Here is a 144,179-nt window from a genome sequence, read left to right as displayed (position 1 = left end):
TAACCATTCTTCTCTCTCAGTAGTACTAGAGCAGCATGCAGCGCGCATCTGTTGCTGTTAAATTTCGTGGGAGATTTTTCGTATCTTCGACTTAATATTGTTGCCACCCCCCCCCCCCCCCCCCCCCCAAAAAAAAAAAAAAAAAAACCCTTCCTGCAAGAATAATCAACAGAACTACCCATGTCATAATATATTCTGAAACTTAGAGATGGTTTGTACAACAGATATGAGACTGATATATATGAAGTATAGTTCACATGATCTAAGGATGATGAATTATGATGTGCAAGTTCATGGAGGCTAGGGTCACATATATGAAGAATAGTTCACATGATCAACAATAATGTAATTTGAGGATTGAAATTATCAATCCTCGATTTGATGGCGACTACTGACCTCCACTGCCCAGCTTGGCTTTAATTTCCAACCTCTCGATCCCATCATTAATCAGAGTGGGCCATGCACTGGATAGATTTCTTTTGTCAATTTCTCAAAAGCAAAAGCTATACATTGCAGACGGCAGAGATCAGAGGCAATGGTTCACCGTCCTCGAGGGGTCAGTACTCATATTGTACTGTTGAGAGTCAATTTCGAATGATTTCCGCCTTTTTAAACCAAATCAATCTGCTTCTGATCTCTCCAGCTTGGGTATCTTCATCTGCTTGCTTTTAGCCGGTTTTAATTAATTAATGGTTCTTAAATATTCGAGAAATTAAGGTATGCCTTTAATGTACGCCTGGCTTCTTAGGTGAAATTAAATAGGGAATGTAATTCATGATGACGAGTCATTTATGTAGTGCAGGATGATTCAAATTTACAGCTTCTACTGTGCTACCGACACCCTCAAATCCTATTAACGGTCAAATTGATTGGCGGTTAATCAAGTTCATTAAAGCCCTCAAAAAGTTCGCCCTCTGGTTAAAATGTAGCTTACAACAGAAATGATCATTTTCTAAAATCAAGAACTAGGGAGTCATGTCACTCTGCAAATGTAAGTTCTTTGTTTCGATGTTGGCAAATTTATTAAAGCAACGTTGGTGGTGGGGGACCATGTGAAGTACTGTTGATGGTATATCCAACGGTGAAAAGTTTAATTTAATGTTGTTGGAGCTAGGGGCCCTCAAGTTACGTGTTAGATGTCAGATTTATTGCCATTTGAAGGCGGACAAAGTCAATGTCAATCATTACGACAGGTGGACATAGTTTCCAAATATGGAAATTCTCATTGAGAAAGTCTCGTCTAGTGTAGGGGGTTCTCCTTCCAAGCCAAGCCCACGTCCTATCACTTTGAGTAACACAACTGATGACAGGCTCAGCAATTTCACTGTTTTGATTTTGTCGTTGCAGAAGTGACGTTTCTTCTTGTGTTTGTTTTCCTAATCTCATCAGTTCATCAGTTGCACCACTCGCACGCACAAAGCTCCTTTTTATAAGTTGTGGGGGTGCGAATGGTGGCAAAAGACACTTTGGTAAAAGCAATGGAATGATCACTAGCGCTTTGCATCTTTTCGAATAGCCTAATGCTGCATTTACACCTGTTTTACACCCATGATACCAAGTTGCAGCAAAACCTACTCATTGCTGAATGGAAAATGATAATATCACTATCAAATATATTTATCAAATATATTCACTTATATAATTTTTATTTTTATTTATTTTACCTTTTTCGTAATAATTAAATAAATGACTGTTAGTTAATTTTTATTTTATTTTTCTTATTGGTTAAGGATATTTAAGAAATGATTAAAAAAATTAATTTGTACTAATATACATATTTGATGTGCATATTTGATAATCATCCTAACATTATTCTTATAGAATATGTACCTTATATAATTAATATATATATATATATATATATATATATGAGCAGCTGGCAATGTCTTGAATCACTATTATTTTCTTTTTTATAAAAAAAAAAAAATATAGAGAATTTTGAATTCAAATTGTTCATTTAAAAAACCGAGTTATATGCCCTAGACCATCAAAATCATAGCTAAAATAACTATTGTTCCGTTTTAGTAAAATAATTGGAAATTTTTTATCAGAATTTTGGAGGGGCCGTGGCCCCCTGTCCCCCCCATGCAGCTTCGTCACCGTATATGGGTCTTCCTATTTTTAAGAAATGTAAAAAATACACACGTACACAAATTCAATAGTAATAATTTTTTAAAAATATTTAAAACAAGAAAAGAAAAAAATTACACTAGCGGTTAAATCCATCGGACAAATTAGCATTTTCCTATATATATGACGTGTGTGTGTCCTTTTATACAGTTTTCTTTTGTAACAAATTATTGTTATTATTCTTTCTAAATCTTATGATCATCATTAATCACATTTACTAATTTTATATATCAATCGTTTAATTAGAAATAATAAAAAGTGTGACTGAGAGTGATAACAATTAATTAATGTTGTTTGAAATTAACTATTCCCATATATAGCGGGAGAATGATCATCTTCAAAATCATTTTTTTACTATTTGAATTCATGAAAGGTATTCATCAAGATTCCATCCTAAGCTTAAGCAATCCTTATCACATAGAAGAAAAGTTATAATTTAGGTGTGGTTTGGTTTGAGAGTTAAAACACCTCAACTTGTTTTTTATCCAAACACATGAAAGATTGAAATTTTAAAGATGATTTTAGATATCTCTTCTCCCTGTTTTCACATAACCATAAAATAGGTCTCACATAATAATAATTTTTTCTTATTTTGCGGAAAGGTGAAAATGGATACTGCCTCAAATATTAATTCACAAATATTTTGAGATATTGGTAATAATACTCTAAGATAGTTGCAAAGTATCTGTGAGTTTTTTTTTTTTTTTTTTTGAGTTAATATATTGGTAGTAAGACAGTAAAGTAAAAAAATATATTGACCGATGCTGCGAAACTTTTTTTTTATTTGTCATTAAATTATTGTAATATATTTATTATTTTTACTTTATTTTTAATTATTTCATACCACCCAGGAGATGATGAAACAATGATAATTATAACACTAATATTGTGTGTGTATGTGTATATATATATATATATGAATGTTTTTCCAAATATCTGAAAATGGTTTGGGAATAAGAACCTACTTTTGCATAGATGTTTTTCGCAGCATATGCCTCTCTGTTTTTTTTTTTTGGGTTTTTTTTTTGGGGGGGGGGGGGGGGAGGGATATTTGTTTGTTGGTCTCAAGAACATTCCCAAGAATCAAAGAAAACTCTTTAAATCTGTTTTTTGAAAACTCTATCTTTGGTTCGTTAGAAGGTATCCTAATGCCCCATTTGGATTGAGAAATGGGTGGTCTCGATCAAGAATATTCCCAAGAATTAAAGAAACTCTTAATATCCTTTTTTTGAAACTCTATCGATCATTCGTTTGTTAGAAGGTATCTGATCCCGTTTGGATTGAGAAACGATCTCAACTCATCTCATTTTATCATTACAAATAATACCAAATAATAATAGAAAATAAATTCACCTCAAATAATAATATACATTAAGACAAATTACTCACGTGCATGTATATATATATATATATCATGTCTATATATGATTATCTGCCCAGGGAAAAACTAGAGAAGTGTGAAAACAGAACGGTACGTACCTGCCTTATTATACATATTATATGTGTGGCAATTAATTAAACATTCAGCTTAAAAAAAGCATTTGAGCAAATAGATGCATGCATGGTTAATTCCAAATTAAGCACTACCGGTACCTGATCAGTTTTCAGTTTTCACGCTTTTTATATCAAAGTCATGTTCATCATGATCATCATGCTTTTTAACTTTCACAATAATAATATTTGAATATTAAAATAAATAAATAAATAAAAACTCGCAATTAGATATATAGTCAAATTCACTTCACAATATTTGGTGAATGTTAATTTCATGATTAAATTAGGATAATTAGATAGAAAATCACATTTAACTATATACGCACCAGCTTTTACGTGACAATATATAACGTCACTCACATGATCTCCGACTAGTAAGATCATATAATATTATATGCTCAATCCAAATAGTATATGCTGTAATTAATTCTGAACATAGTGGAATATTATTATTTTCTATATATGCTTGTTCTCATTCCTTTCAATGGTAAAGTCATTAATTAATATTCGTGTATATATAGTAACCTAAAAAATGCATTAAATATAATTCAAGATTTTAAAAAAAAAAAAAAAAAACGGATATAGCTAGTTCATCGACCTTATACGGATGTTATACAAAACATTTTACAGTACGTACTAGCGTTATACAAAACAAATATTACGTCGATTGAACCGAAACTGGCGGCAGAAACCTCTAGAGTCTAACCTACCGATCGATCGAGTTCATGATCATCAACTGGAATTATCCCCATTTTTTTCGTATAGGTTTAAGGGTTCCGGTCTTGCATGTGAATCTCGTCAAGTTAGTGGTTGAATTTGAGGGGATCATGATCTTAATCGGTCTCTTTTCTCGTGATCTCTGATCCATCGTCTCACCTCGCAACTCATTATCTCCTTTGACCTTTGTCCAGCTCTCCACTTTTCTGATGCATGCCGTTCCGTATGTTTACATGCACTTCATGACATCTCCGTGCAAACTTCGCTACTCGATTCAGTAGTACGTACTGTCAAATATGACTTCGCAAAATTGGGGACCAAAATTAGCTAAACTTCCAATTTTGATTTTCTTGATTGCATGCAATTTCAATGCTCCGTTGATTTTGGGTATATATTTATGGGATTTCTTTCTTTCTTGTTATTGTTATTGTTTTCTATAAGAGGAATTTGCATGCGTAAGGAGGAGACTGCATCGTGAGAGATCAGAGAGATAGAGAGAGCAAAACCTACGGAGGTGATGGCCGGGTTAGGCCAAACCGACCTAATCGGTTTGACTTCGACCCCCTCACCAAATCGAGAGTACTACACGTTTCCGGCCCTTCGAAGTTAATAATTTGGGATAAGAAAGCAAGCAATATAATGATGTAGGCACTGAAGGAACTCAAGGAAATTAGGATGGACAAATGGAAGACCAACTTAAATGGCACATTACTCGGAAAAAGAGGGATATTTTGTTGGCTTTTAGTAACCTTTTGGGACTAAATTTATTACAACGTCATAGTGCTACAAATTATATATGTGATCACCAGCGTACGCGTTTCCTAGTGGTACGTACAAACTAGCAGCGATCCGAGTGATCATGATGATGATCAGTATTTTCATGCTTGAGACGCTCTCGAACGTATGAAATGTACCTGCCGGCCTTCGTGTCCACATTTTCGTCACTACCATAGTTACCTGATCTAGGCCCGGCATAATTAACATCTCGGGCCGGTGGTTTTAGTACTGCTGCTGAGAAAGGCTCTGGCATGAACGTCGAGGAGCTTGACTTGGCCTTTTTGCTGCTGCTGCCGAATGGCACTGGCACAAAATGCTTGGAAGCTCGAAAAATGATTCTCATCAAGCTGCCTCCTCGCTTCTGGTTTCTCTCCATTTCGGGCGATGGAAAATTATAAGATGGTAATTAGCTAGCTAGCTCGAACCTTATCCATTACGAGAGTTATACCAGGTATTTATAGATCGATCACATTGCCCTTTCACATGTTGTCCTATAAACGACAAGCTTATCCTGTCCTGATTTTGTAAATCCAGCAATTGAGGTTCAAAATTAGAATCTGTCTTGAAATCACAGATTATCCTAAAATTAAATTCAAACTGAAAGAGAAAATCGGTAGTGAAATGAATCATTTATATTTTGATATTCTCTAAAAGCGCCTAATCTATGGACTTCTTTTATCTTCTTGCTTAATGATGTAGCGCAAATATAAATATACTTTGGCCGAAAGATTTAAGCTTTTGTCATCATGGATTAGATCATGGGGCCGGCCGTGCACCGACGTCGTCGTCATGTGGAATTAATAGAGTCGTTTACATTGTCCTTTTGACCATGCATGTTCTGAATTAAATTTAAGTACGTAGTTGTTGGAAAGCTTCACCGGATATACAGCTAGTCACGTTGGTTTGCTTAAATGCGTGTGGACTGTGGACACTACAAGAAATTTAATTTTTAGGGATGAAATTTCTTAGAGACGAAATTAATTTCGTCCTTAAAAGTACTTTTCTGAGACAATTTTAATTTCGTCTCAAAACATGGAAAACCTTATAAATCCGTTCGAACTAAAAAAAATTAGTTCGAACTTGAGATTCTGAGACGAATTAGGCCGTCTCCAAAAATCTATACCGTTCGAACTAATTAAATTTAATTCGAACAGAAAATTAATTAATTCGAATGCAATATTATTTGTTCGAATTAGTATTAACGTGTTCGAACGATATTATTTAATTGAAAAGATATATTGTTAAAATTGTAAGAATACATATTTTTTCTATTAATTTTTTATCATTTCCAAAGTAAATAAAAAGTTCTATATTATATATTATGATTTACAATGAATTAAAATATTTACAAATTCATAAATAATTAATTTTATGTAATTAATTTAAAAATATTTTAGTTAACTAAATATTAATTTAAAGATAGTGTCATTTTTTCAATTATCGTGAACACTAAGTATAATGATAAGAAATGTGTTATTAACAATAAAGAGGCTAGCAAACACTAAAAATAAAAACTATACTGCATTAATTATATTCCAAAATGAGTTAGACGTTCTATACAACATAAAAAAGTAAAAAAATTACTAACAATATTTATTTATTATATAAATCAAAATCCTCCTGTAAAGTTTGCAACCGTCCTTCTAGGTCCTTAAGCTTCTCCATCATGGGCTAAATGAAGTCCCTCAATAAAATGTCGCGGTGGTCCGCCAATATAGCTCGTACCTCATCTGGAGTAGCCCCAGTAGGGTGTCTCTCAATAGGGGCAGCAGCAGTAGAAGCTGGATTAGTAGGCGGAGGCTGATCCTGTAGGACTGGACGAGTCTTCGACAAGTGACCCTTGCTCTTACTGAATGTGATCTTGTTAACGGGCCCCATCTGTGGCGACCTCCGCTCAGTCAAAGTCACTGCAACCCCTGAATGGAGTAAGAGGTTAGATATCAAAAGCGCAAATGGTAGACTACCTCCACCCGAATAGCGTGACTCTGTGCGAATGCGGAGGAAGAAATATAATGCCAGATCAATCGGCTCCCCCTGTGCTAACCGTAACAAAAATCTAGCCCCCTCGATCCCGAAATCAGTCTTGTGTTTTTTCGGATCAATGTTATACCCAACAATCAAATTAAGCATTCTGAAAAATGCTATACAGTCGGCCTGTCGGATCACTTTACCGCCATCATATGGAGGAGCCTCAGGGTCTCGCACTAGGTCACGAACCTGATCGTCTGTGAGACCATCATCAGGTACCTCATCACCGCTCTCGCTATCATCCGAGCTAGCATCCAGCTCTGCGGTCTGTCTATCCGGCACTGGTGATGAGGATGCAACTGTAGTGTCCTCTCCAGATGGTGCAGTCGCTGATCTCGCTGCTGCTCTCACTGCTGCTGCTGCAGGATAGGCACCGGGCTCTCGCCGCAAATCTAAGAACTCAGCAATAACGCGGGGAGAGAATATAATACTCACTCCCCGGACTACTAAGTTATAGCATAGAGCATCACCAGGCTGCTCACCCATGGCACGGTAAAACTCACCGACCATCTCAGGATATGCTGTGCCCCTCTGTTGACAGATCGGGGTTCATCCACGATCGGTGATGATGTCATGTATGCTCCGCCCCTCCCAAGTGAGGTCACGGAAGTCACCTATATTGATCTCCCGCTCAACTAGTATAGGCCTGACGGCCGGCTGAGAAGGAGATGCGGAGGTACTTTCTACTGTCTGGGGTCTGGAACGTTTTCTTCCGCTGCTGCTTGCCATTAGTATATTGTTGATGTATAAAAGATATATGTGATCTAATTAAAGTGAATTAGAGGAATGATGATATTGTGCTATCATGGTTGACAACTGCTTATTCGAATGGCCTTTAATTCCATTCGAATTAAATTATATTCATTCGAATGAAATTTAAATTCATTCGAATGAACATAATTTTAATTCGAATGACCTCAGATAACTCCATTCGAATTAACCTAAAATCCATTCGAATAAAATTATATTCCATTCGAATGAACATAAATTTAATTTAAATGGACTTGACTTTAATTCGAATGAAATTTGTATTCATTCGAACAGACCTGAGCCAAACAGACATGGCTGAGTCGACTCAGAACCGAACCGACACATTCATTTTTATGAAGGAATCCAATATTTTAATCGGTAGAAATGATTTAGGAGTAAATCCCTATCATTTCTACCGATTATAGTTGTGTCATTTGCCCCCAAAACAACAAAATGGGGCCGGATTGATTCAAAATCCAACCCCCCCCCCAAAACTAACTAAAAAATTATAAAAATAAAGCACATTTAACCCATACCTCTTGTTCTAGGAGATTTGAGGAGTTGGTCGGAGTTGGTGGCGGCGTTGTGGCTGCTAACGGCGGAGGAAATCGAAGAGTTCGAATGAGAGGAGGCACGAAATGAATGGAGAAGAAACTGGTTTGCGGCTTAAATAACGTGATTTCGTTCGAACGGAAGTATAATTAGTTCGAACTAAAAGGGTATAAGTTCGAACTAGAAGGGTATAAGTTCGAATGAATTATATAATACTTCATAAAAATATATATATATAAGTACAAGAGGTAAAACAATTGAGAAGTATTAGTAATAATAGTATATAATACAGAGTATACTAGTACTAATAAAAAATTTCTCACTAGTATATATAATAATATATATTAGATAACTATATATTGATAGTATAGAGTTTTATACTAGTTACTTATATATATTGTAAGTATCTAGTATATATATGTAATAGTATATATATTATGGATTAGATGAGTATAAAATAGTATTGTCTAAAGTATTGCATTATAAAGTAAATATAGTAAGTATATAGTAAAACATTGCATGAATTATACTAGTATAAAAAACATATTTCTAATATGTTTAGTTTGTATATTAATAATAAACCAAGTACTTGGACTATATTATAAAATATTACAGTATTATTAGTTTTCATATTTTGATGGTATCTATACTTTAATATCACTTAGTATTATACTATTAGTGATACTTAGTATTATACTTATAGTGATACTAACTTATAAGTATAACACTATTAGTGATTGTAAATAAAATATTATACTATTTTAAATACTTAATATTATAGATTGATAAGAAACTTAGTATTATGATATTAGTGACACTTAGTATTATATAGTCTATATAATTTTTACATATACACATAATAATATTGGGTGTATTATGTGTATAGTTATATATTTATCTAATTATCTGTTTGAACTAATATAATGTTAGTTCGAATAGAGATAATTCATGTTCGAACGAATTTTTTTTGTTTGGAGGGAAAATTCGCGCCAAGTTATCAGTATATGCTGGAGAATATTCTTTTTTCTGTTCGAACTGGAAAAATATTAATTCGAACGCGAAAAAATTGTGGGAAAAATTAGCGGTATTTGGACTTTCGCGTTCGAACTGATTAAAATTTAGTTCGAACTGAAATGCACATATTATTAATCCGATCCTTTCACTTCATTTTTCACTCGGATTGAAGATTGAGAAAAGGAGAGAGAGCGTGGCAGAGGCTGTGAGAGAGTGTTGTGGAGAGAGAGAGCTTGAAAGCGTTGAGAGAGAAGAGATTCTTGAGAGAGAAAGGAGAAGGACAAGAGGTAAGTTGTGTTTTTTTGTATTTTTCATTCCGATTTTCGTTTACAAATATCTATAGAGTTTTTGCATTTATTTGTTGGGATAGAACAACAGTTTAATGTGTTTTATGTATATATAGGTATTGTGGATTGACTAAAGTTTGAATTGCTAGTACAAGAGGTAAGTTTTATTAGTTTTCTAAGTTGTTTAATAATCATATTTAGAGATATTCATGATGTTTTGAGTTTGTTGTATTGAAATATGGCATCATGAATGCAGAAATTGTGTTTTGTTTATCAGTTTTGTGCTCTGTTTCGTGACTGGTTTCTGGGTTGGTTTAATTCGAACGCTCTGAATACCATTCGAATTAATTTTTATTTGTTCGAACAGAATATAACTCCACCAGCGTTCCATTCGAACTTATAGAGTGTTTGTTCGAACAGTATCACAGAATTAAATACTTATTATTTGCAGTGATAATTAAATAGCTTCATACTCCAAATATAATAATAAGATATTTAATTAAAAAAATATATTTAAATATGTGAAGATATTTAAGTACTCAAGTAATAAGATGATTAATACATAATGTATAATTAATTATATCTAAGTACACTAATTAAATAGCTTAATACTCCAAATATAATAATAAGATATTTAATTAAAAAATTATAATTAAATATGTGAAGATATTTAAGTACTCAAGTAATAAGATGATTAATACATAATGTATAATTAATTATATCTAAGTACACTAATTAAATAGCTTAATACTCCAAATATAATAATAAGATATTTAATTAAAAAATTATAATTAAATATGTGAAGATATTTAAGTACTCAAGTAATAAGATGATTAATACATAATGTATAATTAATTATATCTAAGTACACTAATTAAATAGCTTAATTAAATATATAATAATAAGATATTTAATTAAAAAATTATAATTACATATTTGAACATAAGTAAGTACTCAAGTATTAAATATTTCAAGGCCCATCATGTATACTTGTAATGTAATCTTCCCATGTATTTGTGACATATGCTTGTTATGTTTATTACTGAGTGTTTGGATTTTGTAGTTATTTTACATGCAGTTAAACCTTAGACCCGTTCGAGAGTTGTGGCCAAATATTCTCTTAAAGAATATTTGGGTATAACTCTTGAATTGTCCAAAGTGGACAGTTTGGGATTCTATCATCTATATGGCATATATACTTAGTTATAACTCCTGTGTTAGTTAATTTAAATTTTGGTTTAACATTTTTCTACATTCTTCGAGTATGTAGTTCATAAGTTTCTCGGCTCATGAATAGGGTCGACGACTTATCGTGACTAGCATACTTGGAGAATTGTAGGGAAATGCTGCCGAAATTTTTACTAACATACGAGTTTTAGACTGAGTATATATACGATATAGATGATAGTCTCTCGAATGAGATATGACCAACTACCTTAAAAGTACAGGGTAATTAAACACATGTATTGTAATAGTTGAATGATAGTGTTTATCCCATGATTGTGGTTTTCCTTTATAGATGGATAAAAGTTGGATGTTGTTGGGAGATAGACTTGGTCGAGACTATATACAATATGCACAAGGGGTGAAGTCTTTCTTAGAATTTGCTTGTGGGAGTGTTGATAGTTGAGGATTTATAAGATGCCCATGCAAGAAGTGCAAAAACCTTAGTTCTTATAATATGACGGTTGTGGAGGATCATTTATTCGTAAATGGAATTGATGGTAAATATTCACATTGGGTTTTACATGGAGAACCATTTCCCCAAGGAGTTAGATTTGGCAGTCACACCAACCAGATGGGTGAATGTAACGAGATCGACACGGAGGACATAAATGTTGATATTTCTGATGATGGTTATGATAATGGAGAAGATATGACTGAAATGTTAGGAGATCTTGGCGCTGGCATATTTGGTGCCAAGGTTGGAGAAGGAACATCTACCCAGTTATTTGGGGGAAATGAAGACTTTGGATCATTGTGGGAGGATGCACAACGAGAATTGTACGAATGGTGCACCCGTCATAGCAAGTTGTCATTCACTGTCAGGTTGCTCCATATAAAGTCTATTTGTCGTATTTCTGCAAAGGCTATCGATATGCTGCTTGAATTATTTAAAGAGGCTCTGCCAGAGGATAACGTAGTACCTCAGAATTTTTATGAAGCGAAGAAATTGAAGCGAGGGTTAGGATTTGATTATAATATCATCCATACATGTAAGAATGATTGTGTTCTCTTCTGGAAGCAATATGCAGAATGTGAATCATGTCCGGTGTGTCTTGAGTCAAGATGGACATCAGATAAGCGTAATGTACCCCAGAAAGTGCTGAGACATTTTCCGCTTATTCCTCGACTTCAAAGATTATTTACTTCCCGGATGACTGCGAAAGATATGACTTGGCATCACACAGAAAGAGTTCAAAATGATCAATTTCTCACTCATCCTGCAGATTCCTTACAATGGAAGAAATTTGATGACGAGTATCCATGGTTTGCTGAAGAACCTCGCAATGTACGTCTTGGTTTAGCAACTGATGGGTTTAATCCATTTGGCAACATGAGCACTTCTCATAGCACTTGGCCTGTCATAGTAATGCCTTATAATTTGCCACCATGGAAGTGTATGAAGGATCCTTATTTTATGATGACTCTATTGATTCCAGGGCCAAGGTCACCAGGAAATGAAATAGATGTATATTTGCAGCCAATGATGGAAGAGTTGAAAGAGTTGTGGGAACAGGGTGTCAATACATATGATGTGGCCGCTTCGCGTGAATTCAAAATGCATGCTGCAGTACTTTGGACAATTAATGATTTTCCGGCATATGGGAACTTGTCTGGGTGGAGCACAAAGGGAAAAATGGCTTGTCCTGTTTGTAACAAAGATACACAGTCTCAGTGGTTAGCGAATGGCCGGAAATTATGTTTCATGGGACACCGTCGATATCTACCTCATAATCATAGATGGCGAAACAATAGGGTAATGTTTGATGGAATGGTTGATCGTAGGTCATCACCACCAGAGTATTCTGGCAGTGATATTCTCACTCAATTGGCAGATGTCCCAGACAACAGATTTGGAAAGAATGCAAGATGCCGAAAGAGGAAAAGACAAGCAGTGGAATTGAATTGGACCAAAAAAAGTATTTTTTTTGAGTTGCCATATTGGTCTACCTTAACACTGCGTCACAATCTAGACGTAATGCACATTGAAAAAAATATATGTGAGAATATTTTGGGTACCCTGATGTCAATACAAGGAAAAATAAAAGATACAGTCAACTCTCGTAAAGATTTGAAAGAGTTGGGAATCAGATCAGAGTTGCATTTGCAAGATACTGGGTCATCAGCTTATATGCCCATTGGATGGTATACACTTTCAAGTGATGAGAGAAAGAAATTCTGTGATTGGTTTATGACAATCAAATTACCCGATGGTTATGCTTCGAACATGTCAAGATGTGTCCGACCTCATGATTGGAAGATAACTGGTCTAAAAAGTCACAACTGCCATATATTTTTACAGCGATTGTTGCCAGTTGGTGTGCGGGGAAAGCTTACTCCAGATGTTCGTACAGCTATCACAGAATTAGGGCGATTTTTCAGAAATATTTGCAGTAGAACGTTGAAAGTTGATGCCTTATTAAAAATGGAAGCTGACATTGCATTGATATTGTGTAAATTGGAGAGTTTGTACCCGCCTTCATTCTTTGATGTAATGGTTCATTTGGCTGTGCATCTCCCTCGTGAGGCTTTAGTTGCTGGCCCCGTTCAGTATAGATGGATGTATCCTATTGAACGGTTTTTGGGAAAACTTAAGCAATCTGTGGGGAATAAGGCTCGTCCGGAAGGATCGATCGCAGAGTCATATATTCATAATGAGTGGCATACATTTTGTTCAATGTATTTTCGTGGGGTTGATACTAGATTTACGAGACCGGATCGAAATTATGAAGGTGGACAAATGGGAGTTTCGTCAGCATTTACCGTGTTTTCCCAGAAAGTACGTCCTATAGGTGCACAAGGGGGCTATGACCTATGTGGGCGAGAGTTTGAAAGAGCTCGATGGTATGTCTTAAATAATTGTGAAGAGATTGAACAGTATTTGAGGTTCGTGATGATCATCTAATTTGGTAGTAGTATTAAGTGCAATTCTAATAATATAGTATATATTGATACAAATTAATAACTCACATTAACATATGCAGCGAACATATACAACTACTTCGCACGAATGGTGTGACTGACGTAGAAAAGACGCATGAAGAAGAATTTGCCTCATGGTTTGAACATACGGTATTATTCGGGAAAAAATTATGCTTGAAAGTATTTTAAACTTTATTTAATTTGTAGGTGTCATCATATTTATATATGATATTGATATAAGTAGAATAAAATTTATTTATGTAGATTGCATCGAAATATAATGAACATTCAGGTGAAATCTCACCAGAAGTATATGCTTTGGCATGTGGTCCGTCTAAGCGGGCTATCCAATATTCAGGATGTTTGGTGCGTGGATATAGATTTCACACAGCAGACAGAGAACGATATAGGAAAACTCAAAATTGTGGGGTTGTTGTCGAAGGAAGCCATGGGGATGAAAATATTGATTTTTACGGAATTGTGGAGAATATCATAGCATTAAAGTATGTGGGGGGATATATGGTCTGGTTATTTAAATGTAATTGGTGGGATGTCTCGAATCCTAGATTGGGAGTGCGTAAGGATGAATATTTTGTAAGTGTCAATACATCTCGCAAATGGTATGAGGACGACCCATTTGTTCTCGCATGCCAAGCAAATCAAGTTTTTTATTTAGATGATCCGGAGTTCGGAAATCCATGGAGAATAGTCGAGAAATTTGCGCCGAGAAATATGTATGATTATATTCCAGAGGTAGACAAACCACATGAAGAAGTTGATAGTCCAGACCATGAAGAAGCATATCAAGAAAATAAATCAGGCATCAATCTATTTGTTGATCTAAGCCATTATGACATGGTCCCATTGCGCAGAGAAGATGTTCAACCCGAAGTAATTAAAGGTGACATGTCGGAAGAACATGAATCAACTGAAATGTCTACTGAGGATGAGAGCGATTGGTCCAGCAATACTGATACCGAATGATTTTCAAACGGATATTTGTGTAGGTAAAATTCTTATAAAAATATTTCATGTATTTTGTTCGAATAATAATATATTGTGTAATTTCAAACAGATATGCCTCCTAAACGCAAAAGAACACGTGAGCCATCCCCACCACTTAGCGAATCCCCCTGTGCTTCACCTGCCAACAATGGTGGGCCACCGTCAGCAGAACCAGAACAAGGTATTTTTTCAATGTATATCTTTCAAATAAGATTAATTTAATTAAAATATATTCTAAGCCATTTGTATATATAGCTGTTGTAAATCAGCGCCGAGTTAGAGGCATTACGAGGGGTGTCTGCATAGAAAAAGTAAGGAAAGTGGGTAAAATTAAAGTTGATATATCTGATGATCACACCGGTGGTTCTGGGGATTTGGCAGCTTGGCTTGCTTCTTATGTTGGTACACTTACTCGCACGTATGCACCGATGGCTACATCATCCTGGGCTAAAGTTCCCCAAGATGTGAAAGACCACATCAAAAATCGTTATCTGGTAATAAGTTACTTTGTATAACATTTTTATTTAAATGCGAATGTTTGAAATTATACTAATTGTTTATAATTCTTTGAAAGACGAGTTTGAACTAAATTTTGGTCGGCGGGAGGATCGACTAACGATTGAAGAACTCATGTCGAATGCATTTCGGAGGTACAAAGGTCGATGCCATGCACACTACCAGAAGTTCAGTACTACGATAGAGGCGCGTCAAAATCCATTCCAAGCAATGCCACCAAACGAATGGGAGAAAGTTTGTGATCTGTTTGAAGATCCTGCTTATCAGGTAATTTCGCTACTATCTTTTTTTTAATAATATATAATAGATGTATTAAATAAAAATTATAATTCTTTTTTTTAGAAACGGAGTACAGTGAACAAAACAAATAGATCAAATTTAACGATACACCATCACGCGGGTTCTCGATCTTTTCATCGCTTGTCAAAAAAAATAGTTAGTTCTTATTATCTCCAATAAATCTTAATATATACACTTTTTTCGTATAAATTATAATATTAATTTTCATTTTGCAGCAAGAAGAAAATCCTACTGATTATGATCTGACCCAATTGTATGCTAAAGCACATAAAAATCGTGATGGTGTTTGGAGCAATCCTGAAGCAGAGGCAAATTATGTAAGTTTAAGTTTATTTAATTTCATTGTCTAAATATATTTTTGTTACATATACTAATTTTAATGTTTTTCTTTTTCCAGGACAAGATGATATCTCTTAAAGACACTGTTGCGGATCCATCTGATGAATCATCTGTCAACGATGCTCAAATCTTTTCTCAAGTTCTTGGATCACGTTCTAGATATTTGAGGGGCTTAGGACGTTGCGTGAAGCCATCCTCAACATCTTCATCATCTTCTAAAGCCAGATCGAATGACGACAACACTAAAAAATTAGAGGAAGCTGCACTTGAGATAGAACGATTGAGATCGAAGGAAAAAGAGTTGTTGACCCGATTAGATCAAGCAGCAGATTTAGAAACAAGATTAGAAGAGAGACTACAATTAAATAACCAAAAAATGTTTGAACAATTTTAATTAATGATGTCCCAAAACCCTATACCACCACCACCACCACAATCATAATTCATTTGTTTTTTTTTAATAGCCTTTTATATTTACGATGTTTGTAAACATTTGAACAATTGATGTATATAGATTACAATTTGTATTAGTATCAATTTCATTTTGTTTGATCAATGCCGTTTGAATGGTAAATTACCATTTATGCATACATTCGAACAAAAACATATCCATTCGAACCAATAAATTCTCATTCGAACAAAAATATACCCATTCGAACTTACCGGGAAATACAATCCATGCGTTCGTTCGAATAACTAAATACTCGTTCGAATAAATTCATTTCTAAAAGTCCGTTCGAACAGAAGATTTCTGTAAATAGATTATTTGTTTGAACAGTTAATATTTTTCTTCGAACAAACTTGGTCAGATATGGTTATTGGTTCGAATTAACATTTCATGTTGTTCAAACAAAAATATTTCCGTTCGAACTAGATTCTGAGACGACATTTTTTTGTCTCAGAAAAAATTTCCCGTTCGAACGGTTTCGACTGGTTCCACCCAATTTCGTCCCTAAAAATACTTTTCGGAGACGAAAATCAATTTTCGTCTTCAAAAACTTTCTGAAACAGCCTTTTTGAGACAAAATAGAGATGAAATTTTTTCGTCTTTCAAAATTTTTAGGGATGAAATTTCCATTTTTTGAGACAAAATTTTTTGTCTCAAAAAATCATATCTCTTGTAGTGGGACTGGTAAAAAGCTGAAGTGAAAGGATTCGATGGATAATTACTTCCATCCCCCACCGAAAGAGTACGATCCATATATTCGTGGATCGATGGATCTTGCTTTATTCGTTGCGTTAATTAATGTCACGACAGATTATGTATGCATGCATGCAGCAGCTTGCGTTTGTTTCGCGACCGTCTAACACACCGTACGTGGAATTAATTCAATTATTGTCGTATATATTTGAAGAAAATCATTAAATTGTTAGAATTGATTATGCATGATGTGCATATGTATGTATGTATGTATGTTATTTTAATTTATTGACTGTTGTTAGGAACAAGATTTTATATATAGCTGACATACAACTACGTACGTACGGTCCTCGGCATTCAAAGTTACGTATGTTTTCTTGTTGAATAAAATAGGCCGGTTGCTAAATGAGAACGAACGGTAATATTATTGGTACAGGAAGACCGATAATCTTTTCTTAGCTTACATTTTTTTTCATAAATAATGATTTTATATAATATTAAAATGAGGTCTTGAATTCAAATAATATTGATTCTATACTTTATTTCATTTAATTAAATACTTACCTGTTGAGCCTATTTAGTAAAAAAGAGTGTTAAGAAAAATTATTTAAAAAACGAATAATTATATAATTTTCCTCTAGCATTAATATTCTGAGTCTCCTCTATGAGAAAAATAGAGTTTTTTCTCGTTTTCTCTGAGGTGGTGTCTATTACAAGTCCAAAGGTTGTTTATGGGTATTTCCCGATGTAATTTGAGTCTAAAGTGCTGCAACCATCCTCTTTTATCCAATTAACTTCATACTTAAACTGATTGAACCTTCTATTGACTGTGTGATCTGCTGACAAATAACTTAGCCTCGCAATCACTCTGAGAAACTACAGGAATTTTAAAACTTTCAAGCCCAGATCCTTAAAGAGTAGACCCACTCAGCCCCTTTTGAATATCAGGCCCAACACAATTTGAAAGCTCATGGATACTACCCTGCCCACCATCCTCCAACCCGCAACTTATAAAACTATTATTTGGGAACCCAGAACAATCTTCATCAGAACCTCTTCTTGCAAATTTCTCTAAATCCTTCATCTTGTCCTCATTTAAACTTGCAACCCTGATTACCTCCCCCTCTTTCACAATTGCTAAACAAACTCCCACCACCTCCATGTCAGAGCCAAAAGGAATGGAACAACTAACATCAACATGAAAACCCAAATTCCCACTATACCCCTACTCATAAAAGTGATCATGCGAACCCTTAGTTGAGCTTCCCTTCGCCGCCTCCTGCTCACCCTCTTCCTTCCCAAACCCAGCTCCCTTCCACCCCTACCTTTTACCATAGGATTATTCTACCCAACTACGAGAATACCTACGATTACTAATACTCCCAGCTCGCATCCAAGACCCAAATTGAGCATGCTTAGGCCCATAGGAAACTGAACCTCCCTTTTCTGCTTAACAACCCCCTTTCCCGTGCACAATCCAACCACAATCAAAGTAAAACCTGGGCAACTTCTCGTACTTAAAATAAACCCACAACCTCTGAGCCCCAATATTGATGAACCGTTCCCTCGCCAACGCCTTACATAGAGAAATTTCTACCTTCACTCGAAGACAATTACCCCACCCAATACCATCCTTCTCCACATCCATTTCAATAATGCGACCCACATAGCTTCTCACCTGAACACCAAAATCCCTTGTCATTCGACCCAAAAGCAGATTATGAAGTTGAAGCCAGAAAACTTTAGTATCAAAAGTTATCTTACTTAATTACAAGATACCATCATAGGGGGCTAAAGTGAACAGATTGTTATAAAAAAGCCACGGTTTCCCATCTAAAATCCTACTTTTATCTGCATGTGTGGCGAAAGTGATAACAAAAATGTTCCTCTCTACTTCTTTGAAAGATTCCTTTTGCTAATTTTCCATATTTTTCCCATCGTATTTACAATAATATCCTTCTCCACAATACGATCCTAGAAAACCTTACCAATAAGACTCCTATCTTTAGTTTCTTCACAATGGGGTCGAACCAGCATTAGGGAGGTTTGGTTGGGTAGTGTTCAAGCTAAATTGGTTAAGTGTATTGCAGAAATGGAGTAAAGATATTGACAGGGTTAGGACGGCTGCTATTAGGGAGAAGATAAGGTTGCTAGGTGTTCTGCAATCTGTTGAAAGCCCAGATTCTTTAGCTGAACAAAAAAGGTTACAATCTGAGTTGGGCCAAAGATGTTAAGTGGAAACAAATGGCCAAAAGACATTGGTTAGCAAGAGGTGATAGGAATACGAAGCTTTATCATGCTCATGTGAACCAAAGGAGGAAGAAGAATACCATTAAGCAAATTATAGATGGTGATGGTAAATGCATAGTGGAGAAGGAAGCTATTGCAGCAGGGTTCAGACAGCATTATTTACAAGTTTTTCAATCGACTAATCTAACTCAAAGTTCTATTGAGCAGTGCCTACAAAGGGTTAATACTAGGGTCACAGAAGAGTGGCGTGAAGGATTAGAAATGGAGTTTACTAGTGAGGAAGTTGGGGCAGCTTTAAAGCAAATGTCACCATTTAAAGCCCCTGGTCCTGATAGTTTTGGGGCTGATTTTTTTCAAGATCATTGGGAGATAGTGGGGCCTGAGGTGACAAGAGCTGTGTTGGTTTTCTTACGACAGGGTCAGATGCCCGGAGAGTTAAATCATACATACATTGCTTGGATTCCAAAGGTAAGTTCCCCTAATACAGTGCCTGAATATAGACCTATTAGTTTATGCAACGTTCTTTATAAACTAATTTCTAAGGTTTTGGTTAATAGAATGAAGGGTGTTTTAGATAAGATTATCTCCTGGAATCAAAGTGTATTTTTACTTGTGAGACTTATAAAGGATAACATTATGATAGCCTATGAATTATTACATACAATGCGGCATAGGAAGAAAGGTAGTGAGGGGGGTATGGCTATTAAACTTGATATGTCTAAGGCATATGATAGGGTGGAGTGGAATTATCTTGAGGCAATGATGTTGAAACCTGGGTTCGGGATGAGGTGGATGAGGCTGGTGATGAATTGTGTTAGATCAGTAGGTTATTCATTACTATTGAATGGTGTTCCAAGTGATAGATTTACTCCCTCAAGAGGTTTGAGGCAAGGAGATCATTTGTCTCCTTACCTGTTTTTGATTTGTGCTTAAGGGTTTAGTTCTTTTCTAAGAGATGCTGAAGCTAGAGCTTTATTAAAGGGATTACAGTAGCAAGGGGAGGTACAAGGATTAATCATTTACTTTTAGCTAATCATTGTGTTATATTCAGTTGAGCTACTATTGAGGAATGGTTTAATATTACTCGGGTGTTGTCTCAATATGAATCAGCCTCGGGTCAGACTTTAAATAAATATAAAACAAGTTGGCTGTTTAGTTCTAATACAAGGGTTGATACCAGAAATTTTATTTTACAGAGGCAGATGGGGTCTTAGGTAACAATTATGATAAGTATTTGGGTCTTCCTACTATGGTAGGAAGGTCCAAATATATTTCTTTCAGAGGTTTGAAGGAGAAAGTATGGAGAAGAATTAATAGTTGGAAGGTCAATACTTTATCTTCTGCTAGTAAAGAAATTCTTGTTAAAAGTGTATTGCAGGCTATTCCAGCTTATACAATGAGTGTTTTTAAACTACCTGGGAATCTGTTAAATGAAATGGAGGCTATGTTTTTACTAGATTGTGGTGGAGTCATAATAGAAATGAGAAAGGTATTCATTGGAAGAGTTGGTCAGGCTTGGGAAGGTTAAAAACGAGGGAATGATGGGTTTTAGAGATCTCAATATCTTTAATAGAGCCTTATTAGCTAAACAACTCTAGATATTTCTAAAAGAACCCACTTCTCTTGTAGCTTCTGTTTTAAAAGAGAAATTTTAAAGAATGAGGAGTTATTGCAGGCTAGAGTGGGGTCAAGCTCCTCTTTTATATGGCGAAGTTTATGGAATTGGTATGGATTTGATTAAAAGTGGACTTGTTTGGAGATTTGGCAATGGGAGGAGTATTAGGATTTGGAGAGATAAGTGTTTACCTAGTCCATCTTCATATCAGGTTCAGACAACAGTGAATACTTTGGCTCCTAAGGCTACAGTTGATGAGTTAATTGATGAAGACTTGAGGTGTTGGAAGAAGGAGCTTGTGGAATAAGTTTTTCAGGAAGAGGGTGCAAAGCTAATCCTTGCTATTTCAATTAGTAGAAGTAGAGCTGAAGATAAACGTATATGGAAGAATTCAGCAAATGGGAAATATTCGGTTAAAAGTGCTTATTATAAAGATATTATGTTGAAGTGTCAGCAATAAGGAGAACCTTCGGAAGGTGCCAGAAATGCAGATTAGTGGAAGAAGGTTTGGAAGTTGGGGGTTCCGGAAAACGTTAGGAGAGCTTTAAATAATATATTGCCTACGAAAGATAATCTATCAAAGAAACAAGTGATAGGAAATGTGTTTCGCCCCATTTGCAAGCAAGAAGAGGAATCGGTGGTGCATGTGCTCTGGTCATGTCCTGCATCTGGTGATGTTTGGGGTGAGGCAACTAGTCCAGTTCAGAAGTGGATGAGTTCTTTTGGAAGTTTGACCAACTGTGGTCAAATATGTATTCAAAATTAGATTCACATCAGTTGGATCTGGTTTTTGTCATCTTTTACAGAATATGGTGTAGAATGAATGCTTTTGTTTTTAATGATTCTCTTAAAAGTCCTGGTGTTGTATTAACTTTTGCAAAGAATGAATTGAGTGATTATGTTCAAGTGCATCAAGTGGCTGGTATTTCGAAGGCTATGTCGCAGGGAGGTCCAATGGATGAGATTTGGCAACCAAGCGTGAGGGCTCCTTTCAAAGTAAATTTTGATGCAAGTTTAGATAAAAACAAAGGGAAGGCCGTGGGATTGAAGGTTGTGGTTAGGAATGTTAGGGGGAAGATGCAGGTTGGCCGTTCTACTCCAATGAATTCTTTACAATTGGTTTTCTTGGCTGAGAGTCTTGCTTTACTTAATGCTACGGAGTTATGTGCAGATTTGGGACTTCATCAGGTTCATTTCAAAGGGAATACTAAGTTAGTTATAGAGGCAGTTCTCTCTTCTACTGCAGATGAGTCTTGGCTGGGTCAAGTGATTGAAGATATCAAATTTGTCAAGGCAAAATTTTGCACAATGGTCTTTTTCTTTTGTTCATAGGTCTGCTAATAAGGTTGCGCATGTAGCAAGCAAGTTGGCTGTTTTGTTGGAAAATGAGAGTTCGTGGTTTGATGAGGGTCCAAATGAAGTTATGTCAGGGTGTGGTTTGATCAATTATATATGTTTGAATTAAGTTTATAAATGATATGAGGTTTCTTTCCAAGAAAAAAAAGTGTTAAAATATAAAATAAATAATAAAATTTACATATTCTTATCCACTTATTTCTCACTTTCAAATAAATAAGAACGAGGCATCATCTAATAATTTAGATAAGTTAAACATGCAACACGCTATAAATTGAAACCACATTAGTCTCGAAAAATGTTTGTCGCGATTTTTTTTTTTAAATATTAACTAGTTGATATGGTAAGCTTTCACATGAATCAAGGTCGGCTCAATGGTAAGGTCATTTAGGCTATTGCCTAAGGCCCCATCCTATATAAGGCCTCCAAAATTAAAAATGAAGTGTTTTTTTTTTTTTAATTTAAACATTTCATTAAATAAATTTTCAAACAACATTTATATTTTTCAAAGTGTGCAAGGCCCCATAATACTAAATTTAATATTTTATATAATAAATTATTTATATTTTAAATAATTTTTTAAGATCTTACTAAATTGAGCTATAAAATTTGTATTGAGACCTCATTTTAAATCGTACTATTAAATATAAATTTAAAAAAAAACTTTATTTTGAAAATATTTCATAAAATAATTTATATTCTATTATATTATAATTATGAATGACTAATTTAAAATTTACTTTAAACTTCGATTTATATTGAGCATCACCGGACATCAATGTTATATTAGGAGTTTAGTCAAAAAGCAAGTTCGAGATTAGAGTTTTTCTGTATAGATTACATCTAAATTTCTCTTCCAATCCTGCTTAAACGTGAAATTCTTCTTTTATATGGCTGAAAAAAGATTTGGTAATTAACATATTTTTAAAAACTTAATGCCACATTTCATTATTGATTTTTCTTCATGTATTTCAAAAGAGTCCCATACACTGGCCTTGCGAAACATAGGACAATGGTACTGGAACCGATGTCCCTACCGATAATCCAACCAATGAGTGCATTTCAAGTTTTATTTTATATTTGTTTTTCTTTTATTTATTTTTAACATCTTTAAATGTTTTTTTTTCCAAAAAATATATAAACTCAGTAATATTCACCTAATCGCTAAGAAAAAATTTTAAAAAAATAAAAAGTAAAAATCAGTCAACCATTGCTCATCTATCAGTTCAAACAAGCATTATCCTTAAAACATATCGAGGTGTCTTATTTTTCTTTTTCTTTTTCTTTTTTTTTTTCGCTTCAAAGTTGAGTATATATTCGATGCTTTAAATGAATTGGTACGTGGCGCACATCCAGAGGCCCAAGATATTCTCCGCCATCAGATCCACGAGTTGGCGTATCAGTACCCCTCAATAATGACCCAAATGTAGTTCTTTCTTAATGATAGAATATCATATACAAAAATCTCATCAAACTATTAATTAGTTTAAACTTAAAGACATGACCCTCTCATAAACTGTTGATCACCTCTCATTCTTTTTTCTTTCTTTTAGTGATCATCGCATTTTCTTTTCAAACGAAGAGAGAGATGAGGGGCTCTTCCATGGCTATATATTCTATGGACTGGGGGAATACATATACTCGTAAGCATATATGAATATGAATATGTTAATGTGTATCTCACTCTTTTGCTATATATTATAGTCCCCACGAAGCTTCTTTTAAAATGCCATTTGGTTTAGGGAATACTTGATTTTCTCGAAAGCTTATCGATCTACATTCTATTTCTTGGAATCAAATGGTTATTTAGAGTTGGGATTCTCTCGTTTGATTCGTTCATATACATTATTCGTAGCATTCGTTTCACATTTATGGGAACTTACAAAATATTCTTGAGAAAAAAAGAACCGCCCGTCCAACCAACCAAAAAGGGGTCAATTTAGGATGATGTTGTGCTTGAAAAAAGATCAGGTAACCGACTGATGATACTGTCCCAACTACTGTCTCTACCACAAGAGTTGCATATTTCTGTCAATAACTCATTCCTACAATCTTAATTATTAAGTGATATAGAAACCAATTTCTCCCCTTAAAATGTCCAATAGGAGGAATTAGGTAACTACTTATAAAGCTCAGAATGAGTGTGTTTCTAAGCCGTGTTGGACTTCTCAATACGCTCCCTCACGAGTGGGCCGGTTTTTCCAGTACAATCATCGTGGATAGGTCGCAGAAGCTTATCATCGATCATAAGTTATCCTGCTCTGATACAATATAAAGAGGAGTAGAATAACTCCTTATAAAGCTCAGAATAAGTTTGTTTTAAGCCGTATAAGACTTCTCGATAAGTGAAAGATTAATCTTATCAAAATTTGATAACTTAAGGTTCAATTGCCATTTTTTAAAATTCAATATTTTGCTTAAAATTTCAAGAAAGGGACCAGTTAGTCTGATATAATATTCCTCTCTGAAACATTTGACACACCCATGTTTGAAATTATCAAAGAGAACTCAAGCAGAGAGTAGCTTTTAAGGTCACTTAAGGTGCCTTAATTATCTTCTTTTCGAGGAAAGAAAATGTATTTATGTTCTTTGGGTGGACGGACTACTTGAGGAAGCCCTTGTCCTCACACTCTATATATGGAGTTAGCCCATTCAAGTCCATAGTCTGGCCTAAACAGCGCACACACTCGTCCTTTGTTTTAAACATCACAAGAAATCAAGGAGATGGCAAGCTCATCTTCTAAGAAATGAAGGTATGTGTTTCTCTCCCACAATTTCAATTTGCTATGAAAATAGTCAGATTATTGTGATTAAATTCTAACAGCATACATATGCACATATAACGTTATATAATCCCCTATTTTTCAGTGACCATCAATTCTTACAACATAAAAAGCTAACATTTCAGAAACATAGTAGATATCTCATGTCTGATTCACCCGGCTAATAAAAGCTCTACTTCAGCGATCGCAAAGGAGAGGTAGAAATGGAATATACTACTCCCACAAGAAGCAATGTGTCTGGTGAGGTCCGGTTACAGATGATCCATCAGGCACAATTGAAAACATACCCTGGCAATTGACGTTTGCATTGCTGTTGCAGTCATCAACCAAAGAAGAAGAAACAGTCTTACCCTCCATTCCTAAACCATTATAGTGCAGACTGGGGACCAAGGACTGAGCCGAAGGAATGGGGTTGAACTGCACCATTTGGCTCAAACCAACCTGCCGAGTCTCAGCTGGTGATGATGATGACAGAAGAGAGAGAGCACAGTCAGAGTCAACGACTCGGTTTAATTCATTATGGAACACTTTCTGGCAGCTGCTAGTGTTGCTGGATGCAAAATTAGCACCCGGATGCAGTTGGTAGACAGATGCTCCAGGGAATGAGGAGCTAGAGCCTTGTGAAAAGGGAAGCTGCTTTCCTCCTTTATAATTGTGGCACAAAGAATCCGGAATTGAGCTTTTCCTATCGCAAAAGTTCAACTGTGGATAGCCATTGTAAAGAACAGCAGCATCAGTCTCAGCTTTGACAGCCCCGAGCCAATGAGAGCTCACTACAGGAGCTTGTGGAAATATTTGTGGAGCACCGAACGTTAAGATTCTGGTGCCTGCAACGATGAAGTTTCAAACATAAGCATGGTATCTTAACCATTGCACTAAAGCAGCAAAATAAGAACCTGCCACTGAAGGGAATGGAAGAAAACTTTACAAGCACAGCAGTAAACAAACCTTGGAAGCTGGAGGGGAGCCTTCCTGAATTTAGGGACAGGGACTCTGGTTTAGGCTTCCTACGTCGTCGGTTGTGTCCATCGAGGCGTTTCCTGCAGCTTCGCTTTCCCTCATCAAACTCCCCCAGGGAATGGAACCTATATAATTCGTTGAAAAGAGATGGCAATAAACAAATAAAAATGGAGAGGATAAAGCATGTAGTGAGCCAAACCAACCAAAAATACATACCAGGCATTGCAAATTATGAAGAAAGTTCATAGCATATATTTTTCATTTCATGAAAACACTTAATGGTTACTGCAAGTACTAAAACGAAATGTGTTGTTAAGAGGAATCCTACTAGAGATGGATCCAGATGCTACATAGATCTCATGCCAAATATTATTCTTATAAATGGGATCACTATCATATCTCCAGCTCATTGATAACCCTGTATTTATCTTTACAGCATATCAAATCACTAGCTATCTCTCTCTCTCTAAATATATAAATATCTATATGTATATTGGCTCGTCCTCATCTTACATTCTGATCCACACAGACACGTAAAAGATCAAGAACTTGAGCAGAATAAAGAAAATGGGATATATCATGGGAAAATAGTTTCTTGCACGTTCCAAAATTCTTTGCCTAAGCAAGAGGTGCATGTTTATATGTAGATATCACTTTTGAACAAGAATAATTTAACAACAAGAAAGGAGAAAATGTTCTGCAATGGTACCACCTGGAACAATGGTTCCTACTTCCTAAACTTTGAAGCATATTGAATACTGACAGCAGCTAATGCTGAGCAGCCGAATGGGACTTACTCATGAAGTCAAGAATTAATCCCCATAACACCATGATTGAGGTATGTGTAGCCTGAATGCAATGTCCTGTACATTTGCACGCTTTAAGCTACGAACATGACACCCCAGACAATTTTGTTAGGAATGCCTAATATAAGCTTAGAGAAATTTACTTTGGCGCAAGAACCTTAATACCAAAGACAAATAAAAAGCCTATAAGAGGTGACTATAGACACTGCTTTTAGTAATCATGTAATATATAAAAAGCTTATAACCACAATGGATGAAGCAATATAACACATTAGAATTAGATTAGATTATATCATAAGCAAGACACAAAGGAATAGGAGTACATATAGTTTATACAATGAAAAGATGAACAGAGTATATAAAATCTAATTGGACCTATATCTATAGACATTATCATTCTTACCTGCTGCACTGCTGGCAGAACCGTAGTTCCTGACCCCTGACTGTAACCTTTGAAGTCTTGGAGTGGATTTCGCATACTTTATGACGTCGGTGATAATCCCTGCATTTACTAAGGTCTGAATTACATCCATCAACCAAGCATGAAGGGATTTGGGTTCCATTCCTATCTGCTCGAGCCCTCTTTGTTGATCCTGATGATGATGATGATTCCATCACACAGAGCCCTCAAGTAATTCTAGTGTTATGCACTCCTGTGCTATCAGAATCAACAACAGAAGCAATGTGAGGAATAACTTCTTGCCTCAACTCAGCCAACTTCATGGACGTATTTAGGTTATAGCCCATAAAAGTTCTGTTATTTACATGATCTTTCATAACAGAATTTATCCAAGGAATCCTTATATATATATATATATATATATAAACTATTTATCCAAGAATCAAATAAGAAATTTAAAGCCCATAAATTAGAATTTTGGATGACTTGCTTCTTTTGTTTGGACATACAGTTCAAGTATAGAAAAAACGAATTCAGAAGCAACATTAAGATTTTTTTCCCCTGAATTGCATTGAATATCCATCATATACTTTAAGCGAAATGAAGATATTTCCACATTAGTAATTACTGTCTTAAGTAAGGTACTAATTATGGGAGCCAGAAAGCAAGCTATTGTTGGAAGCAAATTATTTCAGGAATAAATCGAAGGGAATATGCAATAGGAAGGGCCTTCTTGATGGTGTTTTAGTCATATATTTCATGGACAAGTCAAAGTTCCATACTTATTCAAACGCTTAAAACTAACACATCATAGTAGTCAGGATCCTCATTCGAAGCACATGCAAGCGTTTTCTTTCTTCTTCTTCTTTTATGTCACCCCTATAAACTATTTCAACTTCAAGCTGCATAAACAAGCTTATCTTTGCTATCTAAATTGAAATAAAATAAAATAAAATAAAATAAAAAAACAATTTCTATATGTTATTCAAGAGAAACTCCGGAAACGGTAACAAGTTATCACCATTCTTTTCTAGGAATAAAAATCGATAATTAAATGCATCCCTACAAATATCATTCTAACAGCATGCCTTCTTCCCGTCAATGATTTGAATTGCAACATCCAAGATAAATAACCCCATACTTACTCACCCAGCTCATAAAATTTTGTACTTTGTACGGATAAGCTTAACAAAGATTTCAACACCCCCTCAATTAACTCCAAAACAATACCTATCAAAAACAAAAGATTTCAACAAATTCTACCCCTCAAAACCAGGATATAAGAAGAAAGAAGGGAATGGTTTTTAATGGCAACATAATGGGTCAAGAACCCAATAATTAGAAGAAAGGTTCAAAAAATTGCAAATATGAGTTTATAGAATAGTATAATTACTACCTCCAGAAAAAAGAAAGAAAGAGAAAAGCAAAAAAGACGGGAATAGATTGTAGGGCATGAAAGAGCAAAAGTTTAGTACCAAACCAAGCTCCGAAGAGGCAAAAAATCTTGTCTTTGGTAACTTCCAGGCTGTCCAATTGCGGATAATCTTTCAGATGAGGCGGGGGAAAATTGCTGGTTGAAAAGTATATTGAAGCAAGAAATTTGGTAACTAAACAGCTGCGGAAATAGATAGTTATAGACGCGCTGGGTGAAAGATAAACCAGAAGATGCCTGTGTTGGAGTTCCCAGTCATTTAATTGTCTGACAAACAGCTCTACCAAAAAGTCTACAGGGAGAATGAGGTCTCTTTGTGGCTGGAACAGTGCGAGAGGAGAGAGACAAGGAAAGCTGTTAATGTGGGATTATTAGGAGTAATAACAAAGAGAATAGATAATGTATACAACTGAGAAAAACGAGACGCACAGAGAGAAAGACAAGCACCGAAAATGGTAACGAAAGCGACCATGAAAGAGCAGAAATTGTGCTTTCCAGTCCCTCTCCTTCCTTTTTAGGCTTGCAGTCTTGTAAGTTGTAACGAGAGAGAAAAACATGTAAAATAACACAAAAGAAAAATGAGGAAAATAATAAACAAGGAAAAGGAAAAAAAAAAAAAAAACGAGTGGTGTAGAAAGGGACAGGGTGTAGTTGCTTTCAACTTTTTGGAAGTCGGACAAAGAACCAAGTACAAAAAAAGAGTGGAAAGGACAAGGGATGCTTTCACATTTCAATGGGATGCCTAAACTGTTTGATGATGAAAAAGATTTTCCTTTTCACTTCCTCCATGGATTTTCGGCTGCATTTCAAACGTGTAGTCACAGTACTCCCTTCTTATCCCTTTGATTTTGATTGCCCAAATATCAAGGTCTGAGCCAACCTACATCAAGATCCAATCAAAGTACTTGTGAATGAGAAACTAAACGAACGATCGGCATCCTTCTTTGTTCTCGCAACAGGAATATTGGTTAGAGCATCCTCACAAGATTTGCATCTCCAAGAAATGTTAATCAAATTTAAAACTGTTCCACGTTAAATTATCTAATTTTAAAATTTTTGACTTATAATTAAAGTAAAATTAAAGTTAATAGTTAAATTTAATTGTTATTATCTCGCAATTAAATAAATAAAAAATAATATCTTTATACACTCTTTTTCTCTCTATTCTTTCTTTCCATTTCCATTCTTCTCTACATTATTTCTTTATATTATTTAATAAAAAATAATAAAGTATTTTCATATAAGCTTTTAATTTTAAAAAAAATTAATAGAAAAAAAATTAAAAAAATATTATTAAATTTATATTATTTTATTATTATTATGACTAATAAATGAATAATCTAACGTAAAAATAAATTTTGAATAGAATAACTAAATGTAAAATCATATCATATTATTTAAATTTTATATTTACATTTAAATAATTCAATAAAGATGCTGTAAGAATGCGAAACCAGTGGTTCAAGAATCTTTGCCCATGACAGACAGGATTACTAGAACATAATATACTAATCATACCTCACTTCAAGGTATTTACGTATGAAATCATCAGTGTCATTTTTTTAACACTAATATTCGTAAGAAGTCCTTTTTATTTTCGAAATATAAACAACCCAAGGGACAATCTGAAGATGTTCTATGGACATTGTCATGGTAATGTAAGGTCTAGTGGTACGGTTTGTAATATCTCGTAGTTGAAAAGGGGATGGTTCTAAATGTGAAGTTTATGGGACAATCTAGCTGATCTTACGGCAACCTCTAATTAACCTAAAAAGAGCAATATTAATATAATTTCATAGGTCTTGTAGTTGCCTATTTATTACGTCCAACGACTATATCATCCCGCCTTAAAAAAATTAATAATAATAATAATAATTCTACTTATCTTTCTCACATTACATTTATTTTAATTTTTTTCCTATAATAAATATATAGTACATGGATGATAAGTAAAATAACTTAATTAGTTTAATAATAATAAAATAAATTAAAAATTAAAAAAATTAAAATACATAAAGTGTGTTATGTAGAATAATGAATAATGTAGAGAAATATTTTCCCTCAAGCCGAAGGTTCAAAAAACAAGCCCAAATAGAAGGAGCCCAGCCTGGTTGGACGGCTGGATGGCCCTTAGGCCTATTAAGGACACCCGGCCTCATAACTAATGCCGACCCATGATCATAATCTCTCAAGGAGTTCCAAAATGCAAGGAAGAAGGGGACACATCACCCCAGCACTCCCCTATAGCGCCTAGCCTCAAAGAACTTGTGTAAAGTAGGTAGACAGAAAATGCAGAAAGTCCTCAATTTTCTTACAACAAGGGAGGAGGAGCTTAGCAACATGCACCTGCAGAACAGAATGGATAAAAAATCAAGCCACATTAATTACGCTGCCCCAAGAACTATGCTACATTAAATGATTATTACTAATAAAACAGTCGAAAAAACATACATTCCTAACAAAGGATATGGACAGTTCTCCCGAAACCCGAAACATAGTATAAAATACAATCTCTATATACGAAAAACTCTCTGATTCCTTTGCACTCTCACACAAATTACCAAAGAGATACTGATTTAAGATTTGGAGACTCTCCAACCTCCATCAAGAACCCGAACTCTTTGTATTTTTTCTAAGGATCATGCTATCTACACATAGGAAACCTTATACTGATAAGTGCAAATTTGTTTTTTTTTTTCAATTTGTCTTTTACCATTTTTTAAAACTATTTAAACATTTAAAAAAATACATATTTATTTAAAAACATTTACTTAATAACCAAGTAAAGAAAAATTTAAAAAAAAATTAAAAATATTTTGGTAGAGGATTTCGGTACAAATTCTATGTGAAACTAGTATTTTCCTTTTTCTAAATATACAGATAAAAGATCGAATATGCGAGTCGTTAAAACATGATCCAAAGGCAAACTAAGCACACGGTAAACAAGTAGCATCAAAATAAAGATGGAGAAAGAAAGAATCAGATCTACCTCGGGCATGGTCCTAACTAGGGGTGTAAAATTATCTAAACGGATCCTATTTTTATCGTGTCAAAACATGTATATTATATTATATAAGTCAGCTCTAACACTACTTGTTAAGTTTATCATGTCAAAATCTCAAATTCTAACATGACCCATTAACATAACGGGTAGTGTCATGTCAACCTATTTTAACCTATTAGTAAATATTACGAAATAAGTTAATACAACACAATACGACTCGTTTCAAACTGTTTATGTAAATGACTTGAATAGACCTGAAATTAACTCGTTTAACCTGATTAAATTTAGCATAATTTTATATAAATATTAAAATCACAATATATATAAAAAAAATTATAAAACTAACTACAAGTCTAAAATTACAATCTAAACAATAAAAATATTTAAATTAAAATTCTAACACTTTTACTTTTATTTATAAGGATATAATTTTAATTTTAATTTTCTTAAAAGGTTATATCAACTCGTTAAATAATCTTGTTTTAACAAATCAATCCGTTTTGATCCGAATTCGTTAAAACTAAATTCCAACCCGCTATTATCGTGTTGTATTCGTGTTAGGTTAATGAATTATGTAACATGTTGGCACTCCTAATTCTGACTTTCATTGTATTTCCCGCCTCGCATTTAATAATATGCTAATAACCTTATGTGTTTTTCTTCTTAAAAAAGTCAGTTGATTCATAAAGAGAATTATAAAAATTTATTTTATAGAATGCATTCGATTTATTTTAGTACTTAATTTTATTTATAACATTATGAATACATTTTTACAAATAAATCTTGGTGATTCAAAATCCCAATGCTATTCTTGGAAGCTGAGAGGCATCGGAATATGTAGTCGAGATAAAACTCCCGGCGAGAAAATTTCTTTATCGATGAAAGTGATGTAAAGAAAATGTCATCACTTTCTGAAAAGCGAGGATGTCATCCCACATACGATAATGCTTCTTCCAACTACCAAGGGGCTAACAAATTCTAGAGCTCTCGATGGCAAATTCATCTCAATTTATTTTAAATTAATTATTAATAATATTTAATATTTTAAATATATCTTAACATATATTATAAATTTAAATACATATTAATAAAATATAAAAAATATTATTATTTACAAACAAATTCAAATTATTTGAAATCACTTTAACACCCAAACCAGCAGATATGCCTTTCTCAAACTTTAATTGACTAAAAAGAATTTATATATTTACAAAGGGATTTTGTTGTTTATGAGTTTGCGTCTCGATACATGATTTATTATAATAATAATAATAATAAGATCACGTTTGGTATAAAAACTTATAATATATATTTTTCTACATTAATTAACATGATAGAATTTTTAATTGTATATTTATAATATCAATAAATCTGTATATTTAGGATATCGATAAATTCAACGTGTGAATAGAATTTGTCAATCACGAAGGCCAAAGTTTAATCGGTGACAATCAGCATACGAACTTGCAACGCGGACCTCTTATAATATTTATTTGGAGAGTGATTCTACTCTGCCGTTCAGCGTGATTCATAGATTAGATATTATTTTTAAAATTTTTTAAATATTTAGAAAAATAAAAAATATACTAATATATTAATATTTATTTTTTTAATCATTAAGTAAAATAATAATAATAAAAAATTAAAATATATAAACAATTAAAATGAGGAGATAAATTCACGGCACATATTAGTATTTTTCTTTTATAGGACGCAGTCCCATTACTTTCAATTTATGTATTTGTAGTTGTTGATGATTTAAAAAAAATGATATTTGTGTTTGCGGAATATGTGAGTGTCTTACAATATTTTAAAAAAAATTAAATATGAGATTTATATATAAAAATTTAATTTTAATAATAGATCTCATTATTTTTTAAAATGATTGTACGATATTTATGTACTCTATAACTATACGTAATATTTAAAAATAAATCTCCTACAATCTTTTTAAAGTAAATTCTACCATAAAAAGTAATGAAAAAAAAAAAACTAATCCTTTTCGGCAAGATCCACTCTTTACAAATTTTATAAAACTTGTATATAATATTATTTATATTTAAAAAAAAAAAAAACCTCTCATATCCCTTTTTCTGCCTTAAAAAATTACAGCTGACATAATTCAACTTTCACCACCAAACAAAAGTAAGTATTTGAGAATTTGCGGTTACTATTTGTGATAAGAATAACAGACAGCGAATAAACGTTTTTTTTTTTTTTTTTTGTTTTTGTTTTAATTATCTGTTTCATTTGCTTTCTAATCTCCTCTGTGGAGTTGCTTTCCAAGCTCAGATTTGAGTTCTCACAATCATTGCAGAAGCTATATAACCGACAAAAAAGAGAAGCCAATGTGAAAGCCCCCTCCATTTATTATTGTATCTTTTCAATAGAAAATAGATCATTTTCATGGTGGAAATCCACCATACTTATTTGACTCTTTTACATGAAATATAGCACATTATTATTTTATTTATATTATATTATATATAATGTGACGTATTTATTATTATTTAATAATAATAAAATATATAATAAATAATTATTTAATAATAATAAATATATTAAACCTTATTTAATATGATGTAGGTGAGATAATAATATGGTATATAAAATTTTTTTCTAAATAATAGTAAAATTTTTGAATTAAATAAAATAAAATAGTTTATAAAAAAATATAGTTTGGATATGAGATGATATGGAATAGTTTTTAATTTTTAAGATTTGAAAAGGATATGGGTTTTACTAATTTAATTTTTAGTCAAATTATGCACTATTTATGTATTGTTTATGTACTATTCATATACTATTTATTGTGAGATTTAACTATTTATATACTGTTTATTGTCAGATTTAACTATTCATATATTGTTTATTGTCAGATTTTATTATTCACGCACTGTTTATCATTATTTATTTAATTGGATATTTTTAAAATTTAAATATGAAATATAATATATTTAGATATGAAAAACTAGTGTACGGTCATCTCATCTATACCATGTATCCAAACCGGACCTAAAATCTAAAAAGAACTGTTCGTTCAATAAGCACGATTTTATTCATAAAACATTAGTAATGGCCTAATCTAAAATTTAGCTAGACTCTTAAATTTTGGCTGATTTAAATAATAATATAATATTATATATTTTACCTAACATTTACTTTTAAAGAATCGTGGTTGCCAACAAACATGTCGTTTTGTTGGTGTAGATATTTAAGATTGTCACCATCTAATTTTGTTTACTGCCAACAAACATCTTGGATTGGTGTATTTATCTTATACCAAAGCTCCTTTATGGTCATTTAAAGGATATTTCAGCAGTCACGTTTTAGCAAAGAATATTCCCCCCAATACTTTCGTATTCTGCATTAAATAATGTCTTGCTTCATCCTTATCTTCTCCTTCAAAATCTTCAAAATATCATCTCTGTTATGATTCTACTATTTTTGAGAATTTATGAGTTTTTTAATTTTTTTTAATGCATATTCTTTTAAATGTGTTTACTAAAATAAATTATATAATATAGAAAAATGGACATATAATTTAATATTTATTCTCAGCATCTCATAATAATATAATATGATATCAATAGACAAGTAAAAATATAACAAAAAGTTTTCTAATTATTTAGTAGAACATCATAAAATGATGAAAATGTAATAATTAAAGAGATTGTGAGTAAAATTATTTTTAAATCCACAGTATTAAAAATAAAAACCAGAAGATCCATATTTATAGGCTAATATTATCTCTATCTCTATATGCAATTATACAAATTTATACACGAAAAATACAACCAAAGGTCGACTGGCTGGGATTTAGAGAGAGAGAGAGAGAGAGAAGTTTGGTAGGCTATCTAAATTATTATATTCATATGCAACCAATAATAGAATTACGATTGAGTGTAAGCAAGTCCAAATTATCTGTTTAATAACTGTCATTTTTTAAGGTCAACTAACGAGTTAATTGATCTTTTTTATTTGATATATTATTATTATCTCCAAAATATACCCTTTGGTTTGGTTGTTTTTCATTATATTCATAATATAAACACGAAAAATTCTAGATCGAACCTTTACACTATATATTTTTATCTAATTAATATGTAATTTATTATATTTATTTTTTTATATAAATGCTTAAATATATGTATGTTTAAATAGAACGATAAAAATGATAAATTACATGTTGATTAAATAGATTCGTGTAGTGTAAGACTTGTAGCATTTCTTTATAAACATTCCATATTTTTTTATGATTTAAGAATAAATTCTTAATAATTCTTTTACCCAAAATAATATTTAAATGGCAAAAATACCCCTACACCTAATCTTATAAACGGACAAATTCTTCTAAAAATTTGGTGCGCACCCTAGCATTATCATTGTCGGTAACAAAACCTATACTTCTGAATTTTTGTGATAAATTAAACTCACTCGACACTATTAATTATGACCATTATAGTTAAGAATGAAAAATGATATCTCTTTCCTCAATAAATTAAGGTATTCACTATTCATCTTTGCTTTTTATGGGTGAACCAGCTTACAACTAACCACAGTTGTCAATCCAACTAATACAATTAATTAACCCTCGATAATCCCAAGCTAAACACCAAACAGGTGGACGCATTTGAGAGCTGTCCCAAGTAGAAACATGTGCTAGCTAGAAACCCTTTTATCATCGAATTTTTTATTATTTGCCCTTTTGGATTCCCCATAACTACAATCCAGGTGCTACTGGATGGGGATTAACCAACCCATATTTTAAGTAAAAAGAAAGGAGGGTCAAGCACAAGCACCAATGCCCATCACACTCGTACAAAATTTGGTCAGTTTCTACCATGAATATGGGGTTATATAAAACAGAGTAAAATATTTGCCACATGCTTTTTAAAGTGAAACTAGAGTCGGTATACAAAGTAGCGAGACAACATGGCCTTGCCACTAGTAGAAATGCCACTTTGCATCTTTTTACTTGATGAAAGGAAAGCATACTCAAAAGCTGTGGTTCCTCGACTATTAAAACATATGGATATAAAAAATAATAATAAATAAATAAATAGATTTGATAAAGTGATTCAGTTCAGCTCAATGATCAATTATTGCAACTAATATGCCTTGCAGCTTTGCCCTGGACAACTGTGTCACCCACATCCAACATGTTGAGAAAGAGAATGATTGGAGAAGAGCTGCTTAAAATACTTTAAAATAAAAAAAAAATATATGTATGGAGGACTGCATTACTGTCAGTAACTAATCCAAAAGTTCTCTTTATACTGTAGCGTTTCTGCAAAAGGGAGATTTGGGTAAGATTGCATGTTGCTAAGATTTAGATTCAAAGTTACTTCTTAAGCACCAAAAACATATGATATTTGTTTTAAAAAAGGGTACAAAAAATTAATGCAATAGCTACGACCTGTTTTGCAGAAAATACAAGTTAAGAACTAACATGTCTCTTATTGCTATAAAGGTCCAAAACAAACAACAAATATCCTGTTGTTAATAATAAGGATAAACAAAACATAAGAGGCCTTTCAACTGATTGATATTTTCTTTGTCCAATCTGAACCTAGCCACTTTGGATGCAATGACTTCATTCTATGAAAATGAAAATGCTCTCTCTCTCTCTCTCTCTCTCTCTCTCTCTCTCTCTCTCTCTCTCTCTCCATATATATATATATATATATATATATGTATGTATGTTTGCATGCATGCAACATGGCCTCAGTGCTGAATTTGATAGCCAAACCAGCAGGAGGAGCTTCAAGGACGTGCTTTCTATGCTAGGATAAGCATGCACCACCTTTTTTTTTATTTTTATTTTTATCAAGATTAATAACAGGCATTTACCACTTGGATGTAGTATATTTAAATATTTGGAAAATCTGCCACATTATGTAAAGGAGTCATGGCCTAGTGTCCAGAACACATGCAAATTTTCCCTGGGCACTTGTCGAACCATACTGGATCCCCCAAAGAAATTAGTGCCCAAACTGGATGGCTAAGAGTGGTGGAGACTATTGTGCAGAGGGTTCCAAATTCGTAAAACTTGCCCAATTAAACACCCCCTTACTGCATTACATTTACCTAGCATTCACATCAAACTTGAGACCAATAGTAGTAATAGATCATTATTGTTGAGCTGGAAATTACATTAATTATTATTCTTAATTTTGGAAGCCTCTCTTTGTTCGCGGAAACCTATCTTTCCAGCAGCCGCCATTCTATAGACCAAAAAGTAAAAGCCACATAAATTTAGTTAAACATCTCATGAATAATCCTATTAAAATTGTCTTTTTTTTTAAAAAAAAAAAGAGAGAGAGCAATCCCGTTTTAAATGGCATTCTACATAAGCGGCAGCTCTACAAAATTCAGTACCCAGTCCTTTATCCATTAATTCGGCATGGGCACAATCTATATATTTGACGGAGGACCTGAGGAGGCCAGCCACAATGAACCTCTAAAAGCTTTATACCGGAGCGGAGTCCTATTATATACCTTATGTATACTTATTTATGATCAATACATGATCCTCACCGTTCCTTGACTATTTGAACTGTCTTTGTTGTGGCACAGCATTTGTTGCACTGAACGTTCTAGTTAGAAATGAAGCGCTGATACCAGGAAGCCTCAGCCCAAACAGACTGGAGCTCGAAGTGCCATTATCTGTGCCTTTGGGAGCTTGAATCCCATTAGAAACCTCATGACTTCTTGCGGCATCAACCACTTCTGTAATTCCATCAATGTCCTGAAACCCAATTGCAAACATTTAGACAGTAAAAGCATGAAGAAAAGAAGAATGCAAAGCCAAAATAGAATCAAGGTCAACCTGAACAACAGGCAATGAGACAGCATTCTGCAAGGGTCGTTTAACCTGAAAATGACCACAGATACTAAAGCCATAAGAAATATCTGAGAGATGCTTGGAATTTTTTATGTCAGGTGATAGAAATCAAGCGTTACACTATTGCATATTTTAAAAATGGGCAAATTGAAGATGCTTGCCAGATTTGCTCACGCACTAAAGGGGATACAGACCTCCAACCTCTGCCACCATCCCATAATTATGGGAGTGGAGATACCATTCGAAGCAAAGAAAGTTAGCTAATTTGCTAAGGTTATTCGCTATCATTAAGCATGATTAGAACAGAGACTGAAAGTCCCCCCTTACAGACATTGCTTAATACTCAACCCAAAGGAGTAAAACGCTTATATACCTGGCTAGATACACTGGAATCTGAGGGAGACGGAGGATCGGGAGATAATGCAGGAGGCAAAGATCCGGACTGCAAAATCACATATATAATGTAAATAAGAACAGTCACTATCAATTAGGAAACCGCATAAAGAACACAATAAACCAGGATCAAGGAAAAGATATCTTTTTTTTTTTTTTTTAATGACGCAGGAACCACCCCTCAGCAGAGCCCTTAGGACTCACCCATGGAACCTAAACCCCCAGGGAAACTAGCACAGCAGTCCACCACCATGGCCTCCCACTAAAATCACAGTTTGATCCCTTGGGGAATCGAACTTGTGACATGGGCCACATGCACACAAGTTCACCCTTACCACTTGGGCTACCCACTGGTGGGTCGACGAAAAGATATATTGTGAAACAAACTTTTTGCAAATCTAAATCAAAGCATAGACAGATTGTAAAACAGCTAAATCAAAGCAGAAATCCAAAAACTATCACGATTGGGTGGAAAAGCAGTGGTAGAAAGAGATAGGATAGAGGAAGGGATGCAGAGTGGAAGATGTCCAAGAAAGTTGGGGCAATGCTTAGCGGGTGTTCTTGCGTGAGTCTGAAATAAGACCTAACACATTGGGGTGCAATGCCTCTGACTGGTTTTAAATGATATCATGTTGAAAGAGTGAAAGAAAAGTTTTACCCTTGACGAAGGTGTAACTGGTGGTGGTTCAAGAGCTGGTCTTAACGAACTGGATGACACCACCTGCATAATTCCAAATAGTTAAATATGGGACAACAATGAATTATATAGAATAAAGATAACATATAATATTCGAGGTCAATATGCCTATGAGTGTGTGTAATACATTTACAAACCCATACAAACATATACATACTCAGAACACATCATTGAAACAATATAATAACTCAGATGATAACATATATACCCTTGGAGTGGCTGGTGGTTCAAGAGCTGGCCTGGAGGAACTTGAAGGCGATGCCTAAAGATTTTAGAGATCATTGTTAATATGCAGCAGAAATATACTCACTGAAAAGCGAATCTGAGATTGGGAGGCCCTAAAACCAGACATGTAAAGAGATTCTTGTGGTGATAACAAAATTCAGAAACCAAACATTCAATCAGGACAGGGTTTAGCTTCGTGTAACATTAAATAACACAAGTGAGTCACAGACATCAGCCTTGACCTATAATATTGAAATAGTTGGAGCACCAGATGTGTGAAAACAGTATCTTTTTTTATAAGTGAAAGCAAGTTACTAAAGATGCGTGAAAACAGATCTATCAATTTCATATGGTAAAAAGTTCAGCCCATGCCTGAATACTTTCCGTGGTTCTGCTATTTTGCATGCTCCAGGCGTAACCGCACAACCTCCTTACTCCTTCATTTGTAAGATCCTAAGCGCAGGGTCATAACAGTCGCAATACATCATATTTATTGGCATCAGATAGCACGCCACAAATCAAAGGAGTAAATAAATTATCTAAAAAGGGAATAAAATTAATGTTGGTCACTTAATAACTACCTGCTTCCCTTCTATTCTACTGATCTTGGTTTCCTGAGGTATGACCAAAAAATAAAAATAAAAAAGGAATTAGACTTTGATTTCGTATCCAGGAGAAAACATATAGACATGGTTCTTAAAGATAACAGCAGTAGCAATCATAAAATAATAAAGATAAGTTTTTTGATAAGTAAACAATAAAGATAACTCACTAGGGTCTGGACTGCTTCTTGAATATTTATGACATCTACACCAACAAAATCCGTTTTTTTTCGTAGCTCAGAGACCTAAAATGAATTCATAAATGCTGCGTAAGTAACAACTGAAACAGAAAGCATAGGACTCCCCAAATTACTGGTTAATGCCTATATTGGACTCACATCCTGTTGTGTTTCAGAAGTAATTGCTGCGCATTCATCCAAAGTAGAATCCATGACATCCATTCTTGAGGATAGTCCCCTCTTAGTGGCCTGGACAACAAACAAATCACGCTTTTATAAGAAAATTGTCATGAAACTATTTCTTGAAATAGAAGCAATCAAGATCATATTAAGAATTCATTACAGGCAAACCAGACTCAGTAAATTTACTCACATAAAATGCAGCCTTTAGACTAGCATTAGTAAAAAACATTAAGAAAGTTCTACATTTCTTAGATGGTAATGATATCGCTACCAGCACAATCAAGTTAAAAATTAACGCAGTTCAGCAGGACACACTTGGCTCTGCAATTTAGTTCAGATAAAGTATTGTTTCAACATGAGCTTGGACCGAGCACAAAGACAATGATCAAGCCCAAGGGGGGAAAAATAACAGTAATACTATTTCTGGAAGACACTTGCAATAGAAATTAATCCCTTCATAGTCTTCTGCAAAGGAAGTTTCATCCATGGAAGAAAAGGTTTCGAACAAAAGTTTTTCCTCTGTTTTTGCACTGGGTGTCTAGGAATAGCGTCCCGACTAATCTCAGGGGTGCACAGGCTCTCGATAAAGAGTTTTCCACAAGTGCACCTCGGGTAATTCAAGAGGAAAAATAAAAATCCTCCACTCCAATGGCCCCTAGAAATTGTTTGCACTCAACAGGATTTGAACTTTAGACCTGGGGGGAGCATACTCCCAAACTCAAGGCCTTTACCATTTGAGCCAGCCCCTAGGGGTTCAAACAACAGTTTCTAATGGAACAAAACTCCACAAGTGCTTTAAATCATGTGGTATTATCCAAATCCATGCAGTACATAAAAATAACAAGGTGGCAGTTCTCCCCTACAATGCTTGTTGATTTCCATCAACATTTTAGTTTTTTTTTTTCCAACTTCTGCCTCTCGTCATTGTCAACATTTGACCATACTATTCAAGTATTCCCCCTCTTTGATTTGCAGCAACTAGAATACACTAATTCAAAGCAATGGCCTGCACACATTCTTTATCCTTCTCAACTGACCATCTTCGAGCTTGCTATTTAAAAGCCTTGGAAAGAAAAGTGGTTGACATGATGGAATAATAGTAGAATAAAAAGGAAATAATTACAGAAAATGAATCTTTACTGCCCAATCTGCAGAAAAACTTGCAGCACATTCATCATACACAAGCTCAGTATACCCATGCCCTAGTGTATTCTCCATAAATTATTTTTACACACACTATAGAAATTTAGGATCACAATCAAATGATATGACACAATCTGCTACCATCTGTATTGTAGGTATGTCTCCTCCAAAAAGAAGTAAAATAAGCAGTTTAATTTACGAGTATTATTATAGAACTTCCCAACCTGACCACAATGCATTAGTGACTTTTGTGGTAATCTCAAAGAATATTTGCAAAAAATATATATATATTTCTCTGTAAAACTTAAAATGCAATATTTCATTATATCCTCTAAAGCCAACTACAAGCTAATTTGATGGCATTGCTAGTCAAAAGAATTTCCTACCAGGTTGTGGACTACAAAGTATAAAAAGAAAAAACAAGATGATTACATGCAACCAATAGGGAACTCATTGCTTTTCATATCAAGTATTCATTATGGTCTTATGAACAGAAACCTTCATTTACATAAGAAAGAACAAAATCAAAATAGAGTATCAAATTATTGTCTGGAACAATGAAAAACTGGCATTTCCCCCCTGAAGATAATAGGGTTTGGTGATTCTGTCAATGAGTAAAATGCCATATTCGTAACACATCTAGACATTAGCAGTAAGGATAAATTTTTTTGGATAGGTAATCAAGAAGGTCTTATTCATAACAAAATGCATAGCCAAATTATTTAGGTAAAATACAAGGAATAAAAATAAAAGACTTGCCGAGATTGATGAATAAACACTCTCAAGCTGTTTAGCTATGGAATTGCAAGCATCAGATAAACTACGCCTTGATGCAAACATCATATCAGGCAGTTTCCAGCCCTGCAATCAAACAACAAATTCATGAGAAAAGGGATGAAAGAAGAGGAGGATAACAGACCCATATGCCATATCTAGGAAGCATTGACAGATAGAGGACATAGATAGAATAATGTACAAACTTATTAAAAAAAAAGATAGGATACCATACAGATATGTCAAAACAACAATATTAAGAAACGTAGGATATATAAAGACTCTCTCTCTCTCTCTCTCTCTCTCTCTCTCTCTCTCTCTCTCTCTCTCTCTCTCTCTCTCTCTCTCTCTCTATATATATATATATATATTCTATATGGGCATATCTTAAGACAGCTGTAACATCATACATACACACGTACATATGTATATAACGTACATATATATATATACAGCACTTATACAAGGAATAAAAGAATTACCTTCCACCAGACATAGCCATATCCTAGAACTACCACAATGATAATAACACCATATCTGGTAGCACCTGCACATAATAATAACAGTTCAAATAATGCTCAGGAAATACAAGAGTTGCAGATACAGCAAACTTCAAGACCTCATAAATAATGATGAGAAATTAATGGCTGTTGCTGTCAAAGGAGTGTCACTAGATTCTTAGTGGCAGTGGATTAAGCCTGGCCCAACCAATCAGCTGGACTTAAACAAACCCTACCGGTTTGGCTCAGTTTGGATTTAGAGGGTGGTCAGTTGAAGATTGGTAGACAGATTCATTCAGCAATCAAATTCCACCTATCAACGCCGTCAGTTCGGCTGTTGGAGTTTGGTAGGCACCAATCCAAGGGGATATGCTTGCCTACACTAGATGCTGAACTCTAATGTAATTTTTATATAAATATAGTACATAAAATAAGTAAATTCACAAGCAGATAAAAGTATAATGCTAATAACAGTTAAACTTAACATAAGCAATAGTTAGTAGTTACAATCATATAACAGAAGGTCCAGATACAGTTAGTTGATAGGCTTCAAGTTCTTTGAGAATTTTGTAGCCTTTCATTTTACAATAAAAGAACTAACTCAGAAAACCCATTAATAGAGCTTAGTTGAAACAAGGTGTGTAAAAGCAACCTCTTTGACTTGCAGTTACAATTGTAATGGGTCTGTTTGATGCCAACATTTGCAACTCCTGCCGCAGGCTGTTAACCTGTAGAAGTCAAATGTATGATTGTGAATTGCATTCTCAATTTCTAAAAAAGTATCCAAGGAGGAAAATGTAGTCTAGTATCCTTTTTAAAAGTACTAAGACCATTTCTTTTATAAGTAATAAAAGTTCCTTAAAAGAGTTCCTTAAAAGGTGCAATCCAAGTACATACGAAATTTACAAGAAATATGCCTATCTAGACTAAAATAATAGGTGTATTCCTTGAAATGATCAGATTTCAAGAAATACATCAATCCAAGTATACAAACATAATCCAAGTCTAGTTCCCTAATAAGATGTGCAAATTTGACAAACAAAAAGAACATAACAAGCTTAACAAACCCAGCAGAACCAATATAAATGATAATAAACAAGTTGCATTAAAACAATGTCTATAGAAATGTGGAAATTTAATTATATAACATAAAGAAAAAGGCTATCCCTCTCTCAATAAGAATTCCTAATAGAGGTTCACATTGAATAAAGTAAAAAAAAAGAACTTCAATCTTGAGAAGAGGACCAAATATGGAAAATGGCCAAAGAAATTGCAAAATTAGTAAAACAGAATGAAGCCAAAAACATAAACTAGTTTACACGTGCTGAAACTGAAGCCACAAAAATCAAGTTCTCACATTGAGGGAAATCAAAGCCACTAAAATCGAGTCACATTGTGTACAGGGGTGGGGGGGAACATATATAGACTACAGAGTAACAAAGCACAAGAGAGCAACCTTAGAAGTCTATCAAGAAGCAGACAAACAAAATATTAAGTGCTAAAATCCAAAAGTAAGTTGAGAATAATTCAATGACAAATCTTTTACTATAGATGCCATAGAGAGTCAGACAAAAAACCACCCATGAACCAAGAGATGAGGACACACCACCACCACACACGCACAGAAAATAAAGCAACTCAAGTATCAAATCCGCATCATGTTACAGAGCACAAATTAGCCATAAGAGAACAAACAGGTTAATAGTCATTCTCTAGCTTAGAGAACTAATCACTGCGATTGAGACAAGCCACGCGCTTGAAACCAAAAGTTTCAAGAAAAACAGGGAGTTACAGCGTCTTTCTTGGGCAATCAACTATGATGCCAAGGGTGGTAGCTCAAGTAGAGGAAAGTCTAAAGGGAGGGCATTGTGAAGACGGGAACACAAGGGGTTGGGGTAGGGTAGCTGTTTTCCTTTCCAATTCGGGCTTAGTGTATTTTGGGTTATTTTTCACGGGCTTATTTGGGTCCTTAGGGGCTCTCTAATATGGGATAGGTGTTTTCTTGTATACGTTCAGTGTACTTGATTACTCCTTTTGATATATATAATATTTTTACTTATAAAAAAAACTATCCCCATTATACACGACAACTACATTTAGAAATGATCAAGTGAAAACCTGAGCCATTAGAGAGTCATTGCGTGGCTTATTAACTGGCGGAGAAGAATCATCTTGTTTAATTTGCTTCAAAACAATCTGCAGTAAAAAGAAAAAATAATTACACAAACCTTAAATTGCATGATATACATTGGGAATGATTAAGAACTCAACACAATCAACATCTTCTATAAAGAGAAAGGAAGTGTGTTGAAAAGTAGGCACTATTTTTTTTATAGGGAGAAAGTAGACACTATTTGAATAGGAAAAAAAGCTTAAAAACATAACACCGAAAAACTGTCTCTCCATTGGCTATAGAAACCACAAGCCAGGCTCTAGACTATCCCAACATTCATACAAAAACTAGGAAAACTCTGGGATTTTATGAGGTCCAACATTCATATAAAATCCATAAATGTCAACCAGAAACATATCATCGTGGCCAGAACTTTGCCCACTTCCAGATTCTGAATTTCAATCATTTTTCTCATTAGCTTCAATGAATTTGAAAATAACCCTCTTATGATATTGGGAGACATCATTAGAGGCGCTGTAAGTTAATAATCCTTAATAAAGCAAGCAGCTGGTTGATTGAGTTGGACCTCTGATTCGTTCGTCTAGAGGCTAGCCAATTGATTATGGTCAATTTCAGATCATGAAGACCCTTAATCACTTAATTCAGGTTCTATGAATGCATACTCTGGATTGTAGTTAAACCTAAGTACGAAAGAATCAGCTTTCTTATCAGAAAAATTGTTGCATCATAGTGAGACTCCAAACGATTTAAGGAAAAAACATTTAACACAAAGGATCAGATACTGCAATGAGGCCCACCAAAGGAGGTGGAATCCTACAACCTTACCATATTCAACCCACAGATAAGCTAACCTTTTTTTTATTTTCTTATATATAATTTAAATTTTTTATTAATTTAAGGGTCAGTGTAGCCCAAGTGCACAGCTCCGCTAACCTGTTTTAAGATTCAAATTTAGAATCAAACTTCATCTCTATCAAATATCCACTTTCCTGCATCAAATTTCAATTTATTCCAAGGCCACATCAAAGACACCAGAACCAAGATATAATTTCTTGAACACAAAACGCAACAAGGCATGATTGCACAAACAAAGGAGCTTTTGGAAAATCACTTCATCTGAAAGACATGGAATCCTCACCAAAAGAAAACAAAGTACAAAAATAGGAGTAGCATCTTCAAATAGCAATCTCACTGCAGTTCCTAAGATACAGAAAAAAAAAAACTTGCATAGTCATGATCAGTTCTTCATGTACCTTAAAAGCACCCGAGACAAAATCAGAGACAGTTGACATACGTCCTTCTTTTGCAAGTACCGAACCAACAATACCTATAATACATAAGGTAAAGTACTCGATTAACAAAGAGTTTTGTTTTCTTCATTACAGGCAGATCTATAATCTAAAATTACATTTACATAATTGAAGGGACATTACAAGAAAGATATACAGAACAAAAAATCTAATTATAACAAATAAACTGATTCCACCCATATGAGAATTTCTCGAGTAACAAGTTTCCAACTTTAATCGGGCAACAAATTCCAATCCAATTATTTGAATTGGGAACACAGACTCTTTACCAATCACCACCAAAACCTCCTTCACATTTGCTTTTGGGAAACTTAGTTGTTCATTGGATTTGAAATAGACAAAGTAGGTGCTCAAGCTAAAGTAAAAAGAACTAGATACCGACTCATTGCAGTGTAAAGTAACTGTTTAACTTGATGAAAGTAAACATTGCTGCAAATGATCAGTGTTCGGCCAAGCAACTTGGTCAATGTGACAATTAATTATAAAATAAGAGCACCCAATCACAACATATATTCAAGTTCACATTAATAGCTGAAAAATATGATCTTGGGTTTATTAAAAACCAAATCTTTCAACTTCTACCATACCCCGAGAAAGTATACTAATTGTGACACCCAAAAAAAAAAAAAGACAGAGGTCGCAATAAAATAAAATAACTGAAACGAATCATAAATTAAAATAAAAATGGGAAAAATCTGAGACGGACCTGCACCAACAAGGATGGTCAACTTCCCAATAGGGAGCGCCATCGCCGGCAATACAGGAGATGTATATCAATATATGTACGGTCCTGTGGAGACTAACGCATTAAAACCTCCTCTGAAAATCGGCGAGGTAAGGTTCGAGTTGAATGAAGACTGTCGAGCAAGAAAGTTCGCTCCCGCTCGCTCTCTCTCTCTCTCTCTCTCTCTCAAGTGCGAGAACTGGGAATAGACTGGGTATTTGGCAGCGCAGCGAGCACAACCCTATTCGGCTAATTTGGTACCGAACGAAAGGAAAGGACCCGGGTGGCGTTGCGTGTAACTTCACTGTATATCTCATTAAACCTTGGTGTTGGAGTCATGAACGAATATCCCCTCTGTCCTTATGCGAGGTTACGTAAATGCCCTTGTTTTTTTTTTTTTTAACGTAAATGCCTTTTTCTCCTGTGCTTTTTTCCCCCGTTATCATCTTTCTTTTTGTTAAATATTTTCCTCTCTCTTTTATGTTCAAATTAAAAATTTATATTTATATTTTACAACTTCCCAATGTATAAATTGTGAATTCATTTTTTAACTTTTATTTTAACAGGTGATCATACGAATTTTTCGAATAATAATAAAAAAAGATTAACGTTTTTCAATCTTTTTAAATCTAATATTGTAAAATACTTGACAAATTTGATTCGATCGGATCCAATTTTAGAGGAGTTGACCCTTTAACATCAATTGTTTTTCTTTAATTGCGGAATATAACCCGACAATATTTTTTTTAAAATTTTTTTTCTTATTATTATTATTATTTTTACATTTTAAAAATGGATCTTGCTACTAGGGTATCTAGCATGTATGATACATAAATATATTACTAGTTAATTTCTTAACCATTAAGAACAACAAACACTAAAATGCATGAACGATTGAATTAATGAGGCAAAAATATGGACAAACTAGTATTTTCCTTTAAAAAAATAATGGTTTCATATTCATTTTGCGGTTGACATACGTACTTCTCAAATTTCACGCTATATATGGCTTGAAACTCTTTTTATTTTCTCTTGTATCTCTGAGCGTGTCCCTCCTCTTTTCTAAACTTGAGTTGTTAATTTCAGTGAAAAAGATAAGAGTTTAACTTGATAATACAATGCAATTCTATTAATGTTAATATAATCCATCGTTAGGATTTTAAATGATATGGAACAATGATTTTAATCCAAGATTAACTCAATGGGGGGGTCAACTCCTTCTCTGAATGGTAGGGTTTGGAGCTTTGATCTGTCAAAGTTTATTCCTTAGACTTTGTATGAAGAGTGGATTATTATGGTAGAAGAGATCACGTGAAGGTGGAAAACTTTGAAATTTACTGGACGAACAATTGGAGAATTTTTTGTTAGAGGAAGCAGTATACTTTTCAAACAATAGAGGAATTTAAAGGGGGTCTATTGCCTACGAGTGCGCAATTCATAATGGAGCCTTTTTTGATCCAGTTACATAATCTCATTTGTTCTGGGAAAACCAGAGAAATGAGTAACAATCACGGATTAGCACTTGGGAAAGTAATCGATGTGGAAATAGATACTAAAAGTTTCAGATGGGGGAAATTCTTGAGAATCAAGGTGAAAACCAACATTAGAAAAACCACTTGTTCGTGGTCGTCAATTATGGAGGAAAGCAGTGTTGGATCAACTTCAAGTATGAGAGGCTTTCAAAATTTTGTTTCAAGTGTGATATTCTAAAGCATGAGAATGGGAGATGTTCATAGCAGAATCTTGTCCCACATAATCAAGAACAAGATGGCCAATGGCTTTGTGCTCCATCCTCCCCTTCCTCCGGTACTGAATTGAGAAGGCATGGGGGCTCCTCAAAGCACTCTAGTCACTCTACTGAACGAAGAAGCGATGGAGATCTGACGATGCAACTAGTGAAAATGTCAAACAAGGCAATTCCAACCCAAAAGAGGAAAAAGATGCGCAATCCATAGAAACGGACAGCGGTGATCATAGATTTGCCTATGTTGAATGCAATGACAATGGAAAGACTATAATGGAAAGTGGAGAGGTTCTTGCCAATTTGGGTACCGATGCTAATAAGGTATGTATTAAATATCCTTGTAGTAATTTAACTGGCTAATTATGGGGTTAATAAGGATATCCCGTTGCTCATGGACCTAGAATCAAGAGATTTTGTTGTTACTAATAATTCTTAGGGGCGAGTAATGATATTGGTAATCTTCATGTTCTATTCCATGAGCTTAACATCATATCCCTAAAATTGAGTATCAAAGCCTTATGGAAGAAAAGAGTTAGAGGCAACTCCTTAATTATTACATGTGTGACTAACATTCCCAAGATTAGTACACAAGATAATAATATCAAAAGGCCTTCTAGTACTGTCTGAAATTCGTGACCATGGTCCTCTCCCTATGAAATCTAAATCCAACCTCATCCCTGAAAAAAGCCTAACTCAGGATGCATTGGTGGAGGCTGTTGTGTAGCTTTATTAGCACTAATGATTTGCCTGAGTTGGAACTACCGAGAACTTGAGAACTATCAGACAGTTCAAGAACTCCACCTCCTGGTGAAGACAAAGTCCCCCAAGCTAGTGTTCCTTTTATAGACTAAATGTGGTAGAGATAAAACGAAGAAAATAAGATACAAACTTGGGTTTAAACATTATTTTTGTGTAAACAGCAGAGGTAGAAGTGAGGGATTAGCATTACTTTGGAAGTCTCAATTGAAAGTTGAATGGTTTCTTATACAAATTGGCACATCTTAGTAATGATCAAGTTACATTGTGTTGATACCAACTAGCTCTTAATTAATTTCTATAGAAATCCTAATACTGCTCAAAGGAATGAGAGTTGGAAGTTGCTCCATGCCCTTAAACCTTTTGAGAACATTCCCTTGCTTTGTCTTTGTGATTTCAATGAAATACTCGGGTAGAATGAGAAGTTTGGAGCATCTAGAAGGCCTTACAGACAAATGTATTGGGAGTTTGTGATGTAAATCACCATAGTTATTTTGGGGACAAATTCACTTGAAAAAACAATAAAGAAGGCATAATTCACCAACAAAAGGCTTGATCAAGCTTTTGGGAACACAACCTTGCTCGATCTGTTTGAAAATCAATTGGTGAACCACCTTGTTGCTAATAGATCATACGATAGGCATATTCTCATATCTCTGCAATGTTAATCTGCAACATGGAAGAGACAAAGGCTATTCAGATATAAATCCAACTGGACCAAAAAGGAGGAATGCAATGCAGTGATAAGAAATGTTGGTATGGAGTTAGATGTTCCTCTAATAAATTGCAAAAAGCTTCAGAATGACTAAAGAGGTGCCAATTGAGCCTACAACAACAGAGTAAATATATGCACAAAAACCAAGGAAAACTCATCAAATCCAAGCTCGAATTGCTAGACCACCTAAAAGAGGAGAATGAATGCCAATTATATGAGGAAATAAAGGCTTTTATAGAAAAAGTTGGATTCCAACCTTAAAGTAGAAAATACTAGATGTAAACAAAGGACAAAACAAGCTTAGTTTAAATATGGCGATAGGAACAAACATTTTTTTCTCAAGTGTGCTAGCCAGAGAAGGAAAACCAATACTACAAGTAGAATCAAGAATAGAGCAAGCCAGGAAACAAAAGACCTTGAAGAAATTAGCTTAACTTTCCAATAATATTTCTAGTAGTTGTTTTTCTCTTCCAGGCTAGTAGGGAATGAAGATTGCCTTTCATCTTAGGAACCAGCAATGATTAAGGACATGAATTCTAATCTTATTAAAATGTTCACTCATTTGGAAGTCAAAGAGACAATCTTTAGCATGATCCCTTAGGTTCCCCCAACCCTGATGGGTTCCCTACTGGCTTCTACCAGTATCATTGGGACACAGTGGGGTCACCAGTTACTGAAGTAGTGCTAGAAGCCCTCAATGAAGGTAAATGATCTAAGAGAATGAATGACACTCATATAGTACTTATTCAAAAAAAAAAAAAAAAAAAATTCCCAGGTTACAGATTTTAGGCCTATCATCCATTGCAATATCTTATACAAAATCATTGCAAAGATAATGGCTAATAGATTGAAACTCACACTCCTTGACATTATCTCTCCAACTCAAATAGTTTTTGTACCTAGCAGACTCATTACAGATAATGTCATTGTGGCATTAGAGTTCCTGCATTCCATGAAGACCCGAATGAAGGGAAAGGAAGTTTTTATGACCCTTAAAATTGGTATGAGCAAAGTTTATAACAGGATTGAATGATGATTTCCTAGATCTATCATGAAAAATTTGGGATTTGCTCAAAGGTGAATAGACATTTCTATGCAATGTGTATCCTTGATCTCATACTTCTTTCTCATCAATGGAGTTCCTCAAGAAAGTTTTTGTCCAACTAGAGAGATTAAGGAAGGGGATCGTCTTTCTCCTTTCATTTTCATTCTTTGCACAAAAGCTCTCAGTAATCTCCTCAATAAAGCTAAAACTTATATATATTTGTATCATTGGCCTTCCTCTGCAAATGAATCAAATCCACATTAATCACTTTTCTTTTGCAGATGACAACTAGTTTTTTTGCTAGGCTAATTCTTTGGAGTTGAGCAAGCTTTTTAATTTGCTGGATTTATATGTAAAAGCTTTAGGGCAAAGACTCAACAAAGAGAAGACATCCATCTACTTTAGCAAGAATACCAGTGATGAAGTTAAGGATATTATAACTAGCATTGCAGGAATAAGAGCCACAAACTTCTATGAAAAATACCTGGGCCTTCCTGCCCTCGTGGGGAGATCAAGAACTCATTCTTTCAAAGGTATTTTAGATAAGGTGCAAGATAGATTGAGAAACTGGAAGCTGGAAGCTGGAATTCCTCTCTTAAGCTGGTAAGGAGATTTTTCTTATATCTGTTGTCTAGTTCATTCCTACCCACTGCATGGGTATCTTCAAGCTTCCTAAGCAACTGTTGCATGATCTAAACAGATTTGTAAATAGCAATCGGTGGGGCTAATAAGCTTAAGAACACAAAATCTATTGGGTAAGCTGGAATCAGATGAGGAAATCAAAAAGCATATGAAGTCTCAAATTTAGGGATATTGAAAATTTCAAAGCAAGTAAAGTAATGTTGGAGACTAATCCAAAACTCATCCTCTCTGGAAGCACAAGTTCTTAAGGTAAATATTTCCCAGCAACATCTTTCTCAGAAGCAAAAGTTGGGCACAATTCTTTATACTTTAGTAAAGTTTTATGGCTATGAGACACTTGCTTGAAGAAGCGCTAACCTAGATGATAGGAGATGGGGAATCAATTGCTATATGGAAAACAAATCCCACATAACACTTTCAAGGTTCATAGAGGTTCAAAGTTCCATTAGATTTCTACAAGCAGATACTAAAGTCTCAACTCTTATTGATAAGGATGCCAATCAATGGAAGTGCTATCTAGTAGATGCAATTTTCTCTAAAGAAGAAGTTAATCTAATCAAAGTTATTCCAATCAGTCCTTATAGCAGACCTAACAAGTTAATATGGTGGTGTACCCCAATAGGTGAATTTAATATGAAAAGTGCTTACCATCTCATAACAGAATTGGAAGAGAGGACCTCGGGATAATCATCTGTTGGTTTAAATTAGAAGGATACCTGGACTAAGATATGGCACTTGACCATCCCAAATGCATCCAAAACCTTCCTATGGAGAGCTTGTTTAAATGCTCTCCCAACTAGATCTAACTTGATGAGATGGAAAGTTGTTAACAATTCTTTATGTCCAATCTGTAAGCAAGAACTTGAAACCACATAACATGCTCTTTGGGCGTCTCCCTTTGCATGAGATGTATGGGGTCAATGTGCAACCGAGATCTAAAATCCTGGCTTCTAGAATCAGTCATTCTAATATACAATTGAAACTTTGTTTGTGGTGTTAGAAGAGGAAGAAATGATTGAGTTTTCTATCATAACTTGGAAGATCTAGAAAAGAAGAAATTATTTTGTTTTCAATAAAAAATTCATTCACCCTAATATCCTTGTCCAGTAATCAAGACTATTTCTAGAAGACCTTAAACAAGTTAGAGATGTGTACAAAAAGTCTGTTGCTGCTATGGACTCCAATGGAAGATGGGAGGCTCCACCAAGAGGTAGGGTTAAAATTAATTTGGGGGTGCACTTGGACAAGACTCAATGCAAGGTTGTCGTATGAGCTATCATACGTGACTTGGAAGGTAAAGTAATGGCCTTTTCGAGAATGAACAAGGAGTTATTCTCTGATCCTTTACTAGCAGAAGACTTTGCAGCCCTCAAGCCACTCTCTTTTGCAAAGACTTGGGTTATGATGACATAGTCTTGGAAGGGGATGCTTAATTTGCAAGTGATCCAAGGTCTTACATCTTTTGTGCAAATTGACTTTTATCCTGGTATGCTTATTTTAGACACGAGATCGACTCTAGCTAAGTTTGATTCATGGTCAATTCAACGCACAAAGCGTACTAATAATACAATGGCTCATGCCTTGGGTAAAGATGCTCTCGGTATCAATGATTCTATCATGCATTGTATTGGAGGCAATTCTTTCATGTATTCAATCTCTTTTATAGAGCAATATGAATAAAGTATGCTTTCTATAAAAATATTTTTTTGAAAAAAAAAAGAAAGAAAAAAAAGTTGAACTCAATGATTGAGTTTTTTAGATTAATTATTAATACATTGATTAAGAACATAATAGTTCACTGTGATCTACAATATGCTGAATATAAAGAGACCATTTCACAATAAATATATTAACATAAACAAAGTAAGAGAAATATCTACGAGTGTGTGGGTTGCCATATTTGCATTTCTTCGCGAATGCAACACTTTAACATAATTGAAATAACTCATCAAAATTTTAGACTTAGTTTGGTTTCACAAAATTTTGAAACCATCTTATTCTATTTCATATCATCTTATCCTATTTCAACATCTAAACATCATTCAAATATAAATATTTTTCATTTTCAACTTTTTTATCTAATTAATCATTACCTAATCATTATAATTTTCCTAAACATCCCAACTTTTTTAAATCACAAAACAAAAATTATATTATAATTCTCTTTTAACTTTATAATTTTTTTCTTCAACTTTTTATCTCTCATTTTTCAAAATTTCATAAAAATTTTAATTCAAAAAATTTCACTACTATTCACAATTTTCTTATCTTACCTCATGATATCATTTGTGTGACTAAACAAGGTCTTGGCATCTTCAATAAATTGTCCATAACTATTAAAATTAACACTGGAGTCATTTAAAATTATCACCTTCAAATACAATCAAGTTCAGATCGACCCAAATCAAGACATGGTTTCATCGCCTCCATAGCACCTAACTGAGATGAATGCTTGTTTGAATTTGGCTGTTTTTTTTTATTTTGTTTGGGTGTAGAAAGAGTAAAACCTAGATGCTGATATATATATTATAACGTATTTAACCAGTTTATAACAAAAATGAAGACATCTAGTTTATCTCATTATTAGTTGTTTCAACAACTTCGATCATTATTTAGAACAAAATTATTTCACCTCAAAATTATGCCATGGTTTTTTCTTTACAATTTGAAATGTCAATTGTGCAAAATAATAATTAATTAATTAATAACCAATAGTACTGACATTTTCAATTCACTGTAAGCATTAATTTATCCACAAATCTTCATGACTACCATCATTTTTTTTCTTTCTTCTTTTTTGTACGTAGCCAGATATCATTTGTGGGAAAAATAAGTTTGCAACAATTTCATTCATTGCAAATATTTTAGTCGCAAAATTCTTTTATTTCTTGCATGTTATGAGCTACCATTTTCCCTTCTATTTTGTTTTCACACGTTTGTATGTAATTAACTTCATTAGAAACAAGATGAATTTGTATACATATTACAAGAAAATGAATATTTGTGATGAATTATATGTGATGAGAATGAATATTTACAATAAAAATAGACTTATTTTGACAGATAATGATCATTTTCATAAGAAATAAATGGCCACAACTAAATAGTTTTTTTTTGTAGTGGCATTCGATCAATATATCAAGCTGGCTGACTTGCCATTCTCATCGTAAGAAATATGTTTATTGTATAAGAATTGCTAATAACCGATGATCATACACACTTTATATATCTTATAAATTTCTATATTTCAATTCTTTTCTTCAATTTCAGGTAGTTGAAAACTGCTTAATTTGTTTGTATAAAGAAAAATAATAATTACAACGTACATGAATATCAATCAATAAACATCATAAAATGTCATGAAATACAATTAATGTTATAAATACGCATTAGATCATGGGTAAAGTGTAACTTTTAAACCACCAATGGCAAATCAACTTAAATTACTGATAATGAGACAAGTACTTTAATTTAAAACACAGACTAGATCGTGCAATTAATGTAATTTTTCCCTAAACTTTTGAATAAAACATCTAAGGACCGGAGCATTAGCTGATCATCTCTGGCCGGCGGTTGTGCCGTCGGGGCCATAAGCCTCCCGGACTATACCCCTCGTCCCCCCCCCCCCCCCCCCCCCCCAAGTAATTAATCTCCATAAAATGAATCAAATTGAAAAATAAATGTATTTTCACGTACGCCAATTAATTTAAGTAGTTTCCTTTTATCACCACAATACAAAAAGGGCCAAATCCATCCCAATCTTCTTCTTCTTCCTTTTTTCTTTTTTTTTTTTCTTTTTATAAAAAAAAAAGGTATTATTCTGAGGATTTAAAGTTTTAGAATACAGAGAATTATATACATAAAGTACTGATAGACGTCGTGGGTCGATCTCTGCAAGTTCTGATCGATCTCGTCCTTAAAAGGAGGCGTAAATTTGCATCTGGCTCAAGATGTGCTCAAAGTTGTCAGTAGACTTCTGAATCGGATGTGAATGCATCCCTTCATAAGTTGTTTCGACGATCCCTTCATCTTTAGTTAGTCTCTGAACCTGCTTTTTGACGTTACAACCTTGGTGTGTGCAACGGTAGTAGCTTCTGAAAATATTAATTAAAGAAATAACAGATAATTAATTATTAACTCGATATTGTAAATTACTGAACATTAATGCATGCATTTTGAATGTCAATCAATTAATACAAACTAGGATTAGCTAGCTAGCTAGATAGCTTCATGCTTCAAATATATTTAAATACTGGTCCCAACTAATTAATTAGCTCTTATATTTTATTATTATGACATGTTGTTTACATATCATATCATGTTCTTCAATTCAAATAAAGTACATGTACTATATATACACAATACACGATCATATAATGGAATAAGTCCCTGTAAGTTATAATCTACCTCAAATGAAGCAATTAGAATGATGGAGGGTTTGTTTATAGGGACATTAATGTGTTAGAGATCTGACAGCCAGAAACTTGTAACGAATGTGAATCAAACCTTTTGCATGGAGGAGGACTCTGATATCAATAAAAAGTTGAATTGAATATATAGTAATCCAAGAGGAACTAGCCTTTTTTCTTCTATGATTTTTGTTATTTTAATTTCATTTTTTTTACGACCTACTTAATTACTTACTAAATGAATATTAAAAGACCTTGATCATGATGATCTCCTTGTTTCATTTTACTTTGGAGTGCAGACGATCGACGACGTTCCATCTTCTTCTGATCAATTTTTAGCTCAATTTAATTATCATGAATATAATGGAGATCGAGAAAAACCTATATTTATCAATATCACTCAATAGAATCAAACTATATTCACGAATGCTCCATCCAAACACACCCAGCCTCCCTTAGGTTGAGTCTTCTAATATAATGCATGGCAACCGGAGTAGTTTCGTTTTTTAGTATTAATATAATTAACTTGATTATAATTTATACTCGGATTTATAAAGGTTTCGGAGGAATGCATTATGCTCTGTATCTTCGAAAAAGAAGATCATGTATATGTCAATATATATGTATATATACACACTAACTAACAACTAGATATTCACTGTAAGGTCTCATGCTCTGCCCGTGAGACTGCAATATGCATCATTGCATATATATATATATATATATATATATGAATGGTTATCACATCCAACGTTATCAAGTTTTCCCTGCGAGAAGATCATATAATTGCAACTTTTCATATATTTTTGTTTGAGTACTCTCTCTCTCTCTCTCTCTCTCTCTCTGATCTCTCTCCCTACCGTCACTTTAAGATTTTCACATGAAGATTGGAAAAAATATGAAATATATACACCATTTGTTTTTCTGATCAACTAGGTTTTGAATCTTTGATTCTGGTTGGTCTTGGTTAATTACATTGATCTGGAGGCAAATTAAGCAGGAGTTTTTTCTGCTATTAAACGATATTAATATATACATATACACACAAACACACACACAAAAATATGCAATACTATGCATGCCGGATTTGATCACACAATAGTATGATTTGTGAGATATATTAGCTAGGTATGAAATTAATTTTATAACAATATGAAATGGAAATTAACTACGTGCGTACGTACCTCTGAAATTTGTTGTTCTTCACTGCCTTTTGCCCATATTTCCTCCATCTATACCCATCATCCAATATATCGACCTGGCTCCTTGTTTGAAAGGCATATCTTGGCTTTCTTACCTTCTTCCCAAGATTTTTCTTCCCTGCTAACTTCACGTCATTACGATCCGTTTCAGACCCCACAAAGAAGCTTTTGCTCTGAGGAACATTATTTGCGTTTGAAACTGGAAGTTGATCCATCTCCGACATCAGTCCCAAGAACCCATTAGTCTTGCTACCTTGGAACTCGTTATGAGCACGAGAATCGGCCATGTTCAGTGACAAGGAAGAAGCTGGTGGTGTTGCAGATGAAGAAGAAAAAAATGTTTGGTAGCTATCCATAAATTCGGAGGGAGAGATCAGAGAGGGAGGTTTTCTGGACCCTGGTTATAAAAAGGGAGGCTGAAATTAGAATCCATTGCGTGGGTAATTATAAAGGCCTTGAGGATTTGATTGAAGTTGGAATCTTCGATCGAAACAGTCACGAGGAGGCGTGATGGCTATAGCTAGCCGTCAGGGCAGCATCTTTATTCTATGTTTGATGTCGTAAACGGCACGTAAATCAGTGAGATTAGTTTGGACAAAAGAATGTTTATTTTAACAAATTAATTAAGGATTATTGTACCTTCATCTCAACGAAGGATGAAAAATTAATGTGGAGTCATCGTCATTTTGATGAACGTTAGGAAAGTAATTATTGTATTAATTAGCATCGGTTTAATAATTATATATATAATATATAGCTTGGTAGATGATTTGACCGGACTCATGATCTAATAAATTTCTTGTTAAGAGTAAATTTTCTTTCAAATTTGAGTAATTTAAATTATATTAATAATGTAACAAGTTAATTAAAGTCACATAGACATAGGATGCATGATGATCGGCCAGTACTTGGTGTATATATATATATATATCCATATCATGATCGGGGCTATTTCTTTTTACACGGGTATATATATATATATAATGAATTAAGCAGCCCCACGAGGATGGACCATTGATTATATAGGAATCGGTGGACTGCGTCTGTTCGCATGTCGAGTAGTTTCTTTGGTCAGAGCATGTTTTTTCATAAATTTTCTGTTGTTTGTTGAACCTTTATTTTTTCTAATGTTTAAAAAAATATTTATTTAAAAAAAAAAAAAGATTGTACTAGAAGGCACGTTCAGAAGTAAGAGCTGGACGACACAATAGAAGAACCCATAGTGTTATATATACCAGAGGCTTCAGCAGAATCTATGACCTTAGATCTTTTCAGATCGATCTAATCTACACCACCACTTCCAATCATTTTGATCCATCGTGTTGTATATGTTAACTACTTCCCAAGTTAAAGATTTGCAATATTACAATAATGTGGACATCTCCACCAAATTAATAGACCATGACAATTGATCACATGGAGAGCAATGACTTCTGCATACTCTCTCATGAGTTATTCAAAAGTCGCCCTTGGTTTTGTCAAGGCTCTTGGTCCTAGAGATAGAATTCATTGCATGGTCATTTTCTTCATTTTATTTCTTTGCATGCTCTGTTTTGATTGGAATGATCAGATAATTGTTAGGAACTCCACCACCCATTTCTGTACGTACGTAGTTTAATTTTAATATCGATATAAATGAAGTTGGTTGAAAAAATAACAACCATGTCTTGACAATTTGGATGATCGATGGATCGTTTTTTTCCCTAATCCGGTAGAATTGGAAGAACGCAAAAGAGTCTCCCAAGAGTCAAAAGATTGGATAGATTGTAGTAGTACGGAGATATTGAACTCAGAACTACATGAGCTAGTGGCCGTGGGACTAACTTGAGAAATTTGTAATAGCAAAAACTCTCGGAGTCTTTTGTTGTGCTCTTTTACTAGGAATTATGTAGCATTACTCGGTTGTTTTAGGTTCCGTCGTTTGATCCAAACTAACGATGTTTAAGAACTATATACGTACGTACTTTTTCAATGAATTATGAACCTTAACTATAAATATTACATGCATATGTGTATATATATACACACACATATATATGTTAAACCTCGTATATGTGGGACTACTCAGATCAGTTTTCTAGGAATTGTACTCTTTCTGTTCTAACAGAGGAATATATAGCTACCGATAACCAACACACACACACATCTTTCCATGTTTTGAGATTCAATGGATGTTGAAATTGTAAACCTAATACTTCCAATTCTTGAACTAATCTTTCCAGATTTAATCCTGAGACTGATCAACGGATATGGAAAATATGAAGGTAATACCACTATTCATAGTCAATGTATTTGACTAAATGGTACACAGAGAGAGAGAGTCTATATTCAAGAAGAAATGAGAGGATTTCCCTTCTATAATTAAGTTCATAGTTTCTTTTTTAAGTTTGTTTTCATATATTTTCTACCGAACTGGCCAGCGTACGTCTTGTGGTCATAATTAAGTTTTTTATATATATGAAAACACATTTTCAGCTTATAATCATTCAACGAAAATGGCTTTTTTTTTATTAATTATGCATTGTGGGTCGATGTCGTAGAGAGAGAGGGGACACAGACAGATCGAATTATGCTACCATATATACATATATAATAATAATAATAATAATTAAACACGTGCGTTTGAATATTCTTAAGAAGGGAGTCAAAACTCATGATGGTGTTAGGTTTGAAAACTTGGTTGGTGAAAGGTGACTCTTCGTACAATGGCGCAGCCTATGGTTTCAAAGAAACTATTCCACTTGCATGCATGCTTTAGCAGATGAGCCGTGTGCCAATAAAATATGGCGATTACGTACCCGCATCTTTTTCTATTTATTTTTTAAAAAAATTTATAAATTAGACATAATATATTTTTATTTTTTCTTATGGTATACAAATGACGAACAGAAAAATTCTTTTAATTTAATAAGAATAAAACAAATAAAAATATGTATATAATATAAAAATAATGAATAAAATGAGTTATTATTTTTTTTCGCATACCGTCTTTATCAATAGAAAATTTGGACACGGGTATTAATTTGTCTGATCTCATAATTCTAGATTGAACGGTAATCATGAACAAAAAATCTGACTTTCCACCTCTTTTTCCAGCCCTGATGTGATTATTGAACGGAGGTAGGGACCAAGCAAAGCTACTCATACTTTTCGCCTACCCATGCTGTAGGATTGGATATGGACGTTGGACACGTACACTTTCTTTGAAATAAATTCAAAAGACCGTACAAATATGCATTTACCATATCACAGTTTTCAAACCTCATCATGAGTTGGAAATAAGTTAAATAAAATCACACGCTAATTAAGCGACTGATTTAGGAACAAACTTGTCTTAGAATTTTGAATATGATACTAGATTATATAGAATAATCAAAATATATATGGGTCATGACTCATGTCGCGTACGTGTGGGTCATATTTTTACAACAAAGTCAATATATGGGTGGGACATAATCCATCTATTGAGCTCCATGTTTTCTTTTGCTTTGACATTATTACATGCATCTCAAAGCATGATTCCGTGAGATAAGTGATCTCTTATTCTGAAACTATGCCAACTGTCGGGTATACGTAGTACTACTGCTAGCTGCATTTGGGCCATGTGAAGGTGTGTGAAGGTGTTTGATGAAAGATTACTAATAATACGTACAGTGGAGGAGGGGGGTAGTACTATAGATTGCCTATATAATCTACAATAAAGGCCTCGTGGCGGCCGTCTATTGCTAATTTGCTAGCAGCCTACGTACCTAGCCATAATTCCGGTCTTTTGATCCTCATGTAGTGGGACCGAGGGGGAAGAGGCCAAATGCCTTCAGAATTAATTACAGTAAGCCGCACTTAGGGTTGGGTCCTAATGATATTGATCATAGATGAACTGTAAAGTTGTTGTTTTCAGTTTTCAACTTCGTAATAACTTTATCCAACTTTAGATTTTTCTATGGAAAAATATTTTAGTTCTAAAAAAAATTACACAAAAATAAATTTATAAAATCATAATAAAAATAAATTTATAAAATCATAACGTGATATATTAAATTATAAAATTAATACTTTTATCGCAAAGTAGTTTTAATATATTAATAAATAAAATCATATTAATTTGTGAATTTCTTTTTAGAAATAATTTACCCATAAGCCGGTCACCTTATACCCTACGTGACAAATCGGTTCTGTCTGACTCCTGGCCCCCAAACCTCCCCTTCATTTGCCCTTCTTCTTTGTGATTTTTCTCACGAAACGTAATGCGATTGCTCCAACGAAACTCTCCCCTAACCACTACATGAGAAACAAATTTTGTGATTAAAATGACTATTTTTGACGAAAAAAATAGTACGTTTTTTATTGAACAATCATTTTAGTTATAAAAACTCGTTTTTCTTGTAGTGAACTTTATCTACCTCTCAATGTCTTGTGTGTAGAAAATTTAATTGAAAAAAAGTAAAAATCAAACCAACCCAAAGTTGAAATCAAGGAGATAGAGAGAGATGACTTGGTGAGAGAGAGGAGATGGAGGTTCGGTGAGAAAGAACTTGAGAGAGAGGGGATTCGATGAGAGACAAGTCGAAGAGAGAGAGTTTGATGAGAAAGATGAATTGGTGATAAGCCTGACATTAGAAAGAAAAAATAAAATAAAATAAAGCCACATAAATATGAGATGTAGAGTGAATAGTAATTAATGTATAGCATACCTTTTATTTTTATATAATCTCTTTATATTTAGAATACTTCTCTTTTATGTTTAAGCCTTATTATTCTAATCATTTTGTAGATATCCATGCGATATGATAGTCTCTGCGAAAGATAAAAATAAAGGCTACTAGACTCTTTTTTCTTTTCATGTTTGATTAGCCTTTTCCGCACCGTTTTCCTACTTTCTGAATGTTTTATAATAAGCAAGAAAAGCAGTTCATGTACACGTGTTTAATTCCTAATGCTTTCCAAAATAGATCCTTGTACATATATTTATATATATATATATATATATAATCACCCAACCATGCATGCTGGCTGCACATAATTTGTATATGGAAAATGATATTCGAACCAATAAATTCTATCGAAGATTTGTACCGATTGGTTTTTTTAACTTTATAGTTAAGGAAATATTTTTCAATGAATTTGTGACATTTTAAAAAATATTTAAGATGGTTTAAAAATATTTAAAAAAAAAATTGCACTGTCAATATAAACCATCGATGGAGTTCTCCCGTGCACGCAGCAGGGTCCTTTGTATTTATATATCAATAATGCTACATACCACCGGGGCGTAACCCCGCTGCATCCCTGTAGCTGACGAAAAAAATAATTAAAAAAAAAAAGGAAAAAGGCTGAAGAAAGTAGAGTTGAACGTGGGATGAATATTTTGACGTGATTTTGAAGAGAAGCGGGCAGAGGCCAAACCGGAACCTCCCATCGCCAAACTGGAAGCTCCCATCGCCGACGAGCTAAACCCTTGATTTTTCTGTGCTTTCATCTGTATTTGTGAGTAAGTAAGAGAACGGTTGGTTAATCTTTGAAGAACAGTGAAGAAAACTGTGCAGGATCTGAAAACCCCAAGCAGAGACGTTGCCGAGGAGCTAGAACTGGGTTTTAGCTTGTTGTTTCATTTGCATTTGTGGGTAAGAGAACGGTTTTAACTGAGGTTGTCTTTAAACATTTGGATTTAGTTGTTGTTACACATTTTCTCGTTTGTTTATTTGTTCTCCTGTGTTAATTTTTTTTTATTTGTTTTTGGGCATTTTCTATTGCTTAGTAGTGGGTTTTTTTTGGTATTTTCAGTAGCTTGGGTTTTTTTTTTTGGTACTTGCCTTTGATTCAGGAAGGAGAAAGCTCATTCAGTAAACTGTACTTTAACCGGGGATGTATGTAGCATTATTGTTAGACTTTTCCTTTGAACTAACCTTTACACACTGTAGGCTCACGGAGGTTTGAGGCTCTGTGATGAATTTGTAATGCTTTTTTTTTTTCATTCTAGAAATTCCTTTGAGACGAAAAGTATCTTTTTTATATAAAAATTTTGGTCCTAAAGATATAAATTGTTGTAGTGAGGGACTACTTCCTTTTGATTTGGGGACTTTGATTGAATGAGATTGTAGATATCAAAACAGGAAATTGCTATTTGAACTCCAAGCAAGTCATGCGCCTTGAATGACCTCTTAAGACTCTTGCTAGTGCCCAGCTCCTTTGCGAATAATAGATTATTATATGGTTGAGTATCTTATCTAGGTGTAGACTTATGATTAATTTCATTAATTATGGTAGTGTTTGGTTATGATAAATTTTGAGCATTTTTTTTAGAGTGGGTTATGATAAATTTTGAGCATTGGTAAGACTGGCGAGTTAAGACTGGGAGAGCTGGGGTTTGTTTGGATTTCAATTCATTTCATATACATATGTGTATTTGCATGTACATGCATGTTCTGGAATAGTACATATGTACATGAATTGATGATGTCCATTAATTATCATTGGCCTCCATATTCAGTGGAACACGCTTACATTATGAGGATGAAGGAAATCCTCATAATCTCGCAAACTGACACTTAGGCCCACTTTTTCATTGTTCAAGTTCATGACATCAATCATGAGAATGGCCATATTCGAATTGAAATCAAAGTAAAGCAAAAATTAGAATAAGTTTATTTGGCCCCTAGTACTTAACGCGTATTAATTAGTTAAGATGGTTTTGATTTGGCCCCTAGTAATTATGAAGAATCTAAGCAAGTACAGATCAGCTAAACCATAAAACAAATTATCTTCATTGATTTTTGTTTTATATATAATTGATCACTAGCCTCTTCATTATTATTTTGATAAGGTGGGGGTGGCTAGGTGGGGATGATCTCCATGTAGACTCCTCCAGGCTCTCTTATGAGAAAGGAGACAAATGATCATTTCAAATCACTAAGTTCTGCATATTAATAAGTTGAGGTTGTTACTTGAGGTTGCAATTAATACCATGTGTTCATTTGATTAAATGCCTTTAAAAAGTAATTAAGATTTCATATTTATGTTGAATTACTTAATTCGTGGTAGTTCTATTATATTTTTCCAGCATGGGAAACAAGAAAGAACAACCAACTATGCAAACATCATCTAGCTCAAATCCTCCATCGGAGGTATGTATGTTATATAATTGTGCACTTCAATAACATTGGTACTGTTGATATTTCTTGTTTGAAAATATATCAATAACTTTATCTAATAATGTTAGGCCATACCATCAACCACGCAAAACATTCCACCTTACATGGCTGGTTACTTTGGACCAGTGCCTACGTGGTCACCAACTTTTCTACCATATCCGGCTGGTAACCAATATCCAATCAACATACAGGTAGTGATAACTTGTAGTGGATTTTTTTTTAATAAGTTGGCTTTTTTGCAACTATTACAAAAATAAGGTGCCTTAATTGCAGCAGTTTAACTGATGAGCTTTTATAATTTGTTGCAGAATTCTAGTTACTCTTTTCAAGGAATCATGGAGCTTCCGACTCCTATCAGCAATACAAGCTCTGCCATGAGCAAGATAGTTGGTTCAGAACTCGATAATAGAGCTGATGGTGGGGAATCTGAAGCGCCAATAGCGTACTGAGGAACGACCAAATCATACGAAATCTAATAGTGGCAGTCCCTTGAAATCTCAAAATGTCCAAGTGGTTGATGATGATACGATTTAGGAGCCAAAGTCGGGAATAGAGTTTAATTCCCTTGAAGAGCTATTATGTTATTATAAGAAATATGGTAAAAAATGTGAGTTTGGGATGATGACAAAACGGACTGATAGGGAAGAAGATGACTCTGTTAAATACGTCACTCTTTGTTGTGCCCGAGGTGGGAAGGCCCGGAATAGGACGTTGAATGTTGCCAAGCCACGTCCGACAGGAAAGACAGAATGTAAGGCAAGGATTAATGCCTTAAAGTAAGATGGAGTGCTGAGGTTGACGACAGTACATAATATCCATAACCATGGCCTCAGTCCAAAGAAATCCTGCTTCTTTCGATGTAATAGAGAAGTTAGTGATGCCGTAAAAAGGGTCCTAGATACCAATGATTTGGCTGGCATCCAAGCGAGTAAGAGTTACGGATCTCTCGTTGTTGGAGCGGGTGGATTCGAGAATCTCCCATTTCTCGAAAAGGATTGTCGCAATTATATTGACAAGGCAAGACATCTACGACTTGGCGTAGGTGGTGCTGGAGTGCTTCGACAGTATTTCTTACGGATGCAATACAAAAATCCTGGATTTTTTTATATGATGGACATAGATGATGACGGGAGGTTAAAAAATGTATTTTGGGCAGACCCCTGTAGTAGAGCAGCGTACCAATATTTCGGCGATGTGGTGACATTCGACACCACATACCTAACAAATTGATATAGGATGCCCTTTGCACCATTTGTTGGTGTAAACCACCATGGGCAGTCAATTCTGTTGGGAGCCGGCTTGATTTCTAGTGAGGATACCGAGACATTTGTGTGGTTATTCGAGACATGGTTGCAATGCATGGATGGTATCGCTCTGAAAGCTATTATCACTGATCAAGATAGAGTGATAAATGCAATCGCTCTTGTCTTTCCAAATACCTAGCACAGATTTTGTCTTTGGCATATATTGAAGAAATTTCCCGAGAAACTTGGCTCATATGGTTCCTACAAAACTGGGATGAAAAGTGCCTTGATGAAATGTGTATATGACACCCAACGTGTTGATGAGTTTGAGAAGTGTTGGGATGAGTTGCTTACCACTTACAACTTGCATGAGAATGCGTGGTTGCAGAGCCTATACGTTGAGCGTGAACATTGGGTACCGGCATTTTTGAAGGAGTGTTTTTGGGCTGGAATGAGTACAACGCAGCGAAGCGAGAGCATGAATGCATTCTTTGACGGTTATGTACATTCTAGGACAAACTTAAAGGAGTTTGTAGACCAATTTGATAACGCGTTAAAAAAAAAGATTGAGAATGAAAATCTAGCAGACTTCTAGTCATTTAATGTCACAATCCCTTGCATATCTCGATCTTCGATTGAAAAGAGGTTCCAAGAGTTGTACATGATTGCGAGGTTCAAGGAAGTTCAGCAGCAAGTCAACGACATCATTGACTTGAATCCGAAGTTACATAAAAGTAATGGTGCAGTAAAGACATATATGGTTGAGGATGAAGTAGTTTTGGAGGAGTTCACTAACTTGGTTCGGCATTTTGTGGACTTTAGTGAGGATGATGCAGTTGCAAAGTGCTCTTGTGGTTTATTTGAGATGAGGGGGATATTGTGTCGGCACATTTTGGCTGTATTCAGGTGTAACGATATTAAATATTTGTCGGAAATATACATTTTAGATCGATGGAGGAAGGATATTAAAAGGCGATATACATTAATCCACAGTAGCTATGATGAAGGGGACCAACAACCAGATGCTAATAGATATTCAAGTCTTTTAAGTATTTGTTATCAAGTGATTACTCATGCAGCTGGTTCGAGAAAGCATACTGAGGATGCAAGAAGTAAGTTATATGCCATGATTGAGCTGTATCGTGCCAATGAAGAACTCCCATCTTTCACTCAAATTGGTTCTAATGTTGATCCTTCGGCAAATGACACTACGGTCGGGTGTTCTGGGGAAGTACACAGTCCACGTGTTGTGTGAAGTAAAGGCAAACCTCCATCTCTAAGAAGAGCATCCAGGATAGAGATAGACATGAGGAAAGCAAAAGCAAAGACAAAGAAAGCATCGGTAAAGGGGAAGCGGAAAGAGGTACCATAATTTTATGTTATTCGGGTGTTACAGTTATTTTATTAAATATAAGTATTTGTTAATAATGTATATTTTTTGTTAAAAAGCGAGATGGAGGAGATACCCGGGTCGTGGATAAAGGAGATACACCTATTGCGGAAGTATGCAGGAGTTTATTTGGCCCTTCTGAGATCGATCTCTCCAATGTTGGAGACATGCAGGTATATTAATAAGTTTATATTTATTAATAAGTTCATTGATTTGGTTTTATATTTGCCATTGATTTCCAGCAGGCTATTCCGGGTGTGGGTATAGACATTACTGAAACACAGTCCCGAGAAATAGTGATGTAGAGTCAAGAAAGCGTAAGTGGATTTGTGCCCTTTATCCTCGACTTTAATACTAATATTTATTAGTAATATTAATATTTTGATTTATTATTTATAGATGCAAGTTGGGTTGGATGGATCACAATTGGATTTGTTTGGGTTGGGCGGATCACAACGGTTGGAATGAAAATATTGTTATTTGCATTAAGAACTGGTTGTGAATATTTATTAGTATTGAATGTATTCCAAACTTGGATGTGTACTTGGATGTGTGGAAAAAGATGGGAACACAGGTTGCATTTTTTGGTGCACTTGGATGTGTGGATGTATTTGAGGCACTATGGTGGTGGATCTTTTCCAATGAAATTGATGATTTAATAACGTTGCAGCAGTTATAAAGTTAGTTTTTGCTAATTATTTATAATCTAAATGAGAGATCAATCATGGTAGATATTTTGCAGATACCTTAATTTTCTGCATGTGCTTCTTTTTCTTGGAACTAATATTCCTCTAACATGTTGGATAGTGCAATAGAGCTTGTGCTTTTGTACACAGTGTTGCTCTATCCAGTTGGATATATAGTATCCAATTGTTGGTGAAATTGGATATATACTTAAAGGATTTTGTACAGAGTGTTTCTAGCAGGCTTTCGGACTCCCATTTACTTAGAATTTTCCAAAAAAATAACTTATATATGTGTAGACGTAGACTTCCAGAATAATTAACATTTTAAACATATCCAATTGTGCACTTTTCTTTGAGGCACAGCTGCTATGGAGTAATAAATGTTGATCTTTTTATTCTGTCCCCTAAGGAACATCCCTCAACATAAAATATCAGCAACATATTAAACTGCTACAAAAGACGCCCAGCTGGAATCATGGTGCTGTCCAACTCGAATTTAGTCACCCAACCGATAGACCAAATTGCTGCTAGAAAAGAGAAGCACCTGGAATCATTAAGATAGACCAATTCCACAACTATATAATCCAAAAAAATAATTCATCAGCCTTCCAAAAAGAACATATCAACTAACTATAATTTCCATCACATTAATCCACAAGAAATAATTACTAAGAAACAACACCATTTTCCAATAAAGTTTCTTCCATCAATTTCATATAACCAAGCATTTGGGCAGAAACATTTTCTACTCTATGGCACAGAAACAAGATGAGCTTTTACTTCAATTATATTCATCTCCATCTCAGATAGATAACTAGGATAATATTCCACAAAATACAAAGAACTAGTTAACAACAATCCCAAATTCACTTATAGTTAGCTAGGTAAAATGCATGTACAAATACAAAACAACAATAAATCTAAAATAGCGCGCACAATCCCTTTCTTCTAGCTTTTTGTGCATTAAGCACCAACTCCTTTTGCGTAACCTCGTCGCTTTTATTGGACAGCACCGGGCTTACCCTCTCGAGGTGATCCACTATCTTACGAAGCTCAATCTCCCTCTTTTCCAGCATCTCAAGTATCTTCTCTACTTCTTTCTCCTTCTTTAACAGTTCATCAATATTTCATGCATCCAACCACTTGAAAAACTTATAATATGGTAAGCCCTGCTCAGAAATATTTCATGCATTTATTAATAACAGGAACTGTACATTTTATTAATGCTTATATATCCAAAATATTTTAGGCAACAAATAATGTAGTTACCTGGGTATTATACTTTGAACACCTTAAGAAGGGTCTTCTAGGATTTTTTGTAGTAGTTGACCATTTCAATGTAGCTTCCAGCTTGCAGAAGCACACTTCTTTTCCCAAGCTACGTTTGGGAAAAGATGATGAAGATATTGATGAAGATGATTTTGACATTCTAAGATGAACTCCCATAAAACAATTGGATAATAATTGAATAATGATAGAATAATTGGTGAAGAGCAGCAAGTTTTGACAATTTAATGAAGAGCAACAAGTTTAGAAACTATTCTGTTCAGTATAATTAGTTTTTAATTTTCAAATGATATTAATGAAGGGAAGTTAATGAAATACTACTCTGAAGCATAAATTGTTGATACAGCTGCGTTTTTTCACTGATGTGTTGCATACTTGTTTTTAATTGAGTATATGTTTTGGTTGTAAAATAATTAAAAGAATCTGTTTGTCTGTGTGAAATTCAACTCCAATTTGGTGTTGACTCTTACTACACCTTATCTAAAAAAAACTCTTGCTGCACCAGATTTCTATGGGAAATGAAGGAACTGGCATGGAAGGCTTATCGAAACCAACTAGGGGTTGTTTTGGTACTTATAAAAAGCCCAACAATGAGAGAGAATTGATGTTTTCTTATGTACAGAAAATGCAAACCAACTTAAAGAATGGAGCTCATTAACTGAAGCAAATACTTCAAAGAAAGAGAAGGAGAAGTTGAAAGACAGAGTGTCTAAGAAGCAACTGGGTGTGGTTAATGAGGTGATCTCTTTTCAATACACCATATTCATTGTAATGATGACAAGTAAAAGATATGAATCCCAAAGGAAAGCATTATTGCCTTCCAATGTTTGATGCAAAAAGGGTTTTAAAAAGTTCACAACTTTGTCCACTTCTCAATACGGGAAAAAGGGACCAATCTGGCCAAGGATTAACGGGCTTAAAAGGTTGGTGGGGCTCAATAAAGGATGTTTAATTTTCAAATAAACAAGGATGAAAGAATTCAATCCAAATATTTAATTCTTAAGGAGCAGATAATTACAAAACCTCATAAAGCAAAAAAAGATGGTATGGAAAGCAAGAGACAAAATTGCAATGGGTTCATTTTTCCTGAGTGGTCATGGTTTTTAAAAAAGCTTCTAATCCCAAGTTTTCATAAAAAAATAAAAAATAAAACTCCACAAAATTATTTTAAAGAACTGTTAACAGAATTTTCTTCTTCTCTCCTCATATTTTCAGTGGATATACTGCTTTTTTTCAAGCTCTAATAAAAACATATCTTAAACTATTTTTTCCATTAAAAACAAATTTCTAATTAGTTGGGGGTTTCACCTATATAAGAGTTCATTCGTACCCCCAAAGTACTCTAGGCCTCAAAATGTGAAAATAGAAACCCAAGTCTGACTTTTAGGCATATTGAAACAGAGTAATGAATTGAGAATTCTTCCTATTATGCTCATCATAGACATTACAACTTCCACAGAGAAAATGAGAATATTGCAGGAAAAATGAAAAAAAAAAAAAAAACTATGTGGGAGGACTTGATCTACAAGTTTAGAACTATATTTATGTTTTACAACTTCCTTATACCCAAGTTACAGTTTCTGGGGCTACCGAATATTGCAGGAAAGATGAAAAAAAAAAAACCTAGTTTACAACACCCTTGTACCCAAGTTTAGAACCATTTTCTTGTTATTCCAAATAATTATTTTCCTTGTATTTCTTAAACCAGAAATTTAACGCCCTACCAACTAGAAAAAAACTAGCATTCAAAGTTCAATTTGAAAAAACCTAGCCAATGAAATTTTATCTTCCTCACAAAGCTTCAATTTGGTATATCGTTATGTCATAATATTGCACACTACTCTGAAATACTATATAGCATTCCTTCTACCAAGACAACACTACTCTGAAATTATGTGCAACCGAAGAAAAGCCATGGATTGAATCATACTAGGACCAAGAAAAAACATTTGAATGCACATACGCGAAACATTCATCAAATAAAGATTTGTATCTAAACAGAAAAGGGCTAAAAAAAAATACTATTGTCTAACTTGTAGAATCCATCCACATCGATCCAAATAGCACGAAGTACATTCATAGCAATATCCGACCATCGAATTCCAAGAGCAACAATAGAGAAATAGAAAAATCAGAAATTTGAAACTAAATGAAAGCTTTAGTTGTAGCGTATAGAGATAAAGCTTTCTCGAAAATGGGTATAGAAGGTAACAAGGCAATAAGAATATAAAGAAAGGAAATAAACCTAAATTCCTTCGGTCTTCCCACAGCTTATCTACTACCTATGTAGCTCGCGGTGGTTGTTTCTCAACTGTGCAGAATGGGTTCCCCTAATCTTTGAGAATGAAAATCGTCTGGATTTCAGCTTGGAGGTTAGGGTTAGGGTCCGGGTGGGTTAGCATGGGATGAGAGGGATGATGAGAGGTTAGGGTTAGGGTTTGTGTGAGGGCGCCAAGAGGCTTCAGAGAAGAGAGAGATGAGGGGGACGAGATCGAAGAGAGACACGAGAAAAAGGTTGAATACGAGAGTCATTTGAATTATCCTACTAAGTTAAAAACGGCGTTGTTGGATGTAGTTGCCACGTAGGCAACGGGGACGCAGCCCGGGGATGTTTAGACTTTTCATTTATATATTGATCGAAATCCTGCGAATGAGTTAAAAATACAAAGTCCCATTGTTTCTCATGATGGAGATCGATGGGCTTGTACGCATGCGCAATTTACAGCTGACAGAATGGTTTTATGCTTGATAGATAGATTCTCAAGTTTATAAGTATATAGCTGCGAAAGCAACATCAGATCAGCTGCTCCTGCAAAGAGAAACTAGTAAACTTATTATATACGTTTCATGTTCTCAGTTATATCTACGTAGAATTAACTTACAGTATACTAAAGCTATTAACACAACATAATTTTTAACTTTTGAGATAAGCAGTAATTTTATATGATATTACAGCATAAATATGATTAGTTTGAATCCCGACTCTACAATAATTTATCATATTTAACTAAATAATTCATGTGCTAGACCTACTTAATACTCATTGATCAGAAGAATTCTAATTCACACATGAGAGAGAGAGAGTGTTGAGATAAAATCTAAATAATTAAATCTATTTTTAAGTTTAAACTTTTGGAACGGTTAATGATTTTACATAAACATAAAAAACTTACAGCAAATTATAAGAATATTATCCGTTCACGTTATAAGAATCAATCTGATAATTTATCTCTTGTTTATAAAATTAATTCAATTGTGCATAGTGTCAGATGTTATATATAATCGTAAGAGTTAGAAGCTTAATCAAATGATCAGTCGTATTCAAGTATTCAACAGTTAGTGATAGACACGACTTTTGATCTAATTTCACATGATCTCAACTATTTTCTTCACTATCAGCTTCCGGCAGCTTGATTATTAATTTTATGATTGATCCTGTATCTGCCCTAGTACTTTTCACATCCATCCAACCATATATTCGGTATTGAAAATTACTTTGTCGTGTACGTACTAGGAGGTAGCAGTCATATATACTTTTTGGCTTTTCACATGAAGCATACATTGCATTTTCCTGGGAAATTAAAAAGCAACATGACTAAATTCAGGCAGCCATGCGTCGAGACTAACAGGCGGCGTGGCGCGCGGACCATTTAGAAAGATGCTTCCGATGACTATATCTATTTATATGATATGTGTTGAGTTTGTGATTAATGTTGAGGCACTACAACATTAATGGTGACATGTCTCTCACGTGCAGGTCAGCAAACAAAACTGCATGCATGGTACTTTTCATCGGTACTTCACGTTCACACTGTCGAGTGATCACCATCGATCAACAAATCAAGATCATGTTGGAGTTTTTAGACCAAGGGAAAAAATCAAACCTCGATATATCCATCAGATTCTGTAATCAAACTCGTGTTGCTCAACACATGATGTATTATACAGATTGTGACTGGTCAACATTCAATGAATAAATATCGTCTCCCTACCTAGTTGCTTGTTCAAACTTCTCTATGTACGGCCATTGATCTATATATAGTTTGACTACTATTACTACTGTTAATTACTATCATTAATGTTGTTAATGTTACTCTGATTTTCACCAGTACTACTAGAAGCTTATTAATTCGATGCTGGAGTATTTTTAACAATTCAAGCCAAGCCTCGTGGATAAAGGCTGTAGGTAATTGATAAAATCTATGGGTAACTTACCTACCTACCTACCTATCAAAATAAAATGAAAAGCTTTGGAAATGTTTTGAAATTGCATTTTGATATTTCCTGATGTACCTGTACAAATCAAATTAATTAAAGAATAATGTTATATATAATCAGCTTTATGCATTTTCTATATATTTCACTGATATAAATTGATTTGATCAATTATTTTTTAATACACAACTAATTATATTAGTGAAGTATATAAAAGAATATGTAAAAATGACTGCATATAAAATTTTTAATAATTAAAATAAAGAGAACACAAGAACTATGTTGGGGCTGTTAAAATCGACCGACCCAAATGGTTGGCTTGTACCAAACCAGATCGATTGGTTTGAACTTATTTCTTCGTAACAAGTTTAGTCACAGGTTTAATTATTAAAAAATATATAAAAATAATAAAATTGAACCTGTGATTAAATTTGTTTAGAGAGAAACAGGTTCGAACCAATCTAACCGGCCATATATCTTATTTTAAAAATATATATAAGCATTTTGCAGTAGCGGTTTGGTCCGAGGATAGGAATTGGGAATACATGTTTTCTGATTATCCTCTCTCCTTGCGTTCTCTCGTTTCGTTTTCTTTTTCTTCTATGGACTGTGGGTGGTTGCATACTGATACACTATATATTCATCAAATTGGGCCAGGCTCTTCTTAACGGCTCCATAGCATAACCCCAAGAGACAGGAGAAAATGGCCCCGAAGTTGAAGCTGCTGTGGGCCTTCAACTGTCATTCATGGCCCAACAGTTCTTTTATAGTAACTTTTTGTTCGAACTAATCTTATTGCTTTGAGGAAATTTTGGCCCATTATTCCTATCTTTAGTTAGAGATTACTTATTTTATTTTATTTTTTGAGATAGATAGAGATTACTTTTAGGATCCGTTTGGTTATATAGATGAAATAAGATGAGATAAGATATTTTAAATAATAATAAATAAAATATTATTATAATATAATTTTATAATATTAATTTTGTATTGAAATTTGAAAAAGTAAAGTTATTTATTATATTTTATACGAAAAATTGAAAAAATTGTAATGATGAGTTAAGATGAGTTTTTTAATTTTGTGTAACCAATCCGGGCCCATGGGTATACAGTAGATGGGTACAACTATATTAATTGGGATATTGTCCAGACAATTACCGGTGATTAAAGAGTCGCTCCCCTCTAATTGGACAGCTATAATTTTATTTTTAATATTTTTTAAATTAAATTATATTACCTGAATCATGATTTATGGAGGATATAAATTTATTAGCTTAAATTGTACTGTAAAACACACTGCACCTGATGTCCATCATTTATTTCTTTCTTTAACACAAAAGACCAAAATAACAGCTAAACAAAACGTTCTGTCTCAGCTAGTCACCTGAAAAATTATGAATAATAAAAGAAGAAATCTACACTGGATGGCTCCCGATGAATTTTTTTATTTAGTGGATAAGAAAATATTTTTTAAATAATGTTATGAATTTTTTATTTTAAAAAAATATTTAAAAGTATAAAAAAATAAATAAATATTTTTTTATAATTTGTCGTAGCAATCCTCGTGGTAGACCCTCGATGGGTAGGTGCAGCACGGCTCATAAAAGAATGAAAAACAGCGGACGTAACGTACTAAACATTACATTGGTAATTGGACAACCAAGCATCATCGCACGTCCAGTCAAATAGGGAAGCAGCTCACCCAAGAGCAGAAGCGACGCAACCCACCACCCTCACCCCCGTCGAAATTCAAATCATATCCTGTACGCAATACTACTAAGCGAAGAGAAGACCGAATACCACTCTCTCTGTGGATATTCTTCATTTTCGTCGCCGGCAATGGATTATTCTCCGAAGTCGTTCTTGATTCGTTTCAGAGCTTCTGCGAATTCGTTCCTATCGGAATACGAGCCTCTGGCTCTGCTTCTCGCTCCCCTCCTCGCTTTTCTCGTCGCTCGGACGCTTCAATCATTTCTCTGTGTGGTTCACGAACGAGGACTCAAAGCAACCTTCATAGCGTTCCTCATGAGCCTCCTCAAGTGATTTTTTTGGTTCATTTGCTCTTGATTTTTTGGAAATTTGTTTCGCTAGTAATTACTGATCTAATAGTAGACATGCTTTTGTTTTGTTTTGTTTTTTGTTTTTTTATGTTTATTAATTGAAAAAAATAACAGGTTGGTTCCTGGTGTCAAGAGTTACATCGATGCCGAGAAACAGAAGGTCAATAATCATTTATCTGAATTAATTTTAGTTTTCCATTCATTAATTCATCCATTGACATGTTTCATGTGTAGATTTATGGGTATTCGAATTTCTGTCACTATGTTTGTTCTGTGTCCGTGGTCGTTGTTTCTGAAGTGAAAATTAGACAAATTGTAATGCTGCGATAAATGAAACGAGATCGAATAACAACGAGACCATGCGAAACACGAGAGTTTTACTGGATGAAATTCCAATGCTGCTGTTTATGTGTTATTAATGCATAGCTATTTTTGCCTATTCCACTGGACACTCTGCCTTATTTTTAGACAGTAAAATCTTAACCGTTAAAAAAAAAAAAAAAATTATGATTTTAAGTATTCCGTGGATTACTCCTAAGTACTCAGTTTAAGTTCTATAGTGTTAGTAGGTCTTGGACGAGTGGATCCAAATCAAAGGTCTGACCTCTCTCTCTGCGCCACAATAAGGGTTTAAACATTTATATTGATTTTGTGGATGCCATGGTTGGTTCAATGAGCAGGTTGTGGATAAGTTACAGTCTGGTGGTAAGTCTAAGCGAGATGGCTGGAGGACCGAGCTGCCGAGGGCAGGTTTGGGAGTTGAGGTCATAGAGAAAATGAAAGATGAGAAAAGAAATGATGTGGTTTGGCAAGGAAAATGCTCTGGTACAGTGTATGTTAGCAACCGTTAGCATGGAATTCTATGTAGGTCTTTCACTTAAAAAATTCGAAACATTTGTGATTAACAAATTATGGATTCCTTTTGCAGCTACATTGGAGGAAGTGAGTCTGAAGGACATTTTTCTCTGATTAATGAGGCATGTTCAATGTTAGTAAGATTTTGTACTCTTGTGATCATCAGTTTACAAATCCTTTTCTTTTTGCTTTCTGTTTTTTAGCTCCTCCAAAACCAAAACTAACTTGTTGAAATTTGTCAGTGCAAAGACTGTCATATTAGCGGAAGAGCTCAAAAGTGAACATATATGTTCAGCTCGCAATGCTCTCTCCCAAATTTTTCTACACTTTTGGTGTCCCCAATAAACAATGGAACAAGCAAAGTCCTAATTGCAAACTACACTCAACAAGATAATAGTCGTTTATAGTTTATACTGATATGCAACTGCAAGCAAGGGTGGATGTGAATTTAGAGAGTCCAATGAGTGCAACAAAATGCCTTCTCTTGCCTTTTCTGAACCATTAAAAAATTGTTGTGAATTTTAACCAGAGGTCACTTTGTATTCTCTGTTGCAAAATCGTCATCGTTGGTTTAAATGTAAAGTCAACCTTTTGACCTTTTTATTTCAATCAGAACTGCTAATTATTAGGGGTGTGCAAAAATCTGTCCCACTGACTCCATACCGACTCCAACGGTGCTCCTACAAAACTGAGTCGGAGTCGGCTTTTTCATGTTAATGTTGATTTCTCCCTACCTTGCTGGTTGTGTTTGCCGCATAAAGTGTGTTAATGTGTGAACAAAGGCAACTTAACAACCATCCATCCTGGCAAAACCCTAACAACTTGTGTTCACACAGTTTGCATGCAATCTCTCTTTGCTCTCATATCCTCATCAGCTTCATCTGGTCGCCATTTCTTCTCTTTTCTCTGCTCCGCATAAAGTGTGTTTATGTTTGAACAAACCCTAGCAACCTACCTTCCTGCTTCTGTTTGCTGCATAAAGTGTGTTAATATTGATTTTTACCCTCATAGGGAGGATTCATTATTCTTTGCAATGATGAGTCTGATAAGATCTGTTCCTTCCCACCCTTTATGGTGAAAACAAATCCTATATCTCTCATTAGGACTTGGTTTGAATTGCTTTTCAGGTTTGCACATACCAATCCATTGCATTTGGATGTATTCCCGAGCGTAGTACGGTTTGAAGCAGAAGTGGTTGCAATGACAGCTGGACTGCTTGGCAGTAAAGAAAAGGGTTCGGGAGGACAAATATGTGGAAACATGACATCAGGTGGAACTGAAAGCATATTGTTAGCCATGAAATCATCACGTGACTACATGAAAACCAAGAAGGGAATTACAAAACCTGAAATGTATGTCGGTTGCCCATACCTCAATTCTTTGGTATTTGTGAGCTTTGTATTGATCTGGAAGTTACTTATATTTATTTTTTTCTTTCTGAGCTCAGAATAATACCCGAATCTGCACACTCAGCATATGACAAGGCTGCACAATATTTTAACATCAAGCTGTGGCGTGTCCCTATAAATAAAGAATTTCGAGCAGATGTCAAAGCGATTAAACGACATATTAACCGAAACACAATTTTGGTATTTAATTTATGGACCCAGCTCTGATTTTACTTTCTCTTGAATATTTCTTCTTGAGTCTTTTCGTGGTACATTTAATCAATTTAAGCCTTCTTGTTCCATAACACCCCCCCAACTCCCTCCAAAAGAAAAAAACAAATTGGTTTACTGTCTTGGGCAGGTTGATGCTGATATTCCAATTTCAAAGTTTTTGTTTGCTACTTGAACAGACCTAGAATTTTTTGTCCTGCAGATTGTTGGATCCGCACCTGGGTTTCCTCATGGCATCATTGATCCTATTCAGGTATGCAAGGAACTAACTTGTTCATGTAATTTATTGTCTCTTTTAGGTTATTTAACAGCCGAATTGAATGATCTGAACAATTTCTTTCACAGGAGCTTGGTGAATTAGCTACTAGCTTTGGAATTTGTCTCCATGTTGATCTTTGTCTTGGTGGCTTTGTACTACCTTTTGCTAGGAAACTTGGGTATGGCAGCATGTTTCTTTCTTTCTTTCTTTTTCTTTTTAATTATCTCAGTAAATCTTTTGATGGTTGCTTATTATGCCACCACTCAATGCATCATCACATTGACCACTCAACAATGGTGTGCCTGCCAGTAAACAATGTCTAAGAATTGAGCTGTACAGGTTGACATGATTGTGCCGCCAATGTTATGGGCCATTGTTCCACATATAATGCTGCAATACAAACTCCCTCTCTCTCTAGCACACACTTTTCACTCATGAAGAAGTTGAAGAATGATGTTTAGACCCTGCACCACGCCTAAAGGGTGGTGAATAAGTGTGTAACACAAGCTATGGATATTAAAAAGCCATCAAGAACTAAGTTTAATAGACTAGAACAGTTTTTATTTTTTTTAAAAAAGCAGTTACATATTTAATATTTGTTCTCTAGTAACCACACATAGCATCAACAGATTTGCTATTATAAATAATAATAGAGAGAGAGAGAGAGAGAGAGAGAGAGAGAGAGAGAGAGAGAGAGAGAGAGAGAGAGAGAATTGTGACGAAATGGAACCGAATAAAAAAATTTACTATTTGAAGATTCTTTTATAAGTAATAAGAGAATTTATTGACAAGTAAATAGGCATAGTCCAAGTACACAAGAAGTATATAAGAGAAAACACCTAAATACAAGCTAGGAACTAGAATAGGCTAAAATCAAATCATGAAGATTATCTCCATTCAACTCAAGAGCTTTAATCCAAATACACAAAGTACTAAAGAAAACTATTTTTTTGATAAATAAACATATTATATTGATCAAAGAATGACAAAGCCAGAAATACAACTCTAATGCCCTAACTAGGTAGGCACATTAGTGGCAAGAAAATCATGAAGGGCCATGCCATTAAAGAAAAACTCCCTAAGTGCTCCCATTGAACGTTCTTTATCTTCAAAGCACCGCCCCCATTCCTTTCCAACCATAAGCACCACATCAAACATGAAGGAATCATTTTCCATGTGGAAATAATGTGACTACTTCCAAGGGAATTTATTGACACAATGACAAGTTAACACATTGCAAAAGGAGCCAACCGAAAATCCGGAATTACCTATGTAAATCCACGGCAAACTGTCCTCCCTTGCACAATCTTCATATCATATAGTCTTCCAAAAAAATTCAGAAACAGCATTCACTTCCCAGTCATGCACATCTCTAATAAAATATACATTCTTTTGAAGATTATTGTTTAAAAAACGCCATTCACTATTTGAAGATTTACTTAGAATTATTCCTATTACAAAATCACTGCTACCATCTCCTTCCCCAAAACCTTTATAAGAGCAAGATCGTACTTGTACTTCATGACCCATTTGCCCCTACTGCAGTAGCAGTCTGAACTCCTAACAATTTTTCAAACTTAATTTATTATATTGGAACTACAGTGGCTAAAGATCACAAATTTTACCTTCTTTTTGTTTCTCTCTTTGCTCATGTTAATGATGGATACTCTAATGAATAGACATCCTTGAAAATGAGAGAGATCCTTATATAGGGTCTTGGGTGGAAGACCCTAATTTCAAAACACAAAATCATGGACCTGAGAGCTCCAGTTGCGACATCATGACAGGCTGTTGATGGGATGCTGACACCTACTTTTGCTCGATTGAGAATCCCACGATAGATTTAGTGAATTCTCTGGATGTCATTGTTTTGAGCTGTCAGGACAACTTGTTGACATGACATTATTTCTCATAGAAGTTTGTAGTTCTCTAGTTCAAACAATCCCTAACAAAAACTTGATTTCTAATCATGGTTTTGGACTCCAAGTTCTGCCAACACTACAAAACTAACAGATGTTAGGTTTATTTTTTTCATTATTCTGTTTTTGCCCCCTTCGTTTTGCATACACATTCCATAGAGGACAAGCTATTAAAAGAATTGCATTCGGATTCTCAAAATTTCTGGCTAGGCTTCCCTGGAAACTGTAGGCTTTCTTCAGTATGGAATAAGTTCACGTTTTTATTTTCAGGTACCCGATTCCACCTTTTGATTTTTCTGTTAAAGGAGTGACCTCAATATCTGTGGATGTGCATAAATACGGCTTGGCTCCCAAAGGAACAAGTGTAGTTCTGTACAGAAATCATGATATAAGAAAGGTAACCTAGGATGTGCATAAATAAAATTCTGTCGCCCAGTTTTTCCAGATTGAAATCCCAATTTGTATTTAACCCCTTGGATGTTTATGTAAATGGCACATGATCTATAAATTATATTGAATACTCTGACATTTCATAGGTATCAAGTTTTTTGTATTTCAAAAAGAGTTAGGTCACTCTATTTTTATTTCTTGGTTTAAATTCTTTCTAATATGCATTTCTTTCATGGTGTTTTGGTTGGTGGAAATGCTGGTTTTTCTGGCTTCCTATTTTCCGACAGCATCAATTTGTTGCTGGTAAGTATACACTTCTTTTTTTCCCAGAAAAGTAAAGCCTTCAAGCTAAGTTTCTCCTTTAATCTATTTCCTTTTATATCTCCTGTTTTTATCATTAGAAGACTATTGACCAATCAATGGCAGAACCAGCAGTTTTTTGGAGGGGGGCCAATTTTTCTATCGTGTGACACATTTATGTATAATAAAAAGGGATTAAAAAAATCATAAAAACATAACTATATATAAAATTAGATCTCAATAATTTGCTACATACACAAATAAAATTCTAAAAACACAACTTAATATATGTTTTAGATTTGTGACGAGAATGTTTCATGGAATAATATTCATCCATTATTACTTTAGTAATGAAATATTTATAATTTATTTTCTTCATAAAAACTATCAAGTGATCTTTTAGAAGGTCATCTTTCATTCTAGTATGTAAGCTAGTTTATCAAGTTTCATGTAAAATCTATATATTTTTGTATCACATTAAGATCTTACGTGATTTGTGACCAGAATGTTTCATGGAATAATGTTCATCCATTATTATTTAAGTAATGAAATATTTAGAATTTATTTTCTTCATAGAAATTATCAAGTGATCTTTTAGAAGGTCATCTTTCATTCTAGTATGTAAGCTAGTTTATCAAGTTTCATGTAGAATCTAGATATTTTCGTATCACATTAAACATATAATGCTACAATTGAGACCTTACGTAAATGTTTTCTTGCTCAATGAAGTCTAGAGGATAAAACCTCCAAACTATTTTTCGTATAGATCATCAACCTTAAATGCCTTTTCTTCTATTTTCACTTTGATTTCATATTTAAGAAGCCCAACATTGTATAACAAAAAACTTTGGGATCTATATAATAAGTTTATTATTTCTCCTAAACTTAGTTTTAATTCAATTTTGGTGAGGCTAGGTCCTTGAAAATAAATAATATATAGAAATTTTACAAAATTTTTGGACTATAGAAAAAAAATTGGAGAGAAGTATTTCTAGGTATATTGAAATTTTAGAGAGCATATGGGGATTATGATTTTTTTTTTCTTTTTTTGTTTTTTTTTTTTGTGGGGGGGGGGGGGGGGGGGCATTTTCTATATTTATAGAATTAGGAATAAAATCTAGGGGGTGTTTTTGAATTTTCAAAAAATCCTAAGCACAACGTGGGTCTGTCACTGTGACCAATCTATGTTGAAATGGACTCGCAGTGTAAGGACTAGATTCAAACCACACTGGAGGGATTTTTCCTCATAAGAGTGATAATTGGAAATAGTATTGTGAATATTGCAAAACACACACTATATAGCATCTCTATCATTTGAATATAAAAACATGAGGGTGATTTTTTACTTAATTCTGCATGCTTAATCAACTATAATATGCAAACACAATAACTATTGAGAGCCATGTTACAAAAACGAATTAGGGCCTTGTGTATTTCATAAGCAAAAGCCATTGTGGAGGGAAACGTGTTCTATTTGGTTGGTGGAGTTAATTTATAAATTCTAGAACAACTGCCCTTACAGATTTACTTGGTTCAATTTGCTGATGGCATGTAATCTCTCTCTCTCTCTCTCTCTCTCTCTCTCTCTCTCTCTCTCTCTCTCTCTCTCTCATCATGTTGCAGTTACTGAGTGGTCAGGAGGGCTGTATGTATCTCCAACAATTGCTGGGAGCAGGCCTGGCGGCTTGATTGCTGGGGCTTGGGCAGCAATGCTGTCTTTGGGGGAAGAAGGTGAGACAGTAACCCTTATCGCTTTCAAACTTGAAGCTATGACGTGTAATTTTTATATTTGCCAGCCAGACATTACACCAAATGCGTGGCTTCTGGGCTGACTGTAATTCCAATGTTCTTTAGGATATTTGGATACCACGAAAAGGATCATGGAAGTGTCAAAGAGAATACAGAAAGGGTATGTGTTGTTTTCACCTCTGTTTTTTGCTACTTTGGTTTTGGAGGGGAGAGGAGCGAGATGATATTTTGATTTTGAAAGGAAGAGCCTCTCTATGTGTAGGATAGAGGAAATTCCTGAGTTATTTATCATTGGAAGGCCAGATATGACAATTGTGGCATTTGGTTCTGAAGTTGTGGATATATTTGAAATCAATGATGTCATGTCATCCAAAGGTTGGCATTTGAATGCGCTGCAAAGACCCAACAGGTATTTTCATTTTCACTTTTTCAAGGCAAGAAAATAAGAACTGACCTGTCAGTGCTTAACTCGCTGCCTGGTAATGGATTATATAAATGATTTGCCTCTTACTTTGAATTAATGGATCATTTTCTAGTGACTAGTCTGAAATGTATCAGGCTGTATATCAGTGTTTCCATCTGATTTATTTAGAGTTATGCGGTAATCATGTTTTGAGCTTTGGATTTATTTTTGTTCTCAAGACTAAAATCTTTATTACTCTTTGCTTGAATCAGCATTCATATATGTGTGACTCTTCAACACGAACCAATAGTTGAGGATTTCCTCAGGGATTTGACAGAGTCAGTGAAGACTGTAAGTTTTTCTTACCTTGAAAAGATGCTTAGCCATATGGCCCTTTGATTAGAGCCCGATATGAAGTATAAAATCCATTTAGTTTGTACTCCTAGAGTGTAAGGGCATAATTATGTACTGATCTGAGGGATTAATTTGGGGCTGGCATCCATTTGGTATGATGTGTCATGCAACAATCTATATTTACTAGATTATTTTTTCTTTAATTTCGTCTTTCAGGTGAAAGAAAATCCAGGTCCAATAAGTGGAGGTCTAGCGCCCGTATATGGCGCTGCAGGGAGAATGCCAGATAGAGGGATGGTGCAGGAATTGTTGGTCAATTACATGGACAGTACATGCTAGTAGCAGTCCCTAAACCTTAGTTTGGCTCTGTCTGTTTCTCAAAGTGTTTGATTTGTATGATAATTCTTTGGCTTTAGTATAAAAAAAAATGGTATTGAATAACGCACTCGCACTGTTTGATATCCTTCACTTCTACTAGGTCTTATTGCTTTAAATTAAGAGCTTTTCCAGTCCTTGCATTGATTTAAAATTGTTCAGGCATGTACAATAATTTATGAGTATGCTATTATTAATGTTGAATTTTAAAGTTCTCATTTGCATTAGCTGATATGACAACTTTTAAATAGTTTTATAAGTTACTCATTTAAATGAAAAATCACTTAAAATGCATTAAAATAGTCAATGTGATTGAGAAAAAAAAAACGGCTGTTTTCTAAATTTCAACCCTTGCAACTCAGCTCAAGCCTACTCTAAAGTAAAACTTTTGGGCTATGGCTCATTTGGATTTAGAAATGAGATGAGATTATTTTGGATGAAAGTTAAATAAAATATTATTAGATATTATTTTTTAATATTATTCTTGTTTTGAAATTTGAAAAAGTTGAATTGAAATTTGAAAATGTTGAATTGTTTATTATTTTGTGTGAGAATTTGAAAAAATTATAATGATGAGATGAGATGAAACATTCTCTAAATTCAAATGAGCTTGTGATCTAGTCGGTTAAATCTGATTACATTTTTTTTTACGCCAAAAAATAAAACTCAAAATTTGAACATATATCATCATAGAGTCACCAAGATGACAAGATATAAAGCAAGATTGGCTATAAATGTCCAAATATAAAAGCTATACTCATTACTCTGCATTAGGCAGATAATCATGCCACAATGGCCGAATTATGATTACTTTTAAACAGATACCTTACTCTTAACATTCACCACTCACAGACAGATTTATAAGAGGTGTGCCTCTTTTTATTTATTTCTTCAACTCAAGCTCATTATAACATAACAACTTGTATGCTATATTAGCAACCCATCACCAGTAAGGAGATCCTTACAAAGACGATATCACCACAACTCAATTGCTGCTTCTGCTTCTTTTTAGAGCTCCAGCACTAGGTCTACAATGCAAACAAAAATAACTGAGTCACTATTATATAATTTAAATAATTACATTTACCTTTTTCCATGAGTTTAAGATTTTTTTTAATAAATCGTGATTTAATACGGCCTTGATCAACCATATTACTAGGCTTGTGTTTAATGTTCTTTAATGAAACCATTTTGTACTCTAATGCATTCGTTATTGAATCAAGAAGACAAAGTTTGAACATGGGATTGTAGACAGTGATATGAACACAATGAGTGGTTCATTTTTTGTGACAACCTCAATGTTATGGAAATTGAGGATTTATCTGTACTTACAGTCTGCATCTGTTTTGATCCAGTGCTCCCTGTTCCCATTTGAATCGCTGCTGCTAAGTGTGAAATGCAGCGGGTTAGATTGGCTCTTGTGGCGCCGCATGCTCTCCTTTGAAAGGGATCTCTTGGAATAGGAGATTATGTCTTCATCTGGGAGCACTTGATCTCCACTGCTGTAATCCCCGTTGCATAATATTTTCTTCTTGTTTTCAGTCTTTTGGGTCTTAGTAGACTTTAGAGTTGCTGCTGAGGTTTCAGGGTGAACCTTCCTGTGGAACATTTGAAGTATCTACTACAAGCCACATGTTATGTTGAAAGCAGAGAGCACAAAGAAAGAGATCAGAAGAATAAAGTGGTTGAGACGGGTCAAGAAAGTGCAATCTGCTCTTGTTTTGTTTATTCTGTTAAAAAAAAAAAAAAAAAACTCTCTTTTTATACTAAACAAATATTTTCTTACTGATCCTGGCATTACAAAGTCATGCAGGAAAGAATTTATGGGGGGAAATGAAATTGCTTAGTAAATGTACCTTATGCAGTTTTGTCTCAGCCGAAGCAGAGTCAAGAGATCCACCACCAGCTGTTGTAGAGCTCCGAGAAGAATGAAGCATCTTTTTCTTCAGCAGCTTTTTCATCAGGTGCAAGGCAGACTTATCTGCTTCCTTCTCCGTCCGCCTCTCCTCCCTGTCGCACTTTGTTCCACACATTTCCTCCACCGTTTTACTCATCTGAAACAGCTCTCCAAGAGATGTCCTATGTTCTTTCTTTGGCATTGCTGCCGCTGCTGCTGCTGTTGTTGTTGTTGTTTCCGACAATTCAATTGCTGATCCAAAAAGATATCCTTGGAGTGGGCAGACTGTAGTTCCATTTGCATTGGTCTCTGATCCTTCTATTGGCTTGCCACTGAGTGTAATGGTACTGCCATGACTGCTTCTCCCAGTGCTAACATGACTGTTCCTCCCAGATGAATAATTGCAGCCATCATCTTTAGCTTCAGCTCCCAACACCTTTTCCAACTCATCATTGATGAGCTTCAGATCGTTCTCTGTCACTTCTGTTTCCTTTTCAGTTATATTGTCGACAGAGATGGAAAATTTTGGTGTGGAAAGGTCAGTCGAGACTTGGTCTGTACCAAGGGTACCAATGGCAAGAAAGCCATGGAAGAGCTCAGTCATTGCAGCAGATGATTCATCTTCGTAGTCTTCTTCTTCTACTCTTGCTGCTTCTTGACCGGTGAAAGACTTCCGAAGGTAGTGGTCTTTTGGGGCTTGTTTGAAGGGTCTGGTGCCATAGTTTTGTTTTTGGAGGTAGTGTTGATCGTCCAGCGATGGCTGCCCTGAAAGACAAGCACAAGATTGCCCTGACACAAAATTTAGAAGGAAAAAGGATTCGGTTGCATATGTCGGGGACGTCACGTGGTTGTTGGTTTTAAATCATGATTTTAGGCAGGTTTGAATAAAGTAAACGCCATTTTCATTCTTAAGTTCGTGGCAGTTATATCTATTATGTTAGCTTCGGGATTGGGTTCATCTGGGGGCTGTATCTCCGACATAAAGACATGAAAGTGCAGAGGACTTTTCTGGAGTAGTTCTGTTATATAGAATAGGTGTTTCTGTTGCTCCCCTGCTTTCTTCCGAAGGCAGTGTGCATCACTAATTGCAGTTTTTGTTATTAACTGTGTAAACCAGGAACTAAATAAGCAAGAACAACACATATCTTAGCCCTTAACTTACGGAAATATAAAACATGGCCATGATTAGTTATGTGCTTATCAGGAAGATAATAGCTGAAAAATGTGTGGCATAGTTCTTACCAACCACGAAATCCTTAAGTGGATCACCGCTGTTTTGGCGGAACTTCCGATGCATCCAACCCAGTAACTGCAAGAAAACAATGCAAAGATAAACTTGTAGAATATTTGACAGTCTATTCTCATAAGGAATTCAAGAGAATGGAGCTCTCTACCTTCATCTTTCTATGGTATTTCAGAACACTTGAGGTTTGATCACTACAGTTTTGTGAGGATGAGGAAATAACTTCTTTTCATAGATAGCTGTATGCTTGTTAATAAATTATAAGACGTCAAACACTTCTTGAGTTGTCTCGAGACCCTCCAATAGTCTGAGAAAGGGGTGGTTAGACAGAAACACAAGGATGGTTACAAATCCATGTCGGGTATGCTTTGTCAAGAAGAAAATAAAATCACATATGCTGAGCTTGATTATAGGATTTACAATTTCCTCTTTTTCTCTTTTCATGATTCGGTGTTCCTCATGACATTGACATATCATTGAATGCAGTAGCATTGGTCATTATTTGTCAAATTTTCTGAACATGTATATCAAGATGAAGTAAGCACATTCAGTTGTCATTAAGCGCCTTAAGTCAGGTCTCTCCCCTCAATGTTTGTAATCTGGCTTTCAGCTTTAACATGTTTGTGCACATGCACTTTTTTGCATGGGTAAATTATCATTATCTTATTGGGAGGTTGGCAGGAGTCTTCCACATTGAATCGTGGGGACTCCAGAGAATATTTTGTCGGACCCATATGAATATGAAGTCAAAGATAATATGCCAATGAAACACAGATGTTTTCCTGTTCGGGACAGCACAGGGTTGCGTGCCCTGTGCTCAGATGTACTTTGACCAGAGGCCGGGCCCTTGATTAATCTTAATCACTTGTGATTACCTTAATCCCCTTTGTTTAATTATTCGATCTTAATGATCTTGCAGAAGCAATTGGCTGCCCCTGATATCTTATATCTTCTTCCTTTTTTCTGCAGAAAGGGCAGCCATTGCGCATCTGGTACACCATGCAGATGTGGCCAAGTTATGATTTTGTCGACAGAATTATATTTATTGTTTCAATTTATTTTTAAGAGTTCTGAGAACTTGTCGACATTTTTGTTATCCTTCTCTACCCCCCCATTCATCTTCAAGAGAATTACTCACGTGACAGGGATGACATGCAGATCTCTGTAATATTTGATATGACACCTTGAGTCATACACAATCAAAATGCTTACAGATAAATGATACATCGAAGGTTAGATATCATGATATTTTAGATTTAAGTCAATACTTTTTAAAAAGATAATATAAATAAGTTTCCATACAAACTAAGTACATAAAAAAAGGGTCTTTAAATTAGCAATCATCTTTCACATAGTAATTGAAACCAGAGAGAATAATGTTGAAAGAATTTAAAACTTGTTACTAACTCAGTGCATAGTTCATCATCAAAAACATGCTTACATTAGACCCATAAATAATTTACACAAAAACAAGTTTTTACCGCTCTGGTGATGGGCGAGAACAGATTTTAGTTCATGGAACTTCATCCATGAACAGATTTTCTGATGATCAATATGGATAATGAGCATAAATGTTATCTCCAAAAATCGAACAAATTATATATATATACAAATATTTTGCTATGGTCTGTGTCAAGTTGCAAGATGTGATCGAGAACAAGACTTATTTTGTTAGGCTTTCATGTTCATTACTCTCAACCACCGTAGTTATCATCAGAGCATGCATGTGTTTTCTATCTGAAAGGTCCATCTGAACAGGACTGTTGGAAAGTCCTAGGGAAACTTTAGCATGTCCCACGACCATGTTTGTGAATTAAAAGGAGCACAGCGAAAGAGAAACGGGTTCTAGGCTTAGAGACAAAACTGACGCATCCTTGATAGGGAAAAAAAAAAAAAGAGTACTCCGTTTTAGTTGTAGAAATTACATAGAAAAGACCCCTCAGTAACCATAAATTTAACCAAAAATCTTGATTTAGACACAACTCAGACATATTGGACGTAAACCTGGTCCTACGGCCAGAAGTTCATACACACACTTGGGGATAAAATCAAGAGTGAAAAGGGATAAAATAACCCCACAACTTAACACCAAGAATGATCCATTCTTAATTTGGGCGTCCAGGTTTCTTAGAGAGAGCTTTACAGCCAGAAAATAGGGAAACGTACCCCCGTGGGATAGGATGATCTCTAGAGGGATCAAGCCATTTCCCCTTGGGTTTCTAAAATGGTTCTTCAGAGTTTTTAAAGAGGAATTTGATAGAAATTGAGAAGCATGAAATTTTAAGTGCTTGAGATAAACAGAAAATGCTTAAAAAAGAACGGATTTCAATGCTAATAATTGTACTATGATAAAATTGGCATGCTCCCATTGTTTTGTTTCCATCAATGTGATTGATTTATATTCTGCTTTTCTGGTCGATAAGATCAACGAAATAGCAGGGGGCAGATACTATACGTAATGGATCCTGAACGACCATTAGATAGTGCTTGCAATTGCTTGGAAAAGTGACTGAAATTTATGATAATCATGTCCAAGTTAGTTAACAAGTACATATCATTTACCGACGCCGATTCTTTAACCCTTTATTCTCTTTCGTAGGTCCGATAGAAAGTCATGAGCCATGAACTTAGACACATCCCTGTTAAATCATCCAATCAAAATTTTAAACAAAAAAGTTGAGACATCTAACAATGATATATAATAGGAAAAATTTAGTTGCAAACATAACTGTATATTAATATATGTACCAATTTAACGTAATTGAGTAAAAAGTAAATTTTATTAAAAATAATATTAATTTAAATTTTAAATATAAAAAAATTAATATTAATACGTAGATTAGTATACGACTTTACTTTACTTTAACGTAAATAAACAGCTCAAGATGCCTGATCATTATGGATTTCTTTGACTAGTCTTGATAGGAATGAAACACGTACAGGGTCAGGATTGGATGTCTGTCTCATAAAGCTGGATTGGTTCGAGCTCTTAAAATGATGCTACAGTTAAGGCCATACACTAGACAGAATGAGAATAACAATGAGGTTTACATGCTTTTTGCCTGGCAATATCATAATAAGCTTTAAAAAATTGTTAGAACTTAGTGCAGGAAAACCAGGGCGCGTCTCTGACCATAAATTGTAATGCACAACAGCTTTGAAGTCTGCTCCAAACCCTAATATCAACAGGAAATTATTCATGCACTGACCATCAATATTTTGGCTGCACTGACATCGAGCACCTATTTGTTTGGCGTCCATGTCAATAATAATGAAATGCTGTAAAACGTGTGTGGGGGTCCAAACGAATGCTAGCTTGTGCCATATCCTTTTATGGGAAAGCAACCAAGAAACAATACGAAAGTTATATATGCGAAGACATACTTTCTTCCCACAAACATGAGGGAAAGGACTCTCAAGGAGACCAGACATAAAAGGGGTCGTCGACATGATATGATCTATGTAATTAAATTATGATGCAGGGAGATTTGGTTTTGATAATCCTGCGTTGGCAAATTCTACGTTGATGGCTCTAAATTATCTCGAGAAGGGATATCAACGCAAATACTGCAAGAAAATGGGAAGATTTCTCGAATCGAAGTGATATTGCCCATGCATCTGTGTTATGGCCATAATTTTGGCTACGATTATTAAACGTGCATGACCCCAATTTAAAAAGTTCTTGAGTTTCGATTCCTAAATCAGTCATTTTTCTTTCAAATTGTCATTTTAAGCTATTTTTTTTATTTTTACGAAAATATTTTACTGTCATTTTTAAAGATGATTCTTATTCTTATTTAGGTCAATTTTTTAGCAAGATATTTATTTTATTCCATATTATATTCTTTTACAATACTTGAAAGATTATCTTTTCAAACAAAATTATCAAAATCTCCAAATTTTCTTAACTATTATTCAATTCCGTCTTATAGATTTCAGAATCAATTTTTTACTTATACGAATAAATTATATTCTCACAGTTTTCTGTCTGTGTTGCCCTCGGTTTAAGCTTCCCAAGCAACTCAAACCTCAGTACTACTGTAATGTGATCATGATCTGTACTTGGGCATTGTTTTCTGGACAAACAATTCATTATCTGCAGGTGCTGTTTGTCCCAAAGCCTCTTTCACTGTTAATCAAGGGTGGGGTGCAGGGTAGGTGGGGTGCAGTCTTACCCTTCTCTTCGGTCCTCTCTCCCTTTGTTTTGTTGGGTCTGTATCTTGATTATATATTGATCAGTACTCCAATGGCCGGCCAATATTTTCTGGGATAATTTGCAGTAATGATCAATATAATGGAGATACACGAGGCTGCATATTTGTATGGCCATGAAAGGAGTTACGTGCACTTTGTACAAACCAATTCCTCAACATACAACCTATATATGGAGGTTACCTCTGTCAATCTCAGCATGAGCTTAATTAGTACAACGAGTTGGCTCGATCGGGTATTTTATAAATTATATACTCTTTTTGTTTGAAGAAAATACTCTAACCCCCGCTCAAACAATCACTTAAATAATTACAATCATTTTCCAAACTATCAATTTTAGTATCCACTCCCTCAAATTACTAAAAAAATATTGGAAAAAAAAAACATTTTGGGGAAAAATCAGAATTGCAAAAAAATATAATAAACAATAAAAAGTAAATAAAATATTCAAAATAAAAAACGATAAATGAAAAATAATTTTAAAAAATATGAAAAATTAAATAAATAAATAATTTATAGAAAGATAACCAAATTGAATGAGGAAAGATCGCCAAGTCAAATGTTAACCACATCATTGAATAATTAAAATTTGAATCTAATTAAATTATGACACGTAAATATTATATAGTATAAAGGCTTTAAAAATATATTACGCAATGATAAATTGTTATTGGGTTGGGCTTTCGGGCAAATATTTTTGTTCACACTTCACACAATCACTTGCTGATATGATTCGGAGTTCACATAACTCCATATGCTAGCCTAATTATTAATGCCATCTTTTCTCATTTTAAATTTTGTTACATATAAGCGAATTTACGTATCGATTTACTTACTAATGTTGTTACTTTCATATTCAAAATTTTAATTGGTATCATTTTTATCAAAATCTGACTTTCTGACCAATCACATTAGATGAGTGTATATATTAGTACGCATAATCACTTACAACTAAATTTTTTCTATGCACAAAGTTAAGGGTCGTTTGACAAAATCACACAACCGCTGAGTCGATATTAAAAACCGACTAGTTTGTCCAAGTCTAACAAATATGAGCATGGCATCATTAAAGGGATCAAAAGGAGTGGTTTTAGACGACAGAATTAGTTCTTTACATCCTTTTCAAAAATTCTTTTTTTTTTTAAATAACTTTTACTGTTTTCATATTGGATATGTTAATTATCACTGGTACAAACAAACAATATTGATATTTAAAACAACACTAAAAGAGAGATCTAATTGGCAAGTTTCTCCAATGTTTTTAACTATCTCTGCATCTGAGTATTGTTTTCGTTTTTATGTGTGTTGCTTTGAGAAAAGTGATGAATTTACACATCCCAATTAAATTCACTAGATTATATTGCAGAGTTTCGGAAGGGATCGATGAGAATGATTGCGCTCCCTGCCATCACAAGTAGCTAAAGCTTGGTGGAAAGAGAGTTCTGGCCATGCCGACCCACTCAGCTGTTGACATAAATAGCTTTTTATTGATGGCTTGCCTATTTGTTCTTTTGTTTGAGACGGTGAAAACAAACTAGATCCAGACAATTTTAATCACATCCTCGGTCTCCAGGAATTGATTACTTTTCGTTTGTTTCTGGTTTTACAAAAGCGACTCAGACATGGTGTCCCCCTTTGTGACAATATTATGGATAAGCCTCTTCGGCAGTTTAACAAAATTGCCAGCCCAAAGGCCCCCAAACCACAATGGATCGGAATTAGCAAAGCTTGTGGCTGCCATGCATGGATAAAAGTGTTTAAGAATTATTTATGCTAAAAATAAATAAATAAATAAATAAATAAATAATTCCACTTGAGATCACATCCGGGAATATAGTATATTACAACCAGCTTGTAGCGGCGACAGATAAGTTTTTAAGGCGAGTGTTTGCGTATTGTATATTACATTATTGGTAACGAACAGCAGAAAACGCATTACCAAATATTATTTATAACACCTACCGTCCAACCTTGGAGACAAAGACAGTACGTATCATAGTCATCAAGTTTCACTGCATGCATGAGATGATAAGAAGCACAACCAGCAGAAAGTTTCTTGAATAGGAAGGGGCGGCACTTCTGGTTACTCGACAATATCCGTTGATTTAGGGTATTACCACCTAAAAGTCACAGAAACATAGGGTACCCAACCCAAATTTAAGACACAAAACAATATTATTACCCCCGGATCATTGTTGGCCAAAAAGGAATCAAAAGAAAGCATTGAAAATCGCATCACATTGACATTGAGAAAAGTTGAACCGAATAAATTAAAGCAACATAGAATATATAATATCCCAGTTTTAACTTTTTTAAAAAAAATTTAATATCCATTAACTAGATGAGACCTCATTCAATGATTGTCCCACTTTGGAAATTTATACATTTTCACCTAATCACAAAAGCTTAGTTCTTAAGCAAAACTTGATCATCCAAACAAAAAAAAGTATAAACATTTCCAACCTCACCGCCGAGAAAATGACTCCCGCCGACCAGTGATTCTAGTCCAGGCAATGGGAGCCAACCGAAAAAGAGAGAACTTTCAAGTGTCCCAAAAAGAGAGAAGATTAAAGACGAGTTTCATTAAGAACTAGAAGTAGGACCATATCAATATTCGAGTACGAATATGTAAAAACCCACCACCAAAAATATATTTCCTCCTTTTTTTTCTTTATATTTTTTTTTCTTTTGGGGGCTCGAGAACTTGGAACCAAAATAGAAATTAACCCAAAAAAGCGAAAAAAGAGAATTGAAATTTTGACCTACACATTCGGACTCCAAAGGCTCCACCATCGAGAATTTAATAAACCCAACACGTCCGGCAGCACCTTCCGGGCCAAACCCTTGTGGTTGTTGCTACTGCTAGCCGCCACCATTGCCGTTTCAACCACCGTAGCCTCCTCCTCCTCTTCCTTCTCTACCACGACTTCTTCAATGGCCACCTCATGCTCTTTGTTCTTGTCCTTACCACTTCCTTCCACAGAAACATCACCCTTGTCCGTCCAGCTCGCAGAAGCCACGTCGTTTTCCGGAGAGGTCACAGAAAAAGCATAGCTTTCCTCAATCTCCTGTGTAATCGGAGTCTCCGAAACATCGGCGGACTTTCCTGAAGCGCGTCGACTGCTCGGTTTCTCTCTGCGTTTGCCTCTGCCGTTGACCTTCTTTGACTGTTCTCCGTGGGCCAGATGGTCCTCGAAGGCCTCGATGGCCTGGTGGATTAGCTCGCGGTTGGGCGAGGAGTCCCACCTGAACCAGTAATTGGTGTAGCAATCGAAGCAGTCGCAGTCGAACATCGGAGGTTTGTGGGTGTTGTTACTGATCTTGTTGCTGTTGCTGCTGTTTAGGGATTTCTTGGGGTTTTTTCTCTTGGACTCCTGGGTGATCGGAGACGGGGTTGTAGGTTTCAAGGATCGGGTAATCATGTAGGCCAGGACTTCACGGTCCTCTAAGGAGAGCACGGAGGCTAGAGCTAGAATCGCCGCTGGGAGGAGCTTCAACACGGTGAGAAAATCTCCATCAGAAGGAGACGGAATCGCAGACGTCGAAGACGACGACGACGGAGATGGGTATACTTTACCTTTCTTTAGCTTCATCTCTGCTTTGCTTCAGATGAAAGTGGGGTTTTTGATGGTTTTGGAGGTTAAAAGAGAAGAGAAAAGAAAAAGGATTTTGTGGGTGAGAGATAGAGAGAGACAGAGACAGAGGAACACTGATAGGGTTTTAATTTGCTTGATGGACAAGGCAGAAGGGTACGTGGAGGTCACCGTTCCTTGCAGAGAATCCCGGTCACGCTCTGTTATTGGAGCGTGTTAGCCACGGCGAGTACAGAGGAGGTTTGAATGATAGCTGCTAATTACCTCATTGATGCTTTACTGTTTCATGTTAAAAACAAATATATTGTCCAAAAACTGTTCTTCTGCCCTAAAAAGAAAGGAATATACCAATGGCAGCGTTTCATCAAGTAATCTATTGTGTGTTTATCCATTTGAAAAGGAAAATGGTATTTTTTTTTTATGTGTGGTTTGGTTAAGGTGAGATGATGTATGCATTAACGCAACCTTTAATTAATTGTGAAAGTTATTGTTGCGTGAATGAGTTCGTTTGTTTTGTGTAATTGCATGCAAGGAGTTGTATCCAGCATATCCTACAAGTCTTATTAAAACAACAGATACATGTTATCTTTTTCAAATTTCGTCACACATGACACATCTCATATAATCTGAGAGGTCAAACCTGAAACATCATGTTTTTTTTTAACAATCCTCGGACTTGATTTTGAGAGTGCTGAAAGACGTACTTGCATTTACTTCCCAAAAAGGTGTATAAATAGCAGGATTTTCAGCCACGAATATTCTCATAAATTGAGGGTGCATTTACTACGTACTTGAAATAACGTGGAACGGTGGAAATGCTCATATTCATCTGAAGTCCAATGCGAAGAACCCCAGATGTTGATTGTAGGAACATTAAAATATTCTATGGTTGCCACTAGCGAGCCAGCCACCCCCACAAGTAGATGCAATTTTGATTTTGACATGCGAACTCATTGACTCGAGCTGTTTCTTCTTCTAATTTTCTTGGAACTTCCTATGAGATTTAACTTTCATGATATCATAGTTACAATTTTTGTATGATCGAGACAATCCTTATCGTATCACTGTTCTTGTGTTTGCTTGGTTGGTAGACTCGACTCATATGCCATCTTTTTATTTTTTAGGTGTTTTTTCTAAACAATATTATAGGCTGCAAAAATAAGTTGATTTGGTTCTAATTTCTATTAATATAACGAGAAATATTATTGTTTTTTTTTTAAATTTAATTATTTTAATGCACTCACACCTATTTATATAATGGATTTTAAATAATTATATATATGATGTAGAGTTGCATGTAAAGCTTGGTTTGTGAGCGGAAAAGGTACAAACAGAGAGTTTGGTCGATTATCGCTCGACTTTGGCTCGAGCGAAACTCAATCTATAAGTTCAACATGTGAATTTGCTTGATACAAAACTCGAGCGAAGGTTAGACATATTGTTTGCTCAAGGTTTACGCAACAATGACTCAAGTGAAGTCCTAACCCTAGTATTCGTTTGATTGGCGCTCGACAGATCACCACTTGAGCCAATATTCTATTGACTATTCACTCAAGGCGTGCTCAACACCCACTCAAGCGAAGAATCCAATTTTGCCGTTTCGGGTTTCTATCGTCGTTTTTACTATATATATATATGTAATATTTGTTCTTTTGAGAGTACGTTCAATAAATCAAAGTAAACAAAAGAGACAAATATATGAGAACATATTAAGAAAGTGAAAAGGCTCTAAAAAGTAATAGATGAGATCGTGTGAATAAATGATACTCCTATAACTCGTGTGTGATTGTAATATCCTCTAAAATAAAATTTCTTGCAACTCTATAAACTAGGCACGTTATCAAACAACGTACATTTTGTTTTTGATTATTTTATTTTATTTGTTTGTCATCTTTGGTTTTCCAAACATATGAGACACTTAAAAACAGATGCAATGGAAACATCATGTTGTTTTCTTTGGGCCAGACTGATAGAAAGATCTAAAAATCTTAAAAATTAAGGAGCTCTTATTGGCTCGTCAACACCTTCGAGGAGATGTTGAAGATCATTTTCTCGAAGCTTTTGGACCCCTTCCCTGCGCACTTCCAATAGAAGCTTGTCTTGTGTCGTCATTCCAACTAATATTAGTTATAATGTCATTTCTGGGTAGGTTGAAGAAAAGCCTTCCGTACGAGTCTCCATTAATTTTATATACCACGGAAGGCTTCTTTCTATTTCGGTTTTAATCTTGCTGGTCATAGTCAAAATGTTTGGTTAAAATTAATAGGGTCCCCGTCAATCGAAGTGCCATTTGCCTTAATAAAACTTTTAATGGGGAACAATAGATCTGGCTTTGAGATGTGAACTTATGTGTGTATGTATATGCATACATTAATATACGTTTTGTTATTTATAAAATGTTTTATTCTGAGGAAGAGATAAGAATAATAAATGTTTGGGCTTAGAAGATAAACGTTTTGACTTTAAATAATAATGGAATTATGGAAGCCTTTTTTTAATTTTAAAGAAAGAAAACTATACACGTGTAGAGATATTAATGCTTTAGAGGCCAAAATTTTGGAATTTTAGAACTTATCTATATATTCAAATTTTTTTAAAAATTTTAGGCCTTATTTTTTGAGTTTTTTTAAGTGTGTATATTTAAGACTTAACCATTATAGATTTGTGATTAATTACACGTGCTTTCGTTAATTAATTAGTGGTGGGGTGAATAATTATATGAGTAATGTTATATGAAATTGTGGAGTACACAAAAGTCATACAGTTGTTTAAAAAAATGATATTTATTATTAAAATATTAATTTTTTTTATCTAAATCTTATATTTATTTATTTTTTTTAAATAATTATATACGATTATAAATATTATTTCTCTAATAATATATAATCGAGGTGCGTTAAACATGAGAAAAAATATATTTTAAAATAGAATTAATGCACCCAACTATAAAGCTAAGTTTCCAAATAATTCATCTCTAAGAAGTAAAATAAAATTAGTGCATTATTGTCACCAGACAGACAATTAAACATGCCGTAATGATCAGGGAAAATAATTATTGAATTGCAGTGGACCACATAACATAGTGATTGCTTACTACTACCCACAATATCTGTGTTTTGTTTATTTATTTATGATTTTCTTTTGCACTTCATAACTTTTTGTCAAAAAAAGAACATCATGGGCTCTAGCGTCCGTAGTGCTTGACATGCAATCTTTTAGGTGTTCCCCCGTCTTTCGAAAATGGCTGAGATTATTTGTTATAAAGAACTGCCATCTGGCATCTTCTACTTGCAGGCTGCAGCTATATACGCAGCTATGTGGAGTGTCGGCCCTACAAAAGGTAATATATACCATGGATTCTGCATTGCTTTGAGCTTTAATTCTGACATTGGATAGCATTTTTTCGAATATGGGCCGAGTGCTACCTTCGAAAACCATGTATTCAGGGTCTTTAAGGATTAGAATCTGGCTTTCCAAAGCATGAGTTAAGTTGGTGGAAGAGCAAAAAAAAATGACGACAATTTTTGAAGTCCAATAATGTCTCTGATAGATGCCAATACCGATTGAAATCGAACTCAAAGACTCATGTCTCATCTCTTAATTCCTTCCACTGGCCTCTCAGCTATCAAAGAGTGAGGAACAAAAGAAAATGATGCAACATCTAATATGAATTGATCGACACATGTAACGCTTAAGCAATCACGCAGTAGTGTTTCTTGCAACTCGTCTACCCTGATTTGCAAGCAAATCAAACAGATAATATAGTTTTACTATGTATAAATAAAGTTATGTACTAATCTGCGTATCACTACTAATTCATTTATATTTAAAATTTAAATTAGCACTATTTTTAATAAAATCTATATTTTTATCAATTATATTAGATTAATTTACATATTAATATATAGTTATCCTTACAATTAGATTTTTCCTATCACATTAAAGGGTAGTATTGCCAGATTCTCCACCACAAACAAATACCGAAGATGATTGCCCACATGCTGATCATCTTATGTTGAATAAAACAGAAAACCCATATTAAGACACTTGCAATCATGATCACGAAATTAATGACTCCACTAATAACCTCTGCAATCATCATGCATGCGTCTTACTGTCATAATCACAATCACAACTAGTGTCGACCCCGAAATATAAGCATCCATTGGAAAAGATAAAGTGGTAATCAGTACATTGAAAGGAAAAGATATTCTGATTTCGCGTTGATTGGAAAATTGGCATGAACAGTTCCCAAAGAGTGGAAATCACAGCGGAAGTTTTTAGCAAACATGATTAATACAACAGAGATTTCTTTTAACGACCAATTCAGACAGCATGTTTAAAGAAACTAAATTTGTAGTGTTTTCTTTTTTATGCTTACCAGAACGTACAAAATCTAGTCCTGAAACTATGGCACCAAACTAAGTACATGCAGAACTAATCGGCCTTCTTCATGTTATCTGTTGGTTGAGCTTTGTTAATGGCTGCAGAACGCTTATCCTCCTCAGTCTTGGCGTGAATCTCATTTCTATCCCTGAAATACTTTTCGAAGGACCTTGGAAGGAATTTTGGAATCAAAAATCCAAACAGATTGATTGAGAAATACACTAGATTGGCAACTGGAAGGCTCCTTCCAAACCAAAACCACGCAATATACTACACCACAAACACAATACCAATCAGATTATCAACACCCACAAGACCAAAAAAAAGAAAAAAAAAGGTAGTTTATAGTCAAAATACATGCATGAAAAGAAATAGGCCGGCTGAGAATTACCTTAAGTTGTGAACTTGGAGGCAGTGTTTGGTTAGTCCAAACGTCGTTTAACCAATCAATGATAACAAAGATCCTCCGGACGGTATAGAGCAAAGGCACTAATACCCTCACTGGTGGGGAAAATAAAGACAACCCAGAAATGACGTTCTCAGTCAGTATCTGGCAAGAGAGCAAGAACAAGTGAGGTGTGGCTGACCGGACTGCATGGTCATCTGCCCTGGCGAACCCACCCAACACGTAAGCCAGCGGCAAGAACAGCCCTATTGTGGTTCCCAAAACCACGTAGGACCTAAAGAATTTACTTCTCTGGAAAATTTCCTGCGACCTGGAACCAACACTACTGCCGCGGGAAGGAAAGACGCAGCGCGAGAGAACTAGAACATAGGCAGAGGTGAAGGCAGGGAAGACTAGATCGAGGAGTGGTACAAGACCGCTGACTGAGAACACTAAGATAAAGGCTATGACTTGGAGTTCTACTAGGCGCAGTGATTCCATTATGTTACCCATCACTGACTGTTGCCGCCGTTGGTTTTGGGGGAATGGCTTTTTTTGGGGTGGTGCAGCTGTGTCGGTTTCTTCAGGCTCCGTCCGAGGAGCCACAGCTAGAGATATGCCAGAAATTTCTTAATTCCTTGGATGATTGTGTTTGTGTTTCTAGCTTGCAATTGGTATTCAAATCTTCCTGCCGGTGTTACTGAAACCAGGAAAAGAAAAGCAGCGAATTTTACTAGTGATTAGTGAAACTAATGATTGCAAATTTGCAACGCTAAAAACTATTCTTTCTAATTGGCGAATGCTTTGGGAAGTGTTTTAGATCATCCCGTAATCTACAATTCGGGAACTCTCTGAATTTAAGTTTTAGTTAGATGATCAAGAATGAAACAATTCAAACAAAGCACCTTGTATCCTTCAAATAAAAAACCAACGTCAAAATCAGATACACTACAACCATAGCAAGATCTTAAGAAGAAGAAAGAAAGAAAAAAATAGATCTTACCGATGGCTAGGAGCGAGAACATGTACACAGTGATTCGTTCGAAACCGGTGCCTCCGAACGAAAAGGTAACAAAAAAGGGTCATGGGGAGGCTCCGAGTAACAAACAAAGAGCGGGTGACCGCCGCTGTGAAGCTATTTGAACGTGGAGCTATACTGGTCTGGCACGTGGGTTAGAATCCACGTGGCGGAATCCCAGTCCGACCCCTATGTCTACAGTCTACTTGCAATGTTTGGGCTTATCACGTTTTCGCTATGCCACGCCTTGACCTTTGCATATGAAACCAAAGAGATGAAGTTTATCAAGTGGATGTCGGACACGTCGGCTAAATATTGTAATCTGGGCTAGCCCAGTCCCGAAAAGCAATCTGTTTAGAGCGTATCCCGGGCTTATGCCCTGCTTGAAGTTAACATGAGGCGACCTTTGGCCCAATTCGCTTTTCTGAGCAAAGCTTCTCATAAAATTAGAAATTTGCAACTGTATTATTATTATTATCATTATTATTGGATAAAAACAGACATCTTTATTGGATATAAAATAATTAGAGATATTTATCAAACCATAAGGTTTGAGAAAAAAAGTCTAGAATAATATCCCACCACATCTCAATATTTTCAACATGCCAAGCATGATGAGCAAGCTTATGAGCAGCCCTATTACCCTCCCTATACACATGAAAAAAAGAACAGCTAGCAAAACAATTTGATAGCCTTTGCACATCGGTAAAAAGATTCCCAAGTAAAGAATTCATCATATTATTTTGTTGCAACGATTGAACTAACAGCAAACAATCACTCTCTACTTGAATATGAGAGATCTACATAGTGGAACACAATTGAAGTCCTCTGAAAATAGCTAGTAATTCAATTGCTTCTCGCTCTTCCAGCTCTGATTCAAGTTTAGAAACCGCCATTATCATCTTCCCTGTGGAATCACATAAGATAGCCCTTACTCCAGCCTTCGGTAAATCTGAAAACATTACTCCATCAGTGTTGAGCTTGAATATACCAGGAGAAGGAGGCTTCCAGCTAAGATGGTCCCGGAGTTGAACATGGAGTTTATTAGAAAGAGCCTTAAAATTCTGCATAAGTCCCAAAGAATGATTAGTACTTGATTTGGACTCAACATGATGTTTTCATACTCCCACCTGTTTCTCCTGTATCAAAACCCCATGCAAGACAGAAAAATAGGGCCAATTTATTCATATCCTTTCCCTCAACAAATTGAAGAACCAAATTAGTAATGGAAAGAGAATTTTGAGTAGCTAAAGATGGAATAAACTGGAACCACAAGTCTTAGATCTGGCTACAACTAAAGACAGCATGAAAAAGGTCCTCCATTGGATGTAAACAGAACTTGCATAATGGCTCTGTAATCACATGTTTCTTAGTCAATTTGTCCTTATAAGGTAGACTATCTCTACATGCACGCCATGCGAACACTTTAATCTTGTTGGGAACTGACATTCTCCACGAGGCTGTCCATAATTTCTGCTGTCTACCCGCTGAAGATGACTTTGCTAAACCTGAAGCATTGTGCGACATAATAAGCTTGTAACATCTTTTAACAGAGAAAAGTCCATTTCTTTCTTGGCCCCAAATCATTGTATCAACTGTGCCTACTGAAAAGACTAGAACTTTCGTAATATCAATCACTATAACTGGATTGAAAAGAGATCTAAGTTTTGGAATATCCCACCACCTTGTTGCCTCATCAATAATAGAAGCCACAATCTCTTCACTATCATTTCTCTATAACCCGAGCTCTTGGACCTATGATTTATGGCCTAGAATCCATTGATTAACATTATTCATCTGGGACGGATTTCACTTGGCCCAGTCCAGAACCTGGATAACCAGGTTTTTGGTTATGGTTGCTGAACCCGTATTTACAAAAACCGAATGCATCTAGTCTAGACCCGAGTATAAAACCGTGTTCCGTATTATACCCGGTTAACATCTAGGTTTGTATAAAAATCTCAAAAAATGCCTCGTGACTTCAATTTCCTCTCTCTCTCTCTCTCTCTCTCTCTCTCTCTCTCTCTCTCACACACACACACACACACACACACACACACACACACACACACACACACTTAGGTAATCGTCTATCTCTCACTTCGATTGTGACGTCCCTAAATTCCGTTTGGAATCGGACGGACATTTGAAGCGTCGAGACATGCAACACAAGGTTACCTGCCCCCGTTCATAACATATAAGATGCAATATTCCTAACATGCATCTAACAATATGTAATATTCGCAGCGGATAAATTTTTTCTTTAGCAATACTATGCACCAAATTGAAAATATCCCAAATGCTTAAAACATACTTCATACATAAAAATCCATTGAACAACTAAGATCACAACACTAGTCCAAAATGGTTATGATCCAAAAAGTAGTAGAAATGCAACTCAATCGTACAAGTAGTAATTTACGTTAATTACTATATCAACATTTATGTCGCACCGTCACTTAGTCAACTGTATCTAGTTGATCAGCTCCTGATTCTCCTTCAGGTCCTGTAACAAGATCTACCATTCAGGGGGAATGGTAGTTGGGACTACCAAAGTGAGATTTGATTACAAATCTCAGTAAGTTAACAAAAAACTTCCACACAAGCTAATGATGCATGGATGACAATAAAAACATAAATGCATAATCAAATTCATAAGTAATTAAAGCATAACTTGGAGTACAACATAGCATAATTGACATAACTTAAATTGAAACATGAACTGAACTTGACTTGACATGAACTTGATCTGAAACTTGACTTAGTATGAACTTACTCTGAAACTTGAATTAACATGAAAAATATATACTCCACAGTTGTTGTGGCCCTATGTATTCTACACATCACAATGCAGTTAAATACATACTCCACAGTTGTTGTGGCCCCATGTATTCTACATAAACTGAATGTACTCAAGATGAAACGTGACTGAAAAACGAAAGGATTGGAGCCCTGACGTAACATAACGTGATTTGAACATAACTTGAAATACATGACCAACTTGAGATAGAAACATTTCGTAACATGGCATAACATATAATAGACAACATATTTAACATGACATACTTGTAATGTACAGTAATACATGACAGAATATATTATGTAACAGATAAAAATTGATGACAGAATAAATTCTGTATAATAGACAATTACGTGATAACTTAGCATGGCATGACATATATGATAACATACATACATACATTGCAGTTCCTTTACTTAGCACACATACACAGTAGACTGCTAGTAAGTTAAAAGCTAACTTATCTCGATCTCCGCGTTTCTTATAAAACTTCAAGTGCGATCACGAGGAACTGTAATTAGTGATTCTAAAAGTTAGAACTAAATCACTAATAATTTGAAATATGGAAAATACTAACTTAAAGAGTAAAATTTTCATTTTACTCTCTACATGTGGGAAAATGACCGTTTTAACCATAACTTAAGGATTTTGCATACTAACTCCAAAAGTTTCCAAAATTTACATTCCTCATGTAAATTTTGTCCTAAACTTAAATATCAACTCAGAAAAATTTAAAACAAAACACAACTATGGAAAACACACTATGGCTAGGGGTGAGCATCGGCCGGTCCGGACCGGCAAAACCGACCGGACCGGCACTGTTTGGACCGGACCGGACCGGACCGAATTGGGTCCGGTCCGGTCTGGTCCCATTTTTAAGGGACCGAAAAGATTCGGTCCGGTCCCGGTCCGGGATTTTTTCACCCCGGACCGGACTGGACCGGACCGAATAGAAAAAAAAAAAATAAATATTATTTATATATATTATTTATATAATAGTATTAGCATATTACTAATATATATAATAGTATACTATATGTATATATATTAAATATATTACAATATAATTACATAAATATTAAAAAAAATGTCATTAAATATTAGCATATTATATAAATATATAGTTATCACTATTACTATTATTACATATAGTTATTAGTTATAGTATAGTTATTATTACATATATTTATTAGTTATAGTATTATTACTAATAGACTAATAGTATTAGCATATTACTAATATATATATAATACTATATGTATATATATTAAATATATTACAATATAATTACATAAATATTAAAAAAAAATGTCATTAGATAAAAAAAAAAAAAAAAGTCAACCTTGGACCGAAAAGGACCGGACCGAACCGGTCCTGATGGAGTTCAGTCCGGTCCAGGGTTGGAAAACCCTGGACCGAATAGGTTCGGTCCGGTCCACAAAACCTCCCCGGACCGGACCGAACTCACCCCTAACTATGGCCGAAACATCCATAGGCCATTTCCTTTGATTTTTTTTTTTTTTGCAATTCTTTTCAACTTCAAAACTCATGCTTAAACCAAAATTTTGCAACAAACATCTTCCAATCCTAAGTTCAAAACCATACTTAAAACATCCATTTAGAAAAAGCTAATAATCAACACCAAACTTTTTTGTAAAAAGATCTAAGCACTTGAATCATAAGTTTTGACATTAAATCAAAACATCTCCAAGAGTTTCAAAAAATCAAATCTTACTTCTAACATATTCATAATATCATCCTAACATCAACCATGCTTTAAATCATCAAACCAAAGTCACCAAAATCACAAAATAACATTTGAAGTTTTTGGTTTTACACTTAGTCCAAAAACAGAAACTTTTTCCTCAACTAGTTTTGATAAATCTCTTGATCTATGACTTATAAATATATGATCTTCAAACCAAACCATCACATGATTTAAAAAGATGTCCTAAAACATATATAAGCTTCTAATTCAAGATCACATGGTTAGAAATTAACCAAAACATAAATTTAGCCAAGAATATCCACACTTTGGCTTATTTGAATATCTCTTTGCATAAAATGTCATATCTTTGAAACTAATATCAAATATCTTCAAAATAATAATATAACATATATATAAGATACTTAGGATCCTCTAATAAAATTATTAAAGTCATTAGAATAGGTTTAGACCACCAAAGAGTTAAACTTTCTCAAAACAGAAACTGTTTTTCTTCTTCCAGTTTCTAAGTTTCTAAATCTAAGTAAATCTTTCATCAAAACCTTTAATCATGCAAAAATCCTCAACCAATAGTCACATATACATGTTAACAATACTCCATAAAAATTTCGGACCAATATCTATCCATTAGCTTGGTCAAAAACTCCAAACTATAACATATTCTCCAGTTTATCTTCCAGAATGACCTTTCTATAGTTTACACAATATTTGACTGACTAAATGATTTTCAAATGGGGAAAATAAGATATCCGTGTAAACTAGACTAAAAAAGGAACAACTTATATGAAGGAGACTTTATGATAAAACACTTACAAAAGCTTCAAAATGGGTGTACAAAAGACCTTCTAAAAGCTGTCCGAGAGAGAGTGTTTGATATTCTTTCAATGGAAAGTGTAAATGAAGATAATTTCGTGGGGAGAGGTGGCTGGAGATACTTATGGATGAGATATGGAAGAGATGAGGCTGGAGTTGAGAGTTGAGTGTAGTTTTCTCCTACCCAAAAAAATCTATAAATGATTATCTTATAATATTCTATCCAATAATATCTAAAAAAAAATCAACTTAAGATATTTTTATCTAATAATATCTATCAACTCAAAATATTTTTACCCAATAATATTCACGAAAATTACTTCAAGATATTTCTTTTTATCTAATAATATCTACAGTTTTGAACAGACGTTTTGTCCGAAAATATGAAAAAATGTTATTGCGCCATAAGACTTTAAATAACCCTCCGAGTCTAATGGCACAAACCATAATACATTTTGACACTTCTAAATATCTCCAATAATCAAAAATACACTTATGATACCATAGTAAATAATAACACTAACTATATAGTTAGACAAAAACCTATACGATTAATGGATTCGTGAAAACTTATGAGATTTTCACGAGGTTCCTAAAGTTAATAGAAATTTCACAATTGAATTTCTAGCGGGCTGTTATATCGATAACCCTATTTCTCACATTTCGATAACTCTCTCTCTCTCGATCTCGATCTATGATCAATGCCTTTGAACAAATCTCTTGTAGGTATAGAGTAACGAGATTTGCTATTTTTTAGAATGTGAAAAAATAGTCTTTCGCTAGATCTATTCTCTTTGTTTTTAAATGTGAAGATTTATTTTTGGTCTGTTTTGTTCAGTTGAACAATGCCTTTGAACAAATCTGATGTGGGTATAAGGTATATGTTGTTATTTTTCTAGATTTGCTCTTTTTTGTTAAAAATAGTTTTTTTTTTTTTTTCGTTTTAAGTTTTTGAGCCTTTTTGTTTTGATTATTCTCTTTCTAGTATTTTGTTTCTTCTATACTTTCTCTAAAAGAAGATAGTATTTGTATGAGATTTTTATTTTTATTTTTTATACTATATGGCAGTGCTCTGCATCTTGTTTTGATATAGTCTCTTTCTGTCGCTTTGTAAAGTGTAAATGCTATGCATTGAATCAATCATGTCTGTAATACAGCTATTTTGCCTGGTAGATAAAGATTCCTACTTGTTCTTGAGCTCTGCTTCCTTTTGTTCATTTTATGAATCGTCTTCTTTACCATTTGACTTATTCAGATTGCTTTGAAATATTTCAATCAATGTGGGTGGTTTAGCTAGATCTCTTGCTCCTTGTAAATAGAGAGAGCTGAATTTCTTGACGATGTATCAGAAACTACTTACCTTGAGCTTACCTGGTAAGGTTGATAAGTATTTAAGAAGTCATGACAAAATGAAGAACGTATTCAAATGATATTTATTTTTTGTTGCTTGGGTTGGAAAAATATTGAGGTAAGATTTTTGTTCAAGCTCTGCTTTGCTTGTTTAATTATGCATTCAAACAAGCCAATCGCTAATTGAACTAGAGTAGCTTAGACCGTTTTCCAGCTCTATTGGTTCATCTCTTACGAAAGATATTTACCTAAACCTATTGCATTTTTAACTCATAAAAATATAAAAAGAGAAATTAATTCTCATTTTTTTCTCTATTCTTATTGACATGTTTGCATTGTTATTGTGTTGGCTTCATTTTAGTAAGGAAGTTGTCGGAGGGATCTATTGCCAAGTAAATATGTGTACTTGGGCAATCGAAGGTATTGAACATGACATAATTTAGAAACATGACTTCCAGGGATCACAACTCTACTTGTTATTGAACTTTATGATTTTTATGCAATATCAAACAATTGAACCATTATTTGTAGCCTAAAATATTTTTATTATATAATTTGTTTACTTTATTTACAGCCTAGAATATTTTTATTATATTATTTGTTGACATTATTTCCTTTTGAATGGACATGCAGGTGTGTTATGGGAAATTGCTATAGCTTGCAAAAAGATCGTAGATATGTAATTTTCATATATTGTAATTTTGTGTTTTGTAATATAATATATAAACACCAAATGATGTAATAAGTAGTTAATTGCATTATGTGTTGCATGCATTTTGCATGATAAATATTGAAATTCTTTTCTTTAGATACATGGTAAATTGTTGTTTCTAAATTTAGTTATTTTTTACATAAAATTTAGTTTTCCATTTTGATATATTTTATTATTATGGACAATATTCAACATGATTTGAACATAATTTAATTATATTTTGGCTTTATATATTAAAAGAAATTATGCTTTTCAATATTTTTTCTTGAAAAAATTGTTGTAGAATATAGGCTTTAAAAAAAATTATGCCTTCCAAGTTTTCAACATTATCCTTTTTCTTAAAAAAATTTAGTAATATATGTTTTTTTATTTAAAAAAAAAAAAACTGGGTTCATTCCGGAACCCGGATTCATCCGAGTTTCGACTAGGATTAAAACTCGGATTAAGCCGCTCCGGATTTTGGATCCAGGTTCCGGGTCGGGTATACCCGGATATCTGGTCTGGTACCCGTTTAAACACTCCTACCATTGATCATTCCATAAATTCACCTTCCTTCCATCCCTAATCCTCCATACAAGCCTCCCTTAACCAGTTTTTAGCCTCCCAAATGCCCCTCCAAGTGAAAGATGGGCAATGACCCAAGCTAGAATCCATAAATGTGGACTGTGAAAAATATCTAACTTTGATTAATTTAAATGAAACAAAATCTTCATTTTCCAATAATCTCCAACCTTGCTTTGCAAGAAGGGCAAGATTAAAATTTCTAAGATTCTTGAATCTCAATCCTCCTCGAGACTTCCCTTCACACATATTACTCCAACTAACCTAATGAATCATTTTTTCCTCTTGCCATCAAACCCTACAATTCAGAACAAAAGCTCATAGGTAACAAAAAAAAACTCATTGAATAAGTAGGAATAGACAATGCAACAACTTTTAATAAAACCTCCTTACCCCTTGAGACAAAAGCTTTTCTTTCTAACTTTGAAGTTTTTGCCAAACTTTTTGCTTGATTGATTGAAAAGCCCTAACTTTAGATCTACCAACTATAGAGGATAACCCAAGATACTTCTCATACTACTGAATTTCCCCATTTCCCCATAACAAGCGAATCTCTTCCCTTAATTCTTGTTGTATATTATAACTAAACACCATGGAAGTTTTATCCTTGTTTATTTTCTACCTTGACACACTCTCATACAGATCTAACAAAGCTTGAACCCTCCTATTTTCCTCCACTTCAACCTTGCAAAAAATAACACTATCATTTACGAAAAGAAGATGATTAATGTTGGGAGCCCTTCTATAAATTTTAATTCTAGAGAGTTCCTTCCTTATACTTGCTACATTCAGCAAAGAAATGAGGCTTTCAGTGCAAAGGAGAAAGAGATAAGGGGATAAAGGATCCCCCTTGTCTCAATCCCTTACTTGGAAGGATAGGCCATTTTGGCTCTCCATTAACTAACACAGAAAAAGACATAGACTGGACACGTAACATCACAAAAGAAATAAACTCAACTGCAAATCCCATCAACTCCATCACCTTCTTGAGAAAACATCACTCAACCCTATCGTAGGCCTTACTCATGTCTAATTTCAAGGACATATAACATTGTTTTCTTTTCTTCTTCTGCGTTAAAAAATGTACCAACTCATAAGCAATTAATACATTGTCTGTAATTATACGACCAAGGACAAAGGCACTCTGACTCTCTCATACACATTACACAAACTAATGGGCCTATAATCAGCAACAATATCATGATATTGCTTCTTAGGAATAAAAGTAATATACGTGTGGTTAAGGTCATTGAGGAAAAGCACATGAATTTAAAGCTTGTAACATAGATTTTGTAACTGAGGACCCTATGGGTGTTCATTTGGGCTGGATTTTTTTTCGGTCCTGTTCGGAACGCAGATAACCGGATTTCGATTCAGGTTTTCGGCCCGGATTTGATTCGGACTGAAACCAGCATTACAAAATTTGGTCTGAATACGGTTATGAAATATGGGTTCCAGGTTTAAAACCCAGTACCCAGATTATATATATAAAACAACCCGGTTAACTTCAACCCTCTCTCTCTCTCTCTCTCTCTCTCTCTCTCTCTCTCTCTCTCTCTCTCTCTCTCTCTCTCTCTCTCTCTCTCACCCGTAAACCACTTCTTCTCTATCTAACTTCCCTCTTTCTTCTAAGTCCCAGCTAGAGCAGCAGTTGCAACACCAATCGACTCCTCTTCCATGCTGCCGCCGTCACTCAATCTCACTCTGGGGCTCTGCTCAGTTTCCGATTGCCTTTCCCATGGTCATGACTGTGCGTCGGATCGGCTTCTTCAACGCGTTGTTAGTGCGTGAGTGGTCTTTGGGTTGGCCAGATCTACCATGTGTTTTTTGTATTTTTGAGGATCTGGGCGAGTTTTACTCTTCAGATTAGAAGCCCCCAAATCTTTCTCTCTCTCTCTAAGAGGAAACCCTAGCCACTGCATTGTGCCCTTGCAGTAGCCACTGAGTGGTCTTTGGGTTGGCCAGATCTACCATGCTGTCGTTTTCTCTCGCCAGACCACTACAAGCAAGAGATGTAGATAGTAAATTTGAGTTTTACAAATAAAATCTTACCATGCAAGAGATGTAGATAGTAAATTCTAAACACTGATTTGTAAATAGAAGAACTCTAATTTTATATTTCTATTATCTATTTGAGGGCCAAAAGTTCTTGGGCACAAGCCGTGTGCTAATTAGTTACTTGAATAGATAAAAGTGCAAAAGGCTTTGTTTTCAGTTATGGTAAGAGAGGGGGGGGGGGGAGTTTTGTTATTGTTGGTTAACATTTTTATCTATGGATCACCTATTACAGATATTATATATAGCTAATTAATTTAGCATTTTTCATTTTAAACTAACGAATATTGTAGTTTTTCTTACTCATTCTTTTGGTTTTCTTAACGCAAGTCTTTGTTGCTTTATACCAACAGATTATAACTTATAAAATTTTGAAGGAAGTAAAAAAAATAGTGAATCTGTAATGAACTCATACTAAGGCAAAAACTTCAGGCAAATTTTGGGCCCATGTTATTATAACGCCTCGTAGTTGAATTCTGGGTCTGTTTTGTTCTATGATCAATGCCAGGTATAAAGTATATGTTGTTATTTTGCTAGATCTGCTCTTTTTTGTTAAACATTGTTTTTTTTTTTAGCGTTTTTGTTTTGATTATTCTGTTTCTAGTATTCTGTTTCTTCTATACTTTCTCTAAAGAAGATAGTGTTTGTATGAGATTTTTATTTTTGTTTTTTCTGCTATATGGTAGTGCTCTGCATCTTGTTTTGATATAGTTTCTTTCTGTTGCTTTGTAAAGTGTAAATGATATGTGCATTTAATCAATCATGTCTGTAATACAGCTTTTTGTTTGGTAGATAAAGATTCCTATAATTGGTGGCATCTTGCCAACATAATTGTGTAGTTTTGATGTTTTAAGATATTGAAATTCCCATTTATTTACTACTAGGTGTAAATATAAATAAGTTATTATTCTAAGTTGACTTAGTAAACTCTCAAGCCTAATCTAACCTTACCTGGGTTTGGTTGGAAACCTCAATCCCTGGTAGCTCACAAAAGCTTGTGTGATTTGAGATGGCAAATGGAACGAAACAACTCATCATTCTTGTGTTGATGAGAGAAGGTTTCAAATGCTCTGGGTAGTTTGGAGGTGAAAGCTTTTGTAATTTATCCTAAATTAAAAGAATGTTGGTTTGTCACATTCAACCCTTGGCGACTATGGCCAGACTTCATCCCTCATGTTAACGATTTGAAAATGCAATTAGCGTGCTTCTTGCTTCTAGTTGTATAATGAGAAATTGTGCTTTAGTTTGATTGTACGGATTTTGATATTTGATTGCAGCTTGAAGCAGCTCATGACAGAGAGAAGGAGTTGCTTCATGAAATAGCTGAGTTGCAATGGAGGTATTAACATCGATGCACCACATGCAGACTCAGTGATTAAATCACACTTGACGGCTAACATTACTTGATCCTTTCTTTGTTACTTGTAGGCTTATACATGCTCAAGATGAGCTCCAAAAATTAAAAATAGAAAATGCTCAGGTTAATATATTACATAAATTTATCACATGCCTTAGTTTGTATACATTCTAACATGTCAGTTTCAGGTATGATTCCAATATCTAGCTGGTGCTCTCGGGGGGATATATAACAAATTTTCAATTTCAAGAATACTGACAAGTTTAGGGGAAACAAACAGAGATACAATTACTAAGAGGTGTATCATTTACTACTACAAGTTTATATTATTGGTCATGTTATCTCTTCTTTTGAACTAACCATTAATTGTATGATTTGTGCAGACTAAGGTTGATCTATTTGCTTATTGTATAATTTGTTGACATTATTTGCAGCTTAGAATATTTTTATTGTATTATTTGTTGACATTATTTCCTTTTGAATGGACATGCAGGTGTGCTATGGGAAATTACTATAGCTTGCAAAAAGACCATAGATATGTGATTTTCATGTGTCCTGTAGTAAAACAGGACCATTAGATATGTAATTTTTATATATTGTAATTTTGTATTTTGTAATGTAATACATAAATACCAAATGATGTAATAAGTAGTTAATTGCATTATGTGTTGCATGCATTTTACATGATAAATATTGAATTTCTTTTCTTTAGATGCATCATGCATGATAAATTTTTGTTTCTAACTTTAGTTATTTTTTACATTAAATTTAGTTTTCCATTTTGATATATTTTATTATTATGGACAATGTTCAACATGACTTGAACAGAATTTAATTATATTTTGACTTTATATATTAAAAGAAATTATGCTTTGCAATATTTTTTCTTGAAAAAATTGTTGTAGAATATAGGTTAAAAAAAAAAAAAAATTAGGCCTTTCAAGTTTTCAACATTATCTATTTTCTTGAAAAAATTTAGTAATATATGTTTTTGTTAAAAAAAAAAAAACCGGGTTCATTCTGGAACCCGGATTTTCGGGTTGTGAAAACTCGGTTCATCTGGGTTTCGGCCCGGATTAAAACCCGGGCTAATCCGGTCTGGAACCCGCTCCGGATTTTAGATCTGGTTTCCGGGCCGAGTATACCCAGATATCCGGTCCGGTACCGGTTTGAACACCCCTAGAGGACCCCACCATATGCCAGTATTTTTGAAAGAAAACTGGAGACATTCCATTAGGGCCAGAAGTAGTAGATGGATTCATATCAGACAAAGCAGTGAGCACTTTAGCTTCAGTGTATCGCAGACTCAGCTCTTCATTCATAACAGGTGTTACTCGAGAGGCAAGAGGATCTAAAAAATAGTCGAACCCCAAGGATTGGAACTAGTAAAGAGATTATCAAAATAGTTTAATAGAACCCTATCCCTTTGTTCACCAAACTGCCAAGTCCCTCCCTCATCCTTAACTCTTTCAAATCTGTTTTTCCTTCTCCTTTGATATGCCTTCATATGAAAGTACTTTGAATTTTTATCACCCTCCTTTAGCTACAATACTTTGGACTTTTGGTGCCACATCACCTCATCCATCTCCAACCATTTCTACACCTCCTCCTGAGTCCTCTCATGATCTGTTGAAAATTTCCCTATTGGATTGGAGGCATTCAGCAGCTCCATATGTTGCCTAGCCAAATGTAGTTGCTTTCGCACATTACCAAAATTGTGTTTATTCCAACTATCAAGTTGACCTCCACACTCCTTAATCTTACTCATTATATCAAGCATGCCAAGTCCCCCATCTCCTCTCCTCTAGATTGACTTGATAATATCTTCACAAGATTGTTCCCCAACCCATATTTCTTCAAACTTGAACTGTCTTATATGACGAGAAAATCGTCCTTCCCCCTCATTGTTGATCCATATTGAAATATGGTTTGAATAAGCCTCCAAATTTGTGTAACAGAGGCGTTGGGGAACTTACCCCACCAGTGAATATTCGCCAGTGCTCTGTCTAGCCTCTCAATAGTACATTGAGGCGCTTCCCTCCTATTGCTCCAAGTAAATTTGTTCCCCCTAAAACCCAAATCCCTTAAAGCACAGTCATTCACCACATTTCTAAAAGTAGAAATTTGCCAATTAGGTCGTTGCCTCCCCTCCCTGCCCCCCACCCCCCAAAAAAAAATTTCATGATGATATAAAATTTTATTAAAATCGCCTATCACCAACCAAGGTTCACCATTGTGTCTACCTAGTGAACATAACAACTCCCAAGTTCTAAACCTTTGGCTAATTTCGAGAAAGCCATAAACCCCAGCAAAGAACCATGATCCTTTCTTAGGGTCATTTTCAATTATTGCATCAATATGACAGTGAGAATAATTAAGAATCGAAAGGTTGACATCCCTACTCCACAACAAAGCAGTGTCCCCCCTCCTACCACGACAATCAACCATTAAACAGTTTGCAAAACCTAATCAAAACTTACATACCTCGAATTTATATGCCTTCAGACGAGTCTCTTGCAAGAACAGGATTTTGGGAGCTTCCATCTTCACAAGATCACAGAGGGATCGAATGCCCGGTAGGTTCCCAAGTCCACGAACATTCCGGTTGATGATCTTTATTGGCAACGGCAGTGCTGCTCAACAGCCATTGCCGATCCAATATTAACAGCCGCTAGTCTGGTTTGAACCATTGATCCAGTATCAACCACCACTTGACCTCCATCGGAAACACCTCATTTCGCATGCCTTCCTTCGCTTGCTTCGTCGCTTTTTAGACCCTTTCTCTTTTTAGAAAGGGGAAGCCATTTTAGGGCACTATTATCATAATGGATAGGGCTTTGAAGAAACGACTAGCATTTCCACTTTCTACTAGTGAACCCATTCGGTCGTTCAGACTGAATAGGGCCTAGACTAATTTGGCCCTTCCATCTCTCGAGGCCTAGCCTCCTCTGCAGGTTTTGAAAAGTCCTTATTCAGCAACTAAGATCTCGTTGAGAAGTCAACGGTCCCTAAAGTCTCGCATATTGAATATCTTCACCTATTTGAATACCTTCTGCAACGGTCCCTAAAGTCATGCCTCATTCGACAACAGTTTCCATAGATTCTTCCAATACGCCCCACGGAATTTGCATAAACATCAGTGGCATTTATTCCTACATCCATGCCGTGCGCCAAACAATCAGAAGCCGTTAACCCACTTTTATCAGCCACCCCAAAGCCTCCTGACTCTACACCAGCTAGTGGAGGAACACATCTGCCAGTTCTGAAACTATCACATTTTTTCCATGGACGACCCTCACAGAATTGATCACCATAGCTAGACGCTCTTAACCAAAGCTCATATGAGAGAGAATCCTTATTTTCAGCATGAGGATTGATCTGTCACAGTCCGCAATCCTTATCCCCATGCCCCAAGTAACCATAGAAGTAACAGAAATTGGGCAATCTCTCATAAGAGAATCTCACCCAACATGACTCCCCATCTCCCATGAAAAATTTAGTGCCCCTTAACAGAGGTTTCCTGACATCTAGTGTAACTCGTACTTGTAGAAATTCCCCCCACGCCAACTCCCCTTTATCCAAATCCACCTTTACAACATCCCCAATTTTCCAGCATATATGACCCCTCACAATTCATTTCGAGCTCTCAACGGAAGGTCATGAACCTGTACCTAGAATATAGCCTTCTGAATCTTGATTTGATGCACTTGCTTGCTACCATCTACCTCCTGCGCCAACACTAAATGCTTATCAAAGGACCAAGGTCCTTCCCTCAACACCCGTTCCTTATCTTGCAGATTGTCAAATTCAACAAGATAGAGATTGGCATTAATATCATGAAAACGAACTCCTCGCATTGAATGCCAAGCTCTCTTCATCGTCAGTTTAAACGCTTCACGATTATAATGTTTGTCAGTGAATAGAGACATTACCAAACCCTTACCTTTGCACAGAGAAATATCTTCCAATTTGCTAGCTTCAACAACCATTTTCTTCCTATTCAGTCAAGGATAAACGTTTGTACAACCCATCTAGGTCCTCCACCATCTTCTTGTCAACATGAATGAACAAGTGAAAAATGATAAAGAGAGGTCTTAGGTTCGATCACCCTCCCAAAATCTCCCAATATATATTTATATATAAAGATCTCGTTTGAATGGCAAGATTTTTTCATTTTATCTTATTTAATCTCATCTTAATCTCCAAACAACACAAATATAAATATTTTTTAATTTCAAATATTCAAATTTTTCACCTAATCATTACAATTTTTTAAAAATTTTCAACAAAACACAAAAAATAATTCGACTTTTTCAAATATTCAAATAAAAGATATAATTTATATTATAACAATATTTTAACTTTATAATTTTTTTTATCCAAATTTTCTTTCTAATTTTTCATAAAACGTCTTAACTCAAATCATTTTACTATTATTCACATATCATCTCATCTCATCTAACTATCCACATGAGGCCTAATAATAAAACACATCACGATGGATGGGATATTAGGATGACTTTAATCGGATAATTATATTTGAGTTGTCATTTTTCTTTTAATTTTTAAAAAATGGATTAGATATAACTATTGTGATTTACTTATAACTAGAAAGTATTGTGATTTACTAGATCATATATAAGCATGATATTTGTCGAATAATATATGGCCTGAAGTGAGTTGCTGAATTAACACCAATTTAGCATGCAAGTATGTTAAATTGGGATCACGCCACCTATGGGCATGATCTTACCATCAATTTCGGATGTGAATAGAATACTTTGTTTCTCAATTTTGGTGCTGGACTTTATTGCCATTTTCATTCTCTTTTGTCTCCATTAGTTCAGCAACGAGAAAGATGTAGAAGAACTAGATATAGAAAGGACAAGAGACCTAAGTGGAATGTGGAACATGCATAAGTAGGTAATTCGTTGTGTTTGGTTGTTGGGTCAACTCATCTCAAATTCAATTTATCTTATCTCAAATTCTCAATATTCCATTGTTGCCTCAGCACTCCAATTTGGATCATCATTACTTGGCGGTAACGAATGATAAAATGGTCAACGTTAAAGACAGGAAACGTTTTTTCTTTTTCTTTATTCAAGACAGGAAACGTCTAAAATATAATAATCTCCATCGGTTTCTATTATCCTACCGCTACGAGTGATTAATTTAATTTGATGGGGATGAGTACGACGTCGTGTTTGTGAGAGGCTACCCCTGCCCTTTTGGGCGTCGTAGGTAGCCGAACTTAGAAAAAATCTACACAATCTTTCAATACTCCAACATCCTACATTTTTTCAAATTTTTTAATATTTTTTTTTGAATTTATTCTTTTTAAATTAATTTAATTATTTTATTCATTATTTATATATTAAATATTTGATAAAAATAAAATAATAAAAATTAAAAAAAAAGTAAAGTATTGAGATGTTGGGAGGTTATGTAGCAAAACCCGCTGAACTTACCAAGGGAGTGTGCCACATATGTCAGGATGAGTTGTCACTCTATGATTGGTTCTTGTACTTGACGGGCCAAAGATATTACTGGCTGAGGGGTTTTGCTACATAACTTCTCAACACTCCAACACCTCACATTTTTTTTAATTTTTATTATTTTATTTTTTATCAAATATTTAATATATAAATAATGAATAAAATAATTAAATTAATTTAAAAAAAATAAATTTAAAAAAAATATTATAAAATTAAAAAAAAATAAGAAGTTGGAATGTTGTGAGATTGTATAGATTTTTTCCTGGACCAATCCCATAACGTTTTTTTGGGAGGCATAAAAATGAAGAAAATATAAATAAAAGCAATAAATTAATTATTTACCAACTCAGAACAGAACCTAAACCAGCGACTTCTATTCGGGAATATTATATTTATATTTATATATTTTATATCTGGCTCAGGTTCGCTGGTATTTGTCCACATGCTCACGTTAGCGGCTCCTCCCCACACGGTCAGAGGGGACCTCCCCCCCAGATTTTGACACGTGTATAAATTCTCCCGCTTCTTACATCTATCCGTTAACCCTACCGCGTCTCTTTTCTGAAACTCCTCCCTACCCCGTTGAAGAACTAGAGAAGAGGAAGAGGAAGAGAGAGTAGAAAAAGAATTGAAAAGAATAAGATTTTGAAAAAGAAAAGGAAAAGAAAAGTGGGCAATGGGGAAACTGCTATGTGATTCGACCACCGTTGCGGAGACATTTCAAAACTCATCACCGAACCGTCCGTGGAGGGATCCAAAGCCTTCTCCAGCTTCTCTAGATGCAATCGACGCCATAGATCTCGTTGACCAAACCACCACGACGACCACCGCTTGGGACGACGTTCATGGATTGGAGGACCAGCTGAAGCGCCACCTCCAGGGACTTCACGCCAAGGGGGTCCTCTGGAAGCGTCCCGAGGATGAGTTGTCCTCGACCTCGGTCGTGTTCCGTCTGTCGCACGGAGGTGAGGTATCGGCAGATGGGAACTGCCTCTTCACGGCGTCGCAGAAGGCCATGGCCGGGCCGGGGTCGGCGCGTGAGGTAGACGCGCGAGAGTTGCGGAGGCGTACGGCGAGTCGTTTTTTGGAGGATTGCGGATCTGCCACGACGGAGGAGAAGGAGGCCATCGACGAGGTGATTAGGCACATGTACGCGCCCGATCTGAAGAACGGGTGGGGGATCCACGTGGTTCAGGAACTTAAGTTGCTGGCCAAGAAACCGGATCGCTTGGCTTTGGATTCCGCCATTGACGAGCTGGTTCAGCTTGGCATGCAAAGGTTTCTTCGAAAAAAAATCTTGGATCTATTTGTTTTGATATCAAGTATTTTAGATCTAATTGCTTCTGCTCACGCAAATGTTGGTTCAGAAATCTCTTTATCCGTAATGATTCTTGAATCAAGGAAATCTCTTTCGTATTTTTAGAATTTAACATGCTTTCTTTTTCAATTTTCCCATTCACCAATTTAACAGTTTTGGTGTTATTTTATGGTGCATGTATGCTGACTGTTTCATTGCATTAAAAGAACGATTTTGTGGTTTAGTTGTTTGCAAATATATAACAGACTACATTGTTGAATTGCGCATGTCTTTTTCCGGATTTTGGTGGCGTATATTTTGCTTGTATTTTTGACGGGCTTACATTTCTGATTTGAAGAGAGGTGGCGGCGGAGTCTATTTACAAAGAGAGATGTATTCCGGTGAATGATGGCCCCAATTGGGCCAAATACATGTCGATCTCTGGTTCATCTGATGATGAATATGATATCATCACATTGCAGTATACTGAGGAGGGTCTATTATCTGTAGATGAGAATAGGGAAGGTCATGCTGCAGCTTTCGGAGATGATATAGCAATAGAATGTCTTGCAACGGAGTTCAAGAGGGAAATATACGTGGTAAGGAATAACGTTTTGTCCTTACACGGATTCTGTCTTTTTTTGCTTAGTTCGATTGCAATTTGATTAGGATAATTATATTTACTAATTGATTATAAACCTTCACAATCCTGCCTTGGATCTTGAAGTTTTGTTGTTTGGAATGATACTAAAGTTTCGTAATCTGGTTAGGAACATGTTTTAGATGTGCTACTTTCTACGCTATATTTAATAGTGCCATGTGATATCTCACAGTTGTAAGGTCACTTGTTGAGGAATAGATCAGGCATGTGATTGGAACTCTGGTTATTGTAGTCAACTTGTTAGTTCCAGCTGTTATGCATTTCCAATTGTTTTTTTTTTTTTTTTAATTTTTTATCAAAGTTATGTGATATGTGCAATTTGTCTGTTTGCTTGAAGGGCACCAATTTTCTTACTTTCCATGTGTTGTTAACTTGTCTTCAGCCATAAGCCTTTGATAATAACCATTAGTTCTTTGTTTGGACGAGAGTTTATTAGGTAGGTCCTCTCGCATCCTAATCTTAAAAGCTCACTCCTTTTGGTGCTGCTCCACCATCTGAAAGTGGAATGGATAAATAAGCGGCAGGCTGATCTGGCCTGTGCATCTTTCTTTCGTGGCTGTCTGCAATTTTGGGATTTCCTTTCTATTTATTTGTTTGGGAGAGTTATTTCAAAATTTCGTGGAATTTGGTACTCAAGATTGAAAATCAAATTTTCAGATTATATATATAAGGTGTAAAAAATTTCTTGTTTACCTACTGAAAATGGTATAAATACTACTAACATTACCATTCTTAGAGCAACTGCAATTACTCTTTATTTTTTTTAACAATACAATTACTATTCCTACATCACTACCATTATTGCCATTGCCTTCAAAGAGACTCTACCGCCTGTCACCACTGCCAGCCGCCGTGGCAACCTCCATCACTGTCACACGACCAAGTCACTGCCTCTAGCTACTATACTATAATTTATTTATCTTCGAGTATACGCATCGCTAAACAAACATAATGGAAAGTAAAAGGGTGTCTTTAGTTCAGTTGTCTTGTAGAATTTTCATTTGAAGTACCTGATCGTTGGTCGTCTAGGCATATTATTTTAAATCTACTATATATTGTCAAGTAGTTTTCACTGCTAAAGTTGATCAACTGTGATACATCTTATATGTTATTATATACACACCATGAATCATCATTAATTAAGCTTCCTTGTATTAATTCATTTCTTATAGGTGCAAGCACATGGATCAGATGCTATGGTTGAGGAAGAAAATTGTGTATTCTTCCTCCCACATCGTCCTAGGAGTCAAATTTGTGAACCTCCCTTTTTCCTTTTCATGAAAGGAACAGGTAAGGGAATCTTTATATAAATGCATTTTGGTGGTGATTAATTTTCATTTAGGTATGACTCCTGATTAATTTCCTATGTGCTCCTCGTACCCACCCATCACTTCATATAGAGTTGTTATTCTGTCATGCCCGCACAATTCTGGCATTCCCTTTTTCTTCTGGTTTTGCTACTCAGCCTCTGCTTCATTTTTATGTCATCCCTTTAGATCCAATTGTAAGCATTTGTACTTGCAGGCTGGTGTGGTGCTGGAGCTGATCACTATGAGCCCCTGATTGCCCATCCTTCTTCGTATGTTTCCCCGGAGAAGGTTGCAATTGTTCTTTGAGGATATTAGTTCTACAGTTTTGTGGCTTATAGGTTGAATAGAAGTAGGTGTTCCATTTATTTATTATTTCTTCCGGTAATGTTTCACATACAATCTAGTTCTCCCTGATCCTTTTGGGTGGCAAGGAGAGTTTAATTGCGTAGAATTCATTCTTGAGAGCAATCGGCTGTCTTTGACTCTAACAAGCAGGTCTTATACCTGCAATTGAGCAACCTATAGAGATGTTTTTGCCGGCTTCTTTTTTAGTTGTTGTTGAGTGAGTTTTCTTAGTGTTTGTATCGTCTAGGTTCCAGTTTTTACCTAGAATGGAATAGTGCCATTGTGTTGTATCTTAATGCTGGGTTTTTATCATGTCTATGAGAGATGTGACCATTTTTCTTGTTATTGCTACATGAATAGCGTAAAAGTGAATGAACTTAGGATTTTTATTCAAGATATATGACAAGAGGAGTTCGAAGGCAATAAATGAACAATTAGGTCTAGTTTGGATCCGTCCATGAATGATAAATCATAGATCAAACTACCGAATTGGAAAAATTGGGTGCTATCATATAGTTTTATATCGGCTAAATTCACAAGTTAGAGATAAGCAGACTTGAACTGCTGACATCCGCCACAAGGTAAATCACCGCCTCTCTGGCTCCCGACTGATTCTACCATAGAGGCCAACGATAGACAATAACTCTCCTCCCTTCCCCCTGCGAATATAGCTTACAACTTTCGTCATACTTTACTCTCCAAAGAGCAATTAATCTCAAATCTCCAAAGGTGCTGAGTTGAAATTCCATTCTAACTAAAGATTCTTGTGGCTACGGAGGATCTAAAAGCGTTTTATTTCATTTCATATTACAATTTTTTCATATTTTCATATGATATATAATAAATAATTCAATTTTTTTAAATTTTAAAATAATAATAATATTAAAAAATAATATTTTATTCAATTTTCATCTCATCTCAATTTACTATCTAAATAACATTTTAATCTCATATTTTTCATTTTTGACGTTATTGATAAGCTGGCGTGCATACATGTATTATTGAAAAAAATATCAATATTCTATACGTTAGTTCATTTTCCATCTCTCATCAACACCTGACCACAAACTTAGCGGTTGTTGTATAAAATGTCAATGCATTGCTACCATTGAACTTCCAGGCAGGTAAGTTGCAAAGAACATGTTATTCATGTTAAAAATTTTAAGTGTAGTTATTTTATGTACTATTTATACATTCTATTAGTATAATTAATTACACTATTACGATGTCACTTCTTTTTTCCTATTCTCTTATCTAATGAGGAGGGAAAAAAATAAAAAAACTTTCTTCTCGTGTAAGCAAGAAAAGAGAAGGCCGTACTCGCTGAACACCACAGTCACACACATCGAAAATACACTTGGAGAAGAAAGTACTGCTTTTTAACGTCGCTGTTACCAAGGCCCTTCTGGGAAGCTTCAACTCATATTCAAACATGTGAAAGTCAGAGGAATATGAATAAACCGACCAATGACCATGCATCTTCCAAAAGCAAAGGTCACTAATTCGACGAATCTTCGTATATTCATGTCATTAGAGAATCCATAAACCAGTTTTGGGCCTGATGTATGGTTTGAGAATTGGAAAGTTGTAACGGGACAGCAATAATGTCGAAAATCTGGGGGCGTAAATTGGCATTCCCAAAACCATGTACGTATCCACCGGTAGGCTCGATTACCTTCGTCTGTTGCTTTCTCTTTTACAAAATAGGGGTGACAAATCAAATTAAAGACTCGTATTCGTGTCGTATTAAAGTATATATATTATATTATATAATTTAATCTGTTAAATTTATTGTGTCAAAATCTCAAATCCTAATACAATCTATTAACATAACGAACTGTATCGTAGTAATCCGTTTTGACTTATTAGTGAATATTATGAAACATGTTAACATAATAAAATATGATCCGTTTCAAACTATTTATGTAAATAGATTAAATAAGCTCAAAAATAACCAGTTTGACCTGATTAAATTTAACATAATTTAAATTACTATATTTATAAAAATTATAAAGCGAACTCCTAGTCTAAAATTACAATCTAAATAATAAAAATAATCAAAATTGAAATTTTAATAATTTTACTTTTAGGAATAAGAGTATAATTGTAATTTTAACTTTCTTAACGTTTCATAACGGGTTGACCCGTTAAGCAATCGTATTTTAACGGATTAACTTATTTTGATCTGAGCCTGTTAAAATTAAACCCAAATCTGTAATTATTGTGTCGTGTTTATATTAAATTAATGGGCCGTGTAACATATTGTCACCCCTATCACAAATAATGTCTCGCATTTGCTCAGGATGCTGCTATTCGGCTATCCAGCTAGGCGTGCCTTTTAGTGAAATTTCACCTCTTTTTTATTTTTTTCCTCTGTTTCTTTTAAATATTTTTTAAACATATTTAAACGTTTAAAAAATATATACATGAATGGTGACTTCAAGGCCATTCACTATTATAGTAGCGTCCTTTTGGTTGATGTTTATCGGTCTCGTCTTTTTATTTTTGTTCCATTTTGACCTTTTACGCCCTATACTAGGTGTAATTAATATACAGAACCAATATGCACGAACTAATCTCTTGAATATGTCCATCATTACTTTCTGTTTTACATGTACTAGACAATTGTAGGGACAAGTACGATTATCAGACAAGTGATCAGATTTTGAAGTGTTAAGCTACGATCGATGTTTGAAAATGGTGAATATCATGTATAAACTCTTTGGGCAGACGTAAATTAAGAATTAAATCATAGTGAAAAATTATTATGAACGTCATTTCTAAACAAATTAACACATATAAACCGAAAACATTTATATATATGACGAAGACCAGTCATGCATGGTGTCCTTGTTCGATATTATATTGGCTTCTTAATTGGTGACGCTTCCTTAATTTTTTCTGTTCTATTCTTTTCTTTTCGAACTGAATGTCCGCATCTCCTTTACGAGCTGCCTTTTCTCAAATCAAACCCACGTGCAATGGCCGCTCCAATTATAATGTGGAAAAAGCATGCCAAGCCTAAGAAAAAATAAATAAACTATAAAAGCATGAAAACAACATTTGGTGTATATTTCTCTGCCGACCCGCACCACAGAAAAAGTCGAAATTGCATGTCACTTGCTTTATATATAGTGCTAATTAATCTCTGCGCGGCGCTAGCTCTTGTAACATTGGAAAGCAATTTAATAGAGGCTAATATAATTAAACAGATAGAAGAAGCACGTTATATATAAACAAACGCATGCATTCTCGAGTACCTGCCCATCAGCCCATGGCTTTTCGAAAAGCAAACCCCTCTCTTCGTGCTTTACAATAATTTATAAAGTAGACAGCTTGCCTGCCTGCCTGCTGGACTCCACCAAAATATCTGCCCCCTGCCAGCCTCGATCCCCAGACCACTATATAAGTCATTGTTTCCACTGCTCCATTTTCAGTCAGATGTGAATCCTCTCACTCTGCATTTTAAGGTGATCAACTATCCCATCGATCTCTACCTAGTTCCTACTTCTAAAGCAGTGTTCCCAAAAGTTCTTTTAACCCTACTTAGAATCCCTCATCTGTTATCCTTTTTTTTCCCCCCCATTCTACAATGGATTCAATTCGGGCTGAAAAGCTTAGAGCCATGAACAGCTACAAGAAGAACCAGTTCCTATACAATCTCATTCTTCATTCTCTCATATCGTTATCGTGTAGTTTACTGTTTTCCTACCCTTACTGGTTTCCCTCTCTGTGCTGTACAATGAAGCATTTTCTGTCTACCTCTCTCCCAAATCTTTCTGCTGTCTTCGTCAACCCCAAGTGCTTGTTCGTAGTAGTCAATGTCATAGTCGTCTTCCTCGTGGGAGAATCAAAGCTTGTCGCCTCAAACTCATCCCCGGTCGGTGACCTTTACGACGAATATTTTGAGAGGAGTCAGAATCTCAGGCGACAGAAGTACTCCACTTTTCAAGAAATTAGGAAAGTAGAGAAGAATTCTGAAACTCAAGATGCAGGGTATAATATTATTGACCAAGATGCATGTCTTAGGGAAGAGGAATCCAATCGTCCAGATGAAAAAGAAGAGAAGAAACTGGAGATGAATTTGATTGAGGATAGTAGTGCTAGTTCTACGACTAGGATTGAAGGGAAAGAAGTGATCAAAGAAAAAGAAAAAGAAGTTGTTAAAGTAGAAGAAGAAAAAGAAGTTAATGTTAAAGCAGAAGATGATGTTGAAGATGAAGAGGAAGAGACTGGATTGCCTGCTGAGGAGCTAAACAGAAGAGCTGACGAGTTTATTGCCAGGGTCAACAGACAAATGTGGATTGAAGCAATTTAAGTTTTAGTAAATTAAATATGTGCTTCCTTATGAAGTAGATCACAAAATGCAAAGCAAAGGGCATACATATATGCTCATGTACTGCATGCATGCGTCAGACTTGCATGGCTGACGGAGATACTAATAAATATTTTCAATTAATTCATGAATGTTCACTGGCGGCCCATAAATTACGCAAGTAATCTCTTTAATTAGCAAAGGAAAGTAAGATTTGTTTCAAGAGCTAATTATATAATGATATCGATGATGATCTATAGCGTTAAGAACCATGCAACGTAACCCTCTATAAATATTATTGGTTATACTGCCTTAATTATTTAGTATGATCCTTTAATTCAAAAACTGACTTGTCCGAGTCTACACAAGTCGGAGTCGGCTCTAACAAAATTGAAGTCGAAGTCAGATTTACTCAATATCCGATTTACTCACAGCTTATCGATCCTACTCAATATTAATTAATATTGTACGTACTTTTCCAGACATCACTCCAGTCAGAACAAAGATAAACCCATAATTAATATGATGATTTAGTTGTAGATCAAGGCTATATTCCTATATATATATATATCAAATAATGATAATAATATTATAAATCATAAAACTACTTATAGCATGAGAGAGTCTTTCTATTTGATACATATCCGATCAAGTTGTGACAGCTGGTAAAGTACTCTCAATGGATGCTTTATAATACAATTTTCTTTAAAATATAAAGAAATTATCTCAAAAGTGTCATCCAATAGATCTTGTATTCCATCCTTTATTTTATATTTTGTTATAGGAACTCACTAGATGTGGAGGGAACTATTCATTATTGTAAACATTTTAAATTAGTTTCTCGATCTCTCCTGCTATTGATTTTTCATTGATGAAAAAATATTATAAAGTATAATATTTAAATGATATGAAATATATATATATATATATATATATATATATATATATATATAAACTGATGTATGCTATATTGTAAAAATCAGTATGTAAAATAGAAAAAGTAAATTTTGGTGATATATTTTAAAGGATAAAATCAATAATCCATTGTGAGTGCTAACCCAATCACAAATTATTTACAATTTTTAATAAAATAATATTTGTTAAATATTTAAAAACATCGCATCAAAATAAAGCTCAAACTAAATTTTTAAAAAATATATATTCACTACAAGAAAACTGCTTATTTTCGATTAATTATTTCCAACGAAATGATTATTTACAATTAAAATGAGTCTGTTTTCGTTACAAATAGTTATTTTCGTTACAAAAAATTAGTCACAAATATCCCTTTTTTTGTAGTGGTTATTTTAATGCATAGTTATAAACAAATTGAGTCTATCATTTTTTATAATATTCTAAAAGTCTTTCTACTACTTGAAAGTCGATAAGAGTGTATATATATATATATATATATATATATAAGAGCTTATTACAAAAAATATATAATTTTAAAATTTATTTATTTTTATCAATTTGACATGCCAGCATATAAAAAATTTCTGATCTCTTATACCATCTCGCAGATAAAATCTTTCGCACTAGTCCAAACGGCAGTGTATAATAGAGCAATTAGCTAGATTTGGGATCAACTTGCTCGTGGCCTGCAAGTAGTGTGACAATGAATTAATTAATGCCGGGGCCTTTAATAGGCTAATTAATATGAAGTTAAAAGAGAAAAATTTAAATCCAACTCCACTTTAACAAATTAGAGTCGGAGTAAGATCGATCAGCTTACACAAGTTAAGAGTAGAAAGTTGGAATTGAATCGGATTTAGAAAATTCGAATTTGTACTGAGTCGGTACTCACTCAACCCTATCAGGCTATCATGGTAGTGTGCTAGGAAGTACAAATATTCCATTTGGATTCGGAAGCTTCAACAGAGATGGGTCAGCCTCCATACTTATTGACTTTTGACCTTTTTTTATTGCTGAAATTCCTTCCTTAGCTCCGAAGAGAGGTGAAAATAAATAAATAAAACAAGAAGAAAGGAAAGAAAAGCAAGAGAGTTGATCGTGATCTGAAAGTTGGAAACAGTGAGTGACTATTCCATGGTAGGGTAGCTACTACCTAACACGAGTTGGTGACAAAACACGTGCATGCATCATTGGCGTACCCAATGGCGACGCATCATTTTAATCCACAAACAAACAAAGCTTAAAATAAACGCATTTTACGCTTGTGGTGTGAGTTCACTAGGCATGCATGCGCAGCAAGCTGGTCTTGATGTCCGTTTGTTATATTTCTTATTTAATTAATAAACGTTCTTAATATAAATGAAGGATACAAGAGAAAGCAGTACTGATCGATCCCTTGTAGGATATATATATATATATATATATATATGTAAGTGCATAAAACGAAAAAAAAAAAATGTTAGTTTGTATGTACTTCGATTGGTAAAACTATGGAGTTGAAGTTTTAAAATGAATATTATTGTTATGTCTTGTTTTGGTATGTTTGGTAGAGATATCTACTTCCTCTTAGATCGATGGATAGCTAAACATAGAACATTTTAGATCGTTGATGACAAAAAAAGATCATGATCAACTACGTGTTGTTTTAACGCATCTGACTCATATGTTGGCGATAGATGTATGGGGTGATGCAAACCTAGGATATTTGAGGCTGTTGAATGATCAAATAGTATCGTGCAAGTAGACATGAGTAGATGTCTGACAGCGGTGCATGAATCTGACATGCGATTAGCCAGGAGTACGACGCATGAGCCATACATGCATTGATCTTTTTGAGGTGTTTCATGGCCGGATTGAATATTGTTAGTGTTGTGTGGTGCGCAATGCGTGTGGGTCTTAAGTTGCTAAAACCACTAGATAATCCTTATAAGTTATAACGATATAGAATAGTAGAAGAATAATATAAAAAAGGAAAAAATTACCTGTGAATATATAGGGGGCGCCGCCTGATCTTTCCAGTGAGATTTTGTGAGCTAGGGAAAAATAATGGAACAATTTTATGTATTTAGGGAGGGAAGGAGTTGCATACATGCAGGGAAATAGATTGGCTTTGTTTTAGAATATTCTCTTACTACTTTTGAGATTGTGATCAACGTGTTTAATTAGTACTGTTGTACGCTTCGTTTGCTCTATTTGATATCATGTATATATTAATTGTCAATCATTTTATTTCTCCTTTTTTTTTTTTTTTTAATATATTCAGTTTTCCTACACATAAACTACTACCAGTGGATCTCATTCTAACTTAAAAAAAAAAAAAAAAATACAACACCAATATTTTTTAGCATGTATAGTTGATCTGGAAAGTTTTCATACCAGCGGTATGATGAGTTATGTGTAAAAAAAAAAAAAAGGTTTCTAAATAGATTTTTTTTGGAAGGTGTGGTTAATTTCCCAATAACTTTTTTCTATAAATTTATTTTTGTAATAAAATTGAATTGAATTTTTATTAAATAGTTTATTCATAATAAAATCAATCAGTAGTATAGTTTGGAAGTGCCAAAAGTTTTCTAGTCTACTCTTTCCTTTAGGCTAGCTTTTAAGTAGTCCAGTTAAAAAGATTGGATTGAGCCTTACATGGATGATAATGGTAATTATAAGGAGCCTACAACAAACAACATATAAGTCATGAAATTGTAATTAGATTGGAAGTTAAAAAAAAAAAAAAAAAAAAAAAAAACCAGAAAAAACATAGGAAACTCAGCCTCCATACGTGTATTCTCAAAAAAAAAAAAAAAAAGCCAGCTTCCAATTTATATGGTGAATGAAGAGTTTGTGGTTTCTAGGTTCCAAACTTTGTTTGAGATACGATGGATGAGAAGCTTATCTGGGCCGAGTTTATCTGGCTTTAATGCCTGTTTTCGTCATCGATGAGAGTCTATACGGCCTCACTTTGATTCGGTGGACATTTTTAAGCCCAATATTACGTCAATATAGTGTGATAAAAGATAGAACGAAAACTGTAACACATAACATAATTCAATTAAAGAAGTAGTATAAATGCTCGAGCTCAGCCCATTACCATGTGATGTAATTTGAGCCCGGCCTGCAAAATGGAGTTATTAAGATCTGCTAAGCATTCTTGTAGATGTTATTTTCCTAATTAATAAAAGGAATCAGATGCCAAATTCTCCTCTCTCTCTTTCCCTTTCCATCCCTTCAATATAGTTGGCAGGCCACGCAGGACAAAGCAGCCTTTCGGAGATCTCAAGAGCCTTGTAACCCTCGATGTTTACCAAGTGGTTATTAACCAGCTCTTTTCCCTTTTGCACGCTCTGAAATATTGGACTTAACTCTCCCAATCCCGTCCTAATCGAAAATTTCTTTCTTTCTTTCTGACTTCCATTAGCAAACAAAGAAAGTAAGAAAGAGAGATGGCGACCCTTTCCTCAACACATTGCCGTTCCTATTCGCCGTTACCATCGTCGTCGTGTGCGCCTTCTTCTTCATCTTCATGCTCTAAACTCGGTCATCGTCAGAGGGTATCGGTCTCTTCGGTTCCTAAACGCTGTCTTGCGGCTAAGGTCTACTGCGTAAAATCCCAAACGAGTTCTGCAGGCCGCATGCAAGATGGTTCGTTTCTTTCTTCAATTAGCTGATTCCCCGTTCATGAATATATCTGAGTATAGCAGTTATCAATATTTATTTTTATTTCTGAAGTCTTCTATAAATTGATCTCTGTATATCAGTTACCAATATTGTTTATTATTTCTCAAATCTGTTATGCTTTGCTTAAATACGCAATGAGAACTGAAGGAGACCATTGGAAAATGATAGTTTTGAAATTGAGTTATGGTACTTACAGTCTAGCGGAAGCATAATCGTTTTGAAAGATAGAGCGGTATACTATTAAAAAAAATTAGTTTTTCTTCTAAGTTACTTATTTACTCAATTTTTTCAAATAGATTGTGGGGGCGGTTACACACTTCTTGACTGAAAATATCATTTCTCTTTCAATTCAGCTTTTTTTCTTAATCAGTTCAACTTGGTTGATGTGGTGTGGTTAACATAGTAAGTCAGAGTTTTAAAAGTCATTTCATTATCATCTGTTTCTTAGTTTTTTGATTAATCGGACTGGGAATGGTTAGATTTGACGTCTCAATTGGCCCATTTGATATATGATTAAGCATGTTCCCTGGACTTGTCTGTTTCGATTGTTGTGATTTCCCCCTCTTGTTCTGTTTTTATTTTTTCTTCTCACTTGGATGGCAAGTGGGTGTAGGTGCGATGGCAACCACAGCAACGCCAATTGAAAATGAGACCCCTTTCAAAAGACTGAAGGATGGGTTGTTGTCAGTTCCATCTTCAATCGAGTATAATGAGCCAGTGGCATTGGATATCAATGAAAAAGAGTCTGCTGTTAGCATTACTGTGGTTGGGGCCTCTGGGGACCTTGCCAAGAAAAAGATATTTCCTGCACTTTTTGCACTATATTATGAGGATTGTCTCCCCAAGGTTTCTACTACCTGTGTTTTCTATTATTTTCCCTATTTTCTCTTTTTCGTGGGTTAGTTTAATATTAGTGGATGTTCTATATATACTGTTTGTTATTTAAGTATGAATTCATTTCGTTGCAGCACTTTACTGTGTATGGTTATGCTCGGAGTAAGATGACTGATGCTGAACTTAGAAACATGGTTAGCAAGACCCTTACTTGCAGAATTGATAAGAGGTAAATTTATCTTCCTTTCTCTCGTGACTTGAAGCTTTTAATTTGGCTGTCTGGTATTTCATGTTATGCATGGTGTATTTCATGGGAATTTTGTCACATAGGAATAGTTTTAGGTGTTTAGGTTGTGATATTTTTTTTCTGCTGAATTTTCAGGGAGAACTGCAGTGAAAAGATGGAGCAATTTCTTAAAAGATGTTTCTACCATTCTGGACAGTATGATTCACAGGAAAACTTTGCAGAGCTAGACAAGAAGCTGAAGGAGCATGAGGTAATTTGTGCATGGTCATCTTACTTGCAAGTGGTTCATTAAGTGGTGATGCTTACCAGCTTAATTTTTGTCAATAGGAGTGTTTATTTGGATACTGCATTCTAGCAGAAGCTGTATACTCTTTTTTATTTTATTTTTCTTAAAAAAAAAAAAACAAACATTTACATATCAGCTAATTTATTTTATTTTTCTAAAAATAAATACAAACGTTTCATATCAACTCATTGAGCAACACCTCTGCAGACGAAAATCCATTTACATTTCAAATATGGCAAACTGCTGTTTCCACCACCAGAAAGCCTTTTAATCTCTTTCGGAATATTATGCGGATCAAGATATTCCTGTGAAAGTTACTTTTGCACCTTATTTTGCTAAACGATTAATTAAATTCTTGACAACATAACCCCTTTGTAAATGCATACATTGTCTTACTGCCAAAATATCTTCCCGAGCATCTATCAAAGTCCAATGACACGCTCTTGCCCATATAGTCAGTTAACCGTAACTCACTCGAGAATCTGATTGGAGATCTTCTTTTTTTCTTTTTAATATAAGAAAACCATTATATGAATAGGCATAGCCCAAGTTTACTGATTCAAGATCTACCTCAATGAAGTGCAAGTTCAAACATAGTTTCAGCTCATCAAGAATAGCTATAGCTTCTGCCATAGTATTTGTCCCTTCTCCTCTGCATCTAAGGGACGAACTGATTTACAAAGACTGGAGTCCTGTTGAGAGGGGGGATGATAAATGGGTTGGAGACAAAGTCTCAGATATTAGCAGTTTCATGTGTAAAGCTTGTTCTCCTCACTTGGATGTCAAATGCCCAGGCCCCCTTCACCCACTGGCTTACAATCCTTTTCCCAAGCCATCAATTTCTTCTTAGATTTCCTAGAACATTATCCCTAGAAATATTCAGATAACATTTTTACTTCGTACAAGACCTTTTTTGGTATATTGACAACCGATAGCAAATGTGAAGGCATGGTGAATAACCTCCCCCCTCTGCCGCCCGCCCCGATAGAATATAAGCATGATTTCAAGCCAACCACCACCTTTATTGTCAGCATTAAAGGATTTAGCATTGAGGCTGACACTCTACTAGTGTGCACTGGTACACCTAGCCTTCCTTGAATTGAGTAGCATTAAGCACTATAGCTTTTCTAGTTGCAGAGGCTTTGCAAGGAAAAACCACTGCTGAATTTGCCTTGTTCACTAACTAACCCAAAAGTTCCTCATAAGAGTTTAAACATCCCTGAGAAGGCTTTCAAGTAGTTTTTGATCCATCCAGGATGACATTCTGACATAATTCAGACAAGCTGTTAATAGTCTTAGCATATCTATTAACCTATTTTGTTGTTTGCCGTGTTCATCTATTCTGCCTTTAAGGACTTTCAGTTTTTTTTTTAATGTGAAAACGGTTAATGCACACAATCTTGTATTATAAGAAAATGACGTTACAAATGTCAAGGACTCAATCTCTACCTTTAGAAAATGCATGTCAAATTCTTGTAAAATTGTCATTTTCATGCAAGTTGGACTTGCTGAACTTCTATCTTTTTGGAGCCACTGCCTTGCTGATTTTGTGTTTGAATGGATAGCAAATGGTTCATATGCACAATTTTAAATTATAATGTTATGTTGCATCATTATACCTCCAAATGCAATGAAGCTGCAGTTAATATTCCTTGTCCAGGTTAAAGATAGGATACTGAGTTTTTTTTTTTTTTTTTTTTTTTTTTTTTTTTTTTTTTTTTTTAACAATGAGGAACTGCTTCTGCAGGGTGGAAGGGTGTCTAATCGCCTATTCTATCTATCCATTCCTCCGAATATATTTATAGATTCTGTAAGATGTGCTAGCTTGTCAGCTTCATCTGGTAATGGGTGGACTAGGGTCATTGTGGAAAAACCCTTTGGTCGGGATTCAGAATCCTCAGCTGCTTTGACAAAAGCTCTCAAACAGTACCTAGAAGAGGATCAAATATTCAGGTTGGTGTTTTTAGCAAAGGTTGTTTATTTATTTATTATTAATAGAATCCTGATCAAAATCTGATTATATGGTCAATTTCTTTTGCAGGATAGACCACTATCTGGGGAAGGAGCTTGTAGAAAACCTATCAGTTCTCCGGTTTTCCAATCTCATTTTTGAGCCACTATGGTCAAGGCAATATATACGGAATGTACAGTTGATATTCTCTGAGGATTTTGGCACTGAAGGACGTGGAGGGTACTTTTCTTTCTCTTATAGATATTTGTATATAATCATATGTGAGTAACTCATAAGTTATTTTATGTTTTTGTTGGATTGAATTTTAGGTACTTCGACAACTATGGGATAATAAGAGACATAATGCAGAATCATCTACTTCAAATACTAGCTCTATTTGCCATGGAAACACCAGTTAGTTTGGATGCCGAAGATATTAGAAATGAAAAGGTTCCCCCCCTCCCCCCCCCCCCCCCCCAAAAAAAAAAATGAAAGAAAGAACCTGGCATCTGGCTGTTTCTAATTTAATATTTTCCTGGTTGCTAGGTCAAAGTTCTACGTTCGATGAGGCCATTACAACTAGAAAATGTTGTCGTAGGGCAATACAAGAGTCACACAAAAGGAGGTGTTACCTACCCTGCCTACACCGATGACAAGACTGTACCCAAGGACAGCTTAACTCCAACATTTGCTGCAGCTGCCGTCTTCATAGATAATGCAAGATGGGATGGGGTGCCTTTTCTAGTGAAGGCTGGGAAAGCATTACATACCAAGAGGTATGTGTTGTTTAGCTGGAGCTTCTATGTCATATTTTGTTTGTCTTGGGCTGCATCATTATAGGTTATCTATTGTTTGCTTTTTTTCCACAGGGCTGAGATAAGGGTACAGTTTAGGCACGTGCCGGGTAATTTATATAACCGGAACTTTGGGACAGATCTTGATCGAGCAACAAATGAGCTTGTTATTCGAGTGCAGCCTGATGAAGCTATTTATTTAAAGATCAATAACAAGGTCCCTGGTTTGGGTATGAGATTGGACCGAAGCAATCTGAATCTTCATTATGCAGCAAGGTATTTCTAATTTTTTGCATTTCAAAACTACTATTGCATTCTCCACCATTAACTGGAGGTAATAATTGAAACCTTGAGATGGAAGGTGGTCATCTGTGACTTTCATGCAATTTGTTATTGATTTGAAAAAAATTTGAAGAGTCAGGTGATTATCGCATTGGATTATGGTGTTACTCCATAAGTGATATTTAAAAGTTCAACCAAACTCTTTTGCATGTAATTTGTAGATATTCAAAGGAGATTCCAGATGCTTATGAGAGACTTCTCCTGGATGCTATCGCAGGCGAAAGAAGGCTGTTTATCCGTAGCGATGAACTGGATGCTGCTTGGGCTCTTTTCACACCTCTGTTAAAAGAGCTTGAAGAGAAAAAGATTATCCCAGAATATTATCCTCACGGTAGCCGAGGACCTGTCGGGGCCCACTATCTTGCCGCAAGATACAATGTCCGGTGGGGTGACGTTGGTGCAGATCAATGATTTTCAGAATGATATACAGTATATCCATCAGATTAGGGAGCATAAAGCTTCAAGGTTCTTATTTGCTCATTTGGGTGCAGTAGATTAAAATTATCAGGGCTATCAGATGGAGAAAGCTCGATTCCCCTAGTCCAGGGGAGATTTTAGGAGGGTGAAATTACATGGGTATAAGGCATCTAGGGAAAAAAAGGATTTTCATACCCTTTTTCTACTCTCCTTTTTCACGGAATTAGGATTTCTTGAACGTGTGAATTGCCGTGAATGTATCATCCCCATTTTACCTCAGAAAAGAAAAGAAAAACTTAGGAATTGTTTGAAATGAATAGATTTGGGAGCAGACAAAAAACTGAAAAAAAGAAGAAGATTTTGTTGCATACATTGCATCTATCCACCATCTTTAGTTTACATTATGACAACTCAATGCCCTGTTCGATGAACAGCAATGTCTTTTTGTTTTGTTAATGTATGCCATGTCACCTACGTGCTGCAATTCGTTCGGCCCATGAAGAAATCTTTGAAACACTAATACAACATTGTAAGTTTTAAAGCAAGATGAACTTGAGAAATTATTATAACAACTTAAGTTATTACATATTCTGTACGTCTTAAGTATGAATGACTTCCTTTTATCGAATTATATTACTTCCATTTGAGCAGATGGTCAAATGGGTATTTTAAATTGTCAAATAGGGATAATGAGTACTTGTGCTAACACTAAAATTTTATTTCATTCCTGTCATCATTGTGTTGACGTGACAATGCACATTGATACTTTGTTTTTTATTTATTTTTTTATTTTAAATAATAAACGGTGAAAGATAATACTTCATAAGTGAAAATATATATTTATATATATATTCATAAGTGAAAAAATAATCTATTTTTCACGAGATATATTCGTGGAAAATATTAAAAGAATTTAAAAAAAATTAAAAAGCAAAAAAAAAAAAAAGAAGAGAGAATGAGTAAAAAATAATCATAGGAAATTGTCTAATATAAGCTAAAAAAATATATACCAATCTTGGAGATCTAAATCGACAATATTAAAAATTTTGAAAAATAACTAAAATTATGTCAACATGTTCACAAGAAAAACTCTTAATGAGAGCCTAAGAACAATAAAGAGTTAAGTGGTTTGGAACCAATGAGATAACCTTGTTCAAGTGGAAACACTTCATAAAAAAAACTAGCACCACTTGGGGAATAACAATAAATCTTCAATCAGAATTTTAATTATCAATCCAAGCAAAAACATGTAAAGAAAAAAACAATATTAATAGAAAGTAACATAGAAGTTGAAGAAGATTAGGAAAAATGACCCATCCTTTAACATGATAAAGACCCAAAATTCATGAATATATAAACCGTGCCTTGCATATGTGAGAATGAGAAACAAAAAATCCCTACAGGATTTATATATTAAATCTATAGCCGTCACTAGCTCTTGATTTACATAGTCTCATGGGACATTTTGAAAAAGAGCTCAGGTTGCAGCTAGCCCTGATTGGCAGAAACCATCTTCCAGACCAATATCCTGACATAAATGTAAATATATTTAATGACACCAAAGGAAAAGAGTTGCACTGTAACATTGTTAATAGATTATGTACGTCTAAATGATATTTTTAATAAATATAAGAGGATTTAGATTTTGATTATTTTATTTATATATAATCTTTATATTGAAATAATTATTTTTTTATTATATAATAATAAAATAATATAAAATTAATTTGATTTTGACTATTTATATCAAATATCGACATTGGATTATCTATTTATTTATTATATAGTAATGAGTAATTAAGAATTTAAAAAATATTTAATTTTTTTAATTATTAATTTATTTTATTTTATCATATTTTACTATTCTACTTATTATACGTTAATTAGTAATTCTATTTTAATTAAATTATGTAGATATTTATGGATTTAGATGGAGAGAAGAGAGTGTTATAAAAAAATAATAAAATAAGAATTTTATATATGTAAATTGTAAAGTATCATCAAATTTGCTTATAGTTCAAGAACAAGTAAGGTCTGGGGGTAAAGATAAGAATTTTGATTTTGAGATGAGAGTTTAAAATATTATTTTTAGTAATATTATTGTTTTGGGATTTGAAAAAACTGTATTGGAATTTGAAAAAATTAAATTATTTATTATATTTTGTATGAGGATTTGAAAAATGTGTAATGATGAGATGAGAATTTTGAGTTTGAGTTGAGAAATCTTTGGCCCCAAACCGAATTCCGTAGCAAAACTTTGGATAATGATGGTTTTTTCACGTCTTATTAGCCATTAGAAGGTGTTTGACTATTCCATTACCAATGCTCTTTTAAGTCTCATTCAAAGGAAAAGATTCTTGCGAAAGTCGACACATTTTTATGCTCCTTGGGTCACAAGTTACCATTTTAACGTACTCAGTGGATCGTTTAGCTTGAAGAAAATCCTTTTTTTTTAAAAAAAAATAACAAACCCTAACTTGTCAGGATTGTATTCTTTTCTGCAAGATCATTTTATGCTTCCACTAACTTCATTACTTGACAATATAAAGTTCCATTGATCTCATGGTCATACTTTTAGTAATAAATTTTTTGTTAAAACTCTAAAAATCTGTACTCCAAGTACACGGGTTGAATGCAATGACAGTAAAAATTAAAAAAAAAAAAAAAATCTTTAAGTATGTAAAGATAAAAATACCATGCAACTTTCTGACCTTATTAATCATGTATTTAATTAACACTTTGTCTTAGGGAACCCTTCAAAGTGAAATGCAATAAACATAGTACTGTGCAAACCTTCAAACCTTAGATATTCATCTGTCTATGATCATTCAATGGTTTGAGAGAGCAAAATTAGGAAAACTAGGGGGGGAAATGAAGAGAAGGAGATCAAAGAGGAAGTTAAAAAGGAGGAGATAGGAGAAGAAGCTAGCGGGGTTTGTGGGAGAGTATGGAGATCAAGCTATGGAGATCAAGCTAGCTGATCCTGTGGGCTATAAAGTGAGGGATGGAGAGGTTTTCATAGGGGCTTCTTTTTGTGAGGGAAAGAGGAATGACGGGCGAAGAATTGTCATGTTGCCTCTCCGATTTATCTCTTTATTATTTTGTATAAATTATGCACACGCCTAGCTAACAAAGCAATAAACGCAACAGATAAATACCTGATTAAATTTATAAAGAACATGTGTGACAAGTTATGTTCTTAGATACACATATATTTCAAATTCCACGGATCTGATTTAATCGATTCCCAGCTCCGGACGTTTTTTCCAGAAATACTTAATGATTCAGTAGGTCATCTAAAATATTGTTTTTGGGAGGCCAAGTGGAAGCCTCAAACCTAGGGATGTGCTTTGCCATATCATATATATATATATATTAGTTGTTAATAGTCTTTTTATTATTATAAATTAGTAGCAAAAGTCTATTTTTCCTGTAGATATAGCTCATGACTGTAGTTTTCCTGATCATGAATCCCCTCCCTGCAAGTTTGCAACGATCTTCCCCTTTATGAAGTAATCCTGAAAGGTGGCAACTTTGAAGTACGGTACAAAAGTGTGCAGATCATAACTACAGCCAATTGTGACATATACACACGAGAGAGACAGACAGAGAGAGAGAGAGCTTTGGACATGCATGAACGCGTGCAATTATTAAAGGTTCTCTGTGTCTTTGTGGCACACTCATGAAACGATATAAGCCTACGTACAGTTACATCTTTTTTTTAACTTGTTCGATCTACACCCTCTTTTCTTCGCGTCCTTATCCTGAAAAATGATGCTCGTTAACAAGCACCGTTTGCATGGCCCTTCTGCGCCGGCCCCCTTCATCATTAAAGTTCTCCATTGATTCTGATATAACTCCTTTATATCAACCAAAAGGACGAAGCTATTTATATGTGCGTCAAAATACATATCATCATGATGTACAGCTTTAAACTATGTCTAGTCGCCGAGACTAGAGGAGATTTCAAATGATGATCATGAACCTGTTTCCTTAGGATTCTGCTCCAATTTAAAGCTGATCAGGCTAACTTTCATGTATCATGTATGAAAACTGATTACCAGTTTCAAGTTCAATCTCCTATATGTTACATATATAAGATCATACAAAATTGGAAGGTTCAAATTAATGGCCCGGTACAAATCACTGTTTAAGTGAAAGCAATGTGCAAGTACTTCATAGTCGTCAAACATGTGTCGTGGAATGTAAAGTTGAAAAGGAAATTCCAAGCAGAATTTGACTGCACTACTATAAAATAAAAAATAAAAAACTTTTGATAAAGTCTCAAATCTCATGCTAATCGCAGAGGCAGAGAGAAAAAGTCTCCTCGAAAGAAAGAGATTGGATTGGGGATATGACATGTTGTTAATTAAACAATGGATTAAGCTTAATCTCTTTCTTTCAAATTATAGTCTCTAAACCTACTAAAGTAGGATTTAAAAAAAAAAAACAATAATAGAGCTATGTATGAATTAAGAGACGTTGGATAACATGTCAATAGAAAGCTTTTAAAGGGCCCCTTTTGTCATCATGGTGGGTAACATACGCCAAAAACAATTGAAGAAAAATAGAACTTTGGATAATATATCTCACCTACCCACTACTATCAATGCGATTTCTCCTCCAAAAAGCAATGAGAAAAGAAAAAAAGTCATCTCTTAATGAACGCTTGTACATGAAACTTCCAAGAAAATTTTGAGAGAAAATAATGCACCTTTTTATTTTAATAAAAAGGATCCTCTTAAGATTTCTATCGATCTATAGCCATAACTAAAGTTTCAAAAGTCTTATCATTTGCTAATATGTTTGGTCAATGGAAAAAATAAGTCGAGACTTTTTGGATCATATTTTGGCTCCGATAGGAACTTGGACAATTCAGTTCATCTAATTTTAAGTTGAGTCTATCATCTAAACACCAAATTTTCAAATTATTAAATTTATTTAACTAAAATCTCTTTACACGTAAGACTCGTAACTTTTTTTAATTCAACATCTTTTTAGACGCAGAACCTATAACTTTTTTTAATTTTTTATAAATATATCTAAATTCATTAGTTTAACATTTAAATACATCTAAACTTATTTTAAATAAATTTTACAAAATTTACTTTGTTATCTTAACTCATTACTATTTTTAAATAATTTAATTAATTTTAATTCAGCTTAACATTGAGACCACCTCCATCAATCTGTCGCAAAAATGTGAAAGCATATTCAGCTTTAATTAAACGTTGTCGCTATTATATTTGAGTGGACTATGACTCCTGAATCCCTGATCCAGCCTTAGAATTCTGTGTCCTTGTTCCCAGCGATTAGAATTTCCCCACCATTTGCAAGTTTTTTATTTTTTAATTTTGTTAACATTTTCTTATGGACTCACCCATCAAGCAACTCTGTCATCACTGTCTCTCTAGATTTACAACTAGAATTCTCAATCATATCTGCTTATCAAACTCTGGCCCATGTTTCATGATTGGCTTGCATATATTTAAATATAAACATTATAATAAAGTCTGATCTGCGTGGCCCAAGTGTTGAACTTTAGTAGACTCCGTAATCCGTATTCGAAGACCTCCTACGTACGTACTTTCCGAGTTTCCTGACACTAAAAAAAATAATATGATAAACCTTAAAGTTTTAGGATAGGTTTGGTAATTCAAAATTTTTATCTTATTATTATAATTTTTTTTAAATTTTACATAAAATATAATAAATAATTTAATTTTTTCAAATCTCAAAATAATTATAATATTAAAAAATAATAGTTTAAACTTTCATCTCAAGTTCAAAATTCTCATTTCTATCCTCTCAAAATTTCCAAATTAGAATGCATGATCTTATCCTTCTTTTAAATCATAACTAATTGACATATTGAAAAACCTACTTTATTCATAATGTACGTCCCCAAAATCCTTTAGCCATCACATCGTTTTTCTTATTCGTTCATGGCCATCAATCTATTAGGAAATCACGTTACCCTTTGAGGCACAGTGGCGCATGATTGCGCTAATTTTCAATGACATTGTAATACCACTTTAGAAAGAAAATGGAGGAAAGTGAGGGCCAATTCTAGGATAGGATTGGAGGAAATGATGTTTGTTGCTGTCCAAGTCTATGATCCGATGGTGAGATTGTCGATTGAGTGAGACCTTTTTCTCTTTTTTCTTTTTTTTTTAAAGCTTTTTAGGACATTAGAGCTGGATCCAAGGTGCCATGGACATAGAAACTACTATTTTGATTTTACAATTTATAGTATTTAATGGTTACTTGAGACATCGTTCAAATGTTAATAATATTTTAGATCGTAAATAATTATAAAATAATTTAAAATATTGAAAAATAATTATGTTACCAAACATAACACATTTCGTGGCATTTGCGTGAAGATGATAAAAAGAGAAGTTGATCATATTTGTTGCCTCGTGCTGCATATGTATCTGTTTAGCTTGTTTCTTGGTGGGGACAATACTTGGAAAGTGGGTCCGTCCCACCAGGACACCTTGTGATGCAAGCTAAGTGTTTTTGTCTATCTATTACTCTAGGGGTGCCCTACTCATGATTTGCATAAAAAAATAAAATAAAAAAACAAAACAAAACAGTTAACAAGACAAGCTACATTGACCAATAAGAGAGAAAACACGGATATCTCTCACAGTAAAATTTGTTGCACAAAAGGGAATTCTTTTCTTTTCATTTTCTTTACTTTTTCTTGTTCATCTTTTAATAGCAATAGAGAGAGTGTTTTAAGAGAATCTTTGTACTCATGGTGAATTTACCAACTCCACAAACCTTTGTGAGCATAGTTACAATATCAAATCACATGAATTCTTGAGTGTTCTTGTATGTATTGTTATGTATTAATGTACACTACTCTGCCATTTTTGGGCAATCTGGCCATGGGCAAAGGAAAAAAAAAACAAAGCATCAACATTTTTAATGTTCCATTACATAATTATAATAGAAATACTTTTTAAGAGTGAAAGATAAGAACTTCAGTTTTAAATTGAAGGGTTATCTGAGAAGGTCGATTAATCTTTTATTTTATCTTAACAGTTAAGGCAAACAGAGAGCAAAAAATAAAAAATAAAAAAGTGAGACTTTTAATTAAAATTATTGTGATTTGAACACGAAAGCTAAATTTCATTGACAAATGACATTGAAAGGTCATCAAAGCCCTTGGAGGTCACCTTCTTCAATCATAGAGGCCCCCCCAACTCTGCCCTGTTCTCTTGGAACAAAAGGCCTGACTGAAATCACCATCGACAAAAGGTGCCTCTCCCCCTCCCCACGACGACTCATCCCCAATAAGCAGACATGGCGGAGATCAACAAGTCTGCAGAAATCACAGACTTCCAAATTATGGTTGCAAACAAGGATGATAACAAGAAGCAGTTGGCTCCTAAGAGAAGTTCCACCAAGGACAGGCACAAAAAAGTGGATGGTCGAGGAAGAAGAATAAGGATGCCGGCTCTATGCGCGGCCAGGGTTTTCCAGTTGACCAGGGAGTTAGGTCACAAATCTGACGGTGAAACAATTCAGTGGCTTTTACAGCAAGCAGAACCATCCATTATAGCTGCAACTGGAAGTGGCACTATTCCAGCTTCGGCTCTTTCGGCTGCAGGGGCCTCTGTTTCTGAACAGGGTAACTCTGCTTCAACAGGTTTGCATACAAAGATGGAAGGGCTAGGACCGGGTATGGGGTCCGGAGGTAGGACCAATTGGACAATGATGAGTAGCAATTTGGGTAGAGCTCATGCGCCAAGTGGGATGTGGCCCTCTATTACTGGAATTGGGTCCGGGTTTGTTCATAATTCAAGCCAGTCGTCGTTGAATCTCGGCAGCGAAAACTCGAATTTCCTTCCTAAATTTGGGTTTCCTGGGTTTGAATTTCCTAATATGAATTTGGGTCCAGTGAGTTTTTCTACAATTATGAGTGGAGCTAACCGTCAAGCCCCTGGTTTGGAGCTTGGGCTTTCGCAGGATGGTCATATTGGGATGTTGAATTCTCAAGCTTTGAGCCAGTTTTACAGACAGATTGGGCAGAGCCGTGGTGATGCAGGCTCCTTGAATCAACATCAGGAACCTTCTGATAAGGATGATTCTGAAGGATCAAGGCAGTAGAAGTAGGATTCTAAGAGAAATTAATTGTGACAAGTAGCATAGCCAAGACTAAGCAGCTGAATAGACTGCCCTGGTTTCTTGCTAGTCTAGATGAGTGTTAGAAGTTTATAGTTGAGAGAGTTGGGAATTTACTTAAGTTTTTTTCATGTGTTGGGTGATTCAATACCGCATTTTTCATTTGCAGGATTGATCTTCTTTATAATGCAAAGTTTTCATCCTGGTCTGCAACAGCAGGTTTTGCTCTTTCTATAGCTCTTCAAATGAAACTTCATTCGTTTGAGCAGCTTACTGAAATACCTTCCTATTCATTCTGGTCTTTCACAGGCAGGGTGACCTACGATTTTGAGATGCATTATTTGCTATCAAGATCTTGTACTGCTTGGAATTTTATCTTATTCTCTTACAGATATCGATTTAAACGTGATCTATTTCTGAAAATAAAATTCAGATGTAATCATGTTTGTGAGCTATATATATAATAGTGCAGTCTAGATGATTTTCGAATTTGCCAGCAATTTCCCATCTAACTGTTCAAGAAAAATAGGTGTGCAATGATCTTATTATTTTTATAGTTCTCAAAGTGGTAGATTTCTTGGATACCCTTTCTTTGCATCCAATGTGAACAAAGTCATTTCATAACTTTTTTCTTGTTTCCTTTTCCCTTTTGGATGAGAACCTGCTTAACTGCAGAAAATGTACCTCAAACATCAAACCCGGAAGCTTTACCCTAGTTTGAACTTATTCTTTCACTAATATTGTTCTACTTGTTTGGAACAAAATCTGGGTCTGAAAA

At 34.7% G+C, this 144,179-nt stretch overlaps 13 protein-coding genes across 21 annotated transcripts; 7 read left to right on the top strand and 6 right to left on the bottom strand.

Annotated features, from left to right (window-relative positions):
• Positions 1-25,197: 25,197 nt before the first annotated feature.
• Positions 25,198-29,375, bottom strand: LOC122311846 (squamosa promoter-binding-like protein 18). 6 transcript variants are annotated; one of them, XM_043126585.1, is made up of 5 exons: positions 29,228-29,375; positions 28,842-29,118; positions 27,370-27,624; positions 26,149-26,285; positions 25,198-26,027 (listed from the first exon to the last, which is right to left on the bottom strand). In XM_043126585.1, the coding sequence occupies exons 3-5, from the start codon at positions 27,579-27,581 to the stop codon at positions 25,414-25,416; spliced, it is 963 nt and encodes a 320-aa protein (XP_042982519.1). In that variant the 5' UTR covers positions 27,582-27,624; positions 28,842-29,118; positions 29,228-29,375; the 3' UTR covers positions 25,198-25,413. The 6 variants fall into 6 exon arrangements, with proteins under 6 accessions (XP_042982519.1, XP_042982520.1, XP_042982521.1 ...); XM_043126586.1 differs by having other exon boundaries at positions 28,842-29,152; positions 29,228-29,360; XM_043126587.1 differs by having other exon boundaries at positions 29,246-29,263.
• Positions 29,376-37,848: 8,473 nt separating this feature from the next.
• LOC122311391 lies at positions 37,849-47,819 on the bottom strand. Of its 2 annotated transcripts, XM_043125940.1 has the most exons (15): positions 47,496-47,817; positions 46,733-46,806; positions 45,464-45,541; positions 43,998-44,073; positions 43,328-43,392; positions 42,831-42,932; positions 40,905-40,994; positions 40,737-40,811; positions 40,546-40,578; positions 40,337-40,417; positions 39,948-40,001; positions 39,701-39,763; positions 39,023-39,091; positions 38,635-38,679; positions 37,849-38,553 (listed from the first exon to the last, which is right to left on the bottom strand). In XM_043125940.1, exons 1-15 carry the CDS (start codon positions 47,536-47,538, stop codon positions 38,353-38,355), a joined length of 1,149 nt encoding a protein of 382 aa, XP_042981874.1. In that variant the 5' UTR covers positions 47,539-47,817; the 3' UTR covers positions 37,849-38,352. The 2 variants fall into 2 exon arrangements, with proteins under 2 accessions (XP_042981874.1, XP_042981875.1); XM_043125941.1 differs by lacking the exon at positions 39,948-40,001 and having other exon boundaries at positions 47,496-47,819.
• Positions 47,820-56,116: 8,297 nt separating this feature from the next.
• LOC122309078 (probable WRKY transcription factor 75) lies at positions 56,117-58,457 on the bottom strand. Its single transcript, XM_043122437.1, has 2 exons — positions 58,009-58,457; positions 56,117-56,509 (listed from the first exon to the last, which is right to left on the bottom strand). The coding sequence occupies exons 1-2, from the start codon at positions 58,380-58,382 to the stop codon at positions 56,332-56,334; spliced, it is 552 nt and encodes a 183-aa protein (XP_042978371.1). The 5' UTR covers positions 58,383-58,457; the 3' UTR covers positions 56,117-56,331.
• Positions 58,458-65,795: 7,338 nt separating this feature from the next.
• On the top strand, positions 65,796-66,617 carry LOC122310089 (protein FAR-RED IMPAIRED RESPONSE 1-like). The gene is made up of 3 exons (XM_043123976.1): positions 65,796-65,950; positions 66,041-66,307; positions 66,410-66,617. The coding sequence occupies exons 1-3, from the start codon at positions 65,796-65,798 to the stop codon at positions 66,615-66,617; spliced, it is 630 nt and encodes a 209-aa protein (XP_042979910.1).
• Positions 66,618-67,079: 462 nt separating this feature from the next.
• LOC122310088 (protein FAR1-RELATED SEQUENCE 9-like) lies at positions 67,080-67,673 on the top strand. The gene has a single exon (XM_043123974.1). The coding sequence runs from the start codon at positions 67,080-67,082 to the stop codon at positions 67,671-67,673; it is 594 nt and encodes a 197-aa protein (XP_042979908.1).
• A 7,953-nt stretch (positions 67,674-75,626) lies between these two features.
• Positions 75,627-84,345, top strand: LOC122310547 (sphingosine-1-phosphate lyase). Of its 2 annotated transcripts, XM_043124517.1 has the most exons (15): positions 75,627-76,035; positions 76,171-76,216; positions 76,737-76,888; positions 76,985-77,044; positions 78,039-78,263; positions 78,359-78,500; positions 78,733-78,783; positions 78,876-78,967; positions 80,979-81,105; positions 81,386-81,401; positions 83,022-83,129; positions 83,253-83,307; positions 83,410-83,556; positions 83,823-83,901; positions 84,121-84,345. In XM_043124517.1, the coding sequence occupies exons 1-15, from the start codon at positions 75,836-75,838 to the stop codon at positions 84,241-84,243; spliced, it is 1,623 nt and encodes a 540-aa protein (XP_042980451.1). In that variant the 5' UTR covers positions 75,627-75,835; the 3' UTR covers positions 84,244-84,345. The 2 variants fall into 2 exon arrangements, with proteins under 2 accessions (XP_042980451.1, XP_042980452.1); XM_043124518.1 differs by lacking the exons at positions 75,627-76,035; positions 76,171-76,216 and having other exon boundaries at positions 76,738-76,881.
• A 667-nt stretch (positions 84,346-85,012) lies between these two features.
• LOC122310548 (protein LAZY 1-like) lies at positions 85,013-87,731 on the bottom strand. Its single transcript, XM_043124519.1, has 5 exons — positions 87,571-87,731; positions 87,419-87,485; positions 86,136-86,941; positions 85,612-85,897; positions 85,013-85,307 (listed from the first exon to the last, which is right to left on the bottom strand). Exons 1-5 carry the CDS (start codon positions 87,574-87,576, stop codon positions 85,288-85,290), a joined length of 1,185 nt encoding a protein of 394 aa, XP_042980453.1. The 5' UTR covers positions 87,577-87,731; the 3' UTR covers positions 85,013-85,287.
• A 5,667-nt stretch (positions 87,732-93,398) lies between these two features.
• Positions 93,399-95,534, bottom strand: LOC122311724. The gene is made up of 2 exons (XM_043126365.1): positions 94,398-95,534; positions 93,399-93,751 (listed from the first exon to the last, which is right to left on the bottom strand). The coding sequence occupies exons 1-2, from the start codon at positions 95,222-95,224 to the stop codon at positions 93,745-93,747; spliced, it is 834 nt and encodes a 277-aa protein (XP_042982299.1). The 5' UTR covers positions 95,225-95,534; the 3' UTR covers positions 93,399-93,744.
• Positions 95,535-99,418: 3,884 nt separating this feature from the next.
• LOC122309254 lies at positions 99,419-101,140 on the bottom strand. Its single transcript, XM_043122653.1, has 3 exons — positions 100,999-101,140; positions 100,002-100,695; positions 99,419-99,880 (listed from the first exon to the last, which is right to left on the bottom strand). Exons 2-3 carry the CDS (start codon positions 100,506-100,508, stop codon positions 99,662-99,664), a joined length of 726 nt encoding a protein of 241 aa, XP_042978587.1. The 5' UTR covers positions 100,509-100,695; positions 100,999-101,140; the 3' UTR covers positions 99,419-99,661.
• Positions 101,141-118,418: 17,278 nt separating this feature from the next.
• LOC122311689 lies at positions 118,419-121,791 on the top strand. Its single transcript, XM_043126325.1, has 4 exons — positions 118,419-119,160; positions 119,538-119,778; positions 121,013-121,130; positions 121,365-121,791. Exons 1-4 carry the CDS (start codon positions 118,559-118,561, stop codon positions 121,454-121,456), a joined length of 1,053 nt encoding a protein of 350 aa, XP_042982259.1. The 5' UTR covers positions 118,419-118,558; the 3' UTR covers positions 121,457-121,791.
• A 3,075-nt stretch (positions 121,792-124,866) lies between these two features.
• On the top strand, positions 124,867-126,033 carry LOC122309492 (translation initiation factor IF-2-like). Its single transcript, XM_043123000.1, has one exon. The coding sequence runs from the start codon at positions 125,088-125,090 to the stop codon at positions 125,811-125,813; it is 726 nt and encodes a 241-aa protein (XP_042978934.1). The 5' UTR covers positions 124,867-125,087; the 3' UTR covers positions 125,814-126,033.
• A 3,883-nt stretch (positions 126,034-129,916) lies between these two features.
• Positions 129,917-135,635, top strand: LOC122311056 (glucose-6-phosphate 1-dehydrogenase, chloroplastic-like). 2 transcript variants are annotated; one of them, XM_043125407.1, is made up of 10 exons: positions 129,917-130,358; positions 131,008-131,240; positions 131,363-131,457; positions 131,611-131,725; positions 133,509-133,714; positions 133,803-133,952; positions 134,042-134,162; positions 134,259-134,488; positions 134,582-134,782; positions 135,066-135,225. In XM_043125407.1, the coding sequence occupies exons 1-10, from the start codon at positions 130,160-130,162 to the stop codon at positions 135,088-135,090; spliced, it is 1,575 nt and encodes a 524-aa protein (XP_042981341.1). In that variant the 5' UTR covers positions 129,917-130,159; the 3' UTR covers positions 135,091-135,225. The 2 variants fall into 2 exon arrangements, with proteins under 2 accessions (XP_042981341.1, XP_042981340.1); XM_043125406.1 differs by having other exon boundaries at positions 129,918-130,358; positions 135,010-135,635.
• A 6,807-nt stretch (positions 135,636-142,442) lies between these two features.
• LOC122309103 (transcription factor TCP20-like) lies at positions 142,443-143,614 on the top strand. The gene has a single exon (XM_043122472.1). It carries the CDS (start codon positions 142,580-142,582, stop codon positions 143,384-143,386), a length of 807 nt encoding a protein of 268 aa, XP_042978406.1. The 5' UTR covers positions 142,443-142,579; the 3' UTR covers positions 143,387-143,614.
• Positions 143,615-144,179: the final 565 nt, after the last annotated feature.

Source organism: Carya illinoinensis, chromosome 5 (assembly GCF_018687715.1).
Source record: "Carya illinoinensis cultivar Pawnee chromosome 5, C.illinoinensisPawnee_v1, whole genome shotgun sequence".
Classification (NCBI taxonomy): Eukaryota; Viridiplantae; Streptophyta; class Magnoliopsida; order Fagales; family Juglandaceae; genus Carya; species Carya illinoinensis.
This window is presented reverse-complemented; position numbering and strand designations above follow the sequence as displayed.

Coding starts and splice junctions, on each gene's coding strand:
- LOC122310547 (XM_043124517.1), top strand. CDS start 75,836: ATGGATTATTCTCCGAAGTCGTTCTTGATTCGTTTCAGAGCTTCTGCG. Junction 76,889..76,984: donor GGAAAATGCTCTGGTACAGT/GTATGTTAGCAA, acceptor TTCCTTTTGCAG/CTACATTGGAGGAAGTGAGT. Junction 78,264..78,358: donor GGAATTACAAAACCTGAAAT/GTATGTCGGTTG, acceptor TTCTGAGCTCAG/AATAATACCCGAATCTGCAC.
- LOC122309078 (XM_043122437.1), bottom strand. CDS start 58,382: ATGGATAGCTACCAAACATTTTTTTCTTCTTCATCTGCAACACCACCA. Junction 56,510..58,008: donor AAGAACAACAAATTTCAGAG/GTACGTACGCAC, acceptor TAATATTTTCAG/AAGCTACTACCGTTGCACAC.
- LOC122311391 (XM_043125940.1), bottom strand. CDS start 47,538: ATGGCGCTCCCTATTGGGAAGTTGACCATCCTTGTTGGTGCAG. Junction 44,074..45,463: donor ATGACTCTCTAATGGCTCAG/GTTTTCACTTGA, acceptor TGACTTCTACAG/GTTAACAGCCTGCGGCAGGA. Junction 40,812..40,904: donor CTTCTGAAACACAACAGGAT/GTGAGTCCAATA, acceptor AATTCATTTTAG/GTCTCTGAGCTACGAAAAAA.
- LOC122311846 (XM_043126585.1), bottom strand. CDS start 27,581: ATGGAATCATCATCATCATCAGGATCAACAAAGAGGGCTCGAGCAGAT. Junction 26,286..27,369: donor TTCTGCCAGCAGTGCAGCAG/GTAAGAATGATA, acceptor CGAATTATATAG/GTTCCATTCCCTGGGGGAGT. Junction 26,028..26,148: donor GCTCCCCTCCAGCTTCCAAG/GTTTGTTTACTG, acceptor TCATCGTTGCAG/GCACCAGAATCTTAACGTTC.
- LOC122311689 (XM_043126325.1), top strand. CDS start 118,559: ATGGGGAAACTGCTATGTGATTCGACCACCGTTGCGGAGACATTTCAA. Junction 119,779..121,012: donor TCAAGAGGGAAATATACGTG/GTAAGGAATAAC, acceptor CATTTCTTATAG/GTGCAAGCACATGGATCAGA. Junction 121,131..121,364: donor CCTTTTCATGAAAGGAACAG/GTAAGGGAATCT, acceptor TTGTACTTGCAG/GCTGGTGTGGTGCTGGAGCT.
- LOC122309254 (XM_043122653.1), bottom strand. CDS start 100,508: ATGGGTAACATAATGGAATCACTGCGCCTAGTAGAACTCCAAGTCATA. Junction 99,881..100,001: donor CTCCAAGTTCACAACTTAAG/GTAATTCTCAGC, acceptor TTTGTGGTGTAG/TATATTGCGTGGTTTTGGTT.
- LOC122310548 (XM_043124519.1), bottom strand. Junction 86,942..87,418: donor ACTTAAGGATTTCGTGGTTG/GTAAGAACTATG, acceptor CTTGTCTTTCAG/GGCAGCCATCGCTGGACGAT. Junction 85,308..85,611: donor GATCAAAACAGATGCAGACT/GTAAGTACAGAT, acceptor TTTGCATTGTAG/ACCTAGTGCTGGAGCTCTAA.
- LOC122310089 (XM_043123976.1), top strand. CDS start 65,796: ATGACAAAACGGACTGATAGGGAAGAAGATGACTCTGTTAAATACGTC. Junction 65,951..66,040: donor GCAAGGATTAATGCCTTAAA/GTAAGATGGAGT, acceptor TCGATGTAATAG/AGAAGTTAGTGATGCCGTAA. Junction 66,308..66,409: donor GACATAGATGATGACGGGAG/GTTAAAAAATGT, acceptor AAATTGATATAG/GATGCCCTTTGCACCATTTG.
- LOC122311056 (XM_043125406.1), top strand. CDS start 130,160: ATGGCGACCCTTTCCTCAACACATTGCCGTTCCTATTCGCCGTTACCA. Junction 130,359..131,007: donor TGCAGGCCGCATGCAAGATG/GTTCGTTTCTTT, acceptor AAGTGGGTGTAG/GTGCGATGGCAACCACAGCA. Junction 131,241..131,362: donor ATGAGGATTGTCTCCCCAAG/GTTTCTACTACC, acceptor ATTTCGTTGCAG/CACTTTACTGTGTATGGTTA.
- LOC122311724 (XM_043126365.1), bottom strand. CDS start 95,224: ATGAAGCTAAAGAAAGGTAAAGTATACCCATCTCCGTCGTCGTCGTCT.
- LOC122309492 (XM_043123000.1), top strand. CDS start 125,088: ATGGATTCAATTCGGGCTGAAAAGCTTAGAGCCATGAACAGCTACAAG.
- LOC122310088 (XM_043123974.1), top strand. CDS start 67,080: ATGATTGCGAGGTTCAAGGAAGTTCAGCAGCAAGTCAACGACATCATT.
- LOC122309103 (XM_043122472.1), top strand. CDS start 142,580: ATGGCGGAGATCAACAAGTCTGCAGAAATCACAGACTTCCAAATTATG.